This window comes from Telmatherina bonti (genome assembly GCF_933228915.1).
Source record: "Telmatherina bonti genome assembly, chromosome: 10".
In the NCBI taxonomy this organism is placed as follows: Eukaryota; Metazoa; Chordata; class Actinopteri; order Atheriniformes; family Telmatherinidae; genus Telmatherina; species Telmatherina bonti.
Window position 1 is genome coordinate 22,595,677 of NC_136628.1, and position 138,692 is coordinate 22,734,368.

The 138,692-nt window shown below is 38.8% G+C and overlaps 8 protein-coding genes across 8 annotated transcripts in view; 5 read left to right on the top strand and 3 right to left on the bottom strand.

Moving 5' to 3' along the window:
• The window catches only part of bud13 (BUD13 homolog), a 3,283-nt gene extending 2,882 nt beyond the window's left edge, over nucleotides 1-401 (bottom strand). The window contains exons 1-2 of the mRNA XM_079247625.1: nucleotides 244-401; nucleotides 21-108 (exon numbers count right to left, since the gene is read on the bottom strand). Of these exons, the coding sequence (XP_079103751.1) occupies nucleotides 21-108; nucleotides 244-383 (228 nt within the window). The 5' untranslated portion in view covers nucleotides 384-401. The remainder of the gene's footprint in view (nucleotides 1-20; nucleotides 109-243) is intronic.
• Nucleotides 402-1,856: 1,455 nt separating this feature from the next.
• Nucleotides 1,857-3,077, bottom strand: LOC306761915 (thy-1 membrane glycoprotein). The gene is made up of 4 exons (XM_079248244.1): nucleotides 3,048-3,077; nucleotides 2,501-2,558; nucleotides 2,084-2,410; nucleotides 1,857-1,975 (listed from the first exon to the last, which is right to left on the bottom strand). Exons 2-4 carry the CDS (start codon nucleotides 2,535-2,537, stop codon nucleotides 1,878-1,880), a joined length of 462 nt encoding a protein of 153 aa, XP_079104370.1. The 5' UTR covers nucleotides 2,538-2,558; nucleotides 3,048-3,077; the 3' UTR covers nucleotides 1,857-1,877.
• A 16,841-nt stretch (nucleotides 3,078-19,918) lies between these two features.
• nectin1a (nectin cell adhesion molecule 1a) lies at nucleotides 19,919-31,820 on the top strand (the record flags this gene model as incomplete). Its single annotated transcript, XM_079247401.1, has 10 exons — nucleotides 19,919-19,973; nucleotides 20,235-20,347; nucleotides 21,658-21,916; nucleotides 22,650-22,767; nucleotides 23,134-23,315; nucleotides 24,986-25,103; nucleotides 25,797-25,948; nucleotides 26,404-26,536; nucleotides 26,648-26,711; nucleotides 31,515-31,820. 10 exons carry the CDS (start codon nucleotides 19,919-19,921, stop codon nucleotides 31,818-31,820), a joined length of 1,500 nt encoding a protein of 499 aa, XP_079103527.1.
• Nucleotides 31,821-36,723: 4,903 nt separating this feature from the next.
• On the top strand, nucleotides 36,724-50,443 carry LOC306761277 (V-set and immunoglobulin domain-containing protein 10-like 2; the record flags this gene model as incomplete). The annotated part of the gene is made up of 13 exons (XM_079247402.1): nucleotides 36,724-36,793; nucleotides 37,659-38,012; nucleotides 38,217-38,320; nucleotides 45,698-45,869; nucleotides 46,273-46,548; nucleotides 46,862-47,128; nucleotides 47,254-47,511; nucleotides 47,601-47,891; nucleotides 48,533-48,886; nucleotides 49,208-49,330; nucleotides 49,420-49,444; nucleotides 50,029-50,126; nucleotides 50,277-50,443. 13 exons carry the CDS (start codon nucleotides 36,724-36,726, stop codon nucleotides 50,441-50,443), a joined length of 2,559 nt encoding a protein of 852 aa, XP_079103528.1.
• A 3,308-nt stretch (nucleotides 50,444-53,751) lies between these two features.
• LOC306761209 (V-set and immunoglobulin domain-containing protein 10-like 2) lies at nucleotides 53,752-63,755 on the top strand (the record flags this gene model as incomplete). Its single annotated transcript, XM_079247312.1, has 12 exons — nucleotides 53,752-53,818; nucleotides 54,421-54,774; nucleotides 57,275-57,550; nucleotides 58,251-58,526; nucleotides 59,179-59,466; nucleotides 59,601-59,858; nucleotides 59,958-60,248; nucleotides 60,722-61,078; nucleotides 62,102-62,224; nucleotides 62,321-62,345; nucleotides 62,448-62,548; nucleotides 63,616-63,755. 12 exons carry the CDS (start codon nucleotides 53,752-53,754, stop codon nucleotides 63,753-63,755), a joined length of 2,556 nt encoding a protein of 851 aa, XP_079103438.1.
• Nucleotides 63,756-64,220: 465 nt separating this feature from the next.
• chek1 (checkpoint kinase 1) lies at nucleotides 64,221-72,118 on the bottom strand (the record flags this gene model as incomplete). Its single annotated transcript, XM_079247320.1, has 12 exons — nucleotides 64,221-64,530; nucleotides 66,340-66,441; nucleotides 66,591-66,722; nucleotides 66,883-67,091; nucleotides 67,575-67,682; nucleotides 68,458-68,562; nucleotides 69,925-70,113; nucleotides 70,193-70,262; nucleotides 70,342-70,406; nucleotides 70,685-70,793; nucleotides 71,647-71,761; nucleotides 72,054-72,118. The coding sequence occupies 12 exons, from the start codon at nucleotides 72,116-72,118 to the stop codon at nucleotides 64,435-64,437; spliced, it is 1,365 nt and encodes a 454-aa protein (XP_079103446.1). The 3' UTR covers nucleotides 64,221-64,434.
• A 458-nt stretch (nucleotides 72,119-72,576) lies between these two features.
• Nucleotides 72,577-87,413, top strand: LOC306761278 (complement factor B-like; the record flags this gene model as incomplete). The annotated part of the gene is made up of 18 exons (XM_079247403.1): nucleotides 72,577-72,598; nucleotides 75,801-76,001; nucleotides 76,083-76,268; nucleotides 77,216-77,392; nucleotides 78,637-78,723; nucleotides 79,018-79,157; nucleotides 81,259-81,403; nucleotides 81,509-81,634; nucleotides 81,980-82,078; nucleotides 82,189-82,323; nucleotides 84,271-84,380; nucleotides 84,710-84,842; nucleotides 85,094-85,232; nucleotides 85,369-85,445; nucleotides 86,628-86,728; nucleotides 86,836-86,965; nucleotides 87,058-87,107; nucleotides 87,237-87,413. The coding sequence occupies 18 exons, from the start codon at nucleotides 72,577-72,579 to the stop codon at nucleotides 87,411-87,413; spliced, it is 2,235 nt and encodes a 744-aa protein (XP_079103529.1).
• Nucleotides 87,414-90,905: 3,492 nt separating this feature from the next.
• LOC306761279 (complement factor B-like) lies at nucleotides 90,906-116,463 on the top strand (the record flags this gene model as incomplete). The annotated part of the gene is made up of 18 exons (XM_079247404.1): nucleotides 90,906-90,963; nucleotides 92,599-92,799; nucleotides 92,889-93,074; nucleotides 102,487-102,663; nucleotides 103,241-103,327; nucleotides 103,987-104,126; nucleotides 111,096-111,240; nucleotides 111,399-111,509; nucleotides 111,787-111,885; nucleotides 112,039-112,212; nucleotides 112,962-113,071; nucleotides 113,336-113,468; nucleotides 113,773-113,911; nucleotides 114,048-114,124; nucleotides 115,682-115,782; nucleotides 115,891-116,020; nucleotides 116,107-116,156; nucleotides 116,287-116,463. 18 exons carry the CDS (start codon nucleotides 90,906-90,908, stop codon nucleotides 116,461-116,463), a joined length of 2,295 nt encoding a protein of 764 aa, XP_079103530.1.
• Between the last annotated feature and the right edge of the window lie 22,229 nt (nucleotides 116,464-138,692).

A 138,692-nucleotide genomic window follows, 5' to 3' on the forward strand; every position in this document is an offset into this window, starting at 1 on the left:
AACAGTTTATAGTTTCTCACCACTGGAGCCTCTTCTTCATCCTCCTCAATCTCCTCCTGCTCGTTGACCATCTGTCTCCAGTCAATGTCATCGTCTACTATTTTAAGTCTTGAAGTGGGGAGGAAATTTATGTTAAATAACAGTGAAAACAGTAAGAAACGCGAAAAGCAGTAACTAGCTTAGCAAGTAGCATACACGCCACCGGTCTGGGACAAGATAAATTAAACTTTCTTTTTAACGCACCCTCTTTCAGGAACCTTGCGTCGTTTCTTTTTTATCTTCTCTTTAGATTTTTTGGCGTCTTCGTTAGTTGATAAATAACGTTTAAGATACTCAGCTTTAGAAAGCTCCGCTCCTTTACTGCTACCCGTGGAAGCAGCCATTTTTGTGTTGTCCAAAACTACGGAAAACACGGAGGGTCAAGAATATCCAGACATCTACCTGCTAGAACATTTTAGCCTTGTGGTGGACGGACCGTCGCTGTAATGTTCGTCTCTGAAACTTACTAGCCCCGAGAGCTGACAGCAAAAATAATAATTTCACACAAACTGTTAAACATAATGGAATACGTTGCACACCTTTTGCCTAAGACTTTAAATCTTGGTCCTATCTGCCCAGCTACAGAAGTTATTTTGGCAACGAGGGCCAATGTAGAAAGAATTCCTATCCACTGCAATAATATTTCATAACAATTGGCTTTACCTGCTCTGGACTGGGGACTCATTTAGAATTAAATTTACAGTCCACCTGGTTCTTTTTCTTTTCTTTTCTTTTCTTTTGTTCATTGGCCTGTTTTGTTTTTGATAAACACCTCAAAGATTTAATTTCCTCTTTCAATTATTAAATGATCTTTTATTAAATATTTTTAAAATACACTGTCTATATCTTGGATATAAACATTTACAAAACAAATCATTTCTAAAATTTAATCTTCAATCATTTAAACCCACATTAGATACCATGTTGACTCCGAGGGCCTAACTTTTTTTTTTTTTTTTTTGTCTTGTCCAGCATTTAGGCAAGCAGAATGACGGTCTGGATGCTGTGTTCTGCTGAGCAAATTTTCTCTGCCAAGGGAAGCTTGGGGGGGGGGGGGGGGGGGGGGGGGGGGGGGTGATTGGATGCCATAGACATGTGAAGTCATAATACCTAGCTTATTTGTCATTGGTGCAACTGATACTGCCATATAAATATGTCATATGACACAGCATATTTCTTATGAAGTCCCTAAAAAGTATATCTGATTTCATGGGAACTTTGGTAAACAAGTTCAACCATAGTTAATAATGTAGCCAATGGCCAAATTTCCTTTTTTTTTTTAAAAAAAAAAAAAAAATACTACAATAATTTAACATCACAGAGTAATAAACAGTAAATATACAAACATTATTTCATTTTTTTACATTTTGTTTAAAAGCCAACAAAAAGGATGATGTTTGACTGGAATTGTTATTGTAGGCCAAAATTATAATTCAAATAGTTTTTGTCTGGCCTTGATTTTCATAGCAATATTAATCTAACTTATCTGGAATAAAGTAGGCGTCCGAGTCATACATTAACTAATTGCTAGGTGATGTGGAAAAAACCTAACAAAAATACAACATTTTATTTATGAAAACACAAGTTTTATCTTTCTCAAAATTATATTTTATTAAGTGCATTTATTCACATAAAGTGCTTGCATGTCTGAAGCAAAAGGCCTCTAAATATTCATGGTATTATCCATGTAAATGCTTCAATACTGTTACAGCTTTTGTTGTAGGAAAAACAATATAGTGATAGAAGATATGGTGTCAGTATGTAGATAGAAGCAAATGTGTTTAGATGTAAGTGCACCTGCACAAGCTTGACTGTTTCCTCATTATTAATTTATTTCTTCAGCAGTGTGAGTAATAGAGGAAGAGGAGCAGAGAACCAATCCAGGACCAGGAAGTCTTCAGAAACAAGCTCACAGCCGAGCACGGCACAAGTTGATCTGCAGAGGAAGAAAAGCAGGGACACAAACACTGTAAAACCTCCTGATATTGTCTGCCATTAATCATTCACATCCCCACTACCTCAGATTCTTGACTAGCTCACCTACCTTTCTCCACAGTGACACTTTCAACCTGACCAGATATTTTACAAATGTACGTGGTATTGTGCGGGAGTGTGTCTGTGAAGCCAGAAAGAGTCATTCTGTAGCCGTGAGGTTCCAGCTCAACTACTTCACTTTTGTCTTTGAACTGCGCCTCTGCTGATGAACCAGACACGTTGGTGTTAATGAGGGCCTCTTTGGTTCCAGAAGACCAAGAAAACTCATAGCTGGTGATTTTGCTGGGCTTCGGCTCGATCCGACAGTCCACTCTCAGCTCATTGTCATCCTCAACACAGACAGATATAAGCTCAGATTGTACTGGCATCAGCAGCACTGGGGTAGGAGACAAAGGACATATAATTTAAGAGGACATGTCGACTGGCACATATTTGACTTTAAACTCATTCTGCATTGCTTTCTTACCTCCCAGCACTCCCCAAATAAACAAAGACTTGAACATGATGGATAAGTGCCCATCCAACTATGAGACAAATAAATGACAGCAAATAATAATTTAAAAAAAATCCCTTTAGGTGTATGTTAGGTCATTTTGGGATAAACTCATGTATGATTAGCACAGACAGCTGTAAAATTAAACAAACAGACTCCAAAGGAACAAAACACAGCAAATACAAGTGAGAAATGTGCCGATGCTCCAATGAAAATGTCTCTTCATGTTCTGTTTATTCAAAACTTGACCCATCTTTGTCCAAAAACAATGACTAGGCAGGATTCTGAACATGGCTCCTAATATTTTACCTTTCTCTAGGTCAAATTTTGCTGTCCAAAACCATAAAATACAGTCCTTGTTTTAAATTCAGACTATTCACCCAGTCCTTTTAGATGCACGTTGTCTCTTCTCCATGCCCTTGTAGCTCTATGTTGTAGCATGTTTCATGATCTGGATGGGACATTAGCCCTTATATCTACTGCCTATATGGGACAACTAGGCACATTTAAGGAGTCTTACCTTTCCTCGTGGCTGAATGATGCAGCAACTCTTTCCTGCGTGGTCTATTCTGGTTGAGGGTATAAACAGCAGCTTGTAGTCGTCTCAACGTGCGACACTACCGAGCATCTCCCTTCTCTCACAAGGTAGGAGAAATACAGAGGGATGGAGAGAGAGAGAGAGAGAGAGTGGGAGGGATAAGGGTGGAACAGCAAGTGCTGATTTGTCTCTTTAAACTGCAGTGCCTGACAGAGGACATGAACTGGGCAGGATGTTGGTTTGTGCTGAGGCAAAACTTGATCATTGATTTTATCAGCAGGGTGGATGACCCTGTCTCCTTCCTCTTTTGTCTCCTCACTTTTGTCTCATTTCCCGAATCATCCTGTCCTAATTTGCCCTTCATGTCTCAGTTGATAGATTTCCTGATTTCCATGTGCAGTTCTAAATGACTCCCAAAGAGGTTGTCTGATTGTGCAAAAAGTAAATATCTTCGTCCTTGTAGTGATGATACTGTGGTACAATGACTTAGCTTAAATCATATAATGAGAATACAGATAAACATTATTACTAATTAATGATATATTTTTTTCTGATGGACTGGAGAATAGCATGATGAGTCAGTTGAATCTAACAAGATGGATTTGTGCATTGAGGTTTATAACCTGCTCAAATGATACATGTTTTCTGTTTTAATTCAGCAAATGACTCAAACATAAATGCTACTACTTGATGTAGCAAACAAGGTTTCAACAAACTAATTAATATCTGTAGTCTTTAAAATACAGATAATATTATTAGTTATTATTGTATCTAAGCTGGAAATATATGATAATAGTGATGTAGGTGACTTTGGTGTAGGACAAGAGTCAAACATAAAACAAGAAACTGTATAGAAAGAAGATTCTTACATGTAAAAGAGCAATAGAAAGAAAACATTTATAAAAACAAAAGTAGAAACAGAATAATCCCTAAAAAAGAACTCTGTATACCAAAGAGCAACATTTACATTTTAAATGTTACTAAGAGAACACATATTTCATAATTAGCTTGAAAAAAATCAACAAATGATCATCTTCATAGTGCTTACAAGATCTGTGATTTGATTCAAGTCTTGTCAGTCATCACTAAATATATAGTGCTGGTAAACTGCCTTAAGGGAGATTTTAAGGGAGAAAAAACATTTCATAGCCTTGCTATTGAGGTGAGTTTAAAGTTTAAAATATATAACCATGTTATATAAATGTACATGCAAGATGAGAAATCACAACATATTATAAAATAATAACAAAAAAAGACCTGATATATTTACAGAAGACAAAATAAAGTAATAAAATAATTTAATCTGCTGAGTGACAGTGCAAAAATACACCCTTCTGTTCACACAGTATCACTGCATTCCAGCCCTTGGTAAATTTGTGGCCTACTAGAAATTTCTAGCACTCTGCTGCTAAAAAATAACCCAGTTTCAGCTCACGACCACCACCCAATGGCCATCAAGCGGAATATCACAAAGTGAGCTGGATGTAAATTCATATTACAGCAATGCAAGGAGCAACTGTTGGGCCATTAGAGGTTAAATGGTTCACTGCATACATATGAAAATAGCCAAATTTTTGTTGTGTTCACCGACACAACACCGACATTATTAAAACTCCATTCTTATGAGAGTCCTAACTGGTGAAAAACACAAAATGTGAAATTAGTTTTGAGGGAATTGTGAAAAACAAATGTTTTGGACATCCAGTCATTATGCATGTTTTCATCTTGCTTTCAACTGAGCAGGCCATGGATCTTTAAAAAAAAAATGAGATGCTGTCACAAAAGTGAGGTGCAAAGCAGCAGATGCAACTCATTTTGACACTATTTTTTTAAACTTTGAATAACCTGCTTCATGATTGTACAGAACTGCTTCATTCCCATGGCAACAAAAAGCATCTGGACTGACAGAGAGCTATTTTAAGATATCTCAGGAATATTACACAGTAACAGTCACTATCCCTTCCTGCATCATGTTTATCTTTTTCCTTCATCCTAAATTCCTAAATAAAAGATAAACTGAATTATTTTATTTGTACTTGAAGACTGCATGGTCATCCTCTCCTGGGAAGACTGGCACTGATCTTGAACGTTTTTTTACTTGTGAATTTTTCACAGAAGAACGAAACAGCTTGTAAACAGCCGTTTAACCCTTCACAGGCTGATCAGCAGCAACAGTCGCTGCTCCAAGATCACTGAAGTCTTTTCTCTTGGTATTTTAGTATTATAATGTTATATTATACACAAATCAGAAAAGCGAACTGGCAAAATGTCTTCTCTGGCTGTGGTAACACTTGCTTAAAATGATTCAAATTAACTTCTTTAATTCCCTGTCTGGGTGTACTAGGTCTAAGTTACTCTTCTTTTAAAAAAAAAAAAAAAATACTGTTCAGTGAACACACAGCGGATCCTTTCTGGGTTTTTTTTTCTTTTTAATTTTTAAATTTTTTTTTTTTTTTTTTACCTCCATTAAGTCTTTTCATGTAACCTGACTGAAACTTTTCTTTCTTTAGTGCAAACCAGCCGGACTGTTGGCGGGTTGCTGCTACTTACGGTGACAGATAGCGTATTTGTCAGTCTGGACTGGGGGTAGGCTATCTCGGAAATAATCTGCCCACACGTTAAGCTGCTTTATCCCCAGCAAGCCTCAGACTGCTGCGCTCTGACACCAGTCTGGGGGAAGCCGCCGGAATTAGAAGGACAGAAAGAAAAAGTGAAAGAAGACGCGCAAACAAGTTAGATTCCGCCAAGACTGGGTGGGTGGAAGTTGGGGGTGTGCGCTCCCTTTGTGCCATACAAGACCGGACTCTGGTCCTGAAGCTGAGCCTGCTGCTGTGTTTTCGGTCTGAGAGGCACAAGGAATTTGACAACTTCACACTGGGAATTGAAGCACAGTGAAAAGCTGGCAACGGTGGTTTGGGCATGGAACAGACTGGATCTTGGATACTCTTGATAACATCTTGTCTTCTTTTTCTTGGTAAGTTAAGGCTTTCATCAGCGCTCGTTGAGTATAAAGACAGCAGCTATCTGTGACTGGGGCTCAAAGATTAATCACTGAAAACAAACAAGCTTATAAAAACGCCAAACTACAAGCTAAAACGTGTTATCTGTAGCCAACTACCCAAACTTGGAGGGAAAGAGTAAAGTTTTCTTCTTCTTTTTAAAATGATTTTATGCTGGAAGCCCATCATATGAGATTAATCATTATTCTCAAATGTATCATAATTTGTTAATATGATGAAGCAGTTTGTACAGACATAAATACCACTCTTTATTACACTGGCTGCAGCAAATATAAAAGTAATACATTTCTTATTGAGATAATGATTCCAAAATTAAAACTAAATCTCTCTCACATACAAACTACTTAAGTCAAATTTTAAAATGAAATGAAAAGAAAACATTAACCCCAGAGGAAAATGGCAATGTAATAGCAATTAAAAAAAATAAAAAAAATAAAAAAACAACAGTGATGAATCAGAAAATGATAGTATTTTGTTATGGCGGGTAATGGTGATGGGCAGGAATGACTTGATGAAACCTTACACTGAACACACTGATGTTTTTTCCCACTGTATTATGTAGAGGCTGTGAAGACTCATCAAAATATTGCAGCTGAAGTAAAAATCTTGCACCATGGATCCTGAATAAGAAGACACAGTTAGCTTTGTAATAAAAAATAGAAAAGTATAAATCAGACTGAAAAAGGAAATGATTAGGTTGGTTTGTTTGGCTGATTTATGATGTCATCGGCCTTTGACCTGAAGTAAAATTAAAGCAGTATAAATGGAAATACTTTAGCATACAAGTAGGTCATATACTGTAAGTATACAGTGTTTCATTTCTAGCAACCACTACGATGATCCAAGTTAAATTAAAGTTTGAAATGATTTATTTTCTTTTGGAGATTTACTTCTTACTGACCCATAAGCTTTTTATAATATGATCATGACAGCCATCTAGAGGATTTTATGTGTGAAATTACAGTAAATAATAATCCACTTCCAAGTCTGGCTTACATATAGTCCGCATAAATTCAGTGAGTGCTGGCTGCAATCACATAAAACTGTGGTCACTGCTGCAGATAGCATCACTGCATCGTAAAGAGTTATGCATGTTTGAATGAATGGACTATTTCTTGCCTCATTCTAACAGGTGCGCTGGTGTAATCGCTCTAAGCTGATGCCAAACATACGGCTGACATCCAAGTTGTGACTGTGTAATAATAGGGGGAGGTGGACAGTGGTAACATATGTGGAGTACGTCATGACAAAAGCGATTGTGGCGGATGTGTCAAGCAGCTGTGACATCTGCTGTGATGGCTTTTTTCTCCCGGGAAAATGATAAAGCCGCTCTGTGCAGGCTGAGCAGTAATTTCCTAGCTGACTCTGTGTATGTGTTATTAGTGAGTGTGAGGCTGTGCCATGTGATTGTCATGCTGAAGGACAGAGTAGTGGATTAGGATTGGACAGGGAGCAACAACAAGACCGCAGCCAAGTCTCAGCCTCCTAACTGTGGCTGTTTTGTATCCACTATGCAGAGCCTCTCTGCAGGTGTGCTTGGGTGCCACCAGGATGATATAGGAGATGTTACACACAATTGCTTAATTGCTTTTTTTTTTTTTCTCTTTGTATAAAAGTTTGAAATTCTTCTCTACTGGGAGATCCACAGAAAAGGCCGAATGAGACAAACTCACAAATGCACAAATAGCCTCACAAATATCCTCACAAATTTCTGCATAATCCACTACCCACAGCTGGAACATACAGATGCCACCCCACAGAAATAATCCAGCATGAACTCAACCCTTCTGTCTGCTTTGCCTTTTGTTTGCCCTTTTTGTTCACTACTCGCTCTCGAGTTGGAACATCCTTAAGCCTCTCCCACTTCACTGACCCTCAGTCAGCTGAGTTTCCTCCACAGAAACTATCTTCATTTTTCACTCCCTCTCCGTTGCCTCTTGGTGTTTGCATTCTCCTTTCATGCTTCAACCACAGATGCAGCAATCATCATAATCCTGTGAGCTGCCCACTGAATGCAGGCCAAGCATGCTCTCTTCAATCCAACAGTGCCACAGAGATTATACACACACACACACACACACACACACACACACACACACACACACACACACACACACACACACACACACACACACACACACACACACACACACACACACACACACAAACAAACAGATCCTGATAACAAAGGATTATAATCAATTTTAGAGAAAATGATAGTTTTTTCATTTTGAATGAAAGGTTTTTGTCTCTTTTAGTTGGGTAATGTTGAGCAGGAGCACAGTTATGGTGAAGTGGATCTCCAACAGTCACATTATTTCTAGTCCTCTGATTTGTGATGGTAAATCTGCTGAAAGTGAATCTAATTTCTTGCACAATCAAACTGAGAGGCTCTCATTTTCTACCCAAACAGGTTTTAGGAATTCGTGTAGTTGAAATATACAGTTTCTTGGTATATGTCAGTCGTAGTTTTAATTTTGTTTCAGCTTTTCATGAGTCACAAGCTAAAAGGCAAAAACAGGTCCTTTAATCCCAGATCAATCGTAGATTTTGATGACCTCAAGATTAAACAGTTAATCTGTCCCTTTATTCTGTGTTTATTGTGTCTGTGTGTGTGTGTGTGTGTGTGTTTGTCCATCACATGAGGTCATTTATATTTGTAGTTTAATGCCAAAGTGTACAAAGCCGAGGGAAACAGTTTGTCTAATTTTTTAGTTTAAGTTTTTTAGTTCTGATATTAAAGGTGGACTATTGACGTTTAAGTGTAACTTGTTCCTCCTCTGAGCCAACTGTCTAGTCATTTTACTCCTTCTAAAAATCAAACAAATGACTTTTTCTTTTGTTTATTTAACCAACATGAATGTGGTATTTATTGTGCTTCAGTTTTGTCACCAGAAATATGAGAAAAATGTGGATTTTTTTAAGACCAAAGTTAACACAAAAAAACCCCCAAAACAAAACAATGGCTGTCTCACCATTGGGTTGTGATTTAACTCATTGAGTCCCAGATTTAATTGGTTGGGGTAGATAGGTTAATTTTTGCAGGAGTGTTTGAATATCACTCTGATCTTGTGAGAAAAACAAGTAGACCTGCTGTAAGTCAGATTTCTTCAAAGCATTCAGAAGTTCCACCACTTATGTCATTGGAGATGCTACCAACTGAATTTGAGACGCTGTGAGGTTAACCAAATGGGACTAAGTTGTACTTCATGGAGAGACCGTCCCTTAAACCAGAAAGGACTATGTCTTCATGTCAGCAACTTAATTCTCTCAGTCCCAGCAATGCATATAGCCTATAATCACTGGTACATGTTAACCAAATAACACAGACAGACACATCCACGCTCTGTCTGGGTGCGTAGGCAGGTGATGTGTGTTGCTTGTAATGTCCCACATTCTTGTGTGCACAAAAATAAATCGGACAAAAACAATTAATGCCTGACAATAAGAACTGAATTTTCCTAATTTATGAGAATAATTTCCACAAACACATTTCCCCCCCAATATTTCTAGGTTGCAACAACATCTGCACACAGTACTTTGTGTTTGTTCTTCCAATAAAACTACAGTGCAACATGTTACAACATGATACATTTAATGTTCCTTCAATAAACTGCAACCTTATAAATTGACAAGGTCCCAGTTGCTTTTTTTTTATTGTAAGCAAATAATAACAAGAGGCATCTATCTCATTTCTAGCACATCTAGCTTCTCCGGAAGAAGATCATGCAGGTTGATTATCTGATTTCTAGGCATTAGAAAAGTTGAGTAATGTTCACTGATGCCAGTTTGATGTAGAAATAATAGAAATTTGGCTGAGAAACAAAATAGCTCCAATTTGCATGTGTGTACATATATTCTTTTAGTTAATTATTAATAATTATATACTTGCTGTGGCTCCACAGCTGCCATTTGTACTACTAACTTTACTATTGTGTCTTAATGGACAAACAACTCTGTGTGCAAACTTTGAGCTTTAAAACTGCAGTATTGGCTTTGTTTGACCAGCACTTAGAGCGCTGTTAGTTATTAAAATGCTGTAAAAGGTACATAAAAGAAGATGGTATACATGCATACAATTTTGACATATTTACCTGCACTTTAGGCCAATGAATTCATTTACATAAGAAAAAAACATGTTTATATCAGGAAGAATTTTGGTCACTGAATGGCACTGTCCCTTAACAACTATGCTTTGGATTTGAAGTTAACTCTATGTCCATCTTCACCATTAGATGCCAGTGATTCTTGCCTGGGCTGCACGGTGGAACAGTGGTTAGCACTGCGGCCTCACAGCAAGAAGGTCATTGGTTCAATCCTTGGCTGGTTTGGTCAGTGGCCTTTCTGTGTGGAGTTTGCATGTTCTCTCCGGGTACTCCGGCTTCCTCCCACCATCCAAACACATGCATGATAGGTTAATTGGTCACTCTAAATTGCCCCTAGGAATGAGTGTGAGTGGTTGTTTGTCTCTCTGTGTGGCCCTGCGATGGACTGGCGAGCTGTCCAGGGTGTACCCTGCCTGTCGCCCAAAGCCAGCTGGGATAGGCTCCAGTTTCCCCGTGACCCTGAATTGGAATAAGCGGTTCAGAAAATGAATGAATGAATGATTCTTGCCCTCTGTGCCTTTGACATGATGAGATCGGTCAGTTGTTTTTAACTAGCATTATGAGTTGCTTTGGCAGAGGTGCAATGAGAGTAATTCATGATAGGTGGGATTACAATGTTGGTTATTCTTTATTTTTGGTCGAACATTCATAAAGATATTTTAATCTCTATGAGACTGTCAATAAATAACATGGGTATAATCACAAAGGATTAATGCTATTTTATAATCAAAGCATTATATGTTTAATTGTGATGCGTGAAAGGAATAACTAAGAAAAATGGCACTTTGAGGGATCATTTACCTTTTTATTGCTCACAGCAACACCTGCCAGTGCCTCTCTGTTTCATTCATACAAGCAAATGTTAAAATTAGGTTTTCATACAATGACGAAGAAAGATGAAGGATTTCCGCTCAGGATGTTAACAAAAAGACCAGCGTAATGCTGTGTAGCTGAACTTTGCGAAGCCAATGGTGAAGCATTATTGCTTTTGTTTGGTGTCGTTCCCATGCTCTTCACTGGCCTGCATGCTGCTGTTTATGGATCATTGTCATGCAGACTGGTGAGGTCATTTCCCATACTTTAAACAATGGAAGAATGGGAGTCCACATGCAGATGGAAGAAAGGAAGCTGAAAGAAATGTGGGGCAAATGAGTGTGTATGTGTATACGTGCAAAGTGGAGTTTGCGCTGGCTTCACCTTAAGCCTGTAATCAGCTCAGTAGCAGAGCTCAGAGCCTATATGTTGGATGAAGAAAAATCACAAGCAAGTGAAATATCTAAAGACTAGTGAATGCTTATTAAATATAAATGATGACAACTCTAAATATGAATTCATAGTTGTAAAGTTAAATCCAACAGCGCTGCTTACCCTGAAGACTGAATATTTGGGTTAAGACTGAGTCTGCTCTGTCCAACATAGCAGAATCTGCATCCAGCTACTTATCAACCCTAGAATATGCATTTAATCCTCTCATTTCATTACCTAACTTATTTACATTTAAGTCATCAAAGGTTTAATGCATCTTCTCTCGTGTCTGGCATACTGCTTTGTATTGTTCCAATTCTTATCCACAGTTTGAGTGTTGCCCAGTGTTTATGTGAAGATCACATTTTTCTCAGTCAGCATCATGTTGTGGAGCAACAGATGTTAAACCCTTCATCCAAACAGCGTCTGAACCTTTGATCTTCTGCCAGTCGTGTTGAATCAGATTTGATATGTTTTTCAGGGAAGGAGGTTAGATTTACTGGCAACCTTTTATCCAAGTGGATTAGGCTGTGACGGGTTCAACAGTGTTTTGCCTGAATATCTGATGTTGTCCCACTGAGAACTGCAGGGCGTAATACTTTAATAAATAGCTCAAGCAGAAAATGACACTTGCATTATAGAAAAATGACAATAGCAAGTCTATCGCTTAAATTCTTTATAAATTACATGAAGTTTCTAGCAGTGTTAAAGTAGTCAATATGTAATATGTATGTTTACATGCACAAAACATTGTAGTAGCAATGAAGCTGCTGCATTATTTCATTCATTCATAATCCTAACCGCTTTGTCCAACAAAGGGCAGCAGGGAAGTTGGGGCCTATCCCAACAGTCATTTGGGCGAAGGGCAGGGTACACCCTGGACAGCTCGCCAGTCCATCTCAGGGACACAACCACTCACTATGCCACAGTGCAGCCCCCTGCATTATTTGACTTATTTTTATTATCATTGCCTGTTGTTGTCTGTACTGAAGTATTAGGGCAAGGTAATGCAAGGGTTTAACCATATTTCTTTTATTGATATCCAATCTGTGCCTTTTTTATGCTTCACCTTAATTAGCATCAAGTGGCAGCACAGTTCAAAAGTGAAAAGTTCTCAGACAAGATTGGGAAGATAGATGGTTTAACCACCCTCTTACCTCTTTATATGAACAATTTGAGCTATCACACAATGCAAAACCGTTACAGTTTTTGCAAGAATATGTAGATATGTATGTTCTTGGAGCCTTGAACATGGGTAATTGTTATTTTATTATAATTTTCAAGCAAGATTGACAGCTTAATGTTATGAAAAACGTAGGTATGTCAGAGCTTTTGAAAGGCTGCCATGGGCATGCAATGACAACTGTATTGGGGTAACAATTTTTTTCCCACAAAGTGGAAAAGATTGGAGTTCACATTTCTGTGGTGTGTCTGAGGGCAAAAGATCTGAAAATTTCTTTAAGGATTCCAAGTCTTTTAGGTTTTTAGGTTTCTCAAGGTTGTGCATTAGGACTTCAAGATTCATAGGATTGCTTTATGGTGAGTGGGTCTACTTTGTATAGCAGTTGAATTACATAGATATTTGATCCTTGTAAATGTCCATAAAAAAATCCCAAATGGAGAGGACTACAAGCTGAACTTGAGGCTTCAGAACAAAAGCCAACAAATAAATAGATCACATAAAGTGGCCGTAGCTGTCTTCTGTCAATTAAAATATGAAACCTACAGTATGTAGCTGAAGAACATTTGGGAAACAAAAGCAAAATAAATTTAACTGGGAAGATTTAAAACATTACAACCTTAAGTCCATGATGGTTTTTAATGAAAAGCATACATCATCGTGTAACAAATCAAAGAAGATCTTTACTGAAGATCCAGTTGCAACGGACTAATGCAAGTTGGAAAGAAATGGATCGACACTGACTATTGATTTAAATATTGCTTTTGAAATGGTGGGTAATATGGAAACACATCTGTCAATAAACACTAACCATCGCTTACTCAGTCAAGCCAGAGTGTGATAGTTTTTATTCCTTTATAGTTTTCCAAATCTAATTTAAACTTTATTCTATTGTGAACATTTTAGTTATTAAAGCTGATTGTAGTGCAGCACTACAGTGTTATTGCAATAATATGTTAATAATAATATATTTCATTTATATGGCACTTCAAGTAATACTAAAAGACACTTTCCACAAATAGGCCTTTACTTAATCTTTAAAGTTATGATTACGTAAATGACAAGTATTTAATAGAGCAAACACTTTAAAAAGATGAGTTCTCAGTAGTAATTTTAAAATGGATTTTTCTGTGCCGCATCTGATTAAAGCAAATGGTTTGCATGGCCTGCAGGCCAAGCTCAGTAGAATCAGTCTCAAGTAGAACCTTAAAAACTTTTATTTTGGTTGTGTGAAAATATTTAACTTTATATGTGAGGCAATGTAATTTTTACTTAATAATTTTTCCTGTATCTTATATTTTTCTTCTTTTTCAGGCCAGTATTAGAACATACAGATGGTAAAATTTTATAATGAGGGATGTGCAATAATTGGCATCAAATTCACATTATGTAATTGTATGTATTTATATGACATCAACCTACCAAGGGACAACAGATGGAAATTAAATAGTGGTTAAAAGCTGACACATTTACATATAAGAGCTCATTAATGTGTACTGTTCCTATTTTATTAAATAAAATAAAATAAATAAATAAAAAAAATAGCACCAGATGGAGCATAAATTCTCTCGTGCAGATAAACTACAATATTCTAAATGCTGTAATCTACCGCTTCTGCTGCCATAGTTTCTCCCAGAGTCCAAATAAAAACACGCACATCGCATTTATGAGAGTGAGCATGCAAGGCATGTGAAACTCGTGCTTTTTTGTTTAAACTCATGCTTTAATACAAAAATAATAAGCTTAATAATGTAACAAAACAAATATGTTGTGCTTAATCCTGCAATGATGTCATACAACAGTTTGATCCAAGCGGGACTAGCCAAGCTTTTACATGCATGTTTGCATGCTTGAACAGACAAAAACAACAACGGCCTGTTAAATGCACTTTCCATATCTGTTCATGAAACAATAGGAACAAATAAATTTATTAGAGAACTGAATTTATGATTATAATCCTCCGCACTTTTGTGTTTTAATGTTTTTTGTGATGTTAAAACAAAGTTAGAACTTACATGCTTTTTTTCCACTCAGTGCTCACATGATCTGAACTTTTCAGTATAGCAAAATTAAACTGTTTTTAGGATCATCTGCCTGCCTTCTAAGAATACCTGCAAAAGTTTGCTGTGTGATGAATTAAATTTTAATTTTATGTGCGAGGATGCTTTGGAAAAAAAATAATTGAAGCAGCTTCACCCCTCTAAAAAGCTTTTCCACTGCCTTGGATGCATAGACTAAGATCTAAAAAAATCACCCATATGCCAACAGACATCCACAAATCATATCTCTGTGTTAGTTTTGGAGATGTTGGAGTGAACCCATCAGTTAATGGCTTACCACAAAGCTTAAGGATAAAGGAGGGAACTTACAATATTACATTGTGATGCTTAAATGTTAAATATGATGAATTTTTAACATTAAATTTGATTGGGAGGCTGAACGGATAGACAGGACTGGGGGTTCTGTGGAGATAAGCCCCAGCACACATGCTTTGCCACCATGTGAGAGTTAAATGTCTAAATCCTTTGTAATACATATTTAGCATATAAAGGCTTGAAATTCCACAAATTGCTGTGAATGTTTGCAAACACAACACAAAGTCAAACTTGGCCATTCTTTCATGACTCTGCAGGGTCAAGTGTTTAGCAGTGCAAGTCCAAGAGCAAAGCACAGGACCCTGTCCATCTGTTATCTTCTAAACCATATTGGAGAACATCCAAACATTTGTACATCTGCACAAGCCTTTACCTGTGATAGACTTTACAAGACAGCTCAGCAATCTCTGCCACTTGTAATTTATAAATAAGCTGTCTTCACGTGGCCCACTGAAGGCAGGAGAGGAGGTGCTTGATTGTGTCTTCTATACAAAAACGGAGAAATCGAAGATTAAACACTGCAGCACTGTGCAAAATGCTCAAGTCACTACACAGATTCTTCTTATTTTTTCAGTAACTGTGAAATAGGTGAGAGAATTGATTAAATGTATATACATGGAAATAAAGTATTAAAGGAAAAAGAAGCTTTTAGAATATAAATAAACGTAAAAGTTAATATTTGAGACATTATACAGCTTTAATTTACTTTTTTCAGAAATAGTTTAGCAAACCTTTTGAATATTTCAAAGCTATTCTTGGACTTTCTCTTTTCTAATTTTCTGTTAAAAAGATTCTGCATTGCTGATGTGTTGTTGATGTCCAAGTTCACATTTCATTCCACAGCATCACTTTCAGATGATGTTTCTCCGGTGTAGATAGATTTTCGGCCTGCCACTTCGGTCTGTGTCCTCCACTTGTCCACCTTTCCTGCTAATAGATAGTGCTATCTTTGTTATATTTTGCAGATGCAACTTAGAAATTGGGACAGCTTTGCAACAGGCTAAAGTACAAAAACCTAAAAATACTATTTAACCCTTTCATGCATAGTGGCCTCTATAGTGAACACCTATTTCCATGTTTTTTTTTCTTGTATATCCATAAATGAGGATGGTAGTTTTGTAAATAAACCACTTCAGTGGATGTTAGTGAGTCATCCAATACATTCCCACTCACTGAAGAATAAATAAATATATGAAAATATATGAAAATAATGTAATTATGCAAGTTTGCCTTTGCAATAAATAGGAAAAGAAAATGATACAGCTTTATTTCATAGAAGATTTACATAATATAAATATGATTATATATTATTTTATGAATAATTTATAGAATACAATAAATAAATAAAAAAAAACATCTAAATATCTAATAAACAAAAAAAAAGTAAAATACTGTATTTAAAAAAAATATTGCTTTGTTTTTTATTAATTCATGCATCAAAGGGTTAAAATGATTTAAATTTTAAGTTTCCTGTTGACAGCATTGGCTGATACCTTGATCAAAATGAGTAATATGTCAGCTTTAAAGAATGACACATGACAAGTTTTAAAGACTGCCAGGTTTCTCCTAATGTTACAAGACTAATGGAAAGCTCCAGCAGCGTAAAAATGTATTTGCACATTTTGCAACAATGTCGGACATAAATCAATATAAGTTCAAAGTATTCATGAACAATTATCATACTTATATTTATTTAAGAAAAGCAACATTATTTTCAGAAGATAAAATACACAAATAAGTTGTAATGATTTCCAGCTTTGTGCACTGGTAACTGTATCCAGCCAAACAATACATGCTGACCATGGCCAGCAGCATGCAGGCCAGATTCTGTAGCTGAGGTTTATTCTTTGCAGAGCTAAAATCACAGCCCAGTATATTCTAATTTTAGCTATCATTTAGGCACCATGTACAGGAAAACACATTTATCATTAGACACAATTGACCAGTGATTATATATATATATATGAATGAACTGTGAATCTGAGCGTGACAGCTTAGTTTGTCCGTCCTTTGCAGTCGCTACAACAAATAATCCCAGTGTTGTTAACTTTGCATTGCCAGACATATAATGGTCAGTTTGAAAATAGAAGCTAATGTTTTTTATTTCTTATAATCTTCTTTGTATAGACCCAGTGCCTGCATTGCAGCTGGACGCTGTTAAGTGGGACATTGAACTCTGTTATGCTAACAGCATTTCCTGTAGAGAGCTACCTGCTTCAAATAGCGATGACCTGTGGATGTGTTTGATTTCCAATTATTTTGGACATGAAACATGGTTCATAAAACTATTTTCATTCATAGACATACTGATTGTCTGTAGTACAGCCATGGAGTGCTTGCTAGTTATTAGGTTACAGTTTGATCCTGCTGGTACAAACAAAGCTCCCTGAGTTTCATGTCAAAGTGTTTTGAGCAAGATGCAAACTCCATGCTGGAAATGGTGAGTTCCTTGGTAGAGACAGTTCTTGCACAGCCCTTCAGGAAGCAAAACTCAGTTTTTTTTTTTTGCAAGTTATAATTAATCACACATTGCTTCGTTCATGCATGAACTCTACTGTTCACACAGTGCCATTATTTTTCATACATAAAATCATGTTTGATTGCTGGAATGGCAAATAAATCGGCAATCACATGTAATTAAAAAATACTGTTTTGTTTAGGTAATTTTAAACTGTTACAACAATCTGCCTTCAGTATTTCTTGTTCTGTTTCTTTCTGATATCATGTACTGTTTCTTACTTTATTCAAACAAATTAATGTGTCTTTCCAGGAAGAAGAGGCATTTAATGCGACCATTTTGAGATCATCAATATCACTGCTTCTTTGTCTTGTACTCTCTTCAGCAAATGTCCTACTGCCACCTGTTGGACTACTATGCCTACAACCACCTACTGCTACAGTTGTTTGGCTTCTTGGAATGACAGATCTCTGACACTGAATGTCTTATAAAGTGAGCAGAGAAAAAGGATTCAAAGAATTATTGTACAGACACAAAAGTGCCACTAGCCCTGTGCGAAAGGGAGCCATTAAAGAAACTTTGGAATGTAGACATATGGTTTACAGGTTAGAAGATGGTTAAATAGAGCATGGTGTATGATAAAGACAATCTTCATATTGATGTTAGTGTCAGCCTGGGGCTTCTTTCACTGACTGCTCCTATGATTGAATAAACTAGACCACTAATGGACGAATCAATATTATTCTAGTAATAGCACAGTAATATAGTGGACAACTGGATAAAGCCTGATCCTTAGCTGTTCTGTACATTTTTCCCTTAAAGCAGGATTCTGTCCTTTAAATCACTCTGGATAAAGGTCTATGGACCTGTTTTCCAAGAGCAATCCCTCTATGTCTGACTGGTGTGTAGTGCTTCCAAAACCTATCATTGGAAATGGTGTTGCACAGGATTCATGCTGATTGTTATGAAATCTCTTGTCATCCAGGTTGAGCTAACTTTAAGCTGAAGAGGTTGAAGTGCCAGTCATGATAAATGGCAAAAATTGCAAAAGCAGAAAAAACAGATAACAGCTGTATCGTCATTATTTTAATATTCAATTTTTATTTCACCACATAGGAGATCTTTATTTGCCTTGACTCCTGTCTTTTCCACAGTAGAGCAGAGCTCAAGGGTCAGACACAGCACAATCAAGAGGAGCACACAGTTCAAATTGTTCCACATAATTTTGAACCCTCATCAAAATAGCAACAAAATGCTATACAGTAACAAGGAGATGAGCATTTACAAATCTGCACCACAGAGAAGTTGTACTTAAAGCTGGGGTAGGTAATGTTGGGGAGCTAGCAAGATTTGAAAATGGAATCCTGTCTTGGCTCCTCCCCCTTTGGTTTTGCTCCTTGCGTGATCCAAGGATTTGTTCTTACCTCCACCAGGGAGGTTATGTTTTTACCAGCGATTATCTGTTTGTCTGTGTTCAAGATAACTCAAAAAGTAATGGACAGATTTTAATTCAATTTTCAGGAGTTGTTGGAAATGTGAAAAGGAAGAAGTGATTTCATTTTAGTGGCGATCCGGATCACCGTTTGGATCCAGGAATTAAAGACCATGATGAAGGTTTGCGCTCTCTGAGTGCTTTTCTAGCTCACTGTTTTTTTCACCTACAGTTTTCTCTTTCTCGGCTGTTTAGTGGGAGGAGGAAAATAAACCAAGCCGGGTCGGGAAATCCTTCCTGCAACCATGTTTGCCTTCTGAGTTTCTTCTTCGCTGCTTTGTACTTTCATCCTAACACGCTATTAACATGCAAGGTGTAGCTATCAGGTATGCGCTGCAGGAGGGGGAGGAGGGGAGCCAGGAGAAGCTATGAAATATAAAAGATTAATAACTTTAATTCAGCCAAAAATGTTTTGATTGGTCAGTTTTTAAAGATTTACAGTAAACTGAGGGATCTAACTGAATTTCTAAGTACATTTTATTTTTATATATAAAAAAGTTGGAATTATAAAATAAAGATTGTATACATTGTGACCAGGGTAAGTGAGGGGTCCTGGACATAACAGGGATGTATTTGTGTGTGTCTTTGTGACTCAGTAGTAATAACTAAATCTCTTTATGGGAGCAATAATCTCCTACAGGGAAGAGATCCTCATGGCGCTGATAATAATTCATAAGATTTTGGTTATGTTTAGAACCGAGGGCAAGATCTGGATGAACTGGCAATGCCTAAGGCTTGAGATAATGTTTAGGTTAGGTTGTACAAAATGAACGGGACTCAGTACAATGTCCTAATAAGAGCTGGACAAGCTTGTGTGTGGAAAGTTATGTGACATTGTATGAGAATCAGAGCAGCTTTTGTTTCTGCTGTTTTGTTCAGCGAACCATGAATAACAGTTATTTTGTCCTCCATTAACCAGACAAAAGACTGGGTTTCTGTAGCTATTTCTTGCCAACACACGTAAACCCACGTGACTCATGATAAAGTCAGTAAATGGGCGTGGCTCGGCTGTGCATTTGTTGCAAGAGATCAGTAAGTCAGTGGGAAGAGTAACTAAACAAATCCTGCTTAGACTTCCCACTAATCCTTAACCTTTAGCCTTAGTTCACCTGCAGCTCTGCTGAAATGCTCCACCTTTGACAGCTCAGGTCTCTTTATAAGCTTGCCACACAATGTTGACTGTGAACAACTTAAAGCATGCTTGGTGTGATTCCCTGAGGATGTGGCAATTTGTGAGTGAGTGTGTGAAATGCACAGGTGCAAGTGTCCTTGTGGTTTGTGTTTCTCTTCCAGAAATAAATGGACAAAAGGTGGAAATGGATGATGGGAAGTGGGGGTATGTTGGCTCAAAGGTGGACCTCCGATGTCGATTCATCAACAGCTCCCCCCCTGTCAAAATCTCACAGGTACTGAGCTGCCCACATCCACATTTGATTTACACACATGGATCACATGTGTAAATCACATGTGGATGCGATTCACGCATGTGACTTACACAAAGTACAGATTTAGACAAATGAACAAACAAACAAAAAAAAAAAAGAAAGAAAGAAATAAAGAAGAAACTGCAATAAATACTTGCAGTAAATAAAAAGTCTCTAAACTCCAGTCACATGAGTGCAAAAAATACACGCAAGTATTTTGGATTTAAAAACAATGAAAACATTTTATCTCTTATTATGATGGTTGATAATTACTGGGCACTGTAACAAGACAGTCATAACAGTCTCATAAAACACAATACAATGCAGTTTGCATTGTATTGTGAATATGGTATGTTGACAAATGCTTTTTCAGTTTTGCAAGTAAAAAGAACAAAGAAAAAAATAAAAAGGACTACATGCAAGCCCAAGTCCACCAAAACATTTACACACCTTTGCGATAAATAGGAAAAGAAAATGGTACAGCTTTATTTCATAGAAGATTTACATGATATAATTATGATTATATATTATTTTATGAATAATTTATAGAATACAATAAATACACTGGAGGAAAGCAGGATGAAGTGCCTTGCCAGGAACATATTCATGACATGAATAGCAGGATTTGAACCACCAACCTTTCAGTCACTGAATTGCTTACTCCACATCCTGAGACACTGCCTGCCACAAATAATATGAAAGTCCTCTGATTTATTTATTAACCTGACTTCAATCTTAGTCACCAAGAGTTTTCACGAGTGAACCGTGCATAATAATTATATTTATTAGATATTTTATCCATGTTAATTAGTGTGATTAGCTAAATTATGACTTATAGTACAATTACAGAATATACAGCCTGAATTTCCATCCAGCAGGACATTTCTAGTAAATTATAGTGAGTAAATGCATTACAATTATTCAGCACTGCAAGTCTTTATAAGCTGCTTTTCATCTTATCCCAGCCAACTGCAGTGATTGTCATCTGTTGAACAGGAAGTTAATCTATAACTAAAAGCTTTGACAGCTTGCTGTGGTCATGAATTATATTAAATAAAACCCAGAGCTATGCTGTCAATAGAATCATGGATGATTATGTCATAGAAAGACTCTTGTATCCACTTGTGAAAAACCTGCAGTTTGAATTTATGGTCGTTATATTCATTGATCACATAATTGTTTTGTCTGTTATATGTTTCCTTCTAAGATTAAGGAGTAATAAAGCTACCCCAAACTTATATTTTCTTTTCATAAAACAAACTCATTTAGTCATTTTGTCCTTCTTTGTCAAGGTGACATGGCAGAAACTGGTGAATGGCACCAAGCAGAATGTGGCAATTGCAAATCCGTCCCTGGGCGTGTCCGTGGCCCCACCGTACAGAGACCGCGTCATCTTCAAGAACGGAGCTGTTAGACGAAGAACTCCTAATCTAGAAGACACAACCATCAGCTTCTCTTCGCTCCGACTTACTGATGAGGCCACCTACATCTGTGAATACACCACCTTTCCTGCAGGAAACCGAGAGAACACTGTAAATCTCACAGTCTTTGGTACGGAAACACAATTAAATTCAAGTTGAAAAAAATGTGTTTTTTGGTTTTGGTACTGTGCAGAATTAATTTGTTTGTGAGCATTAAAACTTGCTTATTGACTTTAAAAAAATGTGGTTTTAAAAAATAATTTGTGTTGAAGGAGGGATACACTGAAAAGCTACAGGACTTCTGCCTTTATGGGACCAAGTGGAATAGCACTGGAGTAGAGTTTGTTGTCATGGAAACAACAAACTTTACTCCAGTAGAGTAGAGTCCAGTACAATTAGATTAGTTAGCGATCAGAGTCTTAGGGATTTTAATATGGCTGGACAGAGTCAAGCTAGATGTTTCCCCAGTTTTAAGAGTCCACAATAAGCTAAGCTAACTTTGTCTTTTCTATGGTATTGCATTGAACAGACACTTGCTGTACTGATAAAATCTTCAACAATAAAAAGAAAATAAAAAATAGGTGTTGAGAAAATCAAAAACTATATAAGTGTACATTTACAATCAAATTAAAAAGTACAAAAATGAATCTAAAGCCATGACACCACAGTACCACAATGATTTTTCTTCTCTCATGTTAATTGAAAAAGATATTTAAAATATTTATGGTTTTGGAAATGGCATTCTAAATGGTAACATTGTTGATTTGCATATTCATATGAAAGATTCAAGTACAATTGTCAGCGTAGACATTTGTGGAAATCTAATAAGCATGTGACAAATGTGTGTTTTCATGTTCCTGCAGTCCGCCCAAGAACTCAGATGAGTCTTTCCACACCGACACTAGTGGCACGATCATCTAATCTGAAAACCCCAGTGGCTACCTGCATCTCTGCCAACGGAAAGCCGCCTGGCACCATCAGGTGTGTGCATCCAGTTAAATTATTTATTTATCTAAAATACATAAGGGTAACCGAGCTTTAAAGAAAACGTGTTTGTGGCAAATGCTTTTTCCTATTTTGAAATAAGTTTTTCCCTTTTCTCGCTCTTGTATGTCCACTTTAATTAGAAAAATATTACATCACATTATAAAAAAGAACAGTTTGCATAATGTAACAAATATTAAAAAAAAGATTGAAACTCACATCAACTCTTTTGCCCTTTCACACACCCACACACTCACATGATGTAAGATAAGAATAAGAATACAAAAAAAAAATGCAATTACTTGATGTTACCAGTTTTCTGTCAGTGTTATGAAGACACTAAATCTTTATCGATGTGAGCAGGTGGGAGGCGAGGGTGCCTGGAGAAGTGACAACCCGGGAGTTCAGAAACTCAGATGGGACATTCACTGTCCAAAGTGACTACATTTTGGTGCCCAGTAAAGAAACACACAGGGAGACGCTCACATGCGTCACCTCTTACAACGAAGAGGTCTTCACCGACAGCGTCACCCTCGATATTCAGTGTAAGTTTCTCACCTAATTGATAGCACTTAAGAATACAAGTAAATTAAGACTGAGATTTGGGGGCGGATCTGCCAAGATCCCAATTTGTGAGAAGTAATTTTTATGTGCAATCTAGAATTTTGCACGAAGCTGAGCCATTGTTTGCAGGTGATTTACTAAGACTGATTGCGTAAATGGCCAGCAGGTTCAAACATGCTGCAAAATCTGTATTTAAAAGATGGTTTTGCGCATTTCGTAGTTTGGTGCATGACGAGTTTGGAGAGAAAGTGCAAAAAGAAATTCAACCCTGAAACTGAAGGTGTTCGTTGAACAAACATTTAAATGACCTACAGCAAAGAAACAGCCACACAAAAAAATGATTTATGGGAGCAAAGTAAAGAAAAAGCTAATGCTCTCAGTAAAAACTATGACAACAGTGGATAGTGTAAAAAGACATTAGAAGGTGAACAAAAGAAACACTGGCATATAATAAAAAAAACCTCTGCAACTCAAGCAGGTGGGAGCTTAGGGTGCAGAGGGTATGCACCGTCACCTCGACAAAACAAAAAAACATGAATGAATATGACACAGGCTGTCGTTTGTAATTTAGGCCTCGTTTATTTTTACTAAGGAATTCATTAATTGACCCATGTACAAGCCAGCTGTCTAGAAACTCACTAGCTTGCAACTTGGAGAACAGAAAATTGCATGTAACAAAACAAAAACAAAAAAAAAAATCACGCACAACCCAAGATAATTTGCTGGCACTTTAGTAATTATGCCTTCGGCATTACTAAGGCACTGCACATTCACAAATGTGTCTGTTTACGATTTCTGTACACATGCTAAATGTCTGTTAGGGGGCACAAGCTGCACATGGGTGCAGTCATCTGCCCCTGTTAATCTGGAAATCCAGTTCTTCCAAAAACAACAAATACTAGTTTGATCTCATTTAATGACCGCAGATTGTGTGAAGACGGATAACCAGCCCTCTGGCGACAAATGGCATTTAGGACTTGGTCAGCGCATCTGAAAAAACAGGATCCAGACTGTGACAGCTGCACTGTAGTGACCTAAAAAAGTGCAGACTTCTCAGCACTTGTGTCATTGCAGGTATTGCGGGAGTCCTCATTGTGGCTCCAAATTTATTCTGAGTTCCTCCAACAGCTTCAAAATGCTGAATAAGTCTTGTGTTTTTATTATTATCTCCTTGTTCATCCTAAAAATATTTACACAAGGGTAAAAAAATGTGTCTCTGTGTCTTTTTGATTTGTTTTGATGTGTCCTTGTTGCCACAATAACCACAGCCATGTGTGTGCAATTACGCGTAGATTGTTTGCACCTCCTATTGGAATATCTTAAATACAGCCAGTGTCTATGAGCAAAATCGCTCTAAAGTTTGATAAATCACTTTGTTGGTGCGCATGTAAGCGCCCCATATTGAATATCTGCTGCAGCAGACATACAAACTGCATGCAGATGCACAATTTTGTGTCTTTGTTTATTTATTTATCTATGTTTTGAGCTTTTGAAAGATGCAACCTTCAGTGTGTTCTGTTTGTAAATAAAATTGTACTTTTTTTTTTTTTTTTTTGCATGTGCACACATTTCAGTACACACAAACCTTTAATAGATCCAGTCCTGGGTGTGATAATACTATGACAAGCTAATGTTCTTGCTTATACACCAGATGAGCCAGATGTTACGGTGAATGGCTATGATGGAAACTGGTATCTTAACCGAGAGAATGTCCAGCTGAGCTGCCAAGCTGATGCCAATCCAGCTGTGTCTCTGTATCAGTGGAGACTGTGAGTATTGCTGTTTGTTCTGTTTTTAACAATTGACTTTTACTTTTGTTACATAATATAATTGAAAAACAGCCTTGTATATGAAAGCTGTAAAGAAAGCTTTTCTTCTGAACAAGATTGTGTCAGGTAAATGCTCACACTGCTCAAACAAAATATTGTTCTGATGTTCACCTGCATTTGCAGCCAGCACATCTATTTTCTGTAGTTTTTAAAGATATCCTGTGAATGTTACGACTTCTTAGATATGGGACCCTAAGCAGCCTTAGACATGATGAAGCTAAGATTACAGAATTTATACAAAATACTTGACCAACTTTCTTGTCATTAAATATCTTTGTTATTTCTTATCTCTAGGTACATTGGTGTTACTAAGTGTTTTAGTTGATCAAAATAGAAAAATCTGAACACCTCGGGTCAAAATGTATGATATAGTTTGTGCAAAAATCTGTCAAAATTCCAAAGTGCTGCTTTAAGGAAATTGCTGTACATCATTTGGTAATTTCATTGTCTTGTGACATGTCAACTGTATGGATTTTGGAGATGCGCTTATTATGTGCTCATGGAAACATATTTATTTATTCATGTTCATAATATTCATATTATATCCTTTTAAGATCTGTATTCCATGGTTTTACAACATATATGCATATTTTTAATACATTTTTTTCACCTTTATACTTCACCTTGATGCAGGATTAATGGCTCCATCCCGAGCAATGCAGAGATACGGGACAACGTCCTCATCTTTAAAGGGCCAGTCACGTCAGACCTGCAGGGGACTTATGTGTGTGATGCCACCAACAGTATTGGGACAAGATCTGCCTCTGTGGAGGTCAGCATTATAGGTAAGATTGCATGAACACATTTACCATTTAATATCATTACTTGCTATGAATAACAATATGAATTTTTAAAAAAAAAATTTCTATGTATTATTTAGATTTGCTTGGTGGTTTTTTGCCCATTTGTATCTGTTTGTTAAAATCTTTATGCAAAAACTACTGGCTGGATTATTGTGATTTTCTTTTCTTTTCTTTTTTTTTTTTGAGAATAAGTAATACTCGGACATAGATTTCATTAAACGTTTGAAGTAATTTGGAAGAAATTGTGGATGCAGGAATTCTTAAAGGGATTTTTCACAAAACTGGGTGAAAATGAGCTTGTTTGGTGGAGGAGTGCTTTTATTTATATTTTACCACTAATAATTTTTTCCTGAAACATTTTAAAACTCCAAGTTGGCATAAATTTTGCATGTGCCTCAAGGTTTTGTAAATGTGTGTTTTGTTTTTTGTCTCTGCAGAAAAGCCGCTACCTCAGATTGCAACTGCTGATTTCATAAGTGTCATCGCCTTATTATTGGCTGCTGGAGTACTCATGGGCATTACCATCACAGTTCTAGTGCTGAAAATAAGAAGCAGAAAAGACAACTCCTCGTATGTAAACATGATTCTTAGATCTCATCAATTCATCTGCTCGATTGTTACAGTTTAGTTTATTTAGTGTAGAAACTAGCATTTTTCACCTTTTCCTTTCTCTTTGATCAGAAACAACTCTCCATCCAGAAAACTGTCTCAGCCAATAAGAAAGAAACCAGGTGATGACATCCAGGTAATCACTGTGCTGTGTTTGAAAATGTACATGTTAAAGTTTAAGAATAATTGTTACATTTCTGTGTGTATTTATATGCTTTGAAGCAAATTAATCAGAGCAAAAATTGAAGTTAGAATCAATCAGTGCAGTAACTTGTTATATCATAACTCATTCACTTAAGTGCTGAGGAGGAGTTAGGGTGAAGGCTCGTGAATTTCTAAAAGAAAAAAGTTGAGTAGACTTATCCAGTAACTTCAATCAAAATGAATGGTCACAAATCTGCTCAAACACATTCATAATGACTAAGAATTCAAACATGCAATTAACACAATTCAAAATTCTACATAGAACTCATTATACAGGACACAGGATGTTCAAGATGGGTCTGTTACACTCACATATCTGTTCACACTGTATTGACAACACAATTGACAGCTACTACCATGCTTTATGGTCTTGTCCACCTGTCCAGAGATTCTGGCTCCAGGTATGTAAAGATCTGTCAGACTGGTTTAAATGTAATATCCTTGCAAACCCCAAACTGTGCCTATTGAGTCACTTAGGTGAAAATAACATAGGGTTTAATTTAGCAAAACCAATCCTCAGTAGCCTGTGCATCGTGAAGAAATCTATCCTTGTGAACTGGAAAAGCAAACAGAATCTCTGTATCCAGCAGTTTAGAAATCTGTTATTAGATTACATCAGCATGGAAATGATCTCTGCCTCCTCAAAGGATCAGTCAGTTGAATTTCACTCTCTCTGGTCTCCTGTGATCAGCTCCATCACTTAGTGTAGGGGGGAGAGTGTGACCTCATCCCGCTCGGTGCTGGGGACTGGTTGGGTGGCTCAGGTGGCTATGGGTCTGGGGTGGACCCCTGGACGGGGATCTTGGCTGCTTCATTACTGGGGGGGCTAGGTTTCCAGACCTGGTGGGAGGCCTTGGGTGGATCAATGGTTGGAGTTGGGGCGAGGTCGCTGGCAGAGGCTGGATCGGCGGGTATTGGCTCCATGACGGGTGGCTGTGCCGCTGCGGGGTGGGCTGGGTGCGGGTCCTGGGCTCCGGTGCCCGGGGCTGTCCCCTGCTTCTCGGGGGTGGGGGGTCGGCCCTGCCGTGGGGGGGTTGGGCTGACCTGGACCTGCCACTGCAGTGGGGGCAGGTCCTTGCCCTGGTGCCTGGCAGAGGGGCCCGGGCCCAAGATAGTTGAGGATGGGGGGTGCCTGTGTGTGTATGGAGGAGTGTAGTGGTACATGAATGTATGGGGGGTAGGGGTGGGGGTTTAGGGGAGTGTGAAAGTACATGAATGTGTGGGGTGTAGGGGGTGTGTGTATAGAGGATTGTAGTGGTACATGAAGGTATAGGGGGTGAGGGGGGTGTGTATGGGGGAGTGTGTGAGGGGTGTTGGGGTGGAGGTTTAGGGGACTGTGATAGTACATGAGTGTGTGGGGTGTAGGAGGTGTGGGGTGGTTTATATGTGGGGGATTTATGGGCAGTGTAGTGGAGCATGAGTTTGTGGGGGGTAGGGTTGTGTGTAAGGGGGAGTGTGTTAGGGCATGTATGTGTGGGGGTGGAGGTTTTGGGGAGTGTGATAGTACATGATTGTGTGGGGGGTTGGGGGTGTGGATGAGGGAGTGGGTGGTGTGTGTATGTGTGTGTGTGTGTGTGTGTGTGTGGGGGGGGGGGGGGGGGGGGTAAGGGCTTGTGTGGGGAATCTGGTGTTAAATGCATGGGACATAGCGGTGTGTATATAGAGGAGTATCGAGGTGCATGTGTATGGGGGGGTAGTGGTCCGTGTGTAGGGGGGTAGGGGGGAGTGGTGGGGGGGGGGTGAATGTGTATATAGGTGTATGGGGGGGTGAAGGGTTATGATTAGGAAGGGGGTAGGACTCAAGTGAGAGAAGTGGGGAGTTGTGGAGGTTTGTTCTAGGGTAGGTAGAATGGGAAGGGGTGTTTTGTGGTGGGCAGGGGGGTGAGTGGGATGTAGGGTTTTGGAGGTGGACTAAATTTTTGGTCCTGTATCTGTTAGAATGGGTGTGTATGTGTATAGATGTATGTGTGGGTCTGTAGGTGTGTGTGTGTGTAGATGTGTGGGTCTGTAGGTGTGTCTGTGTGTAGATGTGTGTGTATACCAGGCTGATGGTGAGGGGGTGTAAATGTAATGGTGTGTAGAGGAGGAGGGAATGCAACGTGTCTCTGGGTGGGGGCGTCTCCTGGGGGTGTGGGGGTGATGGGCCCTTGGTCTGTCTCTCCTTCTGCCACCCCTTCTCTTCCTTGCCCCCCCCCCCACTTTTGCATGTGGTTCGTTGGTGCCTTCTGGGGCCGGTGGCGGCTCCTTTGCTGGTGTTGCTGTGGGCCCTGGTTGTTGGGGCAGCTGCCCTTGGCCTGTCCTGGCCTTCGGGGGCCCCGGGAATGGGGGACGTGCCTCGTGCCGCAGGTGGCTCATCTTCTTGAGGGAGGCGCGCTTCCCTCGGGACCTAAATCCCCGGACCCCCCTCCTTCCCTTCTTCCACCACACACAGGCAGGGCGTTGGGAGGTGGACACGTTGATCTGGATGGTGAGAGAGGCCATCAAGGTGGTCTCGATCGCTGCACCCAGCATCGGTTCACCTCCCAGTTTTAATTACACTTAGTCAACATAACACAAAAAACACACACTGACAACACATGGACATATTTTTACATATTTTGTAGTGTGCAGTGGGTGGGGCGGCTTTGGTGGTTCCGCTCCCAACATGATGTGGTTACTTCTTCCCAATTTTAATTGCAAACAACACACACTTCACAATCATTCATAAGCTGGGAGGGAGGGGGGTGTCGATGGGGTCCTGCCACGCCCCTATATCCGGGGCTGTGCCGGAGGAGTTTGGGCGGGGGAGTGGTGCTGTTCAGGGAACCTGGGTCTGGGTTGGCCTGGCAGGGGAGGGACTGCTGCTGGCCCTGGGTTGGTGCATGGCTGGCTCCGGGGTGGGGCGGTTGGGGTCTGCGCCTGGGGGTGGCTGCCGATGGCCGCGGTCTCTGGGGTACTCCTGGCGTGCCTCTTGCCTTTGTGTGGGAGGGGTCACACTGGCATGATCACCTTTTCCGGAACACGTTCCACTCTGCATGTTCTGCATGTGACACAGTCACCGAGTCGTCACGCAGTTTTATTCACTAACAGCAGCTACTTTTCTCATTTCTGTTTGTTTCTCATTTATATTTAACTTTTTAGATTCATAGTTTAGTTACTATGATCTAAAGTTGGCTTGTATGTGTATGTATATGTGTTAATACTGGCGAGTGCGTATATGTTTGTACGTATGTATATATATATATATATATATATATATATATATATATATATATATAAATATATATGTATACATTTATCTATATATATATATATATATATATATATATATATATATTTTTTTTTTTTTTTTTTTTTTTTTTTTTAGTTTTTTTTTCTTTCCCTTTCCTCTCCCTTTATCTCTTTCACTTTTCTAATGAGGTGTTTTTTCTCCTTTCTCTTTCTGTGTTTCGTCTGTCCTCTCCGGTCCAGCAGTACAAACTCTACAATTCAAACAATAATACAAAATAAATATAAAAAAAATAAAAAAAATTCAGAAAGTCAAGGGGATCATTATATCTATAAAGCTTCCCTTGGCAGAGAAAATTTGCTCAGCAGAACACAGCATCCAGACCGTCATTCTGCTTGCCTAAATGCTGGACAAGACAAAAAAATTAAATAAATAAAGAAAGAAAAAAGTTGAGTAATAGAATATGAATCCGTCAGAGAATTTGTAGGAAATGTTCATAAGCACGAGTTTACAAATCTACCAGGAAAAGATTTAATTTAGTTTTTTAAGTGAAGAACCCACTTTGTTTGGTCATGCAGGTTGGATCAGTTTCATCAATCACATCACCATTAAACAGTAAGGAGCTGCAATAGCCATCTGCACCGCTGCGTCATCATTTTATGAATTTTTTATATTTTTTTTTTCCCATAAATAGCCTTTGATGCAACAATTTCTCTTCAAAATTGAGATGCTTACTGTGATATAGTGATCCTGGTCAAAAACACATATTTGGCCTTGTTTCAAACTGATTACTAGTACGATGTCACTCTGTGACAGTGTTGTTACACTTGAACTTTTATCATTTCATCTTCAGAGAATATGGTTTGTTTTTTGTGTGTTTGTGAGTCTGTCGTTTTTATTCTCTTTACCACAGTTTAAAGCTTCTTTTCTTGTCATTAACCTAGTTTGCCTACTTTTTTTCTGCCTTTTCTTAAATTCTGTGAACGACAAACCAAAGAAACCCCTTAACAAACCAAAAAGGACTCCACCAATGAAAAAACGTAGCATGTACTTCTGCATTGGACATTTTAAGCTTGTTGACTTCCACTGACCTATCAGCTATTAACCAGCAGTGTGACAGATAATTATCTCGTACATTGTGACTGTGCCACATTGTGATGAAAATAGCACCATTTATTTAACTGGCCTAGAATGATCTTTCAGTCCCATGGTAAGGTATTTTGTGTGAATTCATAATCACGTTATAACGTAATAAGGCCCAAACTTTTTTTTATGAGGATGACAGCTCTACGCTTCCGTAATATTAAGATAATGTGATGAAGGCCTGATATTTTAACTAAAGGTTTTCCATTATTTTTCATCATATAAATTATAAAAGAAAACAAAAAAAACCCAGACAAAACAAGCCACATACTGGTATCATACTGGCAGATTTGGCAGCTGAGAGTTGGAGAATGTATATACTGCAAATAGATTTTTGTTCTATTGTAAATTAAAATGTGTATTAAATGTGCCTGTCTTCCTCAGCATTCAGGACAGTTTTATGAAGAGCTTCCAAACACAGCGGATTACGTCAGCTACAGGCTGGCCTGTAACAAGGATGACTACCCAGAGCCCTACTCGCCTCCCCTCTCATTTCTGCCCCAGCACCCCTACCACTCCTCACAAACAATACCTGCAACTTGCAGCAGCTCCACCAACACCCTGTCAAAAAACACCTTCGCTCCTCCTTCACATACCACAGCCGTCTTTAAATACCCATCTTTACCAGGTCTGTCTTCTCCTCCACCAGGAGTGGGGGCATACACTTTTCCCAAAGAGCAGTATGTCTGAAGCAGCACTGTTCTAGCTCAAATATCTTTGTTGAGCTCAATGACACAGGATTCAAATTGAAGTATTTGCCAAGAGGAAGTTGGAAAAACTTATCTGAGCTCAGCTGGACTGTCAAGCAGCAGCTCTGAACTGTCTACCAACTCAGATCCAGGTCCGAGGACCTTGAATCTTTGATTACTGGACTTTTAAACTTTCTCTCTTTTACCCTGTCTTTTATTGTGTTTCATGTTCTTTGAAAAGGGAACATTGTGATCCATGCTTAAATCTTAGGTTGGGGAAGGTAATTTGGAAAAAAAGAATTGGATGTATTATATTCGACTCCATTAAACTGAAGCATCGGTTTATATGTTAATGTGGCTGGCTTCTCACTTTATTCATTGTATCATCATTTTGCTAAAAGAAAAATCTATGGGTGCAAATAAATTCATATAGATTTTTGCTACTGTAAATAAATGTTTGCATACATATATACATATTGCATACATATACATATATATATATATATATATATATATATATATATATATATATATATATATATATATATATATATATATATATATATATGTATATGTATATATATATATATATATATGTATATATATATATATATATATATATATATATATATATATATATATATATATATATATATATATATATATATATATATACATGTATAAACTGAAGTTGTAGAAGTGCATTTTTTGGCCCAGTCTTTGCACTTACATCTGATTGGATGATGAGGAGTCAAACTCCCCAATCAGTAAGTAGATGCCTTCCTATCCTTCCACAGAGATGCTAGTTCATAAAGGGGTGTAGATAGTTTTTGTGTCAAAGTGAGCTTGACAAACAGATATTAATCAGTCCAATGTTCGAGCAGTGGGTGCTGCAGATTCTCCCTGAAAACCGCCACTGTCGCCTTCACCCTGCCAATATGGATGGTTACTCACCTCACAATCATGCACTGCAGTTACGACGTCAACAGCACTTTGATTTAGGGGTAGCCGCTTTATGCAGTTTATTTGCTTTGCATTTGTGTAAAGATGTTTGCCAAAGCACTTCTATGTTTTTTTTTTTCAAATACAAATAATTTTACAATCATGCAAATCCACATGTGCACAGATTTGAATTTTCAGGCAGATTATTTTTTATTTATTCAGTTATTTATTTTTTTACAGGGTGAGAAAACTTGATTTACAAATAAAAGGTCTGAAATTATTTGCAAACATTTATTTGCAGCTGGAGAATCTTCATGGGTTTATATTCAGCCCATAATAATCCCTTATCCAATGTCATGCTCTTTATCCTGAATAATATATGATGACAATCCTTTGTTGTCAGCTGATGTAACTGTTTGGTTTTGCCTCCTGTTTTGATGTAATACGTCCACTGTCCTTGTATTTTGTATCATTAATGTTTTTTTCTTTGTAAAGGAAAACTTTGTATTTACTGAAGATTTATGAAATTGATGTTTTTATTGGTCGTATCTGTCATTGTCGAATGAATGTTGGCATTTTTAGTATTGACAAATAAAGACATTAACAGCAGTGGATTTCTGACCTGGCATGTTTAAATGACAAAACAGTGTATTTTTATGTTTTTTCTCATCAATCTTTTCCCTCTTAAGGACATGCAAAATAATTGTTACAATGGCATCAACTATATTTATGTATTATTTTATATGTATATATATATATATATATATATATATATATATATATATATATATATATATATATATATATATATATATATATATATATATATATATATATATATATATATATGTTAACAAATTATGAACAAAAACATCTCAAATATAATTAAAAGGGATTTTTGGATGGTTACCAGAAAAAGCATGCAGCTTATCTTCAGAAAGGCATTTTTATATCTGGATATATATCAGAGACTTGTCATAGAGGCACACACACAGACACACACATTGAACAACCATGCACCTGCTCATTGGCTTAAACTCTCAAAGTGTTTGCCCATTAACAGGCTCAGCAAGAACAGGATCAAGGGATGGTTTCTGCTCACTGACAGCTCTTGTAAGAGCAATCTGTAAAACAACAATGTTCCAATGTTTCTCAAGTCCAGACAGTGTTTTGCTGTTTTAAAACTCCCAAAGGCTAAATGTCAATATGAAAGTTTTAGATAAATGCATCCCCAATAGTTTCCCATTACTGTGACATGGCTTTTAGCAATTGTACATTTGCAACTATTTATAGCGCATGTCCCCAGCTGCCATTTGTATCTAAATCTGCCTTTGTGTACCAGTAAAATCCCTTAGGTGAATTCCCAACTTCCCACACACAAACAAGCATCCACAAATCCTCAGTGTCCAGCTCTCATGTGAGGTCACACACTACAACTTTGTTGTTTAGCTTTAGATTGTGCAGCTCAGCATGCCTTAGCAAGTCTTTGAGCTGCTTCCTCCATTGTAAAGTAAGCTTTTACAGTGAGTATTGAGCCACTGTTTGGAGCATTCTGTTGCTTTAGTGGATTGAAGAATTGCTACTTGTAGTTATCTACTGGTTTTGACCTGATATTTTTATTATAGTGTTCAAATTACATGCAATTAAATATGACATTAATTTCTGTTGAAACATAATTATATAAATACCCTTCAAAGCACAGAATAATAAATGAGGCTACCCTCTTATATTAAGTGTATTAATTTCTAACACCCTGTTTTGCACTTTTGCTGCAATTTTGCTCTCTGAAGTGAAAAGCTTCATGACTTGAAGGACTTGATCTTCATTCACGCCCAAATCACTAGCTCATCCAGCTTCTTAGGTAACCTTCTGGCACGATGGAAGCTTGGCATCCTGGCAGTCTGCTGAGCTCCAGAGGGGGTAGTCTCAAGAGAGGTGGGTGGTACCCTTGGGACCCAGCAGGGACCCCAAGGTTCCTTTGCATGATTGATGTACTGACCCTTTTGTACTGCTCAATCTCCTCTTTGGCTGCCCCCAATCCTCCTGCTTTCCTAAAGCTACTGTGCAATCTGATATGTTCCTAACCCACAACTTTTTTTCATGTCGTATAGCAGTTGGAAACATCTGAATAGGTTTACCATATTATTGCTTACTCTGAATGTGTTTTGTTTCCAGGTTATCATTGGCAGAAAGTACTGATAATGCCTTATTCACAGTTCAGCCTTGACTAGATCTGAATTGGACTTTAGGAATGAATTTACTTAAATACATAAATGTATGTTTGTTTATATATATATATATATATATATATATATATATATATATATATATATATATATATATATATATAAATAATGATTTCTTGTTATTAATAATAATAATAATAATAATAATAATAATAATAATAATAATAACAAACTTTGTGTCCATACAATTTCCTGGATTGCACACACACCATGAGCCTCTGGTTGGGTTCTGCTGTTTTCATCCTCACCAAGTGAGGAAAACTGATCTCTGTCCTGCATTAATTCATGACAAGCATCTCACATTACATCCCTCCTCTTTCTCTTGTATAAACATAAGTGCATTGCTCAAGTGAAGAACTTGGAAAAATGCACAAATCCAGCAGACTGTGCATGCATGCAGCATCAGAAAATCTTTCGATGAATCTAGAGATCTCTAAACCCATTTCTGTCCTACTCCTATAAACACAGTTAATTACACATCATCAGTACAAACAATTTTTAAAAAGAATCTTTTCAGGCAAAGATGGAAAATGATGCAAACTGTAAAGATTAAAAATAATTTGAAGGTTGTTATCAAACATTATCATGGAAATGAATACAACACCAAAGATTTACAGGTGTATTTTCTTTTTGGTGTTGGTGTTATGAATAAACTTTATCTATATGACTGTTTGTGATATTTATTATTATTATTATTATTATTGATAATAATAATAATAATAATAATAATAATAATAATAATAATAATAATAATAATAATAATAATAATAATAATAATAATAATAAATAATAATAATAATGAGAAGAAGAAGAAGAAGAAGAAGAAGAAGGGAGTGCAGATGCAGTCCTTCACCAGTTGGATACACTTTAACCAAGATGTGGATGCCAAAAGATGGTGCGATAATGTATGATAAATAGGCAGTACTTAATACAAAACATTTCTAATGTCAAATTTCTATCTTATAAACCACACACCAATGACCCATCAATGCAGTTAGGGAGTTTAATATAATCTAAAGATTCACATTAAATTAACTGAGGATTATTGTACAGCTTTTTCTGTCTCCTAAGACACAGTCACACTGATAAATGTCAATGTGTTGTTGCAGAGACAATACCACCATGACAAAATTGCATTAAAGAGACAAAAATAACATTTTGCATTCATAAACACACTGATTCATATTCATGATAGGTGTCATGTCAGGTCTGGGATTACTTTTCATGTCAGATGAAGGGATAGATGTGAAAGTACTGTGTGGAGGAATGTTCAGGTAAGGACTGTGAATGTTACCTGTGCTAGGAAATGTGCAGGTTACTGCATTACCACATGCACATGGTGTGTGGAAGGGTAAACTGTCACCCATGCAATTATGTTATATTATTGATGAGCTTAGTATCATGGTGTCATTCTAGACCTTCAGGAAAAAGAAAGAGGGATGAATAGACAGAGAAAAGGCAAAAAACAAGAACAGCTGCGTCTAAATCAGTTTTGTGATCCATCATCACTTTGCATTTGTAGACTTATTTAAATGTTCTTGTCTTCAGCTGGAGTCATCAGTACCCTTGTGGATCAGAGAGGGAAACTACCACAACCTCGGGCAGCTGATGGAAAGTGAATGCAGATGGTTTTATAGGTCCAGAATCTTTAATTTGTGATCTCTGCCTCATCTTTTGGAGTAAAGATGTTGTTGGACTGAGGATCGTCATGATACCATGTCGGCTCAACTGCTAGGACTTGCCTTTTTATATTTGCCATGCAGTCTGGTCACATTTACAACACATGGTAAGGTTTTCCACTGATATGCGTTGGTTTAAATATTTTAAATACATATCTATCAGTCTGTGTTGTGATCTGCTTCATACTGGGTAATGAAATTATATTTTCTGTGCAATACCATGCAAAAGTCTTCAGCTACACTGTACTTATTATACTTAAAAGTCAGGCTTTCTTGTTATTTTTAAAGTACTCCTGAGTTTTTCTTTGTACACTGCTTTTTCTGTTCAGTTCTTATACAATACTGATCTATAATTCAGTTAAGTAAAAGCTAGGCTAAACAGTGCTATGCATGGTATTGTGCCAACACATTACAACGACAACAAAAAACTTTGAAAATATTATCTTTTGGTATTTTGTTTCAAGCAGCCTCTTAGAAAGATGTTTGTCTCAAATTGTTAAGGTGCATCTACATCAAAGGCCAAAATTGACACTGTTGACATTAACAAAAAGCTCTTAGCTGCCATATCTTGAAGTATGTATAGCAAAAATTAATAAGCAAATAAAAATAAAAGACGAAATAGCATCCTTAAAACCAATCTACAGCAAATGAACAGTCTCTGAAAATGATGTAAAAAAAAAAAAAAGTCCAACAAAGAAAGAACTGATGCAGGAATTGAAATATACACGTAGTTCTCCTGTTGACCCATTATTTTTCATGAAGCCTGACTAGGTTTCCAGATCAAATGATACTATGTGTTCTGATGTATTTGTTTTGGAGTCCCTTGGTATCTTTTATTTAGTAGTCTACTACTATAGAAGTATCTCCTCTTGAAACTTCCTGTGTAAACAATCCTGCAGATGAATAGTGACAGGGCACGTGATCTTCTTTTCCTTCCTATAAACATTTCAGTTGATCATCTCTCTCTTCCAGCCTTGCAGATAAATCATACCGGGGAGGTGGTGTATCATGACACTAATGTATATGGTGTGGTGGACAAAGCGGTGATCCTTGAGTGTGGTACTAAAGAGCCTGATTTATACATATGGAGCTTTACCAAACCTGGTACTGATGCCATAAAAGCAGTGGTGTATAATTTGGGAAAAGGACCAAAGATCCAGAATCTGGCTGAAACACTTGGACAGCCAACAGTCATCTCAAACAGCGCAGCTGTGAGCATTGAGAACCTGCCTCTGGCTGCTCATGGCTTGTTCACCTGTCAGGCTTTCTATGACATTGAAAAGGAACCAGTGGTCTACTACTACTATGTACACCTCATAGTCCAAGGTAAGACCTCCTTGAATACAGTATCTGTGTTTAGACAGAGGAAAACTTTTCTTTAGGGCACAACACTATTGGTAGGGTAGTGTAGGTAAAGGAAGGAGTTGCATATACAAAAAAACAACTATTACAGTTACTGAAACTGTTTTTTGTTTTTATTTTAACCTGTATTAGAGACAGAAAACATGTATGACTTTATCTTTTATGCAGTCCCTATCAGTAAGCCAAACCTCCTGGTGAGAGATGCCTCTCCAGTGGAAGGATCTACAATATGGATGCACTGCAGTGTGGAAAATGGAACTGGACCAATTCAGTATGTTTGGCATCATGACACTCCAAATGGAAATGTTACAATCTTAACTCAGAGCAACAGTAGCTTCATCAATGTGACAGACATAAACCGAAACCACACTGGCTGGTATCTCTGTGAGGCCAGCAACCCAGTTAACAGCCAGAGCTCTGAAAGGTTGTGGATGGACATCGTGTGTAAGTATAAATATAATCATTGTCTCTGTACTGTTTGGTCAGTTTCCTCCTTTTTTGTCTCAAACTGTTTATTTAAAAAAAAAATTGTAAAAGACTACAAGTATTTAAAATGATAAACATCAAGAAGCAGTAATAGTCTTGACTTCTGATGCTTTAACATTTCTCAGTCTCTTTAAATGTGTCATGTCTTTGATATTTAATGTCTAAATAGTACATAAACTGCAATCACATGGAGCTTTCAGTATTTTTGTTATACTCTAAGGAAATTTCACTATTTTAACCCTTGAATGGTAACTGCAAATCATCCTTTACTGTTGTGTTTGTAGCTCAGCTTTGTCTTTGACAATTCAGACTTGCAAATCCTATTTTTTTGTCTGCACACAGAAAAAGAAAGTCATTCTGCTCATGATTTTTATTTTAACTGTACTAAGTGTACAACTGCAGTCAACATACATACAATACAATTAGCAGATTTTCTAATTTTGGGTTTGAACAATTCACCAGAATTCAACACAAGGAGGCAAAGTTTTACCAGATAGAGTTAATGTTTCCACTTAAAACTAGTTTACAACCTTGTTATATCTTTTTTTTTTTTTTTTTTGTTTTCATGGGTAACAGTAAGAGAGTAATTCCAGCTCTGTTACCTGACAGTTTACTATTGCCCAGAACCAAAGTACCTGAATTTGATGTGACTGCTGATACTGTGCAGGGTGGTTGCATATCTCAACTACAATGTGCACAAGCATGTTCATTTATAACATTATGATTTTTTTTTTTCAAATCAATTGACACATGCAGTTTTATTTAATTTTTTCCATCCTGTTTTAGTTTTTAATTATTCATTAATCTTCTTTTTAAACAAAGCAGACCTTTAATAGATGAGTTTCAAGTGCCTATAGAGACTGAGTTCTCCACATGAAGCCATCCTCTCTTCTTAGAACACTGATAGTCAACTATTTATAAAAAACAAACAAACAAAAAAAAAAACCCCAAAAAACATTGTACACCACCTGTGACCTGGAATCATATTGGTCATCAGAAGCAGTACTGTGCATATGAAAATAAGCACTTTGAATTGGAATTCGATTTTATGCAAAAATTCTGCCATTTCATGTGTTGGAATGTGCCTGTATTTATTTACCTGAATACTAAAATGATGCGGTTTAAAAGAAATACGTGTAATTATTTCTCTGGAGTGTAATTTGCTGTGTAAATAACTATTTATGATTTCCATCTCTTTAATGCTTTCATGTTTTTTCTTCTCAGTTGGTCCAGATGTTCCCCAGATAGATGTGACTCCATACAGCAGAACAGAGTGGGGATACTCAGTTCTGGAGACAGAGACTGTTTCTCTGTCATGTCAAGCCCAGTCCAATCCATCCAGTCAGTACATCTGGTTCTTCAATGACTCCAGGGTGTTCACTGGGCCACAGTTCACCATCATCAAGATCCTCCGCATGCAAACTGGCAATTACACTTGTTTGGCACATAACTCTTATTTAAATACCAGCTCCAGCACAACCATCAGCCTGACTGTTTACTGTGAGTCACACTTTGAATTATCTCAAAATAATCTTAGCTCAAATTAATGTCTGTAAAGTGCCCTGACAGGACATTGTTGTGAAGTGGCACTATACAAATAAAACTTAATTGAAATCAATTGAATTCATAATAATCCCTCCCGTGCTTACTCCAGACCTATGATCTTATATCATAACACTTCAACAGTAAAGTCTAAAAAATAAATACATAAAAAAAGATCTAATCAGAGTGAGATGATATAGGTAGTGCAAAAGAAAAACAAGTTTGAAAAGCTTGATCAGCTTTTCCTCTTTAATCTCACATTTCCATATCAGATACAACTTGCTGTAATTTTATTTGAATATTTCCAAAGTTGCAGCAAACTCACATTTTAGGGCACTAGTTAATCTGTTTGCTTTTGCTGAGTTTAATAATTTATGATCCTGTGTATTATCCTAATCCATCACTGCAACTAAAAGTACATCTAATGATAAAACATTCAATCTCCTTTTTTTCTGCCTTAATATTTGCAGAACATCTCTGAATTTTAGAGCCACAAAGAAACCCTTTGGGACTCTAAAAACTTCATTTAAATGCCTTTTTGCACAGTTTTTGCGCATTACAACTTGTTGGTATATATGTATTCTCCCTGCAGACCCACCTGATGGCTCTATTTTGTGCACTTTGGAGCCAGCTTTGAATCACACCTTTCTCAGACTCCTCTGCTCCTGGCATGGTGGCTTTCCCTCCCCTTCCCTCCGCTGGACTGGAGACCAGATACTGGCCACTAAGCTTCTCAACAGCAGTTCCATTTTGCTGTCCTCTGAGAAACTGACTTCTAACAACACTGTGTTTACATGTCTGGGCTCTCACCCTACCATAACACAGCTGACAACGTGCAGCACACAAACATGTGAGAAAAAAAAACAAGAAAAAGAAAAAAAACAGAAAAAAATATCAAATTGAAGCTACAAAATGAGTAAACTTTGTTTTATGAACATGCAAAATTGTTTCACGATTTGTACTTTCCACCAGATATTCCACCTGCACAGCCTGTGTGTTTTGCTAATACCACCAATGACAAACAACACCTGATACTATCCTGCTCCTGGGATGGAGGAATACCAAAAGCCTTAGTGTGGTGGGAGGGCCCCAGTGGTCAACGCAAAGGAGAAGACTCCAGCACTCTGATCCTTCAGTATGGCACTGTACACAGTGGGAAGCCCTATATTTGTTATGCGAAGCACCCACTTCTGGTTCAACCTAAAACCTGTGGATTCACATTCGGTCAGTGCTCACTCTCACTCTATGGTGCAAATATTCCAGTTGTCTATGTGAGTTAACCCAGGTAGACTGCGTTTGGTCATTTTTAGTGGCTGTGTTTTTATTTATAGTTCAAAGCTGAACACTCTCATCAACTGTGACCACACACACATTTTGGACTTTTGTCATCTGAGGCAAATAAAAATGTTATTTGACCAGTTTAGTAAATCTATGACTGAAGCTTTACATATCCCACAGTTGTAATAATGTATGATGTAATAGTATTTTAATTGACAAAACAGTTTTTGACCTGCATGTTAATCAATATGTGACTTTCTTGAATACAGTCTCTGTCAGTAAGCCAAACTTCCTGATGAGTAATACCTCTCCAGTGGAAGGATCTACGATCTGGATGCACTGCAATGTAAAAAATGGAACTGAACCAATTGAGTACACATGGCAGTATGAAACTGACAGTGGGAACTTGACAACCTTTGCAAACAGCCACAGCAGCATAATCAATGTAACAAACATTGACCGTAACTACACTGGCTGGTACCGCTGTGTGGCCAGCAATGCTGCCAACACAGAGAGCTCCGACCGGACATGGCTGGATATCACATGTATGTTTAAACAATCACTTTTGTTTCTTTTTAATGTTTATTTAAAAAACATAAACCATCAAACAACCTCCCACAACAGAGTTTTCCGTGTCTCATAAGCACTTTGCTATCACTCAAGTTTTAGACATTGTGCATGCCAGGTCATAGTTGCATTTTAAACACATGATTAGAGTTTGGTTAAAGAAATCCCACAGATAGGCTTACAAATTCAGAGTCTACTAATCTAGGTTTACAAATCTTACAACTCTGTCACTCTCAACATAAAATATGGCTCATTGGTGTATTCTAAATCTTAACTACATTACACACCTCAATAAGTGAAATCCATTTTTTCCCCCCAAACTAAACCATAGCCATTCAAGTTAAGTTATGAATAGATTGTTTGTGGTGTGTGTATTATATCTGTGATCTTCATCTCTTGTTCGTTCCTTCCAGTTGGACCAGATATTCCTCAGATAGATGTGACTCCATACAGCAAAACAGAGTGGGGATACTCAGTTCTGGAGACAGAGACTGTTTCTCTGTCATGTCAAGCTCAGTCCAATCCATCCAGTCAGTACATCTGGTTCTTCAATGACTCCCAGGTGTTCACTGGGCCACAGTTCACCATCGTCAAGATCCTCCGCATGCAAACTGGCAATTACACCTGTTTGGCAAAGAACTCTCACCTCCGCACCAGCTCCAGAACAACCATCAGCCTGGCTGTTTACTGTGAGTGGGATCAAACTGTATTATCAACCATTTTCCAGATTCTAGTTCTTAAAGGCAGAGTATGTAAGATTTCAAGGCGATTCTTTCCACCATCAGGTGTCAAACACCAGGTTGTGAGCAAAAACCACAAAACTGCTACCTCCACAAATGACCACAGGTTAGCAGCAATGAGCAAAACTCACCCCTCATCCCTCCTCCTTGCCAGCTCCAATGAGGGCAGGAATCGCTTGTGAGCTGTAGCTCAGAGCCGCTCTGCAATAAATGGGCTTATACTCACCCTACTGGTGGAAAAAAGTACTTTTTTTTTTTTTACTGGTCAGAAAACATTCAAGAAGGGTCTTTGTCATTAATTAAACTTGTAACTTAATAACGCATCAAATATGGACAGACTGGAACCTACATGTTTAAAAACTATCTAATTATGATTGTAGTTATTATTTTAGTTAATTTATTTTGAAAATATTGAAAATCTTACATACTCTACCTTTAAATTCAGCTCCCTGCTCGCTTCTATTTAATTTAAATCTCTGCTGTATCAGTTTCGAGCTGAATTGAAAAATAATCCATCTTTAATCTTTTTATTTGTTCTGACTTTAAAGCAGATTTCAGCCAGCAAAAGCTGTTTTCAGAACAAAACCGTGAACTGTGAAAAGGGGTATACAGAAGTTGCCATTGTTGAGGAAAATAAACACATTTAGTGTTTACAGGAACAAAAACACCATCTCTTAAATTTTGTCATATGAATGAAACAGTATTGTTGAAATGTTAAAGAGTGTAATGTGCACCTTTCTCCTGTGTGCAGAAAAAAAAATCATCTTCAGTGAGTGTGTGATCATCTTGTTGGGTATCAAGCAAATTAGGCCGTGTGAACACTGTCAGACTGAGGCAAAGTCTGTCCATTGTGACAAAATAGTTTTTAGGTCTGTTCCTTACAAATACAAACTGATAATATCACGTTTGGTAATCATGTGTTGTAATAAATGTACATTTCACTAAACATTAACTTGAATAAGTATCCAGTATTACTGAGCTATTTTCCTTTCATGAGCAAGACTCATGATAGAGTGTTGCTTAGGTTATAGGCTCTCCCTAAACCGGTGTAATCCCCTGCACTGCAACATGCAGGCTGGTGTGAAAAGTATTTCAGGTTTCACACGACCATTCATTCAGTTCTAACCCCCATCAGCTCTGAGGACAATTTTACTTCTGATAAAAATCTGATCTGTTGACTAAAGTGGAAAATATTATGAGGAATGCCAAATGTTATATCACACACATTTATCCTTTCACAAAAAATACACTTTTTACTCCATAACTAGTTGTGGTCAGATAAGTAATCATTACGTGTGGACAGAAATTTAGGTCTTCTCTGTACTTTATATAACTCAGACTGCAGATTTGAGCTGATTTTTGTTAATCGTGTGTTTTGGCTGTGGTGTCATATGACCATTGCTGAACTTTTCACCCTCACCAGCAACATCATTCTTTAGTCTGAAGTCCCAAATAAAAATGTCTTATATGAGCACATGACATCTGTATCCCTTTTCACTATACCGTTACGCTATACATTCTTCCCTACAGACCCACCTGATGGCTCCCCCTCCTGCTCAGTGGAGCCAGCTCAGAACTACACATCTCTTAGACTGCTCTGCTCCTGGCCTGGTGGATTTCCCTCCCCCTCTCTCCACTGGATCGGAGACCTGACACATGCACAGCAAGAACAGGTCAACACAGGACAACTAACAAATCTGCTTACCAGCACAAATATCTGGTTGCCCTCTGGAGATCTGATTCCCGGTAACGGCCTGTTTACATGCATGGGTTCCCATCCTACCCTAAAACAGCTAAAAGAGTGCAACACAAGCACATGTGAGTGCACAACAAATGTAAACAAAAACTATAACAGTAAGAAATATAAAAAAAATAAAAAGATGAAGTTTGCTAACTTGCTGAACTTTTCATGTTTTACCTCTACACCAGATATCCCCCCTGCAAAGCCAGTGTGTTTTTCTAATGTGACCAATGATAAAACGTATCTGAAGCTGTCCTGTTCCTGGAATGGAGGGACCCCAGCAGCTTTGGTGTGGTGGGAGGCCCCTGACGGTCAGTTCAAAGGAGAGGAAAACTCTAAAATTCTGGTCCTACGCACTGACATTTTTCACTTTGGAAGGCCTTACACGTGCTTTGCTAAGCACCCACTTCTGGTACAAACCAAGACCTGCAGTCTTACTTTGGGTGAGTGCCCATTGTCGCCAAACAAATATCAGACATGATGAAGCAGCACAGTCATGATGTGAAACTCATCTGTATTCAGGAAACTGTCAGGAAAAAAAAAAGACCAACCAGGGTATTTTTTCTACAAATATATGTAAGAGCATCACTAATAATAAGTTATCTTTAATTTAAGCTGTTAATGAATTGTAACTATGATAGCTACAATGATAAGATAGAACACACATATTATACAGCTGACAAAGTTTTCAACACATTGACCATTGTTCCTGTTGTAGTTTTTTTCACAATATAGAATCAAAATACATTTTTGGAGAAATTAATAGAATTAGGTCAACACAATATGCCTGCAACTTTAAAGATGAAAAACATCTTTTGACATGAAAAAATATAGAGACAAATGTTTATTGTATTTTTTTTCTCTTTTACAAATGCCTAATGCATGAATTACCATCTCCTTTCTCTTTGCTAAATATGAAGCTTAAGTTATGAAAAAAAATGAATAACAGGTTTAATTCTTCAAAACAATATGACTGATTTTGTCATCACAAGATGAGAATATCTTGGATGCCAATTCCACTTTGCATGAACAAGAAACACTCATGTGTGTATGGGTAGATATGTTGTAAGCTACATATACAAAAGCTGTCAAAACCCTCACCCATTATATAAGTAACAGTGTTATGGACATCTTTTCTTTTACAGAGCACTGTTAAACATTCTCACATTCTTCATCTTATCCTTAAAACAGTTGTTGTCACTAAGCCGAACCTCCTGATGAATGATAAATCTCCGTTGGAAGGATCTACCATCTGGATGCATTGCAATGTCGAAAATGGAACTAAACCGATCCAGTACATGTGGCAGTATGACACTAGTAGTGGAAACATCACAACATTTGCGCAGAGCAACAGCAGCAATATCACCATTACAAACATTAACCGAAACCACAGGGGCTGGTACCGCTGTGTGGCCAGCAACTTCATCAATAGTGAGAGCTCTGACTGGTCATGGCTGGACATCATCTGTAAGCATTAATAGATATTCATTTGTTTATGTATTTATTTATCTATTTATTTTCAAATATTAAAAAACTTGAAGATCAAATGTATATAAGCATTGAACTTCATATGTACAGTTTGGTTAATGTGCTTATAATGATCCATGCATTTGTTCAATAATATAGTTATTTTACTATATCATTAGGGTCCATTTGGAGTACTACACAAAACTAGGAGATGAAAAAAAAATGAAAAAAATGATCAATGAAAACTTTATAGATAAGTTTGAGTCCTATTTTGTGTGAAAGTCTGACCAATTCTAACAATAATAATTAAGAGTTTGCTGATGTTACACTGATTGTGTACAAACTCATTTTGCCTTGTAGATTTTTGTGATGTTTACATCCTATTTCTATGCTTTATTCTCAGATGGTCCAGATGTTCCTCAGATAGATGTGACCCCTAACAGTATAACAGAGCGAGGATACTCAGCTCTGGAGACAGAGACTGTTTCTTTACTGTGCCAAGCCCAGTCCAGCCCTGTCAGTCAGTATGTCTGGTTTTACAACAATTCCCAGGTATACACTGGGCCACAGCTCACCGTCACAAACGTCCTCCGTATGCAAACTGGTGACTACACCTGTTTGGCACAGAACGTCCAGTTAAACACCCGCTCCAGAAAAACCATCAGCCTGACTGTCTACTGTGAGTGTGACCTTTACACAGGCAGAACTTTTGTTCTTTTGTTTGAGCAGCTGATTAAAGACTGTAAAAGACCAAGATGCCATCAACTGTCCCGATCTGACATTTTTAATACACAACAATGAAAGGCTTAAACACAGCTGATGTATTTTTATCCCACTCCACCACACAGACACACACACTCATCCACACTAACGTCCTCTTTTTAAGAAATTGTCCTTGTTTTTAATCATATGATAAAATTACCTGGACACCAGAAGGGCTCATTGCATTGACAATACCTACACCAATACCTCTATATATTTTCTCTGTGCAGACCCACCTGATGGCTCCCCTTCCTGCTCCGTGGAGCCAGCTTTGAATCACACTTCTCTCAGACTGCTCTGCTCCTGGCCTGGAGGATTTCCTGCTGCTTCCCTTCGCTGGACTGATGAACACATCATTGCAGGACAGCAAACAAATCCTCTAACCAGCACTGCCATCTGGCTGCCATCTGGAGGCTTGATTCCAAACAACAGTTTATTTACATGCCTGGGCCTCCATCCAGCCCTAAAACAACCAACAGAGTGCAGCACGCGTGCATGTGAGACTTTTTTAAAAAAAACAAAAAAACAACTGAAATTGAAACATAAGACAAATGAAATGTGAAGGTTACTGTATATCTTCACTGCTTTATAAATCTTCAATGTTTTGCTGCTGTCCCACCAGATATCCCCCCTGCAGATCCAGTGTGTTTTGCCTATGTGACGAATAACAAAGAGTATCTGATGCTGTCCTGCTCCTGGGATGGAGGGGCCCCAAAAGCTTTAGTGTGGTGGGAGGGCCCTGGGGGACAGAGCAAAGGTGGAGAGGAAAACTCCAACATTCTCATCCTACGTTATGGCACTGTCCGCAATGGGAAACCCTACACCTGCTATGCTAAACACCCACTTCTGGTCCAAACCAAGGCCTGCAGACTCACTTTGGGTCAGTGCTCCTTCATGTTGTGCATTAACAAAAAAAACAGCAAATATAATTAGGTACTTAATCAATGTTTTTGTTTTTTTTTATGCTAGAGGCCCCTGTATTGTTGACGCAGCGCAGAGTTGTGTCTGTATATGAGGGGAGTGATGTGCAGCTCACCTGCAATCTGAGAGCCAACTATCTTCCCGCCAATGAGATCACCTGGTTTAACAATCAGGGGATTGATGTCCGAGACACGTCCAAGTACATGCTGCTGCAAACGTCTGCATGGGCAAATCTGACCGTGAGAGACACAGATGAGACACAAGACAGCGGCGAATACAGGTGCTCCACTTCAAATGCAGTGGGAGGAGCTGAAATCAACATCACTTTGGTGGTCAAAAGTAAGAATCTGTTTTCTTTCTCTTAATCTTTCCAGATTTTTGTCCTGCTGGAGCTTTTCCAATGACACCTTCAGAAATATTTTTATTTGTTTTTTTTAAACACCTTTAACTGTATGTCATTAGAGTTTGGGTTATAAACATGCCACATGTTAACTTGGTATCTTCTCTTAGAACAGGGGTGTCCACAGTTGGTCCTCGAGAGCCATTGTCCTGCAGGTTTTCCTTGTATTCCTGTACTACACACTTGGCTTCCATTATATGGATCCGACAGCCAATGAAGTTCTGCACTATGACTGATTAATTTGAGTCAGGTGTGTTGGAGCAGGGATACATGGAAAAACTACAAGATTCTGGCCCTTGAGGACTGAAGCTGGACACCTCTGTCTTAGAATAAAAATAAAAGGTAAATGCAGGATTTTTTAACAGATCGGAGCAAGTTGGAGCAGTGACATCTTGTGGCAAAAACAGGAAATCTCCATAAATTTATTGTTCATAACACAGAAATACTGTGACGATGGACCAAACGAAGTCTTATTGCTTGTATAATTTGATTTTTGTATGGTTAAAAAAAAAAAAAGAGAGATACACTCAATATTGTTAAAATGAGCCACAAGGGACATCTGTTTTTCCTTCTGTATCAGAGCACCCAATGCCACCCAATGCAACCCTGGTCAGAGTTACGTACAACAGCCGACAGCGTAATGAGGTGGAGCTGGAGTGGCAGGTAGAGCTTGAGGAGGATGGAGGCTGGACAGGTTTTTTCATCGAGCACCGATGGTTGTCAGAGCGAGGGGGAAGGAGAGGGAAAAACAGCAATGATTCAAGGGAAAAGACAGAGGAAAGGGCTTCACAAGACTGGTTCAGTAATATAATCCAGGATCCAGATGTCAGGAGCCACACAGTAAGGGGACTGACACCAACCTTTACCTACGAGTTCCGCATCCGGCCTGTTAACCACCGCACCATCGGACACCCCTCTGCAGCAAAGATCCCAGGTAGAAAAACAGTGAAGAACACATGGCTGCATCCCACACCTTTTCCAAAAGAGAAAATATAAGAATGTACAATCAAACTGACAATGAAAATAAATAATGTCGCAATGCATTTTTTCCCTTTTTCTTTTACCATTTGTATAAATATGTTTACTTCAAACTGAAACTGAACAGTAACTGAACATGTAAAGTCAGAAAACCCTGACTTTGAGTCACATGGCACAACACAGACAGAACCCCTTTGGGAACATATTTGAGAGTAAAAGCTGTGTTTTGATGAACAAGAATTATATTGTTTTATGAGTAACTATGATGTTTTTGCAGTGGAACTACGCAACAATGTGTACCCTGCTGTGATTGGAGCAGCCATAGGTGGGATGATCTTTGCGGCCATCCCTACGTTTCTGCTTATCGTGTACATAATCCGCAACCGCAACAATAATCCTCGTGAGTCTGACACAAAAGCAAAAACATCCTCCTGTTACGTATCATAAATGAAACATCATGCAGCATCACTGTTGTGTGCTTGTCTCCAGGACTACATGACAAGCTATTTAGCTCGTGAGTAACTCGTTTCACTTTGCCTGGTTGAACCCTAGTTTACATTCAGTTCTGCTTTGATTCTTTGTGTCTTGTACCAAGCAAGGCTCTGGAAACTGTCCTCAGGAGTCTTGGTCCATTTCAAAGCTTCATTGGCCCACTTATCTGCTGCACCCTATTACATTTGTCCTGTTTTGCTACTTCCTAAAAGTCTTCTGTTTTTCTTGAGACATTTTTACTGTAGGCCATTTGAGATTTACACTGAATCCTCATGTTAAAAAAAATCCCCTGTACTTGTCATTTCAAGATGGGTGGTCATAAAGCTATGGCTGTTCATCTTATTGACACTGATGGGCTTTACGGAACGTTGTGTGTTTATACCGTATAATCAGTTTCTAAATTACTCTATGCATGCTCAATCGCACATATGACCTTTCTTCCCAATTGATTGGTTTGAATTTTGGACCATATTTATGTGTCTCTGTTTAAGATGCCATGACTTCATGGCTGATTAGATATCTGCTCTAAGCAGTTTAAATCAGAGTGAATAATGTGGTGAAAAGTGAGCAATAATTTCAGATTTAATTATTTTGTGTCGCTTCCAGGCAGCATAGCCAGTCGAGAGAAAACATCAACTTTTCAGAGGATGACATTGTCAGCTCAGATGAAGGAATGGGGAACACTGGCAGATCTTCCAGTCCAGGTAAGATGAAGCCACATCAAACATATCTTTATACAAACGCAGGGATTGACTGCTCATAGAACCATGAAGAATTTACCATTTCAACCAGAAGACCTAAACATATAAAATGCTCAACTAGCTGATTGTAAATCTTGACATTACCTTTTCCAGGTCCGTCTACAAGCGTACCCCAGCTACCATCATCACTTGCCTACACCTCCCAAAGTACCAGCCCTATCACGCACAACCAAACCCTTCCCACTTCAGATGATAATGAGTCTATGAGTGACACCATCTCTGTCAAGCGGACCAAAGTCATACATGCCTTGACTCCTTGAGTTGGATTGATTGACGATTGTGCCTGGCATTGGGGTGGATGGGAGCAGCACAGCAGTTTGAAGTGACTGTGATTTCAATAAAGTTTGAAAAGTGTTTTATTGATTGATTAGTTTTTTTAAATTATTTGTTTGTAACTGTCTGTTCCATGTAAAAACAAGATGTATTAATAGGACAGATGATGCTTTATATCTTAGTGTCTGAAGTTTTTACAAGTGAAACATATAATTATATCTAACCTTAGCCATAACTAGAAGCTCTAGCCATTTGTCTTTTACTCAAAACATTTTGTCATGCAGTTATGTGAATCATGGACACAAGAGGTATATTCATTTCAACAATAAATTACTTGCTGGTAGTATTGTTTTGTTGTTTTTTTTTTGTTGTTGTTTTTTTTCCTCAAAAAAAAAAAAAACATTTCTTGTGTGAAAGGGCTCCTCACAGCTTTCCCTACCCTAATGATCCCTACTTTTTTGGTTTGTTATAGGTTCCTGAAAGGGCCATAAAAACATGACCTACTCAAAACAGACACTAGAGTTCACTGTGCAGCTGTTCTTACTCTACATTATATCACCTAGTTCCTGAGAAATATGAATGGTTTTTTTCTCAAATTCATAATTCTGCAGTCAGCTTTGAGGAATCTTGGGAATCTGTCCAGTAATTGACTAAAAAAACACTTAGTTTGGACTTTAGCTTTCCAGTTCCTGAGTTGTCGATGCCTGAATCTGTTGTTGTGAATGTAAAGGCAGCCAAAGTCATGTCTGCACAAATCTTTTCTACTGTTAGCCAGGAACAACTAGCCAAACCTCCAACACAATGTCTAATGCAGTGAAGAGACTGTCAACCCAGTCCCCAGATATTACTTTTGTCTGTTCTAGTCTTTTTTCTCTTTTAGTCCCTCTTTCCAGTTATTTCTGCACTTGGTATTTATATATTTTAAATTCTGGCTTTTAAATAAACCTGTTATTTCCCTATTTGTGTTATCTACTCCTTGTTACTTCATGTACACCAGATGTTTTAGCATGTGTGACCTCAAGCCATTAAAGATTTTTCTTTTGGACTTTCTCTTGTGGTCTTCTCCCTGCATGACAACTGAAATCACCTCCAGACCTTGAGAGCTGCAACCCTGCAAGTGTTGGGAGTTTCTCTGGTGAAACACACCTAAGATGAATCCAACTTAAATAGCAGACTTGTGAAGAGCGTGACATCAGTCTGCACAAGTCTGCTAATTACCTGTTCACAGTGTGTTACAGCAGAGAAACTCCCAACAATCAAAGGACTGTCGCTCTTGAGGAGCAGAAATACACAGCCCTGTAATAAATACACAACTTTGACATATTCATGCAATTAACATCAGGAACCATATAAATGATGCACAGTAACAAATTCAGTCATGTTTTTCCTTGAACATGTTTCATAAGAACTCTTTAAAAAAACTGGTATATTTGACCAAGTTTTGAACCAATAATTAACACAATATCAGAATTAAATTCATGTTAAATAAAGAAAACTGAGGGGCAAAAATGCAAGAGGTACTCCTCGAGACCTAAAGAGAAGCAAGGATGGAGAGGAACAAGTAAAAAGGAGGATAATGTAATGGAGGAGGAGAGGGTAATACTCTATTATATTGACATGTTTGATCTAGATATCAACAATTACAGAAGGAATTCTGTAACTCATTCGCATCGACAGCTGACAGAAAACTGATCCATGCTTAAAACTTTTGAACTCAGCAAGTATCACCTCATATTATATTGGACAGAATTCATGTTTTACCGTTTGAAAAGTTTATTATGGATTGAGAGTGGATTAAAACTGACTTCAATGGATTCAAGGGAGCTAGATCACTAAAGCAAAACATTAAATGTTATTTTCACATTTTTCCCTGTTTTAATTCTTGCTTTACTTCATGTCATGTAATGTTTTATTATATGTGGGTATCAAAGTATCAAAGTGACAAAGTAAAACCTTTTCCCGGTAAAAACCTTATCATTTGTTAGGGATCAGTTGTATTCGTGCTTGCCAAGTGGGGGAAACTGATCTCAGTCCTGCATTCATTCATGACAAACATCTCACGTTACATCCTCATGGATCCACTTAACAGGCCTTGTTTTTCTTTCTGTTATATAAACACACTTACTCATTATTCATTTAAAAGAAAATCTAAAAAAAAATAATCACAAAATAAAATTAAGTCAATGACAGCACACACTTCATCCCCTTTAATCCCTCTGTTTTGAAAGAACCTTCTGTGATCAAAGATGATGCTGATACCTTCCTCCTGCATCCACCAGTACGTGTAGGATTATGGCACAACACTGTAACTTGAAGAGGCTGAAAAGGCAGAAAGTTGCATACTGCATATGTGAAAAAACGAACTAGCTCAAAATCTGTGTCACGTTTCTAACATTCTCATTGCCACCTGCAGCATTACATCACAGAAACATTATTAACAAAGCACCGGTAAGTGTTTGTCAAATTCTTGTTTATTTGTTGGACAGCTGTTGGGCATTGTTTAGTGATGTACATTGTTGCAGTGAGGGATGATGTGGGGTAAATGATAGAGACTTGATATTAAGTGGTATATGGGTTTTTATATGTAATTTGATTTTCACAATTTATAAATAGCCTTTCAGATGATCCAATGCTCCTTATGAAAACTTAAAGAAACTAAACAAAAACGAAGCTTGTAATTCAGTTGTGTCATCCTTTTTCCCTCCAACCATAGGCTCACCAATGAAGTTAAAAAAATTAAGAATTGAATTGCTTAAAAACATTCATTCAACACTGAAAGTAAGTGGAATACAAATTCCATGATGCTTGTACTTGCAGGTGTGACGTGAATGTCCTGCACTGAGGAATGTCCATGTTAACACAACAAATGAGATCTTCATTTAGGTTAGTGTGCAGGTGTGAACATTAGCATGTACCTTGGCGTGTGTGTGTGTAGATGGCTAACCCGGCGTATGAGGCTGTCTTGTATTATGAATGAGCGCAGTATCACTATGTTATTCTAACCCTGCAGAAAGAAGGACAGAGAGCTGGAGAGAAAGGAAAAACACATGAATTATTAAACATAAATCAGTTTGGTGACCCTCCGTCTCTTCCTACTGTCAGTCTGATGAAGTCAGTGCCTTCAGCTGGACTCCAGGAAACTTGTGGATCAGAGCAATGGAGGGACGTAACTTCAGGCAGGGACGATAGACCAGACGCTGTTTTAAAGGCTTAAGATTTTTACTTCTTAATTTCTGCAACATTTAAGAAAAAAATAAAATAAAAAGGCTGACGGACTCAGGATCATCATGATACCATGGTGGCCCAACTGCTAGGGCTGGCCTTGCTATATCTTACTACCAGTCCAGTCTCTACGGCAAATGGTAAAGTTTTTTTTAAAGTGTGTTTTAGATTCATTTACACTTATAGAGTGTTCTTTTAAAACAAGGTCTAAATTCTGTTCATGTTTTATTTGATTTTTGTGTCCATAATGTTACAGTATGGATTTAAGACTTGAATAAATTAATTTTGGAACGTGTTGCATTTGAAGTTTACCGTTTATGCAGTTACATTTCTTGTCAGTAATATCTTTATTGATATAGTTACATCTGCAATTAGCTAATATGACCAGGTGTATAGTCAGGCTAATTTATTTGGTGGAATCCAGTTTGGTGCAATTTATAATTTAAAATGAAGGAAATGGTTATATGTATTATATAAATAAGGATATAATGGATAAACCCTTTCAGGAGTCATGTGAGTGGAGCTAATTATGCTTGATGAATTGGATGCAGCAGTAAATTAAGTTAAAGAATACTCTAGAACAATGATTTTAATTCCTCTTATTAAAATATTACTTTTCTTCTGAAACTTGCTGTGTAATCAATCCTGCAGGGGAACACAAGCAGTGCATATGACACCACCATCTCCTTTTTCTTTCACAAACACGTAACAGGCATGTCAGCGTATCCAGTGCCGACTTCAGCCGTGGAGATCAAGCAGGACTGGGAGGTGGTGTACCGGGACACCAACGTGTATGGGGTAGTGGGCAAAGCAGTGATATTGGAATGTGGTTCTACAGTTCCTGACATGTACATATGGAGCTTCACCAAGCCAAACACTGAAGCCATAAAAGCTGTAGTGTATAATTTGGGGAAAGGAGCAAAGATCCAGAAGCTGGCTGAAACACTTGGACAGCTGACTATCATCTCAGAAAGTGCAGCTGTGAGCATTGAGAAGCTGCCTCTGGCTGCTCATGGCTTGTTCACCTGTCAGGCCTTCTATGACATAGAAACAGAGCCCAAAGTCTACTATTACTACGTACATCTGACTGTTCGAGGTAGGATACTGTTCTCCTAAAATCGTTTCCTTCTTCAGACACGAGTGTTGCTGTGACATAAGAGAGGAACCAACTTTTCTCTCATATCCCAACAATAATACTTTTTTTATTGCATACTTAATGAGCATGTGCGTGCATCAAAATATATTACTATACAAACTTTAGCTGCTACTCTCTCAATAGGATTAACATCAATAATCTGAAATATGTAAAAAAAAAATACAAACACTAATTTTCAGACTTATCTGGCATTTTTATTTTAAGATTAAATATGTTAGTAAGTCATGCATGATATTTTTCTGTGAAGTCTTCTTTCAGACAGGTGAAAAGAGACAGTCTAAAATCTTTTGGGAGTTTACTTTACTAGATTTAGTCTGTTTTAATGTTTGTGAAAAACTGGATAATTTTTAGTTGATGCAACAGTGGCATCCATTGACAATAACATTTTATAAAATGCTTCATCTCTTGACAAGTTTTTGTCAAAGTAAATGCTTCTGGAATGTTTTTTTTTTTTTTTAGATTTTCCATTTCACAAAAGAAATAATTTCATTTTTAAAAAAAATAAATAAAAAAATTTTGTTCTTGTGGTTTGAACTAAACTCTTCCTTTAACTAGAAGTAATTATTTAATTTCCTGAAAAGCTATGAAAACATCAAAAACATTAAACATTTATTCAATTTCTTAATGTGTGAACCCTATGTAAACATATTCTATATACTATACAGAAGCTTTTCTACATGTCACCTGATTTACATACATGTTTACTCCTTAAAAATAAAGTGTTATAATTTGCAAAAATGCAGTTTTATTCTGAAAATGAAAAAGCATTTCTGTTAATCCAATTTCATTTTAATTATGGAGCACACAGCCACTTCCACATATAACTACCATTAGGAAAGACTGTGGGACTGTCAAAACTGGACTTGAGATTCCATTTTTAAATGATCAAACAGGGGTTGTTTTCTATATTGTCTGACTTTTAAAAGTAGTTGTTGATAACGATTTATTGCAAAGTTTTTATAAATTCTTCTACATGGTCTGAACCACGAAAGAGCCACCAATAAATGTATGAATCCTTGTCAGCAAGGATACTTTTTCTGTCTTGTCTGCTAAACATGCTTGCTAACATGATGAATTTATACCACAGCTGCTGATTTGCTCTACAAATAATACATGTTTCGATATATTGATGAAAGAGGCTATACATGTAAGAGGGGTACAAACTAAACCAGGTTATTTGGGACTGTCCTTTACTAACATGCCCATACATAGATGCAAACAGATATGGACATGATTATGCTCAAAGAATAATGCTCTGTAGTGATAATGAAAGCAACTGCTGAAGGGTCAAAGTGGCATCAATAGCTGCACCACTTGCACCATCTACTTCAGAACCCCTTGTTGCGTTGGCGACTGACGGGCTAAAAATTAAATCTACCTGGAAATGCTTATATAAAGCACAATATCACCATCTACCTCAGAGGGCTAGTAGTTCATGACAGAATTATGAGTTCTGTTTAAAGGTTTGAACAGACAGCAGGTATGAAGACAGATGGACCGTTGGGTGATTTACATAAACTTCCCTAGAGACAAAATCCTGATTACTATGCGGTATGTGTCATGTCCCATATCTAAACCATACATTATGCTGATTTCTATTTGTTTCCTTAGATTTGCTCAGTCTTTTGTTTCATCATCTTTTCAAGCTTATCGGTCCCTTGATTTTCTTGTTGTTCGCAACAACAACCACATGACTGCTTCTGAATTTTACATTTTTTAAAAATACTTGTAATGCATAGAATACATGCATAGACAAAAGATCTCCAACTAAACTGAAAGGCTGCAGTCATGAATTATGTCCTGTTGTGGTACCAATAGGCATTTTCATAGTAAGCCAGTGCAGTGTCTTAAATATGCTTTCTATCTAATAACCAGATAGGTGACTCATATGGATGTCAATTTAAAAAAAGAGTCTCCTTCTCATCTCATCGGATTTTCCAAATGACTTTGTGATTTCATGCATTATTATTATAAATTATGCATATTTTAAGACGGGCAAAGTTGTGATTGAGTATCACAAACAATTTCTTGCTTTATCAGATATGTTTTTATCCACACAATACTGAGAAAAAAAAAACTCTTAATACAAAATTATTAAATTTAATTTCAGCAAAGAACTGGGCAAAACAAATTTAATGTTTAAATAAAGTAACATTATGCAAATTATTAAAATTAACATCTTTATTTTTAACATTTTATTAATAAACCCTTTTACATTTGCAAAACACACCTTAAAGTACTATGTAATTTTTAGTAAAACTATTCCTTAATTTTATGTTGAATGGAGAAACCAGTTTTTTTCTTCATTTTTTTAAAACCGGCAATGCACCATGACATTACATAGTAAAGATTAAAAAGTAAAAGGATCCATATATGTAAACTACATTTAACCTAAATTAGAAAACAGTACCCATAACTGTGTTACCTTTTCCCCATGTAGTCCCGGTCAGTAAGCCATACCTCCTGCTAAGTGATGCATCTCCAGTGGAAGGATCTACAATGTGGATGCGCTGTAATCTGGAAAATGGGACAGGGCCGATCCAGTATGTTTGGCAACACGAAACCTACAGTGGCAACATCACAGTTTTTGCACAGAGCAGCAGCAGCAGCATCAACGTGACTGATGTTAACAGAAACCACACCGGCTGGTACCGCTGTGTTGCCAGCAACGCTGTCAACAGTGAGAGCTCAAACCGACTATGGTTGGACACCATCTGTGAGTACAGAAGTGCTGAAATTTTATTTTAAGCTGTGTATTAGGAGTCAATTCTACTATTTATACAGTAATAGTATAGTACTGTAGGTATTAAACTGAGTATATTACTTTTTTTGCTGTAAAATAATAAATCGGTTATTCAAGCAACCAATGATTTGTTCACCAATGTATCTTTGTTTCTACAAGTTTTTTTTTGTTTGTTTTGTTTTTTAACAATAAATTGTATGCTACATTACTTGGCTAATATACTTTAAGAAAAAAAACTAGTATCAGCTTTTCTATATATACATATATATATATATATATATATATATATATATATATATATACATATATATATATATATATATGTATATATATATATATATATGTATATATATATATATATATATGTATATATATATATATATATATATATATATATATATATATATATATATGTATATATATATATATATATATATATATATATATATATATGTATATATATATACATATATATATATATATATATATATATATATATATATATATATATACATATATATATATACATATATATATATATACACACATATATATATATATATACACACATATATATATATACATATATATATATACACATATATATATATACACATATATATACACACACATATATATATGTAACCTTCACGTTTGTGTTCTTTCCTCCCAGTCGGTCCAGATGTTCCTAAGATAGATGTGACTCCATACAGCATAACAGAGAGAGGATACTCTGCTTTGGAGAGAGAGACAGTTTCTTTGCTGTGTCAAGCTCAGTCCAATCCAGCCAGTCAGTATGTCTGGTTCTACAACAACTCCCAGGTATACACCGGGCCACAGTTCACCATCACCAAGATCCTCCGCATGCACACTGGCGACTACGCCTGCTTGGCGCAGAACACCTACCTCAACACCCGCTCCAAGAAGACCATCAGCCTAACTGTCTACTGTGAGTGGGATTTTAGATGTCAAATCCATACTGTTAACCCTCCTTACTTCACTGTCAACCCCTATACCCTGTCCAAACCTGTGTGGTTTTTTTGTGTTTGTGCTGCCAGCTTCAGTGAGGTTGCCACACTGATATGGAACTTTCCTCTTTCACTTTAACATCTCTTCTATGTTTTATACATTAAACTCCTTTCCTCTATTTACATTTATTTCACTCAGTAAATATTTGCTCACTAAGAGTTCAAACCACACTTACACAACCACATAGCAACATATACACAGCGGAGAATGGAGGCACTGCAGAGCTATTCTCCCGTTTGGACTGAGAAGCTGGTGGGACTTTCTGGCAGGTACCTCGCTGTGATGTCACAGACATGGCAAGTGCTGGTTGGTTTATCACTTTATATGCTCAAAGCTCAGAATTTCCTTCATGTTTTGTAAAGAACTAAAAATTTTGAAGTCTTTACTTTAAATCAGTTTGAGATCCATCTCCATTATGGCAAAAAGTAAAATATAAGGTGAGATATATCAAACTTTTTTAGTAGTAGTACATGGTTCATTAATACAGTGGCCAAAGAAGAACAATTTCTTGCCATAAATAATTAATTTAACCACCTTTTTGCACATCACTACTTACTATTTCCTCTGTGCAGACCCCCCGGATGGCTCCCCTTCCTGCTCTGTGGAGCCCGCTCTGAATCATTCTTCTCTCAGACTGCTCTGCTCCTGGCCTGGTGGACTTCCCTCCCCTTCCCTCCACTGGACTGGAGACCTGATCCATGCAGGACAAAATGAAGTTGATAAAGGACAGCAAAGATATCTACTCAACGACACTGCCCTCTTGCTGTCCTCTGAAAGTCTCACCTCTAATACCAGCTTGTTCAAATGCCTGGGCCTCCATCCTGCCCTAAAGCAACCAGCAGAGTGCAACACACGCACATGTGAGAACCAAAGAAAAGAACATTTTTTAAAAAATTAGTGACAGTAAGAGAAGATATAATGGCTGAACTGGTTTTTTTTTGTTTTTGTTTTTTTTTAAATCTTAATCTTCAATGTTTTGCTGCTGTCCCACCAGATATCCCCCCTGCAGATCCAGTGTGTTTTGCCTATGTGACGAATAACAAAGAGTATCTGATGCTGTCCTGCTCCTGGGATGGAGGGGCCCCAAAAGCTTTAGTGTGGTGGGAGGGCCCTGGGGGACAGAGCAAAGGTGGAGAGGAAAACTCCAACATTCTCATCCTACGTTATGGCACTGTCCGCAATGGGAAACCCTATACCTGCTATGCTAAACACCCACTTCTGGTCCAAACCAAGGCCTGCAGACTCACTTTGGGTCAGTGCTCCTTCATGTTGTGCATTAACAAAAAAAACAGCAAATATAATTAGGTACTTAATCAATGTTTTTTTTTTTTTGTTTTTTTTTTAATGATAGAGGCCCCTGTATTGCTGACGCAGCGCAGAGTTGTGTCTGTATATGAGGGGAGTGATGTGCAGCTCACCTGCAATCTGAGAGCCAACTATCTTCCCGCCAATGAGATCACCTGGTTTAACAATCAGGGCGTTGATGTCCGAGACACGTCCAAGTACATGCTGCTGCAAACGTCTGCATGGGCAAATCTGACCGTGAGAGACACAGATGAGACACAAGACAGCGGCGAGTACAGGTGCTCCACTTCAAATGCAGTGGGAGGAGCTGAAATCAACATCACTTTGGTGGTCAAAAGTAAGAATCTGTTTTCCTTTATTTCAACTCTGTTGTCATCCTGACAAAGCTTTACATGATTTTTTTTTTCTTTTTTACTGAGAGTATGCTGACAATTCTTGTTCACCATAGAGACAACATAGAGGCTTCAATCACCTGAAATTGGTAAAAGCTTAAATGACTAGAATGGACAGCAGCTTAGTTTGCAAGAGATTTGTAAAATGAGAGAAGTTTTAGACATGTAGAAGATTCTGGGTGCAGATTTGGGTTAGAAGGACAATAATTGATACATTTTAATAAAAAGGTGTAGCTGTTTGTTGTTGTCTGTTGACCACACAATTATATAGTGGAACTAGTGGAGGACCAGCAGCTGCCTTACAGTTTGGCATCTTATCATATTTCAGCATCCTTTCAATTGATGCAATCTGCAAACAAAATTTTACTTTTCAGACCACATGACTATGCCTGTTTTTTTTTCTTTATCGCTGTATTAGAGCACCCCATGCCACCCAATGCAACCCTGGTCAGAGTTTCCTACAGTAGTCAACAGCGCAATGAGGTGGAGCTGGAGTGGCTTGTAGAGAATGAGAAAGATGGAGGCTGGACAGGTTTTTTCATTGAATACCAATGGGTGTCTGAACGACCAGGACGGAAAGGAGGCAGCAATTATTCACAGGAGCAGATGGAAGAGAGGACTACTGGTTCCCAATACTGGTACCAGGACTTTGTCCAGGATCCAGATGTCAGGAGTCACACGGTTGGCAGACTGACACCAGCTTATACCTACCAGTTCCGCATCAGGCCTATAAACTACCGCACCATCGGACACCCTTCTGCAGTAAAAACTCCAGGTACAGTAGAAGAACAGAGTAAGGGAAATGTGATTAAGATGTTTGATAAAAAAATAAAACAAAATAAACAAAATAATCACAGAGATAACACATTATATGATGACAGGTGAGTTAGGTTATAATTCAAAAATTGATGTCAGCGTTGTGCTGTGATTGCAGCTATAATCTGATGACAGTCTAACATTTTTCTTTTTTTTTTTTATCCATTTAGGTAAAAGAGTCACACTCAAACAATACACAAAAACTAACAGCGACACACACCTCACAGTTATTCACACTCTATTCATTTGATCTATACCTGCTTCCCTTTGCTCCACCTAACTTTCCCTGAAAGAGAGCATGTGTACTTTAACCTTTAACTTATAAATCATTTGCTTTAAATGTATTGTTAAAGGTATGACTAAGTTTGTCTATAGAAGTCATTTGATCATATAGGATGTTGATACATTTGTAGATAGAGGGGGTTTACTACAAACTTTCTTTTTCCACGACACCAAAGTAGTCTCTATGCGATTAGTTCATTCTAAGAGGAAGGAGACAAGCATTGCACTCAGTGCCGTTCTGTAAGTGTACACAGAACCTAAAGAGGGAAACTTTCTCTGACAAGATATTTAAGCATTAATATAGTAACTACTGATATTTTGTATGAGAAGTTTAGGTTTGGACAAGCTAGATAACATGAAAACAGTCCTGCTGTGCCAGACTTTTTGTTGTACACCCCTCAGGTAGCAGTACATAATATATCAGTGGTTTTCAACCTGTGAATGTTAGATGTATCAAATAATCCATATGGTTTAAAAAGAAAAAAAAACCCAAACACATCCAGTCATTAGACAATAATGGATAACAGTGCAGTAATGAGGAATTTGCAAAACAACAAAAAAATTCACCACTTAGATGAACTTTAAATTACACAGTTGGATAAAGCTGGGTTTAGAACCACTTAAGATATCTGTAGAAGACGCTGGAACAGCTGTTTCTTTAGGTGTTTTACTTTGCATTGTGTAACTGTGATGTTTGCAGCGGAACCGCGCTACAATATGTACCCTGCTGTGATTGGAGCAGCTATAGGTGGGATGCTCTTTGCAGCCATTCTTACGGTGCTGCTGCTTGTGTACATAATCCGCAACCGCCACAACAATCCTCGTAAGTCCCTCACCAGAGCAACACCATACTGCCGTAGTGTATGATAAATCCAATGACTCATAATTCTGTAATAACATCCCATATTTCTTTTTCCAGGACTACATGACATGCTTTTTGGCTTGTAAGTATCGCCGTCTTTGTCAATATTTGAGACCTTGAATGGAGAACCATATAAGTACAATTGATTATTATTTATAATCTGTTTTTCTGTTTGTTTCTGTAGGCAGCACAGCCAGTCAAGGGAGAACATAAACTTCCCAGAGGATGAAATTGTTGCTGGGTCAGAAGGAGGAATAGAAGAAATTGGCAGATCATCTAGTCCAGGCAAGATAAACTCACATCAAAGACATTCATGCAAGGCCAAGGATGGACAACATATCAGGGCTCCAACACTGGACCAGAAATTTAACTGCAAAGTAAACAAAATCTTTGGGAAAAAGAAAAAAAACAACTATTCCTGGTCTAAAGGAATAATGTGTGGGGCAAAAACAAACCATTTAAAGATGCTGCATTAGAATCTGAGGACTAAACATTTGGGAAAACAAGGACCAAAGCACCTTTTTCTGATTTGAAAAAGTCTGAGGGGTGATACCTGCTTCAGACTGAGACCTGATATTAAGTAGGTATTTTATAACCAGTACTGATAAAACACAGCAGGAAAACAAAAAAAAAAAAGAAAAAAAAAAAGAAAAAAAAAGAAAAAAAAAGAAGAAACTCATGTTACATGGTTCAAGGTTGGAGCACTTACGTTGTACGGTGCAGTTTCTCAGCTCAACGCTGCTAGACGAAAGGTTCCAGGAAAATGCACAATAATTGTCAGTGTGTCATCACATGAAGGTCAGAAAGTTACATAGTGCTACTTTATGGGGAGCTGCCTGAATTCAGGCAATCAATAGGAATGATGATTCTAAAAATACAGGAACTTTCCACAATCTGTGATGGTTGTCCTCTGTAAGCAGCCAGATACTGTATACAGTGCATTTTAGATAAGAAACAAACTCTATTGGAAATAAATGTGAAGAAGAATCAATGAGGTAGTGTAAACATTAAAACATAAATAATAGCATGTAGCTTCACTATAAAAGCACAACTTACTACGGTAACTTCAACGCATGCCACAAGAGTTTGTGATTACATCGGTAATGTTAAGGAAGTGGCTGCAGGAGAAATAGGTCACCTTGTCCTTCACTGACAAGTTTGAGGAAAACGCACAGAATTAAGTAAACCACCCTTAAACATGACTGAAGGATAGAACTCTTGAGGCAGTCCAGATGTGCCAAAATCTTGAAAACTTATGAAGGCTCATTTTGTCCACTGGAGCATTAATAGACAACAGGGACAACCAGCACATTGTCTACATGATGCTGAACCTCTATGTATGTCTTTTTCAGGTCCAACCATGGCTATACCCCGGGCATCCTCACCCCTGAGTAGTACCTCCACCCCCACCCCCACCACCCAAGTTACTCCCCCTGGGGATGAAAACGAACCTGTGAGCGTCACAATCACAGTCAAAGCAACAGGCTCCTAACTGGACATCAGAGGCTTTAAGCCGAAACTGAACTTGCAACTATTACTTTTTGTTTGAGCAACTGTTTGTTACTCATCCCAGCCACAGCAACATCTCCATCTTCTCATATATCCTGCAACACAAAACTCTGTCATACAGCTAGAACAGTATGAGCTTGACAGCTCATGCATATATTTGTGAGAATGTGTGTTACTTAACACAGATTTCTGTATTAGTAGACCACAGACAGGTTCTCAGTGGCCCTTCTTCAGATAACACTTTGAAATTTTTTAGAAAATGGTAAATGGCATTGACACCATTCTATTATCCTAATATAATTGGCCAGAAAACATTTCAAATACTGTGTAATTTAAATTTATTTATTTATTTAACTTTGGATGTTATCATATCAAACATAATCAGAACAAGTCAGTCTTTGCAACTGCAGATGGAGGACAAGCACTCACAAACATGCTCCCCCATCCCTCTGCACATAACTTCACCTGCAGTCACATTCTAACCAGAAAGTAAACCGATAAAAATAACATATTAAATACTGTCAGAAAAAGACATGACCTGATTTTTCCTTTGCCCTTCTGCTTCACAAGGATAAAAGAAAACAAGTGTCTATGTTTCTGAAGCCAACAATCAACAGAACATGTAAATATGTACAGTTGAATGGTGGGTTTATAGTTGCAGCTCATGTGAAGGGGAGTAAAATCTTCTGAGTGCTGACAATGTCACTGAGCTTCTGCTTCATCTTCACAAAGAGACGCTTGAACTCCAAACCGTCACCCTGAAAACATACAGATGCATGAATATCTCTGATAACAACACAACAAAAATAAAAAAAAAAAAACTCTTGGATCATTTCAACTGATCACAACAAAGTGTTTCTGCAGCCATCAGCTCTGCCACAATTTAACAAGAGCACGTGAATAAACGACTGAGATGACAGGTAAATTATTCACCATCATCGCCGCGTCATTGACATTATTTGCCATGAGGGTTGCACACTGATATCAGCATGTAATTGCATTGGCTGATAAAGACTTTGAAATGAAATATTAGCATTTGGCAGAAACCTAGAGACAGGCTGACGGGCAGATTTAGTCTGTTTGTGGATAATTTCCAGACTCACACTAGAAGGAGCCCATACAGTTTGCTGAAGTAGTATGAAGGAAATCATTCTGGTTAAAACTTATAGAAGGACATATAAAAGTTAAATACAGTTAAGCATTGATTATACTGTATATGAGATGCGTTTTTTTGTTTTTTTTTCTTGGCAAGAAAGCCAGACTCTCTCGGTGTACCAGCGTAGAGTCTGGGGACTCGCTCGCGTCAAAGGATTTCTAGGGCAGGATACACAAGCGTGGAGTAAACCAATCAGAAAAATGGCAGATGTGACGTCAATAAAGCGGTAGCCTACAATGACCAGAAGTGTCAAGGAGAGCGAACGCAACAGAAGAAAATAAACATGCCCACACGACCTGTGTTGTTTTTGCTGTAAAAACCTGAGGCTACATGGTGTTATTGGCAACTTGGTGATGCTTTTTGAACCTAATCGTTAGGGGTGGGAAAATCAAATAAATAATAATAATTTAAAAAAAAAAAAAAATCGAGTATCAGGACTTTTTGTTCCACAATTTAAAAAAATCAAATTTTTTTGTGTTACAAATTTGATTTTATTTTTCAAATAAATAAAAATAATCCATTATAAAATTTTTTTTGTCATTTTTATTTTTCTTAATTGATCTTCTTACTTGTCTTCTCGGGCGTTAGAGCAGCAGAATGATGGTCTAGTCCTTATTGAAATTAAGAAAAGTTTTTTGTCTAAAAAAATTAGCAATATCGAAGAATTGTGAGAATCGCAATTTAAATAGAATCGGCACCCCCAAAAAAAATCGGAATCAAATCGAACTGGGACAAAAGGATATCGTCACAGCCCTACTAATCATAGAAATCGTAGAAGAAACAAAGTCCTGCCATCTTTGTTCGCCATCTTGAATGTTTTGAAGAATACATGGTGACACAAGGCAAGAGGCAAGAGTCTCCTCAAAATCAACCAGTCAGAGTGGACGGTTTGTTTAAGACTGATGCTAATTTCCGTGAAGGGGAGGGTCGCTCTGTATTGAATATATAGAGCACCCCAGTCTGGCGAACCATGCTATGTTTTTCTGTCTGCCATTGTGTTAATTTATGACAAAAACACAAAGAAAAAGATCAAATTTCCTTCATTTCCAGATTTCCTTTTCTGTATGAGGTAACAATGTAAAACCACTCATCATTAGCAGCCATTTTTACTTTGTCCAAGAGCCTTGTATTATATGCATTGTTATATTTATGAGAATTTTTTTACCTTCACATAATTACAGCATCAGAGACATGTCATCAGTGTGGATGTGTGCTTGGATTAAAATGAAAAAGACTGAATGAGGATTTCCCTCCAGACCTCTACTGCTGCTGCTTCTGTACCTCAATATTTTCTGTTGCGTCTCCATAACTTTTTTGTGAGAGTGAATGTTGTCGCTTTAAGAACTATTCTATCTCAACTTTGGTGTGTTAACATGATGGAAACACACCAGGCCAATGTGCAACAACCTACCTTGGACAATCTGAAGTCCAGCAGCACTCTCTGATCCATCTCTAGCAAATGGACTTTGAAGATGAGTTTGTTGTTCCGTTTGTCCAGTGTGCTCACCGTCACCTAAAGGCAACAGACAGTTTTTCTTCAACTAAAACAAGCTATGGCTGTTCACAGCTACAGAACACTTCTGTTAATTCTGTGTTTTCTTTACTACTGTCTTTTTAGAATAGCATATTAATACTCCGGGAATGTCTTTGGAGCAGACTTACCTGTTTGGTGCAGGTGAGTTTGAAACCAAGTGCCAGACCATCACATACGTCTTTCAGGGCAGATAAGGAAGCATCAGCACCCACATTAGTGAAGAAACGTGTCATCCTCCGCACTAGTCTCTGAAAAGGTGACTACGCACAGAGACAAACGTATGGTTGGGTCATGTTGTAGAACATGATCATTTGATAAGAAAGTAAACAAAAACATTACTTTGGATGACAACCACATTGTCAAATATAAAAAAAACAAAACAGCCTCCAATATTCTAAAACCAGTGTGAAACAGAGTTACCTGACTGGCTCCAGGTGTAGCTAGCAACTGACTTCCCAGTAACATGTGTTCAGGCTTCGTCGGCTGGGAGAAGCTCACTTGACCTTCCGTTTGACCAAATACCAACATGGCTTCCCAGCCACAAGCTGCAAAATCAGGCTGAGAGCTGGAAAACTGCATCCTGTCATCACTACAGGCAGAAAAAATGGTGTTTAGATCAAAGAGACTCCCTAAAAATAAAATACTGAGTTGAAAGACGGATGACAAAGATTTGACCTGTTGGTCCGCGGTACAAGTTCGACATCAGATTTTAATACTTTGTTTCCTCTTGAGCTGAGACAACCTAAAGAGAAGATGAAGCAGAAATCAGTCCAGTAAACACTGAGCTATTTAGATCCTAACTTTGTATAAAAAAAAAAAGGAAATCTTTGCTGTCCAGTTTTGGTCACACTGTAAAGAAACAAAACCATGGGAAAAAAAAAAAAAAAAGAAGCTATGGGGGGGTTGAAACAGTCAGATTGTCTTGGAAAAGTAATGCGTTTGTACTTATGTTTCATTTTCAAATTTACACCTCCATCACCCAAAGATAAAAACAAAGCCCAACTTAAAAAAAAAAAAAAAAATCACCACAATGCTTCCATGTCATCAGGCTTGAACAGTAAAAGTATGCATACGATGCTGGACGTCTGAGAGGATTAAAACTGAATGGAAACTGTTGTGCTGACATTGTAACTTGCCTTGTGTGAACCAGCGATCTTTCCGGATGTCTGAAATGGTGATTCGTGCATCTGGACTGGCCAGCAGTAACTTGGACAACAAACCTGAAAGAAATTAGAAAATGTCAGTAAATGCTATTTTTAATACACATTAATCTTATTGAAAAGATATGTCTGTACATTATCACACACATTTTAAAATAACAGATATATCTACTCTCAGTACTGGAGAATATTTCATCTTGAGAACATTTATAAGATAATTTAGCAAACAATCAATGCCATAACATTATAAATACCGTATTTACTGTTGTGGCTGTAAATGCATCGTACATACACTTCTAATCACTGACACATAAATCCGAATGCGGTTATTACATTTATATTGAGGATATCTTTGTTTTCTAATTCACCTTGTAGTGTTTTTTTATGTGAGCTGACACAATGACAAAAAACTTTCTCGAAAGTGTTAGTTTTTAAAAGTGTTGAAGGAGCCAAGTCTATACTGAGCTACTGAGACTGACGCTTTGCTGTACACTGTCTATAATAATTTATTTTCCACTCTGATTCTTCTTGTTGCAGATTCAGTCATAATCTATTCATTTGATCGTGCAATAAAGTATCTTTGTGGCAAACAAACAGCGTTAACTCATCTCATGCGGTTAAAAGCCCTTTGCCGTTCCGGTCCAAACATCTGATGACCCAGTGACGTCTTCTCTTTAACAGCATCAAGGTGAATTACAGCCAAACAATTTGCTCCTATAAACACTTCTTGAAGAGTTTAACTTCAACTTGGATGTACCAAAACTACTGAATGGTATTAAAATCAAATAATATAACTTTTACTACCAGCTCTAGTTTTCATTCCTCTGAAACTTACTGAGAGGCATTGGCTGTATTTTCTTCCATGGAGGTAGGTATGTTTTCCTCTGAAGCCAGTCTGAATACTCCTGACAGCTCTCAGTCGGCTGATCCCACGGCAGCTCTAACGGAGCAACACACAAGACAGTAACAGCGTTTCCTTGTATCCCCTGCCTGTTGTGACTTTTACTGTTCATCATGTATACTAGTGACATTGTTAATATATAAAGTCTTACACTAACTAAAAAAAACACCTGATGACAATAATGTTAAAGTGTAAATTATGGAGACTGCTAAACAAATGTTTCACCCACTAATAGAGCAAACTGGTTTTTCCTCAGCTAAACTAAATGCAACAGCACCCAGTGTGTCCAATTTCATAAAATTGTTTATGTAGGAACACTTCCTGGATTCATCTTGTCTCGGACAAGGTGTTTTTTGGTTAGGGTAGAATGTACTTAAAAAGCAGAGGAAAAAAAAAACAAACTTCTAGGCACTCGCCTTTAAAAATAGCTAAAATAGGAGTCAGCATCAATAACTAAGGCCAGCAGGCTGAACTGATTTAGTGTCTCTTTAAAAGTTACCATGACGATGCCATAGGCATTTTTGTTTTAAAGGAGAAAATGTTGTTTTCTGCTGCTAGACTACCAGTCTGTGTGGCCATCATGTCAAAACACAAATTTGGAGTGCATGTATTACTGCAAAACATTATTTAAGCTGCCAGCTGGAGGAAAGCGGAATGCTTGTGCAGAAGATTCTTAGATCTGTGCAAACAGACTAAACTTGCATCATCCTCCAAAAGTTGTGAGATAATTTTTTTTTTTTTTTTTTTTAATCCTCCAAAAGTAGCTGAGTCTTCTTCATGTATTAATTAATTTATTTTCTATTCTACATGGTCCAATTAAGGGTCGTGGGGAAGCTGGAGTCTATCCTAGCAATCAACAGGTAAGACCGAAGGTAGAGCCTGGAAAGGTTGCCAGTCCATCACAGGGCCAACACATTCATTCCCAGGGACAATTTAGACTAACCAATTAACCTAATATGCATGTCTTTGGATGGTGGGAGGAAGTTGGAGCACCCATACAGAACCCGGGTGCTCAAGGGAAGGAATATTGAATACTTATTACACTATCACACCCACAACAAAACGCTACATCCAACTAGCAACAACTTAATACCTAACTTCCTGGCATACTTCATATCTCTGACTAAGTACAACATAAACACAAAAAAAGAAAAAAGGAGACTTTACCTAATCTCTTCACACAAATGTGTGCCTGAGACATTTATGGCACTTATTTAGTATTATACACATGCAACAAAAGAATACCACATACTCAGTGTTTCCCCTGATGTTTGCATTTTGACTGCACACCTGTAATCTACATGCCAAACCCTGGAACAACTATCAAGACAGTTGGATAAATGAGGTAGTATCTGCTGTATTGAATGTCCCTGCTATCCAAACAGCCATTTGTGCTCTCACCTCCAGCCAGCATGGCAGTCAGGACTATCCCACAAGCCCAGATATCTGCAGGCTGAGCTCTGTACTCTGTTTGGCTGAGAAGCTCTGGAGCAACGTATGGAAGAGTTCCACAAAGTCGATTGAGAAGGCGCTCCCGGCCTTTGAAGCGAAACATTGTGGCCAGGCCAAAATCTGTCAGCTTCAAGTTGTCTAAAGATAAGAACAAAAATAATCGTACATACTTACACTTACTAATTTTATAATATATGAACCAATTGTATTTCCTTACCTTTGTCATCAAGCAAAATGTTCTCTGGCTTTATGTCTCTATGTGTGATGCCAAGGCTGTGGAGGTACTCCTGCAAAGATGCAACTAATAAGGTATACCAGCTGAAACATTTGCAGCAAGTCACATTGGTACAGGTTTGGGTCACTCACCACAGCTGCTATTAGCTGCTTGAATAATGTATGAGCATCCCTCTCTGCCATTCCAACATCAGGTTCTAAAACCACAAGAGGGCAAGAGATCAGAGGCTGTGTCTACTGTACCGCAAGTCAAATTTCAATTAAATATAAATAAAATAACAAGGCTAATTACTGGAAGGCTTCCAAAGAACAATCTGTTTCTTTTAACCAAATCAAATGAAGTCAACACGAAACAAGCAGCAGTAATTAAATGTGTAAATACAACAATTGTACTTATGAATGACAGTAAACTAGGAGACAAGACTGCTGTACAACTTTCTTTTTTAAAATGAAAAAAAAAAGTGGCCTGTCTTACCGATACGGTCGAAAAGCTCTCCTCCTGTGCAGTATTCCAGAAACAGGTAAACAGTTGGTCCCTCTTTCCGATGCCCAAAAAACCTCACAATGTTGGGGTGGATGAGCATCTAGCAAACATGAATAAATCTTCTGTTACTGAGCAGGGTATTTATAAAACTGCCCAACTGATTAAATTGCACCTTAGAAATGTACTCAAATTCAGCTCTCAAAAAGTGCTATAGAACAGACAGCCCAATTAAAGGAAGAAAAGTAGCTCCAAAAAAAAAAAAAAAAAAAAAAAAGCTTAAGATGGGATATTCTACCAAATATAAGTACACAAAAGTAATATTTTTTTCTAGCCAATACGCATTGGTGTATTTTTATGATTCTTGCCTATTTTTAATAAAGGCTTTTTAATCAATCCACTTTAAGTGCCTGGACCTGGATTTTTTTTCCATTTTTTATACAGCTTCTTCTCCATACTTTTTTTCTGTTAAGAAATTTGTGCATTCAGTTTGTATGATAATTACAAAATATAAACCAAATATGAATTGGCTGATTCATTAAATTTAGATTCCTTCAGATTCCCTTTAGTAAACAGACAAAAGAACTTTCTTTACTCATCCTTCAGGTTAACTAACTTGCAGTTCCTAAAGTTTCTAAAAAGTCAAAACGGGAGGCAGAGCCTTTCTTATCAGTTCAGTTTGGGTTTGAGAAGGTGACACCATAGCAGTCTTTAATATTAAGCTTAAAACTTTCCTTTTTGATAAACTATTGTTATGGCTGGCTTGGGAGACTGAATCACAGAGCCCATTCAGTGAAACTTAAATAGTTCCATGCCTGCTCTTTTTTTCCCCTCACCATTGCTCTGTCCCACTTAGAAAATAGTTATGTGACTTTAGCTTCTTTCATTTTTTAAAAGAATCTTTTTTCTATAAAACTTTGACAACAAATTTCCTTCAGTGAAAGATGATAATCTACCTTATGAACGCAGACCTCTTTCTTGACGTTGTCAGCACACTCTTTAGCCTGAGAAGTATCGATCACCTTCACTGCGACCGCCTCCTCCGTCTGTCTGTTCACCAACAGCCTCACTCTGAAACCATAAAGACAAAGACAATTGACCAGTTAGATGACAACTAGATGAGGCAAAGCAATGTGAGGGGAATAGTAACACATGCAGGTGAACTTGGTGCAAATAAAAACAGGCGGAGCTTTTGTCTTCTAGCTTTGTTCTCGAAATAGCATGTAGTCGTTTTTACTAACTTAACAGCTTTCCAGGAAATATTATTAAAAAATAAATAAATAAAAAGTGTGCAATCCACTAGCTATGTAAAATGTTAAATCATAGGCTACATATATATATTTCAAAAGATGGGCATTCATACTCTCCATAGGCTCCTTCTCCCAGGGTCTGAACGAGGTCCCAGTCTTGCACGAAAGGGACTGCCATCCTAAGACCAACCGAAGCAGTCGGTCGTAAAACACACACAAACATACACGCACAACATTATACAGTAAAACTACTCATTTGTGAACCGAGGGAAAGATTCTAACCCCCCCAACCTGAAGTTTTACTATTTTGCATGTCAAACTGTTCAATTGGTTGAGGGAACTGTGATGTTAAATATACCGAAGCGTTGAAGGAAACACAACAAGCGCGACACTGAGTTGCTGGTATGTATTCCGATAATCATCATACCTAAACCGTGCTTATCCAAAATTGCGTTTTCCACACGTAGCTGTTCGCAAAAGATTTAAAAAAAAAAAAAAAAACCCGTTGTCATTCGGAAATTTCGGCACAAACTTGGCGCGTTTTGGTTTTTCCACCTTGGCTTCCGTCAAGTTCGTCATTTCCTGAGTTCTTCTTCTACTCCGCATTTGTTGCAAAACGTGTGCATGTGCGCCGCCATGGACGTGCGCTTGGAGATACGTAGATTTCCCGATGTGCGCTATTCTGAGGCTTACAATCGTCAACATAATCAACAAGAAAACAAAAAAGAATGAAAATAAGATTTTTATAATTATTTTCTTCAAAAAAAAAGAACAACGAATTTAAGATATTATCTTTCCTGACTATTTTTTCTCTGTCTTTTAACCATTCATCATCTTCATCCAGTCATGTTGAGTTTATTTCATACACAAGGAAAATAAAACTGTCCAAAAAAACAAACAAAAACACATATGAAAGCATCACCCTGCTTGAAAAGAAGCAGAAAGAAGAAGAAAAGAAGTTTGAAGACGGATCATCAAGATTATACACTTTGAATATTGTTTTATGTTTTTTTTTTTAACCAAAAACATATTTACACACAATCCTACTCTATCTGTAATTAATTCAACAATTAAACCCCACATACATATGGATACCCTCATACATACATTTACAAATACATAAATGTATACATACATACATACATACATACATACATACATACATACATACATACATACATACATACATACATACATACATACATACATAGAGGAAAACAATGTTTCTGATCTGTGTTTATGAATTTTTTTGAAAGGCTTTAAATAAGAGTTAGAGCAAGTAAGGATTAAAAGTTATAACCATGTAGATTTTTAAATTAGTACAACTTGTGGAACAGTTACCAGAAGTAAAGACGAAAAGTTATTACAATATAAAATTATAATTTAGTGGAACTTACAGTTGAGTTGTAAAAAAAAACCCCTAATTTAGAGTTGAGGAAACTCAAAAGCAAAACTTAAAATAGTTGGTTTAGCTGTTCAACTTAAAATTTTTATCGAAGTTTGTTGCCTTGAAATTTTAAGTTCACTCAACTTTTTCGTTTTTACAGTGAATAGAAGTAGCACAATGATATTCAACTTTCATTCTTACCATAGCTGTTTTTAGCATACTTGTACCTAGTTGGGCAAATATACCATCCATACCTAAGTAGGTGTAAACATATACACCTAATTAAATGAAAGCCAATATGAAATAAATTCTTGATGATAATAACAGTTCATTCCTTTAAATCTGTGATTTACACACAGACACACACACACACACACACACACACACACACACACACACACACACACACACGCACACACGTTATTGATATAAATCACAAGGTGGTGCTAAAGAAAAGGCCATTGGGGTTAATTATATTTCTATCCAAAACTATTTATTTAATAAATTTTAGAGTTATCAGCTTACTAGGTTAAACTTGGAGGAAAAGTATGATTTCTTTATTAATGATAAAGCTAAAAGAAATAATTTTCATGTAATAACCACAACATGGCTTAAAAAACATTAATCCAAGAACTTGTATAATTTCATTTCCAAAATAGTTTGTCTCAATAAAACTTTTTTCACAAGGCAAGAACAGTAGCCTGATTTTCTTTTTACATTGATCAGAAAAAACATTTATGCATTAGTGGAGAAAGTGCTTCAACCAAAGAATGTGTCCACTCTGGTCTAGTTTACCATTAAATCAATCATTAAATCAACTTGTCAACAAACAATTTCCAAATGTGCCACGAGCTTTTGGGAAATGATCATGCAAATGTTTGCCTTAGAAATGGTTTCACAATGGGGTGTTTTTTTCATGCTATTTAACTGTGTTTGTGCACGATGCAGAAAATCTTGGCCAAAGCAAAGCTCTGACTTATTTAAAATCAACACAGAGTAAAATCTAGACACCTACAGGCAAAAATTTTTTTAAATTGATATAAAAAATAAAAAAGCTTTAAACAGTTTTCTTCTCGCAATTTTCCAGAGACTATTTGAATTTCACAACTTTCAAAATAAAATTTCACTGTATGTGGTAACAGCGTTTTGTGACACACTTAAATATATTGATTTTTTTTTTTTACTGGTCATAAAGTTAATAAGTAACAGGGTGGTCTTTGTCCAGTCCTTGTCTCTGTGCTCCACTGCTTATTGAAATAAATGATCTGCCCCTACGTAATCTCATTTTCAAAGTTTTCTCCTATCAAGATTCAACATGGGAGACTCTGTCCGATGGATTTGGCTTGCTGCACTTTCATGTCTCCTGTGTATGGGTGATGTATTCTTACTCAGCATTAAATATATATTTTATACATAAACTGGCAATAATTTCCATTTGCTTGTGTGTATTAATGTGTAAAAAATAATTCCAATGTTACTTAGTAATCTATAGTGTAGTATTTAACTTACAACCACACAAGTTCTAATTAGAAACTCATATTTTTGTTGTTGTTATAAACATATATTTAAAAATTAATCTTATTTCCCTGTAGACTTACGAAGACACATTTTGCTCCAGTTCAGAGCAGAGAGAAAAGTTGCTTATTTTTCTAAAAACTTCATGTTACAAATATTTACTTTTCATAGTACCAACCTTAAATAATATACTGTTTGTTTCCACTGAAAAGCCAAAAGTATCAAACAGAACAATAATGGTCGAATTAAAACATTTAATGGTATTTTAAGTTCACACATTCTCAACATTTTTTCTCAAACACTTCTCACAGGCTTTGGGGTCCCTTCACAAGAACACACTTCTTTACTATACTAATCAGTTCAGTGCCAGTAACAAGAGAATACGTAGAGACTTTTTATACAATCAGCTAATGCACAACAATGGACATATTGTTAGGCATAGAAAGAAAACAGGGACAGAAATGTAAATGTAATAGAAAAACAGTTGGGCCATACAATCATGTAAAATTTAGCTCCATCCAGTTCAATTTTTTAAACTTTGTCATTTGTATATAACATGTAAGTTACATCTTAGACCATACAGGCATGGAGCTTATCCCTCAGTTAATTTCATACATTACTAAACTTATACAGCTGATAGGAGCTTGACATGATTATAAATATACTCTTCCTGCCTTTTGTTGTTGTTTTCATTAAATGAAAATGGCATCTGTAAATACTGAATTAATTTAAGGAATTTGTTGGATTGATATATGTAAAACTTTAGTTCCTTACTTTTTCTTACATAAAATCCCCTACATGAATCAAGATAATTAGTTTAGTTCATCTGGCCTGTTAAAGCCTGTGAACTCATGAGATGCACATTAAATTGATCACAGAAGCATGTGAATATGACTAATTGTATTCTTTTATTCTAAAATCAGACACACTGTACAACAAAACGGTCATTTTCTTCCAGGCGTTGAAGTGGAGTGTGACTGTCGTGAAGCGGATGTACGGATCAGTGGGGTTGATTTCATATTGAGCAAAGGGCTGAAAAGAGGCAGTATGCTGGTCTTCAACTGTTCCGAAGGCTACTATCCATACCCTTATTTTAGCCACATCTGCCAGGGTGATGATAACTGGGATCCTGCTCCCAAGAAAAATCAGAAATGCAAACGTGAGTAACATATCTCCCTATGATATATTTTTTTGCATGGTAACTCTGTTTTGTCCTTTGTTAAAATATATTATTTTGCAGGTGTTCAATGTCCTGACCCTACTGTGATGCAAAATGGAAATGTTGACCCCTATGAAGAGAAGTACTTTGTTACCAACCAAACTAAATATACATGCTACTCTGGATACAAGCTGAAAGGGTCTTCCACTCGTACTTGCTTACCAAATGGAAAATGGAGCGGTTCCACTCCCATCTGCACCCGTAACTGTAAGTCTTTATCAACAGGGGCTTTATTTATTTTTCTTGTTTTTTCATTTCAAATATGTTTAAGTTGTTTGTACTTTAATTTCATATAGTTCAGGGACTGTGTAGCTTAATAAATTACTAGTTTCTGTGATTTGAATTTTTATTTTAATATTTATGTTCATAAGTAGAGTAGGATTTTCTTATGATGCCTTCTGTTATCAGAGAATTGCAGAGGCCAAGAGCAGTCATGATTTTAAAAAAGACTTTCTACATAATAAATTCAAGACAGGTGAATTGTCACATTATGTCAAGATATCAAGGATCTGCAACACCTGGCTTCTGAAGAGGACAACCCCCTTAAAGCACCAACTCATCCAGCACTAACCAGAAACAATCCATTATTATTCACATCAGGCTAATGTTAGAGTCACAAGTAACACTCTATCTCGTTAAAAGAGAGAAATTTTGATGTGAAAGTTCATGAAAAAGCCATTACCAGGAATTTAACACATTGCTTTAACTTGCTGTTACAGATTTAGACTAACTGTGACAATTACTAAAGTAGCTGCTAATTATTCATTTTCAAGCACACCGTGATAACCATTTAAACATAAGAAGACTAAGCGTTTATCTTGTGTTGAGCAGTTAGAGTAGGTGGAGGTTTTTTTTTTTACGAAAAAAAGGCCAATTTCTCAAGATAACTGAACCTGTTGTAATGGGGAAACTTGTTATGTTTTGGAAAAGTGCATCACAGTCTCATAGTGGAAAGATTAACTTGTGATTTTTAAGACAATTGCACTAAAACTAAATATTTGCAGACATAGTTGTCCTTCAATTCTGCAGAGAAAAATCACAGTATTGATTAACTTAAGAACCCTTTCCTTACTTTTCTTAAGGGTTTGTATAAGCATAGAAGACATTTGAAGTTCTCTGATGGCTTTGCTTGTGTTTTGTGTCTTTTATCTCAGCTGGTGATACCTGTTCTGACCCTGGCATCCCGCCTGGTTCCATAAGAAGTGGAAATATATTTGGAATAGGCGACAAAGTGAAATATACCTGCAGTGGGGACTTGATTTTGGTTGGAAAAAATGAAAGAGTGTGTCAGGAGAATGGCCAGTGGACTGGCAAAGAGCCAGCATGTTACTGTAAGACAGACAGACAGACACACACACACACACACACACACACGATACTTACATTTTATGATTTATAAAACCCTATGATTAGTAACGTCAGCTGGGAGTTTATTGTAATTTATATGACTCCTAAAGATTAACATCTGACAGTCTCTTCATGCTAGGATGTTTGTACACTGCCACTATGACAAATATTCACGATCTATTCCACCATTTTCGATAATCTTTTAAACTTCCAGCAAGTCTTTACCAAAACTTTTTACCGAAACTATCATTAATGAGATTCAAATGAATTAACACACAAGTTTTAAAGAACAATAACTTTTTCAATTTGTTTCTGTCCCTCCAGGTGGGTAAAATAAACAAATTTAGGAATGCCATTTAGGTATTTGAAAATTGAACTTATAACCTTGCAGCATTATATTCTTTTTTAACCACCAAACCAGCAGGGCTCCACACTGGGCCATTTTATGTTTTTTTTAATACAAAATCTTGTATAATCTGTTAGAAGTTTCATCTCTATGTACGACACATGTCAGTCCATCAGTGGTATTGAAATATGGTATCAGTGCTATGCTATCAATGCTTTTTAAATAATAATAATAATAATAATAATAATAATAATAATAATAATAATAATAATAATAATAATAATAATAATAATAATAATAATGAGGGATCTCCCTTCCTGGACTTTAAAACACACACACAAAAATACATAACAAAAACCCCCACTTTTTTGAACTGTGTCATCATCTTTGAAAAGGCCCAAGGGCAGGCCCTGCTAGTTAAGGGGATCGTGTAAGATGGGCATCTTCCTTTCTCCTAATCAACAAAAGCTCAGAAATTCCATCTATGGGTGCACAAACTGGTGCAAACGGATACAGTTGCATCAATTCTGAAGGATTTAAGAGACACTGTTGTAACCACGGTTTCTGATTACATTTAACTTTAATATTGTTTTTTTTTTTTTGTGAATCATTCTAGATAAAAGCATCTACTATATGAAGTAATGTAAATGGCATTGTTATTGTTTAGTGCTGTTGGTTCGCAACTGTTCTCTGCTTGCAAGTTTACAAAGAAAAGCACAAGATCCTTCATCAGTTTCCCACCTAAAATGCTATTTGAATCTCCTTGATTGTCAGGGTCACATATTTCTTCTGATTTTTTATGTTTTTTCAGGAATCACAAAAGGGGAAAAAAAATCACAGTTACTGAAAATCTCTTTTTTTTGTGACTTTTAAATCATGCAGACAAATATACCTTTGACACTGCCCTGGAAATCTCTGAAGAGTTTGGCAGTGCAATCAAGGGCACCCTCACCGACTTGAAGCCTGCCAGTAAGTTCCAATCAGATTGTTAGCATCATTTGTGAGCATAGTTATACAGCATCTGTGATTATTATATTATACTCATTAACAAATTAAACAAATGATGGTTAATATAATGTGTTTATTTTTTAACCAAATTAACAATAAAAAAAAAACCACACATCACTTCCTATAGTATCTTCATTCTGTTTATAATAATATAATAAGGATGTTCATTTTTCCACATAAAATGCATAGAAAAGAACAATATGAATGTGGTATTTTATTTAAACGGTGATATTATTTCATTGTCTTGTTACTCAGCTGATACTCAAGAAGGCAGAATGATCAGGGTGTCAAAAAATGGGACACTTGACATCTACATTGGTGTGGACATTTCTGAGAGCATCGACAATGAATACTTCCTACGAGCAAGAGACGCTATCTTAACACTTATGAGAAAGGTAAGACAGATGAAAATGAAAATGATTTCGAAGCTCTGGTTGGTGTTTAAAATGAGCACATGGGAGTATTTATTGGGAATTGTGAACTGATCTGTCTGTTTAATCTCCTTTTGTGGATGAGGGCAGTACTTGGATTTCAATTCATTCCCTCCACTACACAATCTTTTATTAAGATCTGATCCAGTTAATTACCTTTAAAAGTTACATCATTTAATTAAGTCACTAAAGCACGCCTGTGTGAAATCTAAGCGTGTCAGTGTACAGTGTACAACAATTGTGAAAAGTTCCACTCTTTAAAATACACTCAGAATAGGAGGGACCCCTAAGCCTGCAGTGCAATGGAGACAGGCTTTTTAAGTTCCTGGTCTACCATTTGCTGTGACTTTGATGAATTTCTTTTAAAAAAAAATTGTGGAAATAAACTTGCTTGAGCCATATACCAGTTGGTTTGGGTATGTAAAACCCAAACTAAGTGTTTGTTATAACACTGTTGTTTCAAATTTCAACACTGTTATATTACTATTAACTTCTTCTTCTTCAGCCTTTTTTGTTAGTGTAAACGTTACAGGGTTTAAAAAAAAAAAAAAAAAAAAAAAAAAGGCCATTGCTCTATTACATGTATTTCCAATTAACACAGCAGTCTGCATAAAATGAACTATGGTTACAGTTTTGCCACAATGGACATGAACTTTGGTTAGAAAGTATACCGTCTCATCAACACAACCACTAAGTTAGCTACGGTAAATAGGTGAGGATTCATTTAAAAAAGTTGGATATTAAGAGTTTAAGAAAGCCTTGTATAAACTGGTCAGAACTGAAGAAGTGAAAATCATGCTAAAACAAGCAAATGCATACGTTAAATATCCTTCAGTCTTTTGGAGAACTGAGACTTGGACAGATGCTCACTTGTAAGCTTCAAAATGGCTAAAGGCATGCAGCAAAAAATTTCTCAATTAGTTTAAGCGGATGAAAAGAAAACACCATCAACCATGAAGAAGCTGCAACAGAAGGATTGAGGCATGTTGTTTTTACAAACATTTCTTGGGGAGTTGAATGCTCGTGGAAGGTACATTAAACTTTCTTCTTGATTGGAATCAAAAAGCTTTTCTATAGAGTAATTTTGTTTTAAACATTAAAGACATTTAGGCTCAAATAACAGAATTTTATTATATTTCATTGTTTTCTTAAGGAAAGTTTAATTGCCACAAAATATCAGGCTGTGTCTGCAAATCATCAAAAGTTGTACAAAATGTATTTCGGGACTGCTTTGCTTATTGTGGTCTCATTTCAAGATTTATTTAAAAAGTTTTCACAATTCAGTGATATATATCAGTGCTCCAACTCTATTACACTACTAAATTTGCCTTCAGAATTAAAAAAATAAAAATTTCCAGAAAATATTTCTGTTTTCAAATTCTCTTACATGAACATCACCATCCTTTGTTGAACTAGTGTTCTTCAAAGCCTATATTTAATATCTACATGTTGTTCCTTCTCTTGAACTGGTATATGTTTTTACTTTCCTTTAATTGATCAGTAAAGCTGTTCTATAATTTGACTCCTGACACTGAAACACACATACTTCTTAAAGTAGTTCTGAAATGCTTCATTTTTAATTTCAGCTTTCCTCTTAGACCATAACCTCCTTCTCTTGCTGGAGATATATTCTCAGTATTATTAGACATAACTTATTTTTGGCTCTGAATATTATATGGGCTGTTTTAAACTTAATCAAATCTAGAAATTTCTCAGTTGTGAGGTCAAAGTTACCCCACCTGTTAGGTGACCCCTGGCAAACATTTCAGTGCTGCTGCACACTGAAAATGCATTTTCAGAGATGTTAGAATATGTTATAACATTGAAGTTAGTGGACCTCATACAGACAGAAAATTATATTTTATGTATAAAACAGAAATTTAATAAAACTGATGCCCATGACAAAATTATTTAAATCATACCAAGAGGTACTTCTAACTGTAGGATGGTGTTGCATTTGCAGGCACTAAATTTCACAACAGTTCAAAAAGTGTTCATGTTCTTGCAAAGACATGATAAAAGATTTGATCATATCACCCATCTCATCTTGTTTATCTGTCCACAGATTTCATCCTTCACTGTGTCACCCAACTATGAAATCGTCTTCTTCTCCTCTGAAATATATGAAGTTGTCAACATTCTTGATTTCCTTGGTAACAAACCACCACTGGCCACCTTCTTAGAAAAGGTGGAAAAGTTTGAAATAGGGGGTGAGTGAAGCACGCAGACACACTGTTGATGTTTCAAATACAGAACTGGATTTCTAAATATTAAGTTTAACAGAGTGTGTGTGCTTATTTGTTTGTGACTGAAAGACAGAAACACTGGAACAAATTTGTACGAAGTCTTCAAGAGATTTGAGGAACGCATGGCTTTCATACAGGAACGTACCAAAGAAAGGTTCAAGGAACATCGTCATGTCATCATCCTTTTTACAGATGGTATGTTTCACCTGCTTGAATATTTGAGGAAACAGTTTCAGCAATGACACAAATTAGTTTCATTACAAGAGAACGTTAATTGCGCTATTGTCCTGTTAAAATGAGTTTGATCGTATGAGTGTGCTCAGATGAGTGCGGCCACACTACTGTGCTCACAGGCAATTAGCATAAAATGTTTTTACATTCCTTTTATCCTGTATCAGTAAGTATGATCTAATAAGTAGTATCTAGTTTTAAACTGTTTAAAGGCAAAACATTTCTGAATCAAAAACAATTTTCTAAATGACATTTGTTTTTTTTAATCCCTTTCAAGTATTTTTTACACGCAGCCTTCTTTGTTTGCAGGCGCTTACAACATGGGTGGTTCACCTGCGCCCACTGTGGCCAGAATAAAGGAAAGGGTTTATTCAGTCCAAGAAGAGAAAACCAAAGAAGAATATCTTGGTAATTTTCAATTTTGATAGAATTTTAGTTGCACATGCCATCAGTGTTGAATGTATTTTGACCCACAAAAGAAACTCTAACCTATGAGGTCGCCTGTGATTTTGTTTCAGACATTTACATTTTTGCCATTGGGGTTGAGATTTCTGATGATGACCTACAGGCCCTTGCATTAGGAACTGGAGGACAGCATTATTTCAGGGTGAAACATGATACAAAATTGAATCAGACCTTTGATGATATAATTGGTGAGTTATCTTTGAAAATGAAGAAGGAACATTATTCCATTCTTGTTTTTCAGTATCAGTTATTCATCAGTATTCTTGTTAATCAGTAACTGCATGTGTGTATTTATTTATGTGACATCAGCACTTTATCAATGCTAATCTTCATGGCTAATTATCAATGCCACTGTGAAACACATGATCATTGAGTCCTGCAGGAATCTTTTTTTGGCTTATTTTATGAAGAATTTGAGAGGCAGGCGATGAGCTGAAGATAGGGAACCCCAAACTGCACAAGAAAACACAGAAAATATGCATAGTCAGTCCTCAAGGACCACTGTCCTGCCGGTTCTCACTGTATCCTTGCTTCAACAGCCAAAGAAGCTCTGGTCAATGGTTCATTAACTTGAGTCAGGTATGTTGGAGCATGGATTCATGGAAAAGCTGGGATCTTGGCCCTTAAGGACAGGAGCTGGACACCCCTGATCTACATGGAGCGGGAATTTGAACAGTGAGAGTTCATGTGATTTGGCATTGAGAGATAATGAATGCAGAACAGTGAACATCGTTTTTTCACTTTCGGTAAAAATTCAAATAGGGACTATTTATAACATCTTAAGCTGTCGTTGCAATATGGGTATAAAACAGATTATTGGATTGGAGGTAAATGTTAATGCATTATGCAGCCCAACCCCAACTGATTGTATAGATTAGTTTTTGTGTGAAGTCTTCACAGTATAGCAGCACTTGTAAACTGCATCAGAGTAAAGATTCAAATAAAACCCAACATCAACCCCATACATGGGCAAAACCCCATACAACAGATGGATTCTTACACATCAACGGCAATTTAATGATTAGTAAATTGCTCAAACAGTCTCCATAAGTTCTTTTTCTTACCTTTGAGGGACACCTGAGAGTTTTTGTTGTCCAAAATGGGTTTTAGGTTTGGCTTATAAACTGTTGTGACTACTCGCAGCAACTCTTTATCATGTCTGTTCATGAAAACACACTGATGTTTTTTACTTCACTTGTTTAAATGTAGAAAAAAAAATATTTTACAGACATACACTGAGCTAAATATTGGCAATAGTTTGAGATCAGCCTGTTTGACATCCGGCTGATGGCACAATTTTCTAAATCTGTTGGATTACTTCCAAGGTTAGACTGGGACAAAAAGACAGTCACACCCTCTCCCTGGCCACCCCAACTCATACTGAACACATGCTTACATGCAAGTGCACACATGCATGCATGCATACACACATGCAAGCTAGGTAATCACCAAAACTCTTTTATAGACCGACATTCACACCCAACTATTAACCACCAGTCCAACTCTTTTTCTCTCTTCTACTCTCATCACACAGCAGTCACAACAAAACTCATTTGTTCAAATAATATTCATTTACACAACATGATTGTGTCTTTTTTTTTAAATCAGCAAGTAATTTAGATCCCAGTTTACCATTAAATATGTTCAAATCATTATATGCTGCAACAGTAAAAGCAATAAGGAGTCAATACAACAGTAACTTAACTTGATGCAATTAAAATTACATTAGAAAGATAAGAGACTGTATAAACTGAGGTGAGGTGGTCATAACTTTTCCATGCAACAACCTACCTGTGGAGGCATGTTTGGTCGAACAGCAGCATCAAAAAATATTTCATGGAGTAAAACAAGCCACGCCATTACCATGTAAAAAGAAATGCATCCACAAACATGCACCCCATATAGAGTTAGAATTTTTAAAAATAACCTCAGGTATCAAACATGTTTTACCAACACGAGACTGAAATCACATCATTTACAACCAGATAAACACTGAAAAGCTGATAAAGTAAAAAGTAATGCAGGTTTGCTATCCCTGCAAAGTAGATACACAGTAGTAGCTGTACCATCGGTGTGTGCATTATGCCTTTGTGAACATGTAAAACATAAGTTTATGATTTCTAATATTGTTGCAGATGAAAGGGACGTAGTTGGTCTGTGTGGTCTTCACAAAGGTTATGACACCACAGCTGACAAAGAAAGCAAGAGGAAACGGTATCCATGGGTGGTATTTGTTATTGTCCAGGTAAAGGATTTAGTATTTCATTTGGTTTAATCGAGTAGTGCGATATATTTCTAAGGCCTAATAAGACTTAAATTAACCTCACCTTTTCGAAACATCATTAAAGGAAATAAATTGTTAATTGAAATTACATTTTGCCAATAGAAAGTAGGATTTATTTGATACCTTTTATTTATTTTTTTAGTTTGGTTTAAAGAAAATCTCATCATCATGGTGTCCGAACCAAAACAATAGGCTCAGTATAAGCTGCATGATATAGAGTAGAGTTACAGTTGTATACTGTAAGCTTAAAATACTGCTAACAAATAATATCTCTTTTTCTCAAATTTAAGGGAGCAGAACCAAAGAAATGCATCGGCTCTCTGGTATCACCTAAGTTTGTATTGACTGCTGCTCACTGCTTCCAATTTGGTGACCTACCAGAGCATGTCACAGTTGAAATAGAAGACAGACCAGGCAACATAGGTAATATATAACATAGTGAACATAACAAACTCTTGTTTTATCACTTAAAAGGTGTCTATTCTAACTCCAACAATGGCTATTTTTAGACTTTAAGGTCAAAGAATTAGTTTATGATGCATTTTGCATTTCTTAATGTTAAGTATGTTATTGTGAATAAATGCTGACTGTATTGTCCTTGACTCCTGATGACAGATACAGGTACAGCAATACATCCAGACTAAATCTTTTCTGTCCTGTCTTTATTTTTACAGTAAAAAAAGTTAAAACTTTCATATTACACCCAGATTACAATGTCAAAGCAAAAAGGAATCAAGGTGTAAATGAGTTTTATGACTTTGATGTGGCGCTTATCCAACTGGAGGATGCTATTGACATCTCTGCTGTTGCTAGGTAAGAATTATGTCCAACAAGCACTGCTATTCGCACCATTTAACTTCTAATTTGAAGAATGTTGATACAACATATTACAAATAAACAAATAAAAATAAGAAATAGTAAATAGTAAAACTACGAATGTTCTTTTCAGAGCTATTTGCATACCCTGCACCCAGGAAACCAGTGATGCTCTAAAACTGGTCGGTGTTTCAACATGTGCACAACAAGGTGTGGTAACTCCTACATGTTTTAACATATCGTCCTTATAAATACAGATTATTTCAATTGTTTTTACATGGAACATTGTGAAATCATGTAAAATTATTCTGCAACATACGGATCTCAAACTGTGGTCCTTGAGAGCATTGCCTTTATAGAGGTTTGATTCTCTGCTCCAACACATCTAACCCAAATTTAACAGGTCCAATAGCTCACTTGAGTAAGATATGTTAAAGCAGGGAACTCTCTAAAACCTGCAGGACAGTGGCCTTAAAGGACCAGATATGAAATCCTTGCTTTAGCTGCTACTAAAAGAGCTGTAATGCGTTGTTCACTGAATTTTGAACTTAAATTCAGTGAATTTAAAAAGTATTTACTTTTAAGCACAAATTTCAAACTGTTCACACAACAAATTTGCTTTTCATACAATAATTACAGTAAATCAATGTACCAGTAATGATGACCTCCTAGTTATAGAACTGGAGTTTCACTTTGTTGCTTTGCTTTTACTTCCATGACTTTGTCCAGATTTTGCAGTGGTTTTTGTAATACACCAATTAATTTTACATTTGCCTTCTCTGAACTGCCTTTTTCTTTCTTCATCTGTTCAGTACTCTGAAAAATTGTTGAAAGACCCTGGTTCCTATCTTGCAACTTTAAAAGGGAAGCAAAAGTTAAAAACCATTTCCACCCTAGATCTCAGAATCTGAATGTAAAGAAATAAAAACTACATATACCAATTTCCTTTGTAAACATCACTGGGTAAAGACCCAGCATACACTGGAGGGATGACATCTCTCAGCTGGTTTGGGAACACATCGGGATTCCTCCAATGAGCTGGTGAAGGTGGCTGCATGGGGAGAGGAAAGACTGGGCTTCCTTGCTTAGGCAGCTGCCTGCCAGGGCTTGACCGTGAATAAATAGAAAATGGGTGGATGGATACTGTTAATTAACATTTTATTTTTAATTAACAAAACTCAAATTCGGGTTGTTCTTTTTCCCATGTTTTTCCTTTTTTCCAATTAGGAATTATTTTGCTAACAAACAAACCACAACAAAGGTCCCTGTTTATTATTTATTGTGACATGCTGTGTTTAAGATCTTATTTACAAACACTCATAAACAACTACTAAATCTGTATGACTCGCTATCTCCTATCTGTATGATACTTTTTTTTTTCTCAATTTACAGAGCAAGTTTTGTTGAATAAACAACGTGAAAGACTCAGTTTCCTAACTAGGATGGACCCCCTAGTACAAGAAAAAGATGTCTTTGCTAAACTTGGCGATAATGTAAGTTGTATTTTGCTGTTGCAGGGTAAAATGTCTGCCTGCTTACATTACTTTTTCAAAACCTTTTTTTTTTTTATTCCTCTTTTACTTTTGATGACTCAATGCAGAGAAATACATGCATCAACAAAGCACTGAAGGCAGAAGGCATAAATGTGAAAGATCCAACGATTGCTGTGACAAAAAATTTCCTGTGTACTGGTGGTTTGACTGATCACAGAGATCATATAGCATGCACAGGTTTGTTCTTTTTGTCACATTTAGATTTCAAGCTCTAACATACAAGCAACAGCAGGGCGATTTTGTAACTGAGTGTAAATTTGTTTTGATAGGTGACTCTGGAGGTGCTGTGTTTAAGACCTATGAGTACCGCGCAATACAGGTAAATAATTATACAGTAACTATGTCACAAATGAGTAAAACCAGGTGGTGTATATTTACCAAAATAATAGTTTGAATAATATTACTACTGTATGTGTATGCCTGCTGACTTTGTAATTGTTTTTCACAGGTCGGAGTGGTCAGTTGGGGAACCAAGCAAATTTGCTCTTCGGGTGGTCTATATGAGTCCACTGAAGATTCCAGGGACTTCCACATCAATCTTTTCAGAGTGGTGCCTTTTCTAAAGTCTATCCTTGGAAATGATGATCAGGATGACTATGCACCACTTACATTTTTGAAAGAGTAAATGTATTAAAATAGCTAGCCCAACTCACTTGATATATTTTCTGGATAAAATAATTGCCTCATTTCATTGAGTGTGTTTATTTAATCAGAATGTATTTAGCGTGTTCTGTATTGAACCATCATGAAAAGTTAATAAATCAATCTTTGATGGATTTGTCTTTGGGCGCACACACTATAATTACCAAGTACTTTGACATTGCATTTATTTTTTTCTATTGTAAGGTATGTACTGAATGTTGTTGTGCTGACCTGTCAAGGAATTACAGATGAAAATGAGCTTACTCGTTGTCCCTTTTAAACAGACCTAATAAAAAATAAATTTACAAAATCATGTTTCTGACGGGATGTTATCTTTGCCCCAGATGCAAGTCATTTTGTTTTATCAGGTCCCCTCCATGGTGGGCGTACCTCTGTTTCCCTGGCAACCAAGATCCAACCCCAGTCTTTGTCTAATTGTCATTTGTTTGCTCCTGTTACCATCGGCATTCTTCTGCTCATCTCCTGCTTCCTATTTAGTGGATTACAGTAAAACTTCACACAAAACTTCACACAATTCAAGCTCTGTGTTTGCACTTTACTTCCTGGTATTGAAGTGCAGACATACAATTGCTATCCAAAATGCTACTCATTATTTGTTGTAAATTTTGTACGTCACGCGTCTCCGATTCCTTTAGACTTCAGCCAAATGCTTTACAGTGTCCATGAGCAATATTCTCCAGGTTTTCAGGGTTTCTGAAGGTCTTTAAAAAGTTCTTCAGACACCCTTCTTATAGGCATATGTCCCACATTTTTTCAAGAAAATAAAATCAAGCTTAAGCACTCCCAAAGTAACAGGAAAACAAATCTAGTTTCAATCTGGCAAGACCTGAAACATGCATGCAGTCCTTCAGTTTATGCACCTACTGTTTGGAAATCCTCCTCAGCAATGATCTTCATGAAAGTGTAGCTGCCAAGAAAAGAATCATTTTGAAGGAATTAAAACTGGGAGGAAAAGCTGATGTCTTGTGATGACACAAGAACTGGAACTACAATCAGGGGTAAAAGGTCTTAAAAAGAGATGAATCCTTTCAAGAGTCCAGACAACATTATTAGGGCTCAAAATATACAGGGGCTTTTGGGGAGCCTAATTTCTAGTCACAAGTCACATGAGTGCATAAAAATATATTAGTGTATGGCACCATGGTCATTAAAAAAAAGAGTTACTGCAGCTCACAGCGCACATTAAAACAATTCTGCTGTCAACAGTGATGAAAAACATGGAATGGGTCACCTGCGTCATTCAGATCATTTAATGTAATATATAAATAAACCAGAAGTGGCCAACTCATGTCCTTGAGAGCAGCTGTCCTGCAAATGTTGGGAGTTTCTCTGCCACAACACACTTAACACACATCCGACTTACTTAGCAGACTTGGGCAGAGCTTCACATTAAACTTTGCACAGGTCTGCCAAATACCCTTTGATTTGAGTCAAGTTTGTGACAGCAGGGAATGTCCCAACACTTGTAGAAATTGTACGACTGCTGCTCTTGAGTACCAGAGTACCCCCTCCCCCCTGCTGTAAACACACAACTTTGACAAATTAATGCTATTCTTTCAAGGCACGCTAGAAACCATTGGTAAAACAATAAAAACACCTGTCTCACAGCTTCTTCAGTGCTGCCATCAGGGAGAAGGCTGTGGAGTCTCTGGTTCAGCACCAGTAGGCTAAAGGACAGCTTCATCCATCAAGTTGTGAGGAAGCTCTGTCACCCCACTCTGCCTCCCTCCCCTTCCTTCTCATATGCACTCCAGATTCTGAAGACCAACCACTCAGGATCAAACTGCACTGTAAGTGGCCCCTAAACTAGTATGAATTTGACACCATTAGTTTTTTGCATAGCAAACATAATTATTTAACCTGTCAGTACAAGTACAAATGTAACATTGTAATATGTTAGTATTATTAAAGCTTGACATCACAACCTCATGGCTCCCAGTTCCAGATGCAGCCACAGCAGTAGTGGCAGGCCCCTTATCATGTCTACATAATAGGCGGTGATCTAATGTGATTATGTTATTATTGTTGTTTGAATTGTGCTATATTATTTGCATAGCACAATTCAAGAACAGGGTAGTTTAAACAAACACTTTAATTTAGCATCCATTTAAAAACACAACTGCCACCCTCAGCCATCATGTTATTTACACAGTTTCCATGGTTACACTTTAAATCCAATATATTGTGACAAATTCTGGTTACATTGTTATGTCACTTTGTCAGGGTAAAAAATGGCTAAAGATAAATAAATGGCTAAAGATAGAAATGAACCGTGGCAAGCTAAAACCATTTCTTTGTAAAATACAGCCATCATGGCCATTATGGCATTTTTATTTTTCACATGTGGCTGCTCCCACAACCACTAGAGGTTGGATGTTCTTTGAGCATCCCTGCATTCCCATCTGATTATATACACATAAGCCAGATGGGAATTTTAGGAGAAATATTTGAGGATTAAGTTGTTTTAGGTTGAGGGAAATTCTTCCTCTTCAGGCCTCTTCTGAGTAAGTTTTTGGATTATCTTGCCTGTCAACAGGCATTTTTAATCTCTTAACTGAGATTAGGTTTCCCTAATCTTTGACTTCTGCGCATTTAGGTAAAGCACTGACAACAGCTTCCTTAGACAGACAGAGGAAGTCCTTTGCTCCCTCGGGAACGCGGTTGCATAACCAGGACAGGAAGAGGAAGGGAGCCAGAGACAGAATGGGTGTGAGGTCATCTGACAGTCTGTGACTGTATTACATCATGACATAATATGAGGAATTACTAAAGTTTTTTCATTGACAGTTTTTTATATATCCATTTATTAATTCGTGTTATTGTACTTTCCTTTGTATTATATCTATTTAGTATATGAATATGTTTATGGTGTGCATGAACATCCAGTGTCAAATATTTCCTCCAGGATTAAATAAATATATCTAATATCTTATAAAAACCATGCAAAAAAAAGGAAGAGACATAATATAATGAGATTATTTTTAAATGTTATCGGTTTTGTTGTGTGAAGACCTATTTTATTTGAATATGCATGAAATGCTTTTATTTTTTAGGGCATTTTGTGCTGCATTTAGCAAGTTTGATTTGATTTGATGTGTGAGGGATCTAGTTAATCTGATCTTGGATGGGCAACAATCTGTCTGCTGAAATATATTTAAATAACAAAGTAGATCCAAATCTAAAGCAACAAAAATGTACAGAAATGTTTGTTGTACTTGTTATGTATTTTACAATTATGTTTGTTTTTATGCAACATATGACTTTATGTAAACATGGCAGTAAAGCCTGAATCAGGAAAAGCTCCAGCATATTTGAGGTCAGAGGTACAACCCAGGTAAACTCTGCGTCCCCCCCCTGAAAAGGTAGCAGCATTACCTTTGTGCCTGCCCACTCAGAAATGTGACTGCCTCCAACAACATATCATTTTCAAACTTTTTGCCTTTTGATATTCAACATGGGAGCATCTGTCCGCTGGAATTGGTTTGCTGCACTCCTATGTCTTCTCTGTATGGGTGAAGTACTTTTACCTATGTTCAAACATGTTGTTTTTTCTGTCATGTATCTTCCCATGTCTATCCTTGGAAAACATGTGGATGTTTAAATATTACTTGCTCAGATTGTTAATAGAACTTCTTAAATAATTTGCAAGGGTGTTTTTCTTCTACATTCAAATGAATTATTTTCTAAATTTGATATAACCAACAACATACTGTAAAATGCAATATTGAGTAAAGCAGAGGAAAAAGGAAGGACTGTAGAACTTTTGCAGAGTTGCTCTTTGACGCACGCACAAATCCATTGTGCATCCTACCTGCCATGAGCTTGCTCCAGAAAACCAAAGACAGTCCTGTGGACTTAACTTAAAGTTACAAAAAGTTTGCATCTGTAGATAATGTATGCAAATAATTTTAGAGATTATATCTAAATTAAGTTTTGCATTTCTGCATAAAGAATCTGCTCCCTAAAATCTTAAGACATATCTACTCCCCTTTAAGAAAGTAGGAGCCAAGGACAGGAAGACATCACCTCTATTATTGGACAATTCAATTAGTCACTGTCCAATCAGATAGAGGAAAAAAGACTGGGACAAAATCTGTCCCAGTTTTGAGCTGTGTATGTGTGCTGTTTGCAAAAGAACTTCTTGTTTTTCCACACATGCAAATCCTTTCTGCACATTTAAAAAACTTGATTTTTTTTTTTGGCAACTGCTCCAGAAATGCACACACGTGAGTATTACTGTGCCATCAAATAATACTGGAGCATTAAATTTTAAGGTTTGATATTTATGGAGTGTGTCTTAAAACAAATTTTTTAGAAGATGCTTTACTATGGTGAGATAAGAAAAATTTGCCACTGTACAGCCCAAAAGCTGAATTAAAACACAAATAAGTGTATAAAAAAAAAAAAGAGGGGCAAAAATCTTGAAAGAGGAACAGGAGTCACTTGATGGGCTTATTGTAAATTACATACAAATATAACAAACACCAAGGGAAAAAGACTGGAACAAACTTACCATTCATTCATTCATTCATTTTCTAAACCGCTTAATCCACTGTAGGGTCGCAGGATAAACTTACCAACAATAAATAAATTTAGATAAATAATTATCAAATAATCTGAAAACAAATGGATAAATACATAAACTATCAACACGAAATGGTGACAGATTAGTTCAAATTATAAACTGATGGAGTAATAATCACTTTCAAGGAAATCCAAAAGGTAAAACCCATTTATAAAAGATTCAATCTAAATAAATGCTGACGGTGTTTCCGCTTTAATACCCTGTTTGGAGTCATCTAGTCTTTTGTACGGGACTCAAAGCATTGCATTTCTAAAATAAACGAAAATTTGGTTGCAACAAAGTAGACACTGGTGGAAGTTCCTAATTTGATAAGTTTATCATCATGCATTCATTTATTTGGGTATTTTGTTATTTAAAAACATTTCTAATTATTAGATATCAAGTAAAATAGTAAGAAATGTTTCTGAGCTAAAAGAGAAAAATGGCCAAAATATTTTTTTCTTCAGTACGTTAAATATTTCTTAAGAATTTTTCAAGGGGCATTAAAGCTTATTGAACATATTCTGTGAATTCTCACTTGAGTTTGACGTAAACACAAGATAAGATGGTCATCTCCTTTCAGTGTGTGAGGTTCAGTGTGATTGCACTGAGGAAGATTTGCACATCCAGGGCGGACATTACACACTGAGCAAAAAGCTGGAAAAAGGCAGTCAGTTGGTCTACCACTGTGCTGAAAATTATTATCCATACCCTTATCTGCGTCATCTATGCCAGTCTGATGGCAAATGGGAACCCACACCAAGACGACATCAGAAATGCATGCGTAAGTGCTCAATTATATAACTATTATGTTTTGTTACTTTCCTCAGGCTGCCTGCTCTACATAAGTCAGATCCATTTGTTTTGTTACAGTTGTTGAATGCCCAGACCCCAATGTGCTGCAGAATGGAATTGTTTCCCCTTCTCTACACAAGTACTTTGTCACTAATGAAACCACATATGAGTGTCACTCTGGATACACCTTGAGAGGCTCATCCAGTCGTACTTGCTTACCAAATGGAAAATGGAGTGGCTCCACTCCCATCTGCAGCCGTGACGGTAAGTTCTTACAAACAAAAACGCTGTTTTGGTTTTCTCTCAGTTAGCTGTTTTATGTTTAAGGTGCATGTAGTTTAATTCAATTCCACAGGTTGCTTTGGGAATTGTAGTATTTCGTAAATGAATGAAAATGAAAATAAAATGAAAATGAAAAATACTTTATTAATCCCCAAAGGGAAATTCAATATTGTAGTATATAATTAATTTGAGGAGGTCTTGGGGTTTGGACATGCCCAATTTCCATTACTACTTCTCAGTCAACAGGTTACAGTATATCTCAAAATGGTACAAGTCTCGCCCATTAGATGAGCCATGGTTAGATCTTGAAGAAGCATTCTGTGAAAATCTAGAAATCAAAATTTTGCCTTTTCTTAACCAAGTTATCAAACACCATAATAGTTTTAAAAGCATCAATATTAGTTACTCTCTGACAGCCTGGTGGGAATTCCTTAAAACAATGAAGTCACCACTCTTCCCATGTAAATATACACCCATCTGGAACAATCCTGATATCCTACAAAATAAAAAAAAAATGCTGAACTTCTCTCAATGGAGCAACCAAGGAATAAAGCACTTGGAGGATATAATTGTAAACAAAACATTTAGATCATTTGACATTTTCACTTCACAATATGGAATCAGTAGCAACAAATTTCTAGAATATCAACAACTTAGATCTATAATAAGCAAAAAGTACAACCTGAATCTCATAAACTCGCAACTTCCTATCAGTGTAGCAAAGTTCTTTAATCTCAGCAATCTCAAACTAATTTAAAAAATTTACACATTAATGTGTGAAGTGGATGAAACACTCTCTCTCCCAACCTTAAAATGGGAATCTGATTTATCCATTAACCTTAGTCAAACCTTCTGGTCACAAATATGCTTAAACACCTTTACAATGATTAAACACCCAAACGTACAACTTATACAATATAAAATTCTTCACAGAACACATTACACAGGAAAAAGAATGTTCCAGATGGGTCTTGCATCATCTAACCTGTGTTCACAGTGCACAGATAACAGAACAGATGACTACATGCATGCTGTATGGTCCTGTTCTCCAGTGTAAAACTTCTGGCTTGAGGTGTGCAGAGATTTACCAACATGGCTTAAATGTACAATCCCAGCTTCTGCCTCTCTCTGCATACTTGGTCACTTGGGTGATATTAACATGGAAATTAACACTGCACGTATTGTCCTAACTACCTTGTGTATAGCAAAGAAAACTATTCTAATGAATTGGAAGACAAAAAAGAATTTCAGCATTATTCAGTTTAGAAACCTCTTTTCAGACCACATCAGTAATGAGATGATGTCTGCCTCCTCAAAAGATCAGTTGGACGAGTTTTGTTTTCTCTGGTCCCCTGTAATCAGCTTCATCACTTAGTGTGGGGGGGAGAATGTGACTTTGTTGCACTCCGAGGTTGGGAGATGGTGGGGGATCTCTGATGTCTGTGGGTTTGTGGTAGCCTCCTGGGTGGGGATCTTGGCTGCCTTGCTGCTAGGGTGGCTGCGTCTCCTGTCCTGGGGGGGCTTGGGTGGGTTCGCGGTTGGAGTTGCCTCGCGGCAGCGGGGTGAGGTCTCTGGCGGGCGGGGGGGGGGGATTGGCGGGCCTTGGCTTCGTGGCGAGTTGCCGTGCCGCTGCAGGGTGGACTGGGTGGGGGTCCAGGGCTCCGGTGCCCGGGGCTGTCCCCTGTCTCCCGTGGGGGGAGGGTTGGCCTGCACCAGGAGGGCTGGGCTGGCCTGGACTTGCTGCTGTTATGGTGGATAGGCCCGTGCCCTGGTGCTTGGTTGTGGCCCTGGGACCAAGGGAGTGGGTGGTCTCAGCATGGTGGTGCATGTGGATGGGTGTTCAGGGATGAGTGAATGGGGGAGGGTAGGGGTGCATGAGTGTGTGTGTGTGTGTTTGGGGGGGGGGGGGGGGGGTGTAGGAATGTGTGTACGGCAGGGGTCACCAACTCCGGTCCTGAAGGGCTACCATCCTGCAGGTTTTATTGTTTTCCAGGTACAACACACCTGACCCAAACCAATGGCTCATTAACAGGCAGGTGCAGAAGATGACAACAAGTTCTTGAAGAATCTTTTGTGGGGTGGGGGGGGGGTGGGTAAGGGGGGGTAGGGGGGGGGGGGTGTATAGGGAATTGTGAGGGTATATTAGTTTGGGGTGGGGTAGGAGTATGTGTATGGGGGAGTGTGGTGGAGCATGAGTGTGTGGAGGAGTGAGTTGGTGCATGTTTGGTGGGGGGTATCGGGGAGTGTGTGGACATATGGGGGATGGATGTGTGTGTGGGAGGGAGTGCTTGTGTGGTTGGGGTGGTGGGTGTATATAAGCGGGTGGAGGGGAAGTGGTTAGGAGGGGTTAGGATGGGTGAGGGTGTCGCGGAGGCATGTCTCAGGGGAGATGCAGTGGAGGGAGGAGAGGGTCAGGGATCTGGGCTTGGGGGTATTTTTGAGTGACGGGGTGTGGATGGGTGGGTGACGGGGTGTGGATGGGTGGGATGTGGACATCTGGGGGATGATTTTGGAGGGTGGGGTTGTGTGGGTTGGGATGTGGATGTATGTGCCTGTGAGTGTGTGTGTATTGGTGTGTGAGTGTGTGTCATGGCGATGGTGGAAATGTATGGATGTGCTGGTGTGTGGGCGAGGAGAGACTGCGGCATGTCCTCGGGTGGTGGCGTCCCTGCGGGTGTTGGGGGGGGCCTTTGGTCTGGGGTCTCTGTCCGTCCCCTGTTCCCCTTCCCTGCCTTCCCGCCCCCTTTGCGTGTTGTTGGTTGGTGCCTTCTGGGGGCTCCCTGGTTTGGGCTGCTGGGGGCTCTGGTTGTTAGGGCGGCTGTCTTGGCTGGGAGAGGACGCTGCTGGCCCTGAGGGGGTGCACTGGGGGTGGTGGGCGGTGGTCATGGCGGCCTTTGTCGGGGCCTGCCTGCCCTCTGTCCCCATGGGGCATCGCACTCGGGGCATGTTGGGAAGGAGAGAGGAGGGTGACTGTGAGCGAACGGGTGAAGTTGTGTGTTTTTGTGGGTGGGGGGAGGGAGGTGGAAGGGGAGAAATAATGGGGAATAAATTCAGTTAATGGGCAATGGGACGCAGATGAAGATGGTTGGGGTATGGGAAGGGGCACGTTAGGGGGGACACAATGAGATAGATGCGTGTATGATGTAGTGTGCTTGTGTATAAGGAATATGAAGCCGGGTGGAAGGGGGGTTAGGGGGTATGTATGTGTGTAGAGTGGAGTATGTGATGGGGTGTGTGTGTGGGTGTATAGAGGTGGAGCAAGGTGAAGGGATGGGGTCGGAGTATGGGCATGTATAGGGGGACAGTGTATAAGGGGAACTGGGGTGGGTTGAGTGTAAAGCAGAAGTGTGTGTGGAGGGGGCGCGTGATGAGTGTGAGGGTGTGTCGAGGGGAGCGTGTGAGGTGGGATGTTATGGGGTGTGAGTGTGAATGGGGTGGGGGGCAGAGGAGCGGGGGAGTGCGAGATGGGGTGTCAGTAAGCAACAAGATAGATAGTGCGTGTGTGTAAGAAGGGAATGTGTGCACACATGTATGTGTGTGTGTGTGTGTGTGTGTGTGTGTGTGAGTGTGTGTGTGAGAGTGCATGTGAGTGTGTTGGAGGGGTGAAAGGGCCTTGGTGCCCGGGGAGCACGGCAGGGCACCATGACTCCAGTGTGTATAGGTGTATGGATGTGTGTATATATAAGTGGGTGTGTATGTGTGCTTATATACATGTAAATGTATGTAGGTTGTTCTCTTTTTCAATCTTTTTTTTCCTTTCTCTCTCTCTTTTTCTCTCTACAAGGTGTTTTCTGTTTTCTCGTCTTTTCGATTCTCTTTCTGTCTCTCTTCTGTCCTCTCCGGTCCGGTCCAGCAGTACAAACTTTGTAATACAAACAATTATGCAAAATAAATAGAAAAATAAAATTAAAATCCAGAATATCAAGGGGAGCATTATATCTATGATGCTTCCCTTGGCAAAGTAAATTTGCCCAGCAGAATAGAGCATCCAGAAAATCCATTTTGCCTGCTTAAATGCTGGACAAGACAAAAGAAAAAAAAAAAAAAGGAATGATCTTCTGTATCTTTCAGTCTTAGATCGGACCTGAAGAAGCCTGTCACTGAACATTTCTGCAGATGACAGGACTCAGTTGTACTGGAAGTCTGAGGTGAAGAGGAATGGTGAGAGTACAGTTCCTTGTGGTGCACCAATGCTGCTGACCTCCATCTCAGACACACAACCTTTCAGTCTCACAAACTGTGGTCTGTTTGTGAGGTAGTCATAGATCCAGGTGGTTGTGGAGGTATCCATCCATCCATCTTCTGCCGCTTATCCGGGGTCGGGTCGCAGGGGCAGCAGCCTAAGCAGGGAAGCCCAGACTTCCCTCTCCCCAGCCACATTTGCCAACTCTGCGGGGGGGATCCCGAGGCGTTCCCAGGCCAGCCGAGAGATGTAATCCCTCCAGCGTGTCCTGGGTCTTCCCCGGGGTCTCCTCCCCGAGGGACGTGCCTGGAACACCTCACCAGGGAGGCGTCCAGGAGGCATCCTGACCAGATGCCCGAGCCACCTCAACTGGTTCCTCTCGATGCGAAGGAGCAGCGGCTCTACTCTGAGCCCCTCCCGGATGACTGAGCTCCTCATCCTATCTCTAAGGGAGAGCCCGGCCACCCTGCGGAGGAAACTCATTTCAGCCGCCTGTATACGAGATCTCGTTCTTTCGGTCACGACCCACAGCTCATGACCATAGGTGAGGGTAGGAACGTAGATCGACTGATAAATCGAGAGCTTCGCCTTCTGGCTCAGCTCCTTCTTCACCACGACAGACCGGCGCAGAGCCCGCATTACTGCAGACGCCGCACCGATCCGTCTGTCGATCTCACGCTCCATCCTTCCCTCACTCGTGAACAAGACCCCGAGATATTTAAACTCCTCCACTTGAGGCAGGACCTGACTCCCGACCCGGAGAGGGCAATCCACCCTATTCCAGCTGAGGACCATGGTCTCAGATTTTGAGGTGCTGATTCTCATCCCAGCCGCTTCACACTCGGCCGCGAATCGCTCAAGCGAGAGCTGGAGATCACGACCAGATGAAGCCAACAGGACCACGTCATCCGTAAAAAGCAGGGACCCAATCCTGAGGCCACCAAGTCGGATCCCCTCAACCCCTCGGCTGCGCCTAGAAATTCTGTCCATATAAGTTATGAACAGAATCGGTGATAAAGGGCAGCCTTGGCGGAGTCCAACCCTCACCGGAAACGAATCCGACTTACTACCGGCAATGCGGACCAAGCTCTGACACCTGTCGTACAGGGACCGGACAGCTCATACAAGGGGGTCCGGTACCCCATACTCCCGGAGTACCCCCCACAGGAGCCCCCGGGGGACATGGTCGAATGCCTTCTCCAGGTCCACAAAGCACATGTAGACTGGTTGGGCAAACTCCCATGCCCCCTCCAGGACCCCAGAGAGGGTATAGAGCTGGTCCACTGTTCCACGACCAGGACGAAAACCACACTGCTCCTCCTCAATCCGGGATTCGACTATCCGGCGGACCCTCCTCTCCAGGACCCCTGAATAGACCTTACCAGGGAGGCTGAGGAGTGTGATTCCCCTGTAATTGGAACACACCCTCCGGTCCCCCTTCTTAAAAAGGGGGACCACCACCCCAGTCTGCCCCCGATGTCCACGCGATGCTGCAGAGGCGTGTCAGCCAGGACAGCCCCATAGCATCCAGAGCCTTAAGGAACTCCGGGCGGATCTCATCCACCCCCGGGGCCTTGCCGCCAAGGAGCTTTTTGACCACCTCAGCGACTTCAGCCCCAGAGATAGGAGAGTCCACCCCTGAGTCCACCAGCTCTGCTCCCTCATGGGAAGACGTGTTGGTAGGATTGAGGAGGTCTTCGAAGTATTCCCTCCACCGACCCACAACGTCCCGAGTTGAGGTCAGCAGCACCCCATCTCCACTGTACACAGTGTTGATGGAGCACTGCTTCCCCCCCCCGAGCCGCCGGATGGTGGACCAGAATCTCCTCAAAGCCGTCCGGAAGTCTTTCTCCATGGTCTCGCCGAACTCCTCCCATGCCCGAGTTTTTGCCTCGGCAACGGCCGAAGCCGCATGCCGCTTAGCCCGCCGGTACCCATCAGCTGCCTCCAGAGTCCCACAGGCCAAGAAGGCCCGATAGGACTCCTTCTTCAGCTTGACGGCATCCCTCACTGCTGGTGTCCACCAACGAGTCCTGGGATTACCGCCACGACAGGCACCAACGACCTTGCAGCCACAGCTCCGGCTGGCCGCCTCAGCAATAGAGGCACGGAACACAGCCCATTCGGACTCAATGTCCCCCGCCTCACCCGGGACATGTTCGAAGCTCTGCTGAAGGTGGGAGTTGAAGCTCGCTCTGACAGGGGACTCAGCCAGACGTTCCCAGCAGACCCTCACAACACGTTTGGGCCTGCCAGCTCTGACCGGCTTCCTCCCCCACCATCTGAGCCAACTCACCACCAAGTGGTGATCAGTTGACAGCTCCGCCCCCCTCTTCACCCGAGTGTCCAAGGCATGTGGCCGCAGGTCCGACGATACGACTACAAAGTCGATCATTGAACTGCGGCCCAGGGAATCCTGATGCCAGGTGTACATATGGACACTCTTATGCTGGAACATGGTGTTCATTATAGACAATCCATGACGAGCAATAACAAAACACCATTTGGGTTCAGAGGGGGGGGACCATGCCTCCCAATCACTCTCCTCCAGGTCTCACTGTCATTGCCCACGTGAGCATTGAAGTCCCCCAGCAGAACAATGGAGTCCCCAGAAGGAGCACCCTCCAGCACTCCCTCCAAGGACCCCAGAAAGGGTGGGTACTCTGAACTGCTGTTCGGTGCATAAGCACAGACAACAGTCAGGACCCGTCCCCCCACCCGGAGGCGGAGGGAAACTACCCTTTCATCCACCGGGGTAAACCCCAACGTGCAGGCACCAAGCTGGGGGCTGATGAGAATGCCCACACCTGCTCGGCGCCTCTCACCATGAGCAACTCCAGAGTGGAAGAAGGTCCAGCCCCTCTCGAGGGTACTGGTTCCAGAGCCCAAGCCATGCGTCGAGGTGAGTCCAACTATATCTAGTCGGAACCGCTCAACCTCGCGCACAAGCTCAGGCTCCTTCCCCACCAGAGAGGTGACGTTCCACGTCCCTAGAGCCAGCTTCTGCAGCCGGGGATCGGACCGCCAGGGTCCCCGCCCCTTGCTGCCGCCCAGCTCACATTGCACCCGACCCCCACGGCTCCTCCCGCAGATGGTGAGCCCACGGGAGGCGGGGCCCATGTAACCCTTTCGGGCTGAGCCCGACCGGGCCCCATGGGCGAAGGCCCGGCCACCAGACGCTCGCTCTCGTACCCCGCCTCCAGGCCTGGCTCCAGAGGGGGGTCCCGGTAACCCGCGTCCGGGCAAGGGAACATTCATGCCCAGGTTGGTCGTCATCATAGGGGTCTATGAGCCGTGCTTGGTCTGGTCCCTCCCCTAGACACCTGTTTGCCATGGGTGACCCTACCAGGGGCATAAAGCCCCCGACAACATAGCTGCTAGGATCTTCGGGACGCACAAACCCCTCCACCACGATAAGGTGACGGCTCTCCCTGAGCCGTCACCTTATCGTGGAGGTATCCACCTGGAATTTATGGAGCTTCTCACATAACAAAGCAGCTGAATGGTATTAAAAGCACTTGAGAAATGAACATGAAGCTCAGAATGCTGCCTGAATGGTCCAGATGAGAATGTGCTTTCTGAAGCAGGTATATGATGGCATCTTCAACCCCAAGTCCATTACGATATGGAAACTGTAATGGGTCCTGAAAGGTGTTTACTTGCTTGTTGAGGTTATTGGGGAAGCACCTCACTGAGGTTATTGTTGTTTGTTATTGGGGAAGCACCTCACTGTTCTTGTTGGGACGATGCTGTCCACACAGAAGTTTATGTAATCTATCACACACTCTGTCATGGTGTTGATGTTGTCTCCATGAGGTTCACAGAGGACGTTCCAGTCTGTAGCCTCAAAGCCTCCTCTAAGAGCATCTTCAGCTTCAGCAGACCAGATTTGGATAGTCTTTGTGATGACTGGTTGCTGCTGAACGATGGGCTTGTAGGTGGAGGTGAGAAGAACCAGATTATGGTCAGATCTTCCTAATGGAGGCAGGGCAGAACAACTGTATCCATTATTCATATTTGCATAAAATAAGTCAAACATCTTATTTTCTCTGGTGGAGCAGCTGACAAGCTGTTGGAAAGTTGGTAGAGTTGCAGAGAGGGAGACGTTGTTGAAGTCTCGCCATGAATTGCCATTAATGAGTTTGGATGCTGTGTTTGTAGCCGAGCAACGACGGAGCTGATGACGTCACGGGCTGTGTCTGGTGTGGTACCAGGTATTATATAAACTGCTACCAGAATAACACCGGTAAACTCTCTGGGTAAATAATATGGACGGAAGCTCACAGCTAACATTTCAATGTCCCTTGTCCATATCTTCTCCTTGACAGTAACATGTCCAGGATAACGCCAACACTGGTTAACCAGCACTGCAATTCCACCACCCTTTAGCTTTCCGCTGTGTTGTCTACTGCGGTCTGCACGGACCGTTTTGAAGCCCGGTACAGACACATTACAGTCAGGGATGTGGTCATGCAGCCATGTCTCGGTGAAGCACATAATACTGCACTCTCTGTATTCTTTCTGAGACCTTGTTAGCATCTCAAGCTCGTCTGTTTTGTTAGCTAGTGATCTCGCATTACCCATTAGGACGGTTGGGAGAAATGGTTTAAATCTCCATCGCTTTCTCCTCTGTCTCACTTCCGCTCTGCAACCTCTTCTCTTTCTTTTCAACTCCATCGGGATTTGATATGTTGTTTCGCTGATGATCCTGATTTGGGAGAGTTTAATCAGTTGATCCCGATTGTAAACAAGTCTTTCGTTGCCATGGAGACTCATCATAACAAGTCTTGAAAAAGCCAAAAATATGCAGAAAAATCTTCCTTGAAGCACACCCTCCGAATCGGCATGAAATCCTCATAAAAAAATACCTAATTTGAGGTAATATCTATGTGAGAAGAGTTTGTACTTTTAAAAAAATCAAGATAGCAAGTCAGAGCTACTAAAATTTGCTGCCAACAAATGGCACAATCTAGAATGGAATAAACACACGTCATATTATTAGCTAAAGTACTATGACACACTGTTAAACATTAGTTTACATCATATCTGCTTATAAATACGTTGCTTGTTTAGTTGAATAGTCTAGTTTACAGGTCATTATTTTATCTGAAACTCACCACTCCCGTCTTTTAGCTTTCAAGTTTTTGAACAATTTGACCCCATTTGAAGCACTTGAGTTGTTTGTCTTGTTTTTTATCTGTTATACCACAGTTGGAGATACCTGTGCTGATCCTGGAATTCCAGCAGGCTCCTCAAGAACAGGGAACACATTTGGAATTAAAGATAAAGTGAAATATACTTGCAATACCAACTTGTTTTTGGTGGGATCCAGTGAGCGAGTGTGTCAGGAGAATGGCCAGTGGACTGGCAATGAGCCTGCATGTTTCTGTAAGACTGAAACCTACACACAATGTGTATAATTTTCCAGGAGTCTAATTTGCCTTCTTTGTAACTCATAAAGGTTTACAGCTGGAAGTCAGTTAATGCCAGTAACTTCATCCACTGCCTGTGAGATAAAAGACCAAGAGAAGAACAGAATTCAGTCATTAAGCAACTTTTTAGATGACTTATTAGACCAGTGACATGACTTGTGTAGCAGATGTAGTGTTACTGGTCTAATTTGTCAACTTTACTGTTTGATGGATAGCTTTTTTCTCTCTACAACAAAAATAAACACATTTTTAAATTCTCCAAAATGCTTCTGATCAGTTCTGATGTGTCTTATGGACATATGGTGTTTTGACTGTTTTATGCTGGCAATATTTGCGCCTTTTAAAACTGCACGTGGGAAGTTCTTTAGCGTACACATAAACTATACTGCATCCTGCATTATTAACAGACATGAGAAGTAGCTGATCTTTTACCAGCTGCCCATGTAAAAAGATTGGTAACTCTTTGGAGTAATGGCAGCATACTTTTTTCTTGAGACCTTAGTTTTGAGAATGTCTCTTTTTCTTATTCGTAGACAAACACACTTATGATACCGCACGTGAGGTTTCAGAGGAATTCGGCACTGCAATCAAACGCATCCTCACCATTCTGCAGCCTACTGGTATGTTTTCTTGTCTAATCCGATAAACAAAATCATTTATAGTATTGTTTACACAGTATTATAAAGGTGCAATAGGTCATGAGGTGTGCCACAACATGCTGAGCTGAATAGTAATAATATTCAGAATCAGAAAGACTTTTATGAGGTGCTGACTAATAAAAAATAATCATAAAAACACTGAATAATAATATAAAAGTAGAAATACAGCTATTTTACAACTATTTGAAACTATATAATGGTAGTAAATGTGACTGGTTATGTGACTGTTAATATCACAGTATGACAAGAAGCTTTTTGTCAAAGTCTCCAGAGATTGCTATGAAAAAGTTAGGATGCTTTTTATGTGTGGTGCATTCTGGGTTTTTGTTTTCTGTTTGTTTCTTTGCTTTTTTGGAATGATGGGGTCCTCTGCAGATTATAATTTTCCATCTCGCAATTCCGAGATTACTCTTTCATTTCGGGCAAAAGTTTCTCAGAATTTCAAGTTCCAAGGACAACTGGATCACACGATAAACCTTGGAACACACATTTATCTATCTATCTATCTATCTATCTATCTATCTATCCATCCATCCATCCATCCATCTACTGTCTCTTCTACATATTTGCAAAGTATAAAATATAATGTGAATGGTGCATATATATTTGTTTTTACTTAGATGACATACAAAGAGAAAGATTAATCAGGATTTCAAAAAATGGGACCCTCAATATATACATCGCTGTGGACATTTCTCAGAGCATCGACAAAGAATACTTCCAAAGAGCAAGAGAAACTATCGTAACACTTATTGAAAAGGTGAGACACAAAATGTTAGAAAATGATACCGATGCACTGTTGGGTAATTTAAGTTACTTGCAGTTTTTGTTTGGATGTACTGTGTTTGATATATATATTAAGAAAATTTAATCTTTTTGGTGAGATACAGTCTTACTACCATTTGGCTGTAAAAAACCGCTTGGTGTTGTTACATAGCTGCAATTACAATGTGGAGCATGTCGAATGTAAAGTAAAAAGAAGGGAAGAAGAGCTGAGAAAACGGTGCATGTGCAAGGCTCAGCTAAATAGTTGTTGGCACAGTGATATATCTGTTCTGTTTTGCTGATTAAGGATCCATACAGGGGGAAATCAGGGATGGGTAATGTCACTAATTAGCTCCGCACAAATTTGATTAAATTCTCAGCCTAATTAGATTAGATATTGAATAATTTACAGATATTTATGTATGAATTTTCTTGAATAGTACATACTTAAATATAACAATGAGCCTGTTTACATGATCACCAAAGCAGATATGGAAGTAATCAGATGACTTTGATAATCTGATCTGATGCATCTACATACACTTTTGAAATACAATATTGAAAAGATTGCTGTCTACATTAACCAGTTCATTACTGGATTAAATCTGGAGTTTATATATGTGTGTGGTGACATCACTTTCATTTGGTATTTGCTGCAAACAGCAGAGCCTATAGTCTAACGTGAGAGGTAATAAGCTGTTAAATAGTGTACAAGTAAATGTAACACAATGGTTAATGAAAAAAAAAATCTGAATTTAGCATTGTTTTGATTAGAAAAGGTGATTTTAGGCAAACAAGTGAATTGTCATTGTGATTTAAGCACAATCCACCAAAACCTATTTATCTTCTTTATTTCTGAAGTTTCAACATTTACATTTTTTAGAAATTATTATCATTGGGTGTCCAGGAACAAACTAATTTAGAGCGCTATTTAAAAAAATCAAAATTTGACAGGATTTCAGTAAGAGCGTCTGGTTTTGTGTAATGAGTTACCCTGAGGATCCGTAATACAGCCACACACAGGGAGTTCTGGACAAATGACCAGTTTATTGGTGAAGGGGTATGAACAGAAGATCAGTCCGGGGGAATGGTCTGCAGAAGAAACCAGGCAACAGCTGGGAGGTAGACAGGATGGCAAAATACTCGTCCAGGCAACGACAAGGCTCAGAGATCCAAAGACAGGCAGGGTCGGTAACCAGAAGATCCGAAAAGTTGCGGTGTCCGTCAAGGGCAAGGCAAGGAGGGTAATCCAGGGGCATAAAGCAGAAGGTCAGCAACTGAGGATCAATCCGTAGACCGCTGGAAACAAAACTAGACATAGGTCTGATTATTATCTGGCAGAGAAGGAGGGTTTGGAGGGAGCTTAAGTAGGCAGTGAGAGAAAAGGAAACCAGGTGAACTGAATGAGGTAGCAGAGGCAATTAGGAAGCCAGCAGGTGGACCGAGTTACCAATGATGAGTGCCAGGAAATCAGGATGGCAAAAAACATGACAGTACCCCCCCCTCAAGGTCCGGCACCAGACGGACCACCAGGCATGTCAGGATGGTGGAGATGAAAATCCCGAACAAGGGACCCATCCAAAATAAAACGAGCAGGAACCCAAGAGCGCTCCTCCAGCCCATAGCCCTCCCAGTCAACCAGGTACTGCAACCCACGGCCCCGCCGCCGGGAGCGGAGTAGACGACGAACAGTGTAGGCAGGCCCCCCCATCAATGAACCGGGCGGGAGGAGGGGGCCCGGAGGGGGGTGCAAACTGGGAAGAGAACACAGGTTTGATACGGGAGACATGGAAAGTGGGGCAAACCCACAGGGTCCTAGGCAGTCGAAGACGTACAGCCATGGGGTTAACCACCCTGGTTATAGGGAAAGGGCCAATGAAGCGAGGGGCCAACTTGCGATTCTCAACCCGAAGGGGAAGGTCCTTGGTTGACAACCACACCTCCTGCCCCACTTGATACTCCGGTGCAGCAATCCGCCGACGATTAGCAGCCCGTGAATACACTGCAGACGTCTTCAACAGGGCACAACGAGCCCTCCGCCATACACGCTGACATCTCAGTGCTGCTGAGTGAGCCGAGGGGACTGTGATGGCAATCTCCTGTAAATCAAAGACTGGCGGCTGGTATCCATAAACAGTGTAGAACGGAGAGAGCCCTGTGGAGCTGGAGGGGAGCGAGTTAAGGGAATATTCCACCCAAGGAATGTTCTGTGACCACATGGAGGGATCCCGTTCACACAACATACGTAGCTTAGTCTCCACCTCCTGGTTGACCCGCTCTGTCTGTCCATCTGTCTGTGGATGATACCCCGAGGAGAGGCTCACTTGGATCCCAAGAAGGTTACAAAACTCCTTCCAAAATCGAGACACAAATTGGGGACCTCTGTCAGAGACGATGTCATCCGGAAGTCCATGTAAACGAAATACCTCCCTGGCAAGGATCTCCCCTAATTCCTTAGAAGACGGCAACTTGGCAAGAGGAATCAAATGAGTCATTTTGGAGAAACGGTCAACTATGGTAAGTAGTACTGAATGATTCTTGGAATTGGGCAGACCTGTGATGAAATCCATTGACAAATGAGACCAAGGACGACGTGGAATTGGGAGTGGACGCAGAAAACCAGCTGGCGGTTGATAAGACTTAGCTTGGGAACAGACACGGCAAGCAGCGATAAATTCCTTGATGTCCTGGACCAAGGTCTCCCACCAGAAGCGACTCTGTACCACTGACAGAGTCTTGGTCACACCTGGGTGACAAAATAAACGAGAACAATGACAAAATGACAGTACCTCTGGGACAAGGTGCACTGGAACAAAGAGGCGACCCTGGGGACAGTTCTCAGGAATCTGGTGTTGTTGTTGGGCCTCCCTTATCTCTCTCTCCAAACCAAGTCTGACGACCCCCAGCCGGACAGAATGGGGAAGGATGTAGTCATGCTGACCATCGGACTGTCCCTCCTCCGGAACCTCGTGAAGCCTTGAGAGAGAATCCGGCTTGGTGTTCTTAGTTCCTGGTCTGTAGGATAGGGAGAAGTTAAATCTGCTGAAGAACAGGGACCATCTAGCCTGTCTGGGATTGAGTCTCTTAGCAGATCGTAGGTACTCAAGGTTCTTATGATCTGTCCACACAATGAATGGGTGCTTAGCCCCCTCCAGCCAGTGCCTCCACTCCTCGAGTGCCAGTTTAACCGCCAGGAGCTCGCGATCTCCCACATCATAATTCCTCTCGGTTGTGGAGAGACCTCTTGAAAAGAAGGCACATGGATGAGTCTTGCCATCAGAAAACCTTTGACTTAGAATAGCACCCACTCCTGAGTCAGAGGCATCCACTTCAACAATAAACTGCCGATCAGAATCCGGTGCATGGAGGACAGGTGCTGAGGTGAACAAGTCCTGTAGGTGAGAGAAGGCACGGTCCGCCGCTGTGTTCCAAATATACCTATTCTTAGATGAAGTAAGAGCATGCAAAGGTGAGGCGATGGAACTGTAATTTCTTATGAACCTGCGATAGAAATTGGCAAAGCCGAGGAATCTCTGAAGTTGCTTGCGAGACTGGGGAACCGGCCATTCCTTCACCGCTGAAACTTTGCTGAGATCCATGGACATTCTGTTGGGCGAGATGACATAGCCCAGAAACGATATAGAACTTCGGTGGAACTCACACTTCTCTGCTTTTACAAAAAGGTTATTCTGTAAAAGACGGAGAAGGACAGTGTGGACATGGCTCTGGTGCGTGGGGAGGTCTTTGGAAAAAATCAAAATGTCATCAAGATAAACAAAAACATATAGTCCAACCATATCTCTGAGAACATCATTAATTAGGGACTGAAAAACTGCAGGGGCATTGGTTAGGCCAAAAGGCATGACAAGGTACTCGTAGTGCCCTGTGGGTGTATTGAATGCAGTCTTCCACTCATCTCCCTCTTTGATGCGGATGAGGTGATAGGCATTCCTGAGATCCAGCTTGGTGAAGATGGTGGCACCCTGAATGAGATCAAAAGCAGTGTTCATAAGGGGAAGAGGATAACGGTTCTTTATAGTTATGTCATTTAGTCCTCTGTAGTCAATGCATGGTCTTAGAGTTCCATCCTTCTTTCCTACAAAAAAAAACCCTGCAGCAGCAGGAGAAGAGGGGCGTATTATTCCAGTCTTAAGTGCCCCTTCAATGTACTCCTTCATGGCATGAGTCTCAGGTTCTGACAAGGAGTATAAACGGCCCTTGGGAGGGAAGGTACCGGGTAAAAGATCAATGGAGCAGTCATAGGGACAATGTGGAGGAAGAGAAGTTGCCAAGTGCTTGTTGAATACCTGCTTGAGATCGTGATACTCAGGAGGAACCTTAGAAAGATCTGGGTAGGTCTCTTGACAAACTGGTTCAGTGGAGAGTGAATTAGCCGTTAGAAGACATGTGGAATAACAAGAGGATGACCAGCTCAGGACCTCACTTGTCCTCCAATCAATGTGCGGATTGTGGTGAAGCAGCCATGAAGCACCAAGAATAATGGGTAGCTCAGGGGAATGGATGACAAGGAAGGATACCATCTCCTGGTGATTTCCTCCTACAATGAACTTGAGAGGCGCAGTCTCTTCCGTGATCTGGTGCAGCACATGACCATCAAGTGCAAATACTTTTTGCTTTTTAGAGGTGGGTAGTAATGGAATGTTAAGGGATCTTGCCAAGCCTGCATCAATGAATTCCGTATCAGCCCCAGAATCGATACATGCCATAACCTGCTCAGGAAGACCATTTATGAGGAGTTGTGCCTGTAACGAGACTAAAGAGGATTTCGCCAACCTCTGACTCAGTAGGAACCTCGTATCTCCTACTGAGCCTGGTCTTTTAATGGACACCGGTGAACCAGGTGACCGCTCTCTCCGCAATAGAAGCACAATCCCTCCTTTGAACGTCGTGCCCTCTCTTGTGGTGTCAAGCGGGTCCGTCCAATCTGCATGGGAACCACAGGGTCCCCTACTGGAGCTGGAAATACAGGAGATTGTGCCAGGGGATTACATTGTGACACGGGCCTTGATGCAGTGCGAAGGCTGTTAGTGGTTCGGCTCCTCTCCACTCTGCGTTCGTGAAGCCTCTGATCGATCCTGGAGGAGAGCATCTCCAGCTGGTTCAGACATCTCGGAGCTTCCCGGGTAGCCAGTTCGTCCTTAATCTCCTCATGAAGTCCTTGATAGAAAGCGTCACATAATGCCTCATCATTCCAGCGGCTTTCTGCTGAGTATGAAAATCTATTATATAGTCAGTAACCCGCCTCTTGCCTTGCTTTAGAGCTAACAGACCCCAGGCAGCTTCTCTCTCAGGTGGGACTGGGTCAAAGACTCTGATGAGCTCCCTTGTGAAGTCCTTGTAATCATAGCAGATGAGCGAGTCTCTCTGCCATTCGGCCGTTCCCCACAGCTTGGCTTTCCCTGAAAAAAGTGAAATCATATAGGCAATCCTAGCCCGTTCTGACGGGAAGGAAGAGGGCTGCAATTCAAAGTGGATCTCACACTGGGTTATGAAGGGCCGACAATGACTCCGCTCACCTGAAAATACCTCTGGAGGAGTCAGACGTGGTTCATGGCAAGGTGAGACTTGGCAAAGAGACGATGATCCAGTAGCTTGGACAGAGGCACCTTCCAGTGGAGCTGTAACTGAGGAGAGGTTAGAGAGCATAGTCATCATGTCCTGCATGCTTGATTCCAATTTGGTGATGGACTTCTCAACACACGAGCGCCAATCCTGTGTGGACGATGGATCCATGTTGGCCAGATAATACTGTAATGAGTTACCCTGAGGATCCGTAATACAGCCACACACAGGGAGTTCTGGACAAATGACCAGTTTATTGGTGAAGGGGTATGAACAAAAGATCAGTCCGGGGGAATGGTCTGCAGAAGAAACCAGGCAACAGCTGGGAGGTAGACAGGATGGCAAAATACTCGTCCAGGCAACGACAAGGCTCAGAGATCCAAAGACAGGCAGGGTCGGTAACCAGAAGATCCAAAAAGTTGCGGTGTCCGTCAAGGGCAAGGCAAGGAGGGTAATCCAGGGGCATAAAGCAGAAGGTCAGCAACTGAGGATCAATCCGTAGACCGCTGGAAACAAAACTAGACATAGGTCTGATTATTATCTGGCAGAGAAGGAGGGTTTGGAGGGAGCTTAAGTAGGCAGTGAGAGAAAAGGAAACCAGGTGAACTGAATGAGAAAGCAGAGGCAATTAGGGAGCCAGCAGGTGGATCGAGTAACCAATGATGAGTGCCAGGAGATCAGGATGGCAAAAAACATGACAGTTTTGGATGGAGGCAAGAAATCAACTTTTTAGATATGTTTGCTAAGATACCGCTGAGCATCTTACAATTATAAGGTCACCTATAACCAACAGAAAAGGAAACATACTTAAAAATACTGATCTCCCAGTTTTATAAATCAATTCTGGAATAATTATATTTTAATAGATTCGAATGTTATTGTTCGATTCAATCCCAGCTCTAGTACAGTAAGTACTGCCGTTTTATACAGGAAATACAACTGCTGAGCTGTTTTACAACATAGAAGTATTTACGTAAGTTAAACTAATTTGAACATTAAATCAATCACTTGATCTCAGAAGTGAGTTTAACACAAATGTGACATATAGAGATTACAAAACTTTTTCTAATACTAATAATAAAACAACTGTCTCGGCAACCACTAAGCCTGACTAATAAATTAAATTTCTTTGAGTTTGACATACTTCTTTTGATCTTTTCTCATTGGGTTTTGTTTTTGACACTGAGACACTATACAACTAACATGTAAAACTTACTCTGTTTAGCTATCACTACCACAGTCTGTTCTATACAAAGACTATAAAGACCATACACTGAAATACAGGATTACGTTAGATTAGTAAAGTATTCCACGACTTTTCATGTGTTTACAAAGATGTGCTGAAAGATTGTAAAAGTTTTTTCCTTATTTATGTCCACAGATTTCATCATTCACTGTGATACCAAACTATGAAATTATCTTTTTCTCTTCTGACGTTTATGAAATTGTCAACATTCTTGATTTCTTGACTGGCACAGTAACACTGTCTTCCATCATTGAAAAATTACAAGGTTTTGATACAAGTGGTGAGTGAAACACACAAACAAATGGCCAATGTGTCAAACACAGAACCAGATCTGGATGTTGAGTTTAAAACGGTGTGTGTGTCTTTGTGTGTGTGTGTGTGTGTGTGTGTGTGTGTGTTTGTGTATATGTGTGAATTAAGGCAAAGACACTGGAACAGATATGAACAATGCCTTCAGGAGATTCGAAGAGCGCATGGTTCTCATAAAACAACGAGTTGGAGAAGAAGCTTTTAAGCAACATCGTCATGTCCTCATCTTTTTCACAGATGGTAATCTTCATACTCTTGTGTATTTATTGGATTTTTACTATATATATATATATATATATATATATATATATATATATATATATATATATATATATATGTATATATATATATATATATATATATATATATGTGTGTGTGTGTGTGTGTGTGTGTGTGTGTGTGTGTGTGTAGTCATTTTGTGTCATTATTATGTATTTGTATCATAAGGGGGAAAAATAGGGGTATGACCATCAAAAGGTTCTTTCAGTAATTTAACACGTATCTTCTTTTTCTGCAGGTGCTTATAACATGGGTGATACCCCAGAACCCACAGTGGCCAGAATAAAGAACCTGGTGTACATGGGCCATACTGAAGCATCTAGACAGGAATATCTTGGTCAGGCTTGAATGAGCTTCATGCTTTTTTTGTTGATTCGTTGACTTTAATCAATAAGTCTTGTCACTACCACTTTACAAATTTTTCTGTTTACAAACATGTAATTGCTTTTACTTGCACCTTTAATTTTTAACCTGTTCTTACTGATCAAAGAAACCCTGATCAAGCAGGCAAAATGTCACTCTGTTGCAGACATCTATATTTTTGCCATTGGGGTTGAAATCTTTGATGAAGACCTACAGCCCCTCACAACAGGAACTGGAGGCCGGCATTACTTCAGATTAAAACATGATACAAATTTAAAGGAAACCATTGATGAAATACTTGGTGAGTTTTCTCTAAAAAAAAAAAAAAAAAAAGAGAGGCGTAGTTTGAATTAATCTTTGTCTATATGTCTATAGTCTAACTGCAGAATGTGTATTTGTTAGTTCTCACTGTAACCTTCATCACTGACCACTGATGCAGCAGCACCAAGGAAAAATAGAGACATACAAAGTTTTTTGTTTTCTCAAGCACTTAAGAGGAAAGCAGAATCATCACTCATTATTTTACCTGACAACACTCATGTAGCACAGATGGACAGATATGATTAAGGGCAATGTAATGTAATCACAATTATTCATTCATTTTCCTTACCGCTTAAGCCAATTCAGGGTCATGGGGAAGCTGGAGCCTATCCCAACAGTCTTTGGGCAAAAGGCAGGGTATACCCTGGACAGCTCGCCAGTCCATCGCAGGGCGTAATCACAATTAATTTACGGATTTCAGGACCCTAAACACATTGTTAGGTTAGCTAAGTTACCTCAACCAAGGTAGAGTTTATTTTTTCGGCTGCATCGGTTTGCCTGTCTGCCTTTTAGAAACACAACTCAAAACATTGGGGGCAGATTTTTATTTCATTTTAAGGAAATCTTAATAATGCAATAAGGAACAATTATTCAGAAATTGGGGGGCGCGGGGGATTGTCTCTAGGTGCAGCATTGAACCTCAGCAGTATAATAAATATAACTGTAAATATGTCTGCATCTGTTAACATAAGAATCAGTTGTTTCTAATCATTTTGAGTTTTTCTTCAGATGAACGTGACATGGTTGGTCTGTGTGGACTTCACAAAGATCACGACACCTCAGGCGACAGAGAAAGCAAGAGGAAAAGATATCCATGGGTGGCATTTGTTACTATCATGGTAAATTAGTACTGTGTCATTTAGTTTAACTCTCTTATGGAATTTTTTAATCATGCTCAACTAGTAACTTCAAATGATCTCTTTACTTACCTTTTGCTTTTTGTGAATATTTTTCTCTGAATCTTTTATGACAATCCAAAAAGATGTTGGGGTAAATATAATCATTTAGATATTAAACAGTAATGTACTACAATGTGTTAAACTATATACTTACAATAATAATTTATTGGCTTGTAATACATCTATTATTATTTAAAACTTAAGGGAGAATCACCAACAAAATGCCTCGCCTCTCTGGTATCACCTAATTTTGTATTGACTGCTGCTCACTGCTTCCACTTTGGTGACCTGCCGGAGCATGTCACAGTTGAAATAGAAGACAGACCAGGCAACATAGGTAATAAATATTTGCTTTAAAGTTTGAACTTACATCTGATTGTTATTCTTACTCACATAATCTTGCTGAACATAACAATCTCTCATTTTGTCACTTAAAAAAATTGTCTATTCTAATTCCAACAATGGCTATTTTCAATACTTTGAAGTGAAAGAATTAGCAAATGATTTTTTTTCTCTATATTTTATTTTTAATGTTATTTTTGTAAAGAAATGTTGACAGTATTGTCATTGACTCCTGATGACAGCAACAGGTACAGCAATGACTCCAGACTAAATCTTTTATTCCTTTTTTTCATTTACAGTAAAAAAAGTTAAAACTTTCATGTTACACCCAGATTACAATATTAAAGCAAGAATGGATCAGGGCGTAAATGAGTTTTATGACTATGATGTGGCGCTTATCCAACTGGAAACTGCCATTGACATCTCTGCTGTCGCAAGGTAAGAATTGTGTGCAAACACTAATGTTCACAATTGTATTGTCCTTCTGCTTTTAGAATTATTTGTTTAATAAAAAAAAAAATAAAATAAGTAAAAAAAACTTCAACATTTAGTTTGAACTAAAATGTTTTTTCAGACCTATTTGCATACCTTGCACCCAAGAAACCAGTTATGCTCTGAAACTGGTCGGTGTTTCAACATGTGCACAACAAGGTGTGGTAACCACAATCATACTCAAACATAATTGTACAACATGGTCCACATGAAGACAACAACAACTTGATTTAATGTAGGAGATTTAGATAAACTGGTTAACAGACTGTTTAATATACCACAACTGGCTGTGAATAGGCTTTTAGCATAGCCATCAACTACCTAATAGAATGCCAGTGGCTACTTTTAACACAAATAAAATACATCTTTGAAGCAGTGGGTCAGTAAGGATAGATACGGATTTGTGAAAAGGGTAGGAAAAGGCAACAATACTTCTGGTTTTTGTCCCATGGTTTATCTTTGGTGGGATTTCAGTTGTCTGGTTGGTTTGAGGGTTCTTCAAAATACCAGCAAAAGAAATAGTTAAAAAGACAATAAAGCAAGCAGAATTATTTTCATCATTTTAACAATAAAATTATTGAAAAAAATAGCAGTAAGATTAAAAAAAAAAAAAAAAACAAGAAAAAAACGTATAAAACTAGTACATTTTTGTAAAATGGCCCGCGAGTCCAACTGGAACAGGGATGATGGACCAAAGCTGTGCCATTTCTGTCCTTTACTTGAGACTGGCAAGCTTGCCAAAAGTGTCCCAGTGTAAAACTTGGTATTTCTCAGGAACCGTAATCCAGGTCAATTAGCAGACTCCGGTCCTAACATACACCACCGGTGAGAAGAAAGCATAGTTCAGTTTTTTTCATGTTGAGAGGGGAAGGAAAAACTCTGCACACTTGGAGCTTAAACAAAAATAATGTATGGAATTTACTGGCTAACAAGTCATGTTTGCACTTCATGCACACACTCGCATCATGAAAGACACACAAAGAAATGCCAGTGATGCAGACTTCAAGGCAATCAATGTGGCTGTTGAAGAAGGAAACAGAGCTGCTGCACGCTTGAAGTTGTCGCTTATATCCAGGTGCGCTCTGCAGCCTGGAAATTAGAGTATTAAACCCAAATTTGCAAGTTTCACACTTTTATTTGCATCATGAATTCTTACAGCATATATGAAACATGCTAAGCACGATCAATAATACAAAATAAATCAAAATGAATAAATTTAAAAGAAAAAAAAACTTAAGTGGGAATGAGTACAGAACATGCAGACAGACATTGGAAGTGATAAAAATCCAGTACTTAGACTAGTCCAATAATAGGTGCACTGATTCAGTCAGGAAAAACAAAACAGTCACTAAGCACTCTAAATCAAACATGCTGAGTCAGATGAGAGATGGTAGGCAAGACAAAGAAAAAGCTGAAAACAATAGAATATGGAAAGTGGTATGAAGTGCATACGAACTGCATACCTGCTGTTCATAGAAAACACAACAAGATATAAATGTGCATATCAATTTAGTGACCTTGAATATGAATTGAATGAATAAAACAAGTTACTGTAGTTTTTGTTTTGCATCATATGGGTTTCTCTTGCAGAACAACTCTGTTGAAGACACAATGCGAAAAATCTGTTACTTCAACAAGACATCTCCAAGAAAATTAAGAAATCTTTATGTCTCTTACATGTATGATATATTGTTTATTTTTGTTCCTAATTTACAGAACAAGTTTTGTTGAGTAAACAACGTGAAAGACTCAATTTCCTAACTAGGATGGACCCCCTGGTACAAGAAAAAGATGTCTTTGCTAAACTTGGCGATAATGTAAGTTGCATTTTGCTGTTGTGGGGTTCAGTGACTGCAAGCTTGCTTTGTTTCATTTTTAAAATAGGTTGGTTTTATTCTTCTGGTACTTCTGATGACTCAATGCAGAGAAATACATGCATCAACAAAGCGCTGAAGGCAGAAGGCATAAATGTGAGGGATCCAACGATTGCTGTGACAAATAATTTCCTGTGTACTGGTGGTTTGATTGGTCACAGAGATCATATAGCATGTGGAGGTTTGTTCTCCCCGTCACTTGTATAGTTTCTACACTAACCTATAAGATGCAGTTTAGTAACTGAATGTGTACATTTATTTGGATAGGTGATGGTGGAGGTGCTGTGTTTAAGACCTACGAGTACCGCACAATACAGGTAAATAATTGCACAGTAACTGTCTCACAAATAAGTAAAACCAGGTGGTGAATATTTACTGAAAAGAATAATTTGAATAATATAACTATTGTATGTGTACGCTTGCTGACTTTGTAATTGTTTTTCACAGGTTGGAGTGGTCAGTTGGGGAACCCAGTTACTTTGCAGGGCCGGCGGCCTGGTAGAGTCCACTGAAGATTCAAGAGACTTCCACATCAATCTTTTCAGAGTGGTGCCTTTTCTAAAGTCTATCCTTGGAAATGATGATCAGGATGACTACACACCACTGAAATTTTTAAGCAATTAAATGCATAATACTATCATTTGCAAGGGTGACTCATTCTCCATCTAAAAACATCGCCCTATGAAATTTTTTAACTAATACTCTGATGATTAAAACCTTAACTGTCTCTCATGCACTCTTATTTCTGATATTTTCTTTCTCACCACAGACTCACACCTCACATGATTCAAAGAAGTGGCATCTATCAAAGCATTTGGCACAACACCGCTTCTAAAAAAGACACAGTTGTGACACTCACACAATTCCCAATAGTATTTATCTAATTTGTCTGATCTTTACTACAAATGTATTTAGCATGTATTTTGTTAACTAATATGAATAGTTAATAATTAGTCTTTAATGCATTTTAATATTATAACATGTTTTAGACACATTTTTCATTGGCAACTAGAGGTGGGCAGCCAAATATTGCACTTAAGTCAGAGTAGCAATACTTCCAGATGATATTACTTAAGTAGAAGTAAAAAAGAGTCATTGCAAAAATTACTCATAAAATAGTAAAAAAGCATTTTGTAAAAAGGCAACAGAAATACTGATAAACTGCTTAATATTAACATCTGATTTATATTTTAGGCACAATGTAAAAAAAACAGGCAAGTTATCAAAACTCATCCTGAGAATTTGTAATATGCGATACTGGTAGCTGAAGACAATTAATTCCTGCATAGAAAATGTGGTCTGATTGGATCATGCAGCATTTAACAAAATGCTTACAAACAAACTATCTCTATCGTTGGTTCTCAAATTTGCGATGTCACACACCACTTATTAGCCTCCCCAAGCGGCACCATTTTAACCAGCATTAGAACATAGGGGGGAAAAAAACACTTCATTTTTCACCACATATCAAACAGAAACAAGTTTTTCAAAAATCATTTATTGTTGAGTGGTGACAGCCATCATTGTAAAAGGGTTTATCACCAAAACTGACATTTCAACCTTGTTACACAGCTTGAGTGTAACCTGTTAACAGTTTTTATAACCTTAGGGGCTCTGAGACTATTTTGTCTGCTTGAATACCCTTGATATGGCCTTTTCAATGTATAAAAATAAAGTTAAAAAAGCATGCTTTACTTACCTGTTTTTTATATGGGGTTATTAGTTTATTTAAAAGACCAAATCTGTTTCTTTTATACTGGAATTTTTAAACTTGATCCTGCACGGTGGAACAGTGGTTAGCACTGTGGCCTCACAGCAAGGTGGTCACTGGTTCAATCCTTGGCTGGGGAGGGGTTTGGTCAGTGGCCTTTCTGTGTGGAGTTTGCATGTTCTCCCCGTGCATGCGTGGGTTCTCTCCAGGTACTCTGGCTTCCTCCCACCATCCAAAGACATGCATGTTAGGTTAAATGGTTACTCTAAATTGCCCCTAGGAATGAGTCTGAGCGTGAGTGGTTGTTCGTCTCTCTGTGTGGCCCTGCGATGGACTGGCGAGCTGTCCAGGGTGTACCCTGCCTGTTGCCCAAAGACAGCTGGGATAGGCTCCAGCTTCCCTGCAACCCTGAGTTGGATTAAGCAGTTCAGAAAATGTTTTAAATGGGTTTTATCTGATGTTCTTTTTTTTTTTTATTTCTAATTGTGCTTCTTATTTTCTAATGTTCTAATGTCTCCTAAAGTACTTTGAATCACTATGTCATTGAATTGTGATGTACAAATAAACTTCTCTTGCCTTGCCCTTTTTCATTATTTCAGCACAAATTTACCACAATGATCTCATTTTTTTTTTTCACTTTTACCTATTTCATCAATATACTGGGCCCAAAAATAAACAAAAACTAGAAGCATTTAAGACTCCCACACCACCGCCTATCCCTTGTCTTTGCCAGTTATTGTAGGTGTTCGTTTTTAGTTTGACACCGGCTACTACCACTTGAAGAAATGTGTTTTCCGATGTGTATGCATTTTATAGATACAAACAGACTTTGAAAGTTGTCTGTAGAGAAACAAGAAGTCTGTCACTCTGAAGAAACAGATTGCACGGGGGTTTAACAAATGCATCAAGGTAGCAACATTCTACACAGTAGTGTAGGTCCCTCAAGATGTGGGTAATTTTTTTTTTTTTTTTTTTCAAAAACAGAAAAAAGTAACATATAAAAACAATGTTTCAGAGAAAGTGACATGCAAGACTACTATCTTTAGTTAACCCAAAAATCCATGTATATGTTTGGTCATTGTCACATAATTTCTGCTTTTCAGTTTCAGGGAGGAAGAGTTATGAAATGACCAAACCAATACTGGCACACAGACTAGTGAGAGACAGGCTCACAGACATATATATATATATATATATATATATATATATATATATATATATATATATATATATATATATATATATATATGTATGTATGCATGTATATATATATATATATATATATATATATTTACCATGATTCAAATTAAAATAATATGCTATGAGTGGGGTCTGGCCGCAGACCTTCACTGTGAAGGGCCAGTTCCGATGCAGGCTGTACTCTCAGGCCACCTCCACCACAGGTCAGGAAGAAGCAATCTTTCCTGTAAATTCCCCCCCCCCCCCTCTCACCCAACACCACCTGGGAGGCAATTAGAAGAAGGTTTGCCAGTCGTGAAGCAGATAAAGAGGAAAAAGACAAAGAAAAAGATAAACTTTTGACATTGTAAACAAATGTCGAGAAAATTAATAAAAGTGACCTTATTATGTTCTGTTATCATTTTATTAAAAACACAAAACGTATAACATTACAACGTCATATGTTTCACATTTTTTACAATAAAACTATGACATCATAATGCAATAAGGTCCATTATTTTCAAATGTATAAAATACATTTATAATCCTTTTCCTCAGTTCAAATGACTGTTTCATTTTTAGTTCTACAAAATCAAACAGCTGGATGAATGGCTTCAAAGAAAGAGGTGATTCTATATGTTTTTCCCAAAGTTTGTCTACAGTACATGGTGATGGAAGCATTCTCCATTACTAAATTCTAGTATAGCAAGTTTTATCTATCCCACTTGTTTGTTTTTCTATTTTATTAGGGCATTTTAGCAAGTTTTGTGGCGAGTTTGACCTAACCCAAACCTACAAAAGAGCATGCTCAGTTGCTAGCAGGTAACAAAGTCCACTGACAGCAACTCAAAAATAAGCAGAGGTTTCCCAAGTGCAAACATTATTCACTCAAAAGTACATACCATATCAGCATCCCTGTGCTTTATAAATAAACATGGCCTTGATTTTGTACTGATACAACGTATTTACTTAAGTAAAAGTGAACATTGACACATCTTACAATTCATTTTAAGTATAGTAATAATTAACCTTTAGGAGAATGATTGTATCTCATGATCAAATGCTTGTTAAGTTCATAAATTTCACATCATAATGTTATTTTTGTAATATGAAATATTTCAGGGGTACAATACTGAAACGAGTAAGGCCTGAAACAGGTTCTTGGTTTCTTGTAGGTTTATTAGACTTGTGCAGAATTTGACATCAAGTCTTTGGACTGTGAGACCAGAAAATTAAAACTCCACACATAGGGACCATCTTTGGTACAATCAGTGTACATTGAAAATCAGATGTTTGTTTTATATTGTTGTTTACAAAAGAAAAAGTAAACTATGAAGTCTGAGCCGTAATAAAACACAACTGTTTAAACAGTGCAACAGTGCCATCAAGCCGTGCCATTCAGTGACTTTAACATCAGGACACATGAAGACCCAGATAAACATATAAAAAATAAAAACTGAATCTACTCAAGTTTCTCATCTTTGCTTATTATCTTGTGTGTACAGGTGCTGATTTGGTACTTTTCAGTTGTAAAATGGGACTAGGACTGGGGGAAAGGCAACTGTATTCTTTTTTTTTTTTTTTGTAGATTACAGCTGTTAATCCACTTCTTACACACTGACCAAGAGGTCAACTCATCTATCAATGTCCGTAAAATGACTACCTGTTTCTGTAGAATATGCCTGATTACTGGCAGCTGGAATTAAAAGACAGCATATGAATGTTCAGTTAAAAGACAGTTGTATCATTCATTTTCTAAACCACTAAATCCAATTCAGGGTTGCAGGGAAGCTGGAGCCCATCCCAGCTGTCTTCTGGGCAAAGGGCAGGGTACAACCTGGACAGCTTGCCAGTTTATTGCAGGGCCACACAGAGACAAACAACCACTCATATGCACACTTGCTCCTAGGGCCAGTTTAGAGTAACCAATCAACCTAACATGCAGGTCTTTGGATGGTGAGAGGAAGCCAGAGTACCTGGAGAGAACATACAAACTCCACACAGAAAGGCCACTGACCAAACCTCGCCCCAGCCAAGGATTGAACCAGTGACCTTCTTGCTGTGAGGTCACAGTGCTAACCACCATTATGCACATGCAAGCATTCTGTTTCTTTACTCCCAGCCACTGACTAGGTAAAGGGCTACTTCTGGTATACTGTTAAGATAATCTGACACAGTGTAGTGGTGGCAATGTCATGTTATGGGGATGGTAATAATATACATTGCCTGTGAACATTTTCAGATACTTTATAGATAAATTGATTTATTCTTAACAAAGAACTGAGACTGAGACATAAACCCTAATGACAAAATTATTATGTTTTGTGGTAAGAAAAAACTTAAGGGATTTAAGTGAACACATTTATATGTATTTAAATGGTTCAATCAGTGCTTACACCTCAAAATGGCTGTTATACTGCTGTTATTCAAAGAGGACCGTACACCAGCAAAAAGCCATCCAGTTTTAAGGAGCTGGAGTAGTTCTGCCTTTGTAACAGGCAGAATTCCCAGTGGCTGTGTGCCAAACTTATAAAGACATACTTCAGGAGAATTGCAGCATTAATTTCTACAAAATAAGGCTCTCGGCATTCTGTTTAGAAAATGATATGGGTACGGCAACAAAATTTGGAAAAATGCCATAGGAGGTTCAGACTTTTGCAAGGTATGGTATATGTCTCTTTTAAGACTGAGAATCAAAGAAGCTTTCCTCTTGATGAGAAATTGTGCTGAAAACTAAAGTCATGTAGGTTACATCAACAGCATATATTGTTGAACATTGTTTTCTATTGAGAAGTCACCTGTCATAGAGCTCTGTATTTCACAATATGTTGAGTCTGCAAAGAGTCAGTGGCATTGTGCTTGGACTGCAGTTATATCAGGACTGCTTTGCTGATTGCGGCCTCAGTTTAGTAGTCTAAGGATTCACATAGGGTGAGGCTACAAATTGCTGTTGATGGGTGCTGGCAATAACTTTGCTGAGCTGTTAGAATGTGTTAAAGTTAGTGGAACTAGTGTGGACATCTAATTGACCACTTGATGGAATAAAATGGCAGATTAGAGCTGAGAGGTTAATTTTACAAAGAGGTCAGAAATTTATTTTAAACATTAAAAATTCTTTTCTTTTCAAATTAGTTCTCCCTGACACACTTTTAGAGGTTCAATACACTATGCACATAACGTGTACACACATGCGATTTGGCTGCCACCGCTACAGCCCATTATAATAAATTTCATTATGAATTTAGAATCTTGGCAAATATTTCTTGGCCCGCATCCTTGGCTCGTAGCACACTACAGGAAACACTTTCTGTTGATAAATGGATCAATTAATCAACAAAATAACAACTACAAGCATTTTTAAATGTAGTGGTGTTGCACTAGCAAATTATTTCACAGATATTCCACAAGTTTACATGTGTTTATAAAGACAAAGTCAAACCATTTAACTGATTTATGTTTTCACATATGTCACCCTCAGTGGCACCAAACTATGAAATCCTTTTCTTCTTTATTGTTTTCAGTTTAACTGTGTCAGCATGTGTGTGTGTGTGTGTGTGTGTGTGTGTGTGTGTGTGTGTGTGTGTGTGTGTGTGTGTTCTGGTTTTTGTTACGGTATGGGGACATCAATCTGTTTACACAGTCACGTAATGGGGACCAATGTCCTTGTGGGGACCAAAAAGCTGGTCCCCAGAAGGAACTCCACTTTAAATGACTCTAAAAGGTAAAATGAAGGTGCTGGCAAAGTTTCAGGCATTGGCCCATAAGTAATGTTTATCTGTCTTTTTGTGTTAAGGTGTGTGTACTGAGAGCGCCCCCTCAAAGGTCATATGTGGTATAGCACCTGATTGTAAATTCACACACTTTTCCAAATATGGTTAGGCACCGCTTTCTTCCTGGTCCCCACAGATATGGATTGTGACCATAGCATGAAATGATCAGTTTTAAAAGATTATTTCAATTTAAAAGACAATTTCGAACTCAAACTATGAGTGGACATTTATCTATAAAGATGGACTTCTGTAATTCAGTACTTAGACATTTGAATTTTCACTTAGATAATTGTCTGTTCACTGAACTTTCATGAAAATTTAACAAAAGGCAAAAATGGGGTTCATAGTGTAAATTTATTAGAGATTTAGTTCATTAACAGGTTTTTAAACTTGTGCATAAAACTGCATAAAAGACTGCATAAAAACATAACAGGGGTGAGCATTTGTGCAATTTTTTTATAAGGTCATATTCCACACTGCAGTTTTAGGACAGACAACACATATACACATGCTCTATCTATCTATCTATATATATATATATCTATATCTATCTATCTATATATATATATATATATATATATATATATATATATATATATATATATATATATAAAATTTATGGGTGGGGGGGGGGGGGGGTTTATGGGGAGAGAGAGAGATGCTTTATTCATTCCCAGGAAGGAGATAAGGGGTGGGGATTCAGGTTGTTCCAACAGTTCCCTTTTTCACAAAAATTTGTTACAATGATAAATAGATAAAATTAAAGATTAATATTAAACAGTTTAATGGCTGCTGGAATAAAGGACTTGCTGAACCTTTCAGTCCTGCATCAAAATGAGACCAGTCTCTCTGTCCTTCCAGAAGAACAGCTATCGTTGCTCCACCACAGTTCTGATAGGGTCCAGACTTCTACTAAGGACAGAACTAGCTTTTCTGACCAGTTTGTCCAGTCCTTTGCAGTCCTTGTTTGTAATGCTGCTCCTCCAGCAGACACCAGCGTAAACCATCACACTTTTGATGACTGTGTTATAGAACATCTGCAGCAGGTCACTGCAGACATCAGAGGACCTGAGCCATCAGAAGAAGATAAGGTGACTCTGTCCCTTCCTGCATGTTGTGTCTGTATTAGCTAACTATTCCAACCTCTGGTCCTGAAACACCCCCAGGTACCTGTAGGTCTTCACAGTCTCTATTTTCTCTCCATCAATACACACTGGCTTTCTGTGTGATGCAGATCTCCTGCAATCAACCACAACCTTCTTGGTCTTGGAGATGTTCAGGAGAAGACAGTTCTTTTTAACACTAAAAGGCCCAGAGCTACGAGAATTTTTGTCAGCCTGCAGTCCCCCCACAAATCACTAATCCCGTTTTTCATGTAAAGGCCCCATTTAGCGCTGTCATGAGGAACCATTCCACCCCCTCCAGTGCAAAGTTTTAGCTCATGCCTCTGTCTTGAGGGTTTTACCTGAGAGCACTGAAAAAACTCATGTGTTGAAACATGATGAATGAAACATTTCTAATGAAACATTTGTGTCGCCAGATCTGCGGGATTGGAGTGATTTTACATGGCAGCTGAGTCATCAGCTGATATAACGGACAGTTCTTGATCTGTACAAAGAAAATAAAAAATATCTATTTATATAGGCTATATATAAATATATATGCAGCTGTATTGCGGAGGATAAAACTATTTAGAAGCGCAGCGCAGTTTCTGCTCCACATAGCGCAGTTTCTGCTCCACGCAGCACCAGCAGCACTGCTTTGCTAGTAAAAAAAAAAAAAAAAAAAAAAGTGGGAAAGAAACGACAAAAGTGTGAAACGTTTTGGAGTTGTTGCATGCTTTTATCTGAACTCCACAGCACTGCCGCATGTCATCGGACCAAACAGTTGCACGCGGCAGCAATGTAAATTCTGAATTGAGTGTAGCTGCGTGATATGTGTCAACACTGGCTGCGTCGTCAGGTCTCTACACCAGAATATGATGTCAATGAAAAAATCAGATCCGCTGCAGCACCGGGAAGTTCAGACACCAGCATGAAACGTGTCTGTCCAGCTGTTGCTCCTTTCATACCCCTCAGATTCACACGTCCGCTGAACTGATGCGCTCTTTTATATTAAAAATATAACAATGAACACCAGATGCACATGCTGGCTAAACTGATGAACGAATGGATAGATGGATGGCAAGATAGATGGATGGATGGATAAATGGATGATAGCTGGATGGCGGAATAGATGAAAGATAGATCGATAAATGGATAGGTGGATGGATAGATGGATGGACAGATAGATGGATAGATGGATGGACAGATGGATGGATAGATTGATGGACAGATGGATGGATAGATGGATGGACAGATGGATGGATAGATGGATGGACATATGGATGAAAAGATAAATGGATGATAGATGGATGGACAGATGGATAGATAAATGGATGGATGGATGGATGGATGGATAGATGGATGATAGATGGATGGCTGAATAGATGGAAAGATAGACAGATGGATAGATGGATGGATAGATTGATAGATGGATGGATAGATGGATGAATGAATGGGGTGATGGATAGATGATAAATGGATGGAAAGATAGATGGACAGATGGATGGAAAGAGATGGGTGGATAGATGGATGAGTAGATGGATGGATAGATGGAAAGATAGATAGATGGATGGAAAGATGGATGGCTGAATAGATGGAAAGATAGATAAATGGATAGATGGATGGATAGATTGATAGATGAATGAATGAATGGGGTGATGGATAGATGGATATATGGATGGACAGATGGATGGATAGATGGATAGACTGATGGATGGAAAGATAGATAGATGAATGGATAGATAGATAGATGGATGGAAAGATAAATGGACAGACAGATCGATAGATGGATGGACAGATGGATGGATAGATGGATCAATTGATGGATGAAAATTTAGATGGATGGATGGATAGATGGATGATAGATGGATGACTGAATAGATGGAAATATAGATAGATAAATGGATAGATGGATAAATAGATGGACAGATGGATAGATAAATGGATGGAAAGGTGGATGGATGGATGGATAGATGGATGATAGATGGATGGCTGAATGGATGGAAAGATAGATAAATGGATAGATGGATGGATAGATGGATGAATGAATGGGGTGATGGATAGATGATAAATGGATGGAAAGATAGATGGATGGATAGATGGATGAGTAGATGGATGGATAGATGGATGGAAAGATAGATGGACAGATGGATGGATAGATGGATGGAAAGATGGATGGCTGAATAGATGGAAAGATAGATAAATGGATAGATGGATGGATAGATAGATAGATGAATGAATAAATGGGGTGATCGATAGATGGATATATGGATGGATAGACTAATGGAAAGATGGATGGATAGATGCATGAGCTCTGCATGAGCGTCTTAAAAACACAATGCCACGCCCCTTCCCATGAACTTCCCATTACTACAAATAAAAGAGATTTTCCCCCAAATTTCCCAATAATATATCAACCACCCAAAGAAACCATATCAACAAAGTTCATGAACGTAACCACATACATATTTCCACAGATGAACATAGAAAAACATAATACTACGGTGTATTAATCTGAAAATCCGTTAGTCACGGGACGATGACGTCTTTGCCGCATTGCGGCATACTCCAGCCATAAAACACAGGTAAACCTCTTAACCCAGTTTTCACCAACCCCCCAGCAGATGAAGATGACACCCCAGTAGTGCTCCCAGTATTTGTAGCAAAACCAATAGGTGTGCATCCCTATTAGTCTGCTACCTGACAGGTGGCATGACTGAACTAAAGCGGCTACGTGGGACTGCGAGAGATTTGCTGGGCCTGACGACCCGGAACACAGTCAGGTAGGTGGTTGGGGGTGTGGGTGTCAGTGACAAGGCAGCTTTGTCACAGAACATGAAAATTTTACCAGGTAGAGTTAAGGTCCAATTTGACCATGAGTTCTTGTAGGGCTTCCGGTCCCCAGGGGACCTTTTTTTGTTTTAAATTTTTACTTATATTTCACTGACACTACTAACAAATACAAAAAAATCAAATAAAATATGTCAATAATTGATACTATTTAAAAGGGTTACAACAATATGAAAAAGAAAGCCTTTTTTAAAATGCTGATCTGATGTGAAAGTAAATCACAGTAAAAGCACTAAATGTTTCTAATAAAGACACACCAAAGTATCTTGAATCATTTGACAAAATTAGGAGATTCAATAAATAATTAGGTGATGAGCTTAAACCCCCAATGGTGTAGCTAAAATTGAGCCCTTGCATGGCAGTAGAATCCAAAAGAGGGAGGAAACCTGGAAATTCAACGGGATATCTGTCTAAAATTATGCTGTTAAAACAATGGTAGATTTTAAAAAAAAAAATATGTAAAGAAAACATCTTTTTTTAAAATGTTAACTGCTGTAGCTTTGAGATGTAGATTTTGATGTTATTTTTATTTAATGAATTCAGTTGAATAGAAACACCAACATTTAAATCTGATTTTACAAAGAACTGTAACTGTATTCCATACTATCCATTTAAAATAGATAGAATACGCCGAAAAATTAACAAAAACACACTATATTTTGTTCTCAAATCAAATCAAATCAAATTTGATTTGATATCTTTTGTTCTAATCTTTACTTCCTTTCGCCGGCTTTTATTTTTGAAACAGCAGGAAGTAGCAACTATTTAGCAGTAGCTTAATTTCTCACAAAATTTTTCGAAGGGCAGTTGATGAGGAAATGAGACCGGAGTTTAAAGCTGTGACTACTAAAGAACATCTCCGTAAGTATTAAGATTTTATCATTTAAGTTATGCATTGACAACATAGCATTGCTGTCTGTCTTTTGTGATTTCTTTGAGAATGTGCAGCTCAGCTAGCTAGGTAGCTAGCTTGTGTCACAGATTTTGGATATATCCATTTGTTGCTTTTAAATTTGGCAGTGTTTCACGCTGCATTTTAGCCTAAGAAGCCAGAATCTCATTGCCTCAGTTGCCAAATCTTCTAAGCATTTATTTGTATATGTTCACACTGTTGTTGACGTTTTTTTTTCTTTTGTTTTTTTTAAACTTTTGTTCGGCACTAGTCTACTGTCTTGGTATATCACAGAGCCTCAATTTTACAACTAATACTGTAATATTAGACCTGATTAATCGTGTCTACTGAGGTCAAGCAGACCTGGATTAATAAGTTCATCCTGTCATGTAAGACAGGAGACAAAGGAGCTTCCTTAAAATTTGCGGTTCATGTAGACTTTTCAGTGACAAGCAAAGAACTGGTCATGTGTACCAACAACCCTTTCTTAAATGTTCCCCCCCAATTACAGTGTAGCATAATTAACATGTATGTCTCCTGTCTCAGCAGGTCTCCCTGGCCGGGAGTAGCAGTTCCTGTTGTCTGTTGTCTTTCTTTCCTCTTCCCCCCACAAAGCAGAGGCAGATGGCTGCCTGTCCTTGAACCGGGTTCTGCCGGAGGTTTCCTTCCTGTTAAAAGGGAGTTTTTTCCTTCCCACTGTCGCCAGTGTGCTTGCTCAGGATGGGAGATTGAGTTGGACTCAACTCAATCTGTTGGTTTCCTTATATAGGCTGTTATGAATTGGCTTTCATTATGTTTTCCCCTCTGTCTGTAAAGTGTCTTGAGATGGCATTGCCGTGATTTGAGGCTATATAAATAAAGTTGAATTGAATTGAATGGACACTCACGGGGTCCCCAAAGCACATGTTAACAAGTGTAAACTAGTGTGTTCAGAGCTGGAGCAAAGTCAGTCCCCAGAAGGACATGTAACTGAGGGTGTGTATTGGGTCCCCATGACTCATGTCTGAGGGGTGTTAAACACCAAAACCAGTTGTAATACCTGAACAATGTGGATGCTTTGGATTATTCCTGTGATGTGTATTTTAATATACATTAGGACTTCAGCATGATTATTTGACTTCATGTTTTTATTGTATTCTTTCAAATATTGGGCTTAAAAGAAGCAATTTGTTGTCCATGTTTGTGTACCAACAAGTCTTTCTTAAATGTTCCAGCCATTGACCAGTGCAAACATGGAACCAACAGAATTGACTTCCAGTCTTCCATGGCCTCGTTCAGGCTCTCAGCAGACCAACAATGGCCCTGAGGATAACAGACCTTTCGAACAGGTAATTGCATACAATACATAGTCCCACACCTACCTAGTTTTTGTTTTACATATACATTTTTCTATTCAAATCTTTCTTATACATCCTGGTTCTCAGAAACAGATTTAGCAACTGAGTCTGCATTTTGGACAGCTAAGTGGCATGTTTTAGATGCTGTTGTGTAGGACAGTGTCCCATAATTCTGGTCCTCGGAGCCCACTGCCCTGTATGTTTTGGTTCCTACCAACTCCACTGCACATGATGCAGATGAACTTCACTGCTTGCAAAGTTCTATTAATTTCGGATAATGAGCCATTGATTTGAGTCAGGTGTGTTTAAAGTAGGGTTACCTACAACACGTGCAGGGCAGTGGGGCCCGGGTCATGGGTTAAGTTACACTGCAGTAGGATTTGAAAACTTGGATACAGATAGTAATAGAAGCAAATGTATTAGTAAGGCTAAGATGTCCTTGACTATGAGATGTGTTGACATGGCGTAGGTCTGACTGACATTTGATGGCCAGATGTCCTTAACTACAGCAATCAGTTAAATGTTCTGTGTATGCAGTTGCCGAGCTGCATCTGGGTAAAATTTAATGCATCGCCATGCTTTCTAAATGTGTTTATTAAGTGTCTTTTGTGGACACTCACGGGGTCCCCACAGCACATGTTAACAAGTGTAAACTAGTGTGTTCAGAGCTGGAGCAAAGTCAGTCCCCAGAAGGACATGTAACTAAGAGTGTGTGTTGGGTCCCCATGACTCATGTCTGAGGGGTGTTAAACACCAAAACCAGTTGTAATACCTGAACAATGTGGATGCTTTGGATTATTTCTGTGATGTGTATTTTAATGTACATTAGGACTTCAGCATGATTATTTGACTTCATGTTTTTATTGTATTCTTTCAAATATTGGGCTTAAAAGAAGCAATTTGTTGTCCATGTTTGTGTACCAACAAGTCTTTCTTAAATGTTCCAGCCATTGACCAGTGCAAACATGGAACCAACAGAACTGACTTCCAGTCTTCCATGGCCTCGTTCAGGCTCTCAGCAGACCAACGATGGCCCTGAGGATAACAGACCTTTCGAACAGGTAATTGCATACAATACATAGTCCCACACCTACCTAGTTTTTGTTTTACATATACATTTTTCTATTCAAATCTTTCTTATACATCCTGGTTCTCAGAAACAGATTTAGCAACTGAGTCTGCATTTTGGACAGCTAAGTGGCATGTTTTAGATGCTGTTGTGTAGGACAGTGTCCCATAATTCTGGTCCTCGGAGCCCACTGCCCTGTATGTTTTGGTTCCTACCAACTCCACTGCACATGATGCAGATGAACTTCACTGCTTGCAAAGTTCTATTAATTTCGGATAATGAGCCATTGATTTGAGTCAGGTGTGTTTAAAGTAGGGTTACCTACAACACGTGCAGGGCAGTGGGGCCCGGGTCATGGGTTAAGTTACACTGCAGTAGGATTTGAAAACTTGGATACAGATAGTAATAGAAGCAAATGTATTAGTAAGGCTAAGATGTCCTTGACTATGAGATGTGTTGACATGGCGTAGGTCTGACTGACATTTGATGGCCAGATGTCCTTAACTACAGCAATCAGTTAAATGTTCTGTGTATGCAGTTGCCGAGCTGCATCTGGGTAAAATTTAATGCATCGCCATGCTTTCTAAATGTGTTTATTAAGTGTCTTTTTTGGACACTCACGGGGTCCCCACAGCACATGTTAACAAGTGTAAACTAGTGTGTTCAGAGCTGGAGCAAAGTCAGTCCCCAGAAGGACATGTAACTAAGAGTGTGTGTTGGGTCCCCATGACTCATGTCTGAGGGGTGTTAAACACCAAAACCAGTTGTAATACCTGAACAATGTGGATGCTTTGGATTATTTCTGTGATGTGTATTTTAATGTACATTAGGACTTCAGCATGATTATTTGACTTCATGTTTTTATTGTATTCTTTCAAATATTGGGCTTAAAAGAAGCAATTTGTTGTCCATGTTTGTGTACCAACAAGTCTTTCTTAAATGTTCCAGCCATTGACCAGTGGAAACATGGAACCAACAGAACTGACTTCCAGTCTTCCATGGCCTCGTTCAGGCTCTCAGCAGACCAACGATGGCCCTGAGGATAACAGACCTTTCGAACAGGTAATTGCATACAATACATAGTCCCACACCTACCTAGTTTTTGTTTTACATATACATTTTTCTATTCAAATCTTTCTTATACATCCTGGTTCTCAGAAACAGATTTAGCAACTGAGTCTGCATTTTGGACAGCTAAGTGGCATGTTTTAGATGCTGTTGTGTAGGACAGTGTCCCATAATTCTGGTCCTCGGAGCCCACTGCCCTGTATGTTTTGGTTCCTACCAACTCCACTGCACATGATGCAGATGAACTTCACTGCTTGCAAAGTTCTATTAATTTCAGATAATGAGCCATTGAGTTGAGTCAGGTGTGTTTAAAGTAGGGTTACCTACAACACGTGCAGGGCAGTGGGGCCCGGGTCATGGGTTAAGTTACACTGCAGTAGGATTTGAAAACTTGGATACAGATAGTAATAGAAGCAAATGTATTAGTAAGGCTAAGATGTCCTTGACTATGAGATGTGTTGACATGGCGTAGGTCTGACTGACATTTGATGGCCAGATGTCCTTAACTACAGCAATCAGTTAAATCGTCTGTGTATGCAGTTGCCGAGCTACATCTGGGTAAAATTTAATGAGACGCCATGGTTTCTAAATGTGTTTATTAAGTGTCTTTTGTGGACACTCACGGGGTCCCCACAGCACATGTTAACAAGTGTAAACTAGTGTGTTCAGAGCTGGAGCAAAGTCAGTCCCCAGAAGGACATGTAACTAAGGGTGTGTGTTGGGTCCCCATGACTCATGTCTGAGGGGTGGTAAACACCAAAACCAGTTTTAATACCTGAACAATGTGGATGCTTTGGATTATTTATGTGATGTGTATTTTAATATACATTAGGACTTCAGCAGGATAATTTGACTTCATGTTTTTATTGTATTCTATCAAATATTAGGCTTGAAAGAAGCAATTTGTTGTCCATGTTTGTGTACCAACAACCCTTTTTTAAATGTTCCAGTCATTGACCAGTGCAAACATGGAACCAACAGAATTGACTTCCAGTCTTCCATGGCCTCGTTCAGGCTCTCAGCAGACCAACGATGGCCCTGAGGATGACAGCCTTTCTGAACAGGTAGTTGCATATAATATATAGTCCCACACCTACCTAGTTTTTGTTTTTTACATATACATTTATCTATTCAAATCTTTCTTATACATCCTGGTTCTCAGAGACAGATTTAGCAAATGAGTCTGCATCTTGGACAGGTAAGTGGCAGGTTTTAGATGCTGTTGAGTAGGACAGTGTCCCATAATTCTGGTCCTCGGAGCCCACTGCCCTGCATGTTTTGGTTCCTACCAACTCCACTGCACATGATGCAGATGAACTTCACTGCTTGCCAAGTTCTATTAAATTCAGATAATGAGCCATTGATTTGAGTCAGGTGTGTTTAAAGTAGGGTTACCTACAACACGTGCAGGGCAGTGGAGCCCAGGTCATAGGTTAAGTAACACTGCAGTAGGATTTGAAAACTTGGATACAGATAGTAATAGAAGCAAATGTATTAGTAAGGCTAAGATGTCCTTGACTATGAGATGTGTTGACATGGCGTAGGTCTGACTGACATTTGATGGCCAGATGTCCTTAACTACAGCAATCAGTTAAATAGTCTGTGTATGCAGTTGCCGAGCTACATCTGGGTAAAATTTAATGAGACGCCATGGTTTCTAAATGTGTTTATTAAGTGTCTTTTTTGGACACTCACGGGGTCCCCACAGCACATGTTAACAAGTGTAAACTAGTGTGTTCAGAGCTGGAACAAAGTCAGTCCCCAGAAGGACATGTAACTAAGGGTGTGTGTTGGGTCCCCATGACTCATGTCTGAGGGGTGTTAAACACCAAAACCAGTTGTAATTTTTTTTTTATAGTTTTATTGTATTCTTTCAAATATTAGGCTTGAAAGAAGCAATTTGTTGTCCAAATTTATATTCCTTAAAAATTATGAACATCAACTACAGTCAGTTGCATCACATGCCTCATCCTCCACAAACATGGTAATTGAGTCTAGCATTTATTTAAACTGTTTTTGTTACCTAAACAGAAAATATTCTCAACCTGCATGAAAAGGATAGTGGCAGTGAAGATGACGACAACAATGCTGTCGAGGAAAATTCCTCCGCTATTGGTAAGAGTGTTAAAAAGTTAATATGCTACCAGTACAGAAGTTGCCTTATATTAACTTTTTGCCATTGTAACTAAATGTACCTTTTGGAAAGAGAAATACTAACAGAATGTGGCAATGCTGAGAATTGAAATATATTTTTGAAATTGAATTATTCTTTAAAAAATCTTTAATTTGCCTTTTTCCCCAATTTCAACGCAATGTCTGAATTGTTACATTAACTTTTAATTTTACCATTAAAAACATGTTGCTTTAATTTTCATAGAACCATCGGCAGTGCAAATCCTTCCAGAAAGTGGGAACAAGATGGCATCACCACCGTCCAGGAAACCTAAAATACTACCCTCATCTTCATCAGATGATGATCAGGAAGTCAATAAAAGTTGTTCTGCAATGTTTGTTTTTCCTAGAATTTTTTTTTATTTATGTTAGCAACAGTTGTTATTGATGGTTTGGTTTAAATCAAATATGACTGAGTAAATATCTCAAACAGAGGTACGGTCCCCACTTGGTAAGTTAGTATGTGTAAATTATGCAAATAATATGTAAATCTGGTCCCCATCTGTCATGTTTTTTCAAAAGTTAATGAGTCCTCATAAAGCATTGTCCAGACAGGTTGATAAACTTACTTTTGAAATTCAGTTATTTGAAGCCGTGTATAGGACAATACAGCTTCAAATGTTATACCTGATTTTTTATTAGTCTGTAGATCCACCAGAAAGGGTGGTCCCCACAAGTGATGCTTAAAAAGTTGGTCCCCATGCCCCACGGAAACCAGTATGTGTGTGTGTGTAGTATGGCTGACAGACAAAGGGCTAAGATCAGATCTGAACCATTCTTTGTTTCATGATCTACAACATCTCAGCAGGAACCAGAAACCAGCATGACTTCTGAAATATTGTACAAATGGGTATGATGCCATTTTTCATTTTTTATTTACCATGTGTATTTGGGCTGCATGGTGGGATAGTGGTTAGCACTGTAGCCACGCAGCAAGAAGGTTACTGGTTCAATCCTTGGCTGGGGTGAGGTTTGGTCAGTGGCCTTTCTGTGTGGAGTTTGCATGTTCTTCCCATGTATGTGTGGGTTTTCTCCAGGTACTCCAGCTTCTTCCCACTGTCCAAAGACATGCATGTTAGGTTAATTGGTTGTTCTAAAATTGCCCTTAGCATGAGTGGTTGTGTGGCCCTGTGATGGACTGGCAAGCTGTCCAGAGTGTACCCCATCCTTCACCCAAACACTGCTGCGATAGGCTCCAGCTTCCCCCCAACCCTTCATTGGGTTAAGCAGTTGGGATAATAAATGAATGTGTGTTACTCATCACTCTACCCCTCATCATCAAGCAGCAGCATTGAGGCAATGTGTGATCAGAAGTGGAGGCCTACATTGTTTTTTTAAGGCTATTTTATAGTCCTGCTTGAATTCTGTAATAGCTAGACCATTTTACAATTTAATTTTGTTATATAACTGTAAAATATCGAGCAGCATCAGATCCTCATGGTTTTGAGTATCATATGAACTTTTACGGACTTCTTCCATGTTTTGGTTGTGTTTGCCTACAGTGGTCACTGAACCCACAGCCCACTTGACTTTGTAGTCCACTTCCAGTGTTTGGTCCATTTGAAGTGGACCAAGATTCCCATCTGTACCTGGACCGAATCCACTTCTTTGATCCAAATCAGGTTATGTTTGTGCATTCACATTACCCCAAACGAAGCAGACTTTCCAAGGATACTGACTGGTATTCAAATAAAAAAATGCGAGCTCTGATAGAAATATGTTGAACCCAAGACCATGAAGATCTCATGCAGCTCCATGCTTTGCTGTTATGTGGGAGAAACAGAAGTTGTCAAACAGATGAATGAGTTTTCTTCTGTGTTGTGTCTCATCTACTCTTTCAGTAGTTCTTGGTGTGGGACCACCTCTGACAGGAAGTATTGACTCATATTGATGCATTCTCTGTTTGAATACAATGCTTTATTGTAGTTTTCTGACTGATGCTCAGACTATTAAACTTATCCTGTCATGCCAGTTTCATGAACACTTAACTAAAACTTTTTAGAAGAACTGATGCCTAGAACTAAAGCCCATCCAACTGCAGGTATGCGTTTGAGTTAATTTAGTACTCTGTATGAACCAGATGTGTTGATAAAGGTATTTTGTAACTTCCGCTGTGTCATTCTAAGACAAGGAAACAGAGTAGCTTATGTTTGTGTACATGAATGTGTTTTTGTCTGTCCTCTTTTTTACCTTCAAAAAGCAAACAAACAAACAAAGAAACAAACAAACAGTTTTTAACTTTAGTTGACTCGTTTAGTTCCTAAACAATTAAGTATAAGCTGGAAAATCACAAACAATTTCAGTTCAGGGGTTAAGAATTAATCATGTAAGTGTCTGCAAGACATTTGCTAGATCCTAAGCACCTAAATGGAGGAAAGTAATCCTGTCATAGTATTGAAAGAATGTTAGTGACCACGACAATTTAGCCCAACACTTTCACTGTTGACATGCTGTCAGATTCACCGTCTCAGGATCTCTCCACAGTGTAACTAAAAGCTGCTGCATCAATGTCATTATGGACCAGTTAATAGTTCACTTTTGTTGCTACTGATCACTACATTGGTGATTTATTTTTGTTTTGTTTTTAGTAAATACTTATATCATTGGTTTCCAACCAATTTCATAGCAAATGTATTTTGTCTAGACCCAATTCTTACCTTTCCGTAGTACTCAAACATCCCTACAAAGGGTCTAATATCCCCACTACCATAAATCCTCAGACTTCTGCTTAGCAGGCCTGCTAAAATCAGTCCTAAGATGGCTGCAGTCCTGCAGGTTTTTACATGTTTTCCTTTCCAACACAACTGACTCAGATTAATGAGTCACTGTGCAGAACTTCACAGGCTGTTGGATTCACCGAATTTGAATGAGATTCAATAAGACAGTGAGACAGTAAAAACCTGCAGGTCTGTCAAAATTTTCATTAAGCATCAAAGAAGATCCAGCTAAAAGAAGATACTTAACCAATGAGACTGTACTGTTATTTCTGACATTACATCAAATCTGTCTTGAAATTTAGGCTTTAAAAGGTGGGAAATAAAATAAAGGTAACATAATAGATACTAAACAAAAGAAGTGACGATACATCAATACTGCTCATCATAACTTACTAACACCGTTTTCTGCTTTCAAATGTGATTGAATAATTTCCTTTTCAGTCTTCCCCAAAACTACACATATAAAGAACAGCATAAAGAATTACTTCAGCCTGTAAAAGGTTTCATCAAAACGCTTTTATGGCTGCTGAGATCTGCTGATAGAGCTGTCCAACTCCCCCTGGGTCAGTGACTCAGGGCCCATTTCCAGCTCTCTGTGCAGCCGTACGCAATGCGGACACTCTCTTTGGCCACAAGCCAGAGTCAGATCATTCAAATTGAATTTAGTGGAGAGTTAAGTCATTTTTTTGTGTGTAATTAAGTTCTCTCTTTTTCTTTCTTGCTTTCAGATGAACACAAACTGAATTTGTCAGTTGTTGTGTTTTTATGGCCACAACACAAACAAGGCCATTACATTATGAAAGATTTGTTGTGGTCACAGCCAATTTATGGCCTCAACTCACTGAACCATAAAACTATTCAGCTTTGCCTCAAATAGAAACGTACACATAGCAAACTTCATTGCTAATCAAAGAACAGTGGTGAATATTCAACATTAACAGCGAGTCACATCTTTTGTATGAGTGAGCGAGTGTGTGGAGTCTTGGGTGTGTGATATACTGGCTTCCCATGGGAACATTCATCTGGTTTCTCTTTAACTAATTGGGAAAAAGGGAAGGACATCAATGGTATGAGAAAAGGAGGCAGAGATAGAAGAAGACAGACTGTGTGAGAGGAGGGACAAATGGGAAAGGCCAAATTGAATGAGACCCTCTTAAGGTCTAAGATGCTGCACACAAGAAGGAAATTTAAACCAAGGTTCATTCCTTATTGAATCCCTCCTGAGAACTCAGTAACCTCTTTTTGTTCTCTTGTATTACTCTGAGTATCACAATAATGGCAATGTCTCATTCCACTCCTTCAATTTAAACAAAGCTGAACCCCAGCTTTGTGCAAATCAATCTACACCTAAACTGATTAGCAGTGTGCATGGGGCAGCGTGCATGAGGGTGGTATTTTCAGGGCAGCTCAGCTCACTCCACCCTTTGCCGTTCATCCACCCTTAGCGCGCATCACATATCCCTGATGAAGCACCCTGCTGTTTCAACTCTGGCTGATCTGTCTCTCTGCAAGTCCTAAATCAACCTTATTGGCTATTTCAGAAATTGCTACCATTAGGAAAAGCATACACACACTTTTTTTCTCTTCTTTTGAGCTCTGAGAAGAAAACCATATGCACTGAATCCATTAATCCTGCTGTTTGAATTCAATTGAACTGAATGTAGATGGTTGCTTAAGCATTTTCTGCTATTAAACTCTAATCATGAATAATCTTTTGAAGGATTTTCTCCAAAAAGCTTCTGTAATTTATCACAGTTTTTTTTGTTTGTTTGTTTGCTTGACTTTACTAGTCTTAAAAGAAAAAGTCATGAGCTTTAGCCCACTTTTATGTCTGAGTAGTGAACTCAAGTCTAACCACACAACTAGTTTTAACTAGTTTTTACTTGCCAAAAAGACTTGAATCTGAATGAAACAGCAAACCTGGTGTCTGACAGGTAAAGCAAACAGTTTTAGATGTGCACATCAGATTTACCTCTCCCTGAGCCGTCACCTTATCGTGGTGGAGGGGTTTGTGCGTCCCGAAGATCCTAGCAGCTATGTTGTCGGGGGCTTTATGCCCCTGGTAGGGTCACCCATGGCAAACAGGTGTCTAGGGGAGGGACCAGACCAAGCACGGCTCATAGACCCCTATGATGACGACCAACCTGGGCATGAATGTTCCCTTGCCCGGACGCGGGTTACCGGGACCCCCCTCTGGAGCCAGGCCTGGAGGCGGGGTACGAGAGCGAGCGTCTGGTGGCCGGGCCTTCGCCCATGGGGCCCGGTCGGGCTCAGCCCGAAAGGGTTACATGGGCCCCGCCTCCCGTGGGCTCACCATCTGCGGGAGGAGCCGTGGGGGTCGGGTGCAATGTGAGCTGGGCGGCAGCAAGGGGCGGGGACCCTGGCGGTCCGATCCCCGGCTGCAGAAGCTGGCTCTAGGGACGTGGAACGTCACCTCTCTGGTGGGGAAGGAGCCTGAGCTTGTGCGCGAGGTTGAGCGGTTCCGACTAGATATAGTTGGACTCACCTCGACGCATGGCTTGGGCTCTGGAACCAGTACCCTCGAGAGGGGCTGGACCTTCTTCCACTCTGGAGTTGCTCATGGTGAGAGGCGCCGAGCAGGTGTGGGCATTCTCATCAGCCCCCAGCTTGGTGCCTGCACGTTGGGGTTTACCCCGGTGGATGAAAGGGTAGTTTCCCTCCGCCTCCGGGTGGGGGGACGGGTCCTGACTGTTGTCTGTGCTTATGCACCGAACAGCAGTTCAGAGTACCCACCCTTTCTGGGGTCCTTGGAGGGAGTGCTGGAGGGTGCTCCTTCTGGGGACTCCATTGTTCTGCTGGGGGACTTCAATGCTCACGTGGGCAATGACAGTGAGACCTGGAGGGGAGTGATTGGGAGGCATGGTCCCCCCCCTCTGAACCCAAATGGTGTTTTGTTATTGGACTTCTGTGCTCGTCATGGATTGTCTATAACGAACACCATGTTCCAGCATAAGAGTGTCCATA

Excerpts from the sequence above, each read along its gene's own strand:
- LOC306761915 (XM_079248244.1), bottom strand. The coding sequence starts at position 2,537 with ATGTTCAAGTCTTTGTTTATTTGGGGAGTGCTGGGAG. Across the intron at positions 2,411-2,500 it reads TATTTGGGGAGTGCTGGGAG|TGCTGCTGATGCCAGTACAA; the intron begins GTAAGAAAGCAA and ends CTCCTACCCCAG. Across the intron at positions 1,976-2,083 it reads AAGTGTCACTGTGGAGAAAG|ATCAACTTGTGCCGTGCTCG; the intron begins GTAGGTGAGCTA and ends CTTCCTCTGCAG.